The 110,124-nt window shown below is 51.3% G+C and overlaps 2 protein-coding genes across 3 annotated transcripts; one reads left to right on the top strand and one right to left on the bottom strand.

Moving 5' to 3' along the window:
- Positions 1-33,432: 33,432 nt before the first annotated feature.
- PIF1 (PIF1 5'-to-3' DNA helicase) lies at positions 33,433-43,800 on the bottom strand. The gene is made up of 13 exons (XM_032175362.2): positions 43,746-43,800; positions 41,655-42,231; positions 40,330-40,462; positions 40,118-40,243; positions 38,913-39,066; positions 38,713-38,827; positions 38,528-38,634; positions 37,343-37,482; positions 36,611-36,717; positions 35,751-35,838; positions 35,440-35,585; positions 34,367-34,558; positions 33,433-34,150 (listed from the first exon to the last, which is right to left on the bottom strand). The coding sequence occupies exons 2-13, from the start codon at positions 42,210-42,212 to the stop codon at positions 34,091-34,093; spliced, it is 1,926 nt and encodes a 641-aa protein (XP_032031253.1). The 5' UTR covers positions 42,213-42,231; positions 43,746-43,800; the 3' UTR covers positions 33,433-34,090.
- Positions 43,801-60,600: 16,800 nt separating this feature from the next.
- On the top strand, positions 60,601-87,231 carry PLEKHO2 (pleckstrin homology domain containing O2). 2 transcript variants are annotated; one of them, XM_032176182.2, is made up of 6 exons: positions 60,601-60,736; positions 67,485-67,634; positions 74,083-74,199; positions 79,326-79,430; positions 80,883-80,981; positions 84,130-87,231. In XM_032176182.2, exons 1-6 carry the CDS (start codon positions 60,725-60,727, stop codon positions 85,117-85,119), a joined length of 1,473 nt encoding a protein of 490 aa, XP_032032073.1. In that variant the 5' UTR covers positions 60,601-60,724; the 3' UTR covers positions 85,120-87,231. The 2 variants fall into 2 exon arrangements, with proteins under 2 accessions (XP_032032073.1, XP_058283224.1); XM_058427241.1 differs by lacking the exon at positions 60,601-60,736 and adding an exon at positions 66,168-66,395 and having other exon boundaries at positions 84,130-85,926.
- The last annotated feature ends 22,893 nt before the right edge of the window (positions 87,232-110,124 follow it).

The following is a 110,124-nucleotide window of genomic DNA, read 5'->3' as shown; positions in this document are numbered from 1 at the left end:
TCCTGGGTTCATGCGATTTTACTGCCTCAGCCTGCCGAGTGGCTGGGATTACAGGTGTGTGCCACCACGCCAGGCTAATTTTTGTATTTTTTTAGTAGAGACAGGGATTCACCATGTTGGCCAGGCTGGTCTCAAACTCCTGACCTCGGGTGATCCACCTGACTCGGCCTCCCAAAGTGCTGGGATTACAGTTGTAAGCCACCGCACCCGGCCATTTTTTTATTTTTATTTTTGTAGAGACGGGGTTTCGCCATGTTGCTAAGGCTGATCTCGATCTCCTGAGCTCAAGTGATCCACCTGCCATGGCCTCCCAAAGTGCTGGGTTTACAGGCATGAATCACCACACCCAACCTCTTTTGCTATTTTAAACAAGGCTGCTGTGAATAGCTTTGTATGCAGATCACTTCACACACACCTCTATCTACGGGGAAATTTCTAGAAGTGTAATTGCTGGGTCAAAGAGTATGTGCAAGGCTGGGCGAGGTGGCTTATGCCTGTAATCCCAGCACTTTGGGAGGCCGAGGCGGGTGGATCACTTGAGGTCGGGAGTTCAAGGCCAGTCTGACCAACATGGAGAAACTCCATCTCTACTAAAAATACAAAATTAGCTGGGCGTGGTGGCGCATGCCTGTAATCCCAGCTACTAGGGAGGTTGAAGCAGGAGAATTGCTTGAACCCGGGAAGCGGCGGTTGCAGGGAGGTGGAGGTTGTAGTGAGCTAAGGTCACGCCACTGCACTCCAGTCTGGGCGACAGAGCGAGACTCCGTCTCCAAAAAAAAAAAAAAAGAGTATGTGCCATTTAACTTTTCCACATGTAAATATAATACACACTTTTTATGCAAATTTCAAACAACTCTGAAGCTTATAGGCTAAAAGTGAAAGAATCCCTCCCCACCACCCTAATCCTATCCTCAACAGCAGAGTTTCCTGTCTCTTCCTCCCTGGCCCCTGGCCTACAGCTCTCACATCTGCAGAAGCCTTTCCTACCTGCCCAGCTCTGCCTGGCTCTGCAGCCTTATTCTGAGTCTCTCGTCCTCCTACTTCCCCACCCATTTTTTCCCTCATCCCTCAGTAGAGACTTTCTTGCCTGTCCCCAGGGCCTGTGCTGGGCCTGAGGCCTGCAGTCAAATATAAACTATTACCACCAGACCTAGCAATGGCAGATCCCCAGCAAGTGCTTTCAAAACAGAATGTTCAAACAAAAAGGTTAGGGGCATCTCATCCAATTCTCAAGCTCCAATTTACATAGAAGGCAACTGAGGCCCACAGAAGAGAAATATGGCTCAGTGAGTGGGTTAACAGAGCCGGAAAGAGAAGCCACATCTCTCGACACCCTGACCAAGGATCATTTCATTCACTTAGTAAATGGTTACTGGGGCCATGCAGTGGCTCACACCTGTAATCCCCACACTTTGAGAGGCCGAGGCAGGAGGATTCCTTGAGCCCCGGAGTTTGAGATCAGCATGGGCAACAGAGTGAGACTCCATCACCACAAAAAATGGAAAAATTAGCCGGGCATGATGGTAGGCACTTGTAGTCCCAGCTACTTGGGAGGCTGAGGTAGGAGTATCCCTTGAGCGCAGGAATTCAAGGCTGCAGTGAACCATTGATTACACTATTGCACTCCAGTCTGGGCAATGGAGCAAGAATTTGTCTCACCGGGCGTGGTGGCTCAAGCCTGTAATCCCAGCACTTTGGAAGGCCGAGGCGGACGGATCACGAGGTCAGGAGATCGAGACCATCCTGGCTAACACGGTGAAACCCTGTGTCAACTAAAAATGCAAAAAAAAAAAAAAAATTAGCCAGGTGTGGTGGCGGGCGCCTGTAGTCCCAGCTACCTAGGAGGCTGAGGCAGGAGAATGGCGTGAACCCGGGAGGCAGAGCTTGCAGTGAGCCCAGATTGAGCCACTGCACTCCAGCCTGGGCTACAGAGCAAGACTCCCTCTCAAAAAAAAAAAAAGAATTTGTCTCAAAAAAAAAAAGGTTATTGGATGGAGTGCCATGAATGCCTGCTACACCAGACACTGGTATAGGCACTGGACTCCAGCAGTGAATGAGACAGAAATGCTTGTCTTCCTGGAGCCCACATTATATTCAGAGAGACCAACAACAAAAAAGCAAACAAAGGCCGGGCGCGGTGGCTCACACCTGTAATCCCAGCACTTTGGGAGGCTGAGGCGGGCAGATCACAAGGTCAGGAGATCGAGACTATCCTGGCCAACACAGTGAAACCCCATCTCTACTAAAAATACAAAAAATTAGCCGGGCAGGGTGGCAGGCGCCTGTAGTCCCAGCTACTCTGGAGGCTGAGGTAGAAGAATCGCTTGCATCCGGGAGGCAGAGGTTGTGGTGAGCTGAGATCGCACCATTACACTCCAGCCTGGGCAACAGAGCAAGACTGTGTTTCAAAAAAAAAGAAAGCAAACAAAATATTTCACATTATATTAATAGTAAGTACTATGTGAAGCAGTTAGGCCCAGGAGTGACTTGGGCTCAGCAATCTTTTTTTTTTTTTTTTTTTTGAGATGGAGTTTTCACTCTTGTTGCCCAGGCTGGGGTGCAATAGTGCGATCTCGGCACACTGCAACCTCCCCTCCCAGGTTCAAGCGATTCTCCTGCCTCAGCCTCCCGAGTAGCTGGGATTACAGGCATGCACCATCACGCATGGCTAATTTTGTATTTTTAGTAGAGACGGGATTTCTCCATGTTGGTCAGGCTGGTCTCGAATTCCTGACCTCTGCTGATCCACCCGCCTTGGCCTCCCAGAGTGCTGGGATTACAGGCAGGAGTCACCTATGTCCAGCCTTTTTTTGCTTCTTTTGAGACAGGGTCTCACTGTTTCCCAGGCTGGAATACAACAGTGTGATTTTAGCTCACTGCAACCTCTGCCTCGCAGGCTCAAGCTATGCTCCCACCTCAGCCTCCCAATTAGCTGCGACCACAAGTGCCCACCATCATGCCTGGCTAATTTTTTCATGCGGCTGGGCGCCGTGGCTCACGCCTGTTATCTCAGCACTTTGGGAGGCTGAGGTGGGCGGATCACGAGGTCAGGAGATTGAGACCATCCTGGCTAACACGGTGAAACCCCATCTCTACTAAAAATACAAAAAATTAGCCAGGCATGGTGGTGGGCGCCTGTAGTCCCAGTTATTTGGGAGGCTGAGGCAGGAGAATGGCGTGAACCTGGGAGGCAGAGCTTGCAGTGAGCTGAGATTGTGCCACTGCACTACTGCACTCCAGCCTGGATGACAGAGCGAGACTCTGTCTCAAAAAAAAACAAACAAAAAGAGAGATAGGGTCTTGCTATGTTGCTCAAAATGATCTTGAACTCTTGGGCTCAAGCAATCCTCCCACCTCAGCCTCCCAAAGTGCTGGGAGGGTCCAGTAATCTTAATGGGTGTTGGATATCTGAGCTGGGACTTGCATGACTAGAAAGAACCAGCTAAACCAGTATACGCAAAGGTCCTGAGGTAGGAAGAAAATTTATATTTCACAGGCAAAAGAAGGACTGGAGCAAATGAGGGAGATGCAGCAACAACAGTACACAAAGCTGATCATTTAGGGTCCTGGAGGCAGGGTGATATCGTGCTGCAAAGCCATAAAGTCAGCCTGCCACGGCGGCTCATGCCTTTAATCCTAGTACTTTGAGAGGCTGAGGCAAGAGGATTGCATAAGGGCAGGAGTTCAAAACCAGCCTGAGCAACATAGCAAGGCCCTATCTCTACAAAAATAAAAAAATTAGCCCATGTTTGGTCTGCTATGTTCTTACCATTTCTACACTGTGGTACACACCTGTAGTCCCAGCTGCTTGGGAGGCTGAGACCAGAGGATCAACTGAGCCCGGGAGTTTGCGGCTCCAATGAACTATGACTGGACCACTGCACTCCAATGTGGGCAGCAGAGCAAGACCTTGCCTCTAAAAAAAAAAAAAATATATATATAAAAATGGCCAGTCACAGGCTGGGTGCGGTGGCTCAAGCCTGTAATCCCAACACTTTGGGAGGCTGAGGCAGGCGGATCACTTGAGGTCAGGAGTTCAAGACTAGCCTGGCCAACATGGTGAACTCCCGTTTCTACTAAAATACAAAAATTAGCTGGGCGTGATTGTAGGCAGCTGTAATCTCAGCTATTCGAGAGGCTGAGGCAGGAGAATCGCTTGAACCCAGGAGGCAGAGGTTGCAGTGAGCTGGGATCGTGCCATTGCACACCAGCCTGGGGGACAAGAGCAAGACTTCATCTCAAAAAAAAGCCAGGCACAGTGGCTCACACCTATAATCCTAGGACTTTTGGAGACTGAGGTGGGAGAACTCTTGAGCCCAGGAGTTTCATACCAGCCTGGGCAACATAGTGATACCTCATCTCTACAAAAAAAAAAAAAAAAATTTGGCCAGGCGCAGTGGCTCACCCCTGTAATCTCAGCACCTTGGGAGGCTGAGGTAGGCAGATCACTTGAGGTCAGGAGTTCGAGACCAGCCTGGCCAATATGGTGAAATCCTGGCTCTCCTAAAAAAAAAAAAAAAAAAAATACCAAAATTAATTGGACGTTATGGCAGGTGCCTGTAATCCCAGCTACTTGAGAGGCTGAGGCAGGAGAATCTCAAGCCTGGGAAGCAGAGACTGCACTGAGCTGAGATTGCACCCCTGCACTCCAGCCTGGGTGACAGAATGAGACTCTGTCACACAAAAAAATTTTTTTCCCAGGCACAGTGGCTCACACCTGTAATCCTAGCAATTTGGGAGGCCGAGGTGGGTGGATCACTGGAGGTCAGGAGTTCGAGACCAGCCTGACCAACATAGTGAAACCCCATCTCTACTAAAAATACAAAATTAGCTGGGCATGGTGGTGCATGCCTGTAATCCCAGCTACTTGGGAGGCTGAGGCAGGAGAATCGCATGAACCCGGGAGGCGGAGGTTGCAGTGGGCGAAGATCACGCCATTTCACTCCAGCCTGGGCAATAAAGTGAAACTCTGTCTCAAAAAAAAAATTTTTTTTTTTTTAAATTAGCCAGGGATGGTGGTGCACACATGTAGTCTGAACTACTCGGGAGGCTGAGGCAGGGCAATTGCTTGAGCCAGGGAGATGGAGGCTGCAGTGAGCTGTGATTGCACCGCTGCATTCCAGACTGGGCAACAAATTGAGGCTCTGTCTGAAAAATAATAATAATTTAAAATATATGGCCGGGCACAGTGGCTCACGCTTGTAATCCCAGCACTTTGGGAGGCCGAGGCGGGCGGATCACGAGTTCAGGAGATCGAGACCACGGTGAAACCCCGTCTCTACTAAAAATACAAAAAATTAGCCGGGCGTGGTGGTGGGCGCCTGTAGTCCCAGCTACTCGGAGAGGCTGAGGCAGGAGAATGGCGTGAACCCAGGAGGCAGAGCTTGCAGTGAGCCGAGATCGCGCCACTGCACTCCATCCTGGGTGTCAGAGCAAGACTCCGTCTCAAAAAAAAAAAAAAAAAAAGTTACCACCCTTTCTCTAGAAATTTCTATATAAATTTCCCCTTAATTTATGTGTAATTAAAAGTGGGTATAGGCCAGGCGCGGTGGCTCACGTCTGTAATCCCAGCACTTTGAGAGGCCGAGGCAGGCAGATCATTTGGGGTCAGAAGGTCGAGACCAGCCTGACCAACATGGTGAAACCCCATCTCTACTAAAAATACAAAAAATTAGCCTGGTATGGTGGTAGGCACCTGTAATCCCAGCTACTCGGAAGGCTGAGGCAGGAGAATCGCTTGAACCTGGGAGGCGAAGGTTGCAGTGAACCAAGATTGTGCCACTGCACACCAGCCCAGGCGACAATGCGAGACTCTGTCTTAAAAAAAAAAAAAAGTAGATATGAATATGACCACAAAACTGCCCTGAACTGCTACTGTCAGCACACTGCCTATGGGGTAGCCCTGCTCTGCAGGAGCGGGCACGGAGCTGTAACACTGCCAGAGCTGTAACATGCTGCTCAATAAAGCTGTTTTCTACTACTACTGGCCCACCTTGAATTCTTTCTGGGCAAAGTCTAGAACACTCCCATGCTAAGCCCCCGTTTGGGACTCATCTGCCCTGCATCATCTGCATGCCTGCTCCCAAAATCTACACACGCACACGTAAGAGTTGTAAGCAGCCCAGTTCAGTGGCTCACGCCTGTAATCCCAGCACTTTGGGAGGCTGAGATGGGCGATCACCTGAGGTCAGAAGTTCGAGACCAGCCTGGCCAACATGGTGAAACCCCGTCTCTACTAAAAATACAAAAAAAACAGCTGGGCGTGGCAGCGGGCACCTGTAATCCCAGCTACTCAAGATGTTGAGGCAGGAGAATTGCTTGAACCTGGGAGGCGGAGGTTGCAGCGAGCCAAGATCGCGCCACTGCACTCCGGCCTGGGCAATAAGAGTGAAACTCCGCCTGAAAAATAAAAAAGAGTTTTGAGCACAGCCAGAGAGGGCAGGGTTTGAAAACCTGAAGACTTTGTGAACCCTATGGATGGATAATCCCCAAGAGCCTTTCTGCCTCGACAATGACCAGATGGTAGAGATGCTGGGAACTGTGGGATGGCCAGTAGGAAGGCTCTGAGAGATATGGCAGGAACCAGCGACTTCCTGGAGTAGACAGTTGCAGTATGGGACAACGACTGAGGGCTGGCTGGCAGAAGGCCACCACCTGACCTCTTTTCTCCCTAGAGGAATTCCTTCTTAAAGTGAGTGGCAGAAAAAGCCTCGCTCGCGGAGGAGCCCTACGGGAGACCCATCCTAGGCCCTGCCCTGTCTCCTGGCTGGTGATAGTAGAGCAAGCACATCCCTTCCACTCTATGTCTCCACTGTTAGATGGGGGAGTTGGATTAGACTCACTCTTTCCAACTACGAATATTTAGGGGACACCTGCTGTGCACCAAGGACTACATCAGACCCTGCCACTGATGAAGCTGCTTTGAGCACAAACAACTGCACCCAAGGGGAAGGAGAAGCCACTTGCAGCTTTCATCTAGCCAGCTGGGAAGGATCCTGGAAGGCCACTGCATGGGATGGAACCTGAAGATGGGTAGTCGGGGGCATTCTGGACAGAGGAAAGGACATGAGTAAGAAAAGTCTGGGTATACAGGGCCTGGTGTAGCTGGAGTGTCAGGTGAACAGAGAGGTGCTGTCATGAGCAAGGCAAGAATTGGATCCAGGCCTGGGTGGGAGCTGAAGAGTCATCAGGGCATAACAACTGCAGGGCCATAAAGGTGGAGGGAGGAGGAAGCACCAGGTCTCCCAGAGCTTTGCAGGAGGGAAGTGGGAGGGGCCTGGACAGAGGGCCCTGGGGACAGGACACAGAGGAATGTGGAGGCAGTCACTTGGGACCAGGTAGGTGTCCAGATGTGGTAGGAAATCTCTCTCAGGCAGATGGAAATAGGAACCTGGCGTGGTAGAGAGATTAGGGCAGAGAAGACTGCCCAAAGTGGATAGCAGGCAGTGGCCACCTTCTCAGAGGAGAAATGCTGGTAGGTGCTGCAGGAGGGAAGTTTGAGAGGCTGCATTCTGCTCCTTTCACCCCTCTCCAGCACTCTGGAAGGTTCACAATCTGCATTAGCATGTGAAAGTCTCAGAAAGAACCTGGGAGGGCTGGGCACTGTGGCTCAGGCATGTAATCTCAGCACTTCGGGAGGCCTAGGTGGGTGGACCACTTGAGGTCGGGAGTTCGAGACCAGCCTGACCAACATGGTGAAACCCCATCTCTACTAAAAATACAAAAATTAGCTGAGCGTGTACACGCCTGTAATTCCAGCTACTCAGTAGGCTGAGGCAGGAGAATAGCTTGAACCTAGGAGGCAGAGGTTGCAGTGAGCCGAGACTGTGCCATTGCACTCCAGCCTGGGCAAAAGAGTGAGACTCTGCCTCAAAAAAAAAAAAAAAAAATGCTGGGTGTGGTGGCTCACACCTGTAATCCCAGCACTTTGGGAGGCCGAGGTGAGTGGATCACCTGAGGTCGGGAGTCTGAGACCAGCCTGTCCAACATAGTGAAAAACCCCCGTCTCTACTAAAAATACAAAAATTAGCCAGATGTGCTAAATTCAAGGAGAATCGCTTGAACCCGGGAGGCAGAGGCTGCAGTGAGCCAAGATGGCACCACTGCACTCCAGCCTGAGCAACAGCGCGAGAATCCGTCTCAAAAAAAAAAAAAAAAAATGCCAGGGGCGGTGGCTCGTGCCTGTAATCCCAGCATTTTGGGAGGCCTAGGCGGGCGGATCACGCCGTCAGGAGATCGAGACCACAGTGAAACCCTGTCTCTACTAAAAATACAAAAAAATTAGCTGGGCATGGTGGTGGGCGCCTGTAGTCCCAGCTACTCCAGAGGCTGAGGCAGGAGAATGGTGTGAACCCAGGAGGCAGAGCTTGCAGTGAGCCGAGATTGCGCTACTGCACTCCAGCCTGGGTGACAGAGAGAGACTCTGTCTCAAAAATAAAAAATAAAAAATAAAAAAGTTGGGATTACGATTTAGGAGTTAGCAACATTAAATCCACGGTAGGCAAAAGAAGCAAGAAAAGTGCTGTTTTCCTCCTGCCCCCTCAGTGTGCACTGAGTTGCCAGCCACCCTCCAGCTTTCTCAGGGTTGCTTTTGTCCTGAGACACTGAAATCAGGGGAAAAGGCAAGGTCTCAGGCCTGGGGGCTTAGTGGTGCCACTGGCAGAAACAAGCAGGTTGAGAAAGGGAAATAATTTTGCAGGATGATTATAGTTCATTTGTTACCAGACAGACTTAGAGCTACCATTTATCAGCTATGAAGCCGGGAATGGTGGGTCATGCCTGTAACCCCAGTGGTTTGGGAGGCCGAGGCAGGAGGATCACTTGAGGCTAGGAGTTCAAGACCAGCCTGGACAACATAGTGAGACTTTGTCTCTACAAAAGAATAAAATAAAAAATTAGCTGGGTGTAGTGGCATGCCCTTTTATTTCCAGCTACTTGGGAGGCTGAGGCAGGTGGACCACTTGAGCCGAGGAGTTCGAGGTTGCAGTGACCTTTGATCATGCCATTGCACTCCAGCCTGGGCAACAGAGAACTACTTTCTTTTTTTTTTTTTTTTTTGAGATGGTGTCTCACTCTGTCACCCAGGCTGGAGTGCAGTAGCGCAATCTCAGCTCACTGCAAGCTCCGCCTCCTGGGTTCACATCATTCTCCTGCCTCAGCCTCTGGGGTAGCTGGGACTACAGGCGCCCATCACCATGCCCAGCTAATTTTTTTGTATTTTTAGTAGAGACGGGGTTTCACTGTGGTCTCGCACGATCTCGGCTCACTGCAAGCTCCACCTCCCTGGTTCACGCCATTCTCCTGCCTCAGCCTCCCAAGTAGCTGGGACTACAGGTGCCTGACACCACGCCCAGTTAATTTTTTGTATTTTTAGTAGACATGGAGTTTCACCATGTTACCCAGGATGGTCTTGATCTCCTGACCCCGTGATCCACCTGCCTCGGCCTCCCAAAGTGCTGGGATTACAGGCGTGAGCCACCACGCCCGGCCTACTCTGTCTCTTTAAAACAAACAAACAAACAAACAAACAGAAAAACAGCTAAGTGACTTGGACAATAAGTAGACATCTGAGCCTCAGTTTCCCCAAATTGTAAAGTGGGGATGTAATAATATCTACACCTTACAGCGTGTGTGAAGAGGAAATGCAGTACTACGTATTCCACAAAACTCGAGGCCTCAGTACTGTGTATGATAGCAGCCATATACGTGATTCAACGCTCACTGCACGCTCCGGTTCACCCATTCTCTGCCTCACCTCCGATACTGGACTACAGGCACCCCCACTTTTTTTGTATTTTTTAGTAGAGACGGGGTTTCACCGTGGTCTCGATCTCCTGACCTCGTGATCCGCCCGCCTTGGCCTCCCAAAGTGCTGGGATTACAAGCGTGAGCCACCGCGCCCGGCCGTGACTTTTTTTTTTTTTGAGACAGAGTCTCACTCTGCCACCCAGGCTGGAGTGCAATGGTGCAATCTCAGCTCACTGCAACCTCTGCCTCCTGGGTTCAAGCGATTCTCCTCCCTCCGCCTCCCGAATAGCTGGGACTACAGGCACCCATCATCATGCCCAGCTAATTTTTGTATTTTTGTAGAGACAGGGTTTCACCACGTTGGCTGGGCTGGTCTCGAACTCCTGACTTCAGGTGATTCGCCCACCTCAGCCTCCCAAAGTGCTGGGATTACAGGCGTGAGCCACCGCGGCCGGGCCATATACACGATCATGAACTTTATGGTTATTGTTGTTATCTTTGGGTTGTTGACGTGGGTCCTGAGGTTTCTTCGACATTCTGCAGGACTCTGGTACGTTCACAGTTTGAGTCTGAGATCCTGCCAGCTGATGGATCTGCAGGACTGGAGGTCAGGAGAGAGGTCTGTGGCACAGCTCACAGGTGGTCTCTGGGTATCTGGAATCAGGCTAGAGAGTGGGCATCTTCTGGGGGACATGGAATGCAGAGGGGCCCAGAGATGCCACCTAAGCTCCTTCCCTTCCCTTCCAATCCTGCTCAACACTCTTGAATGAACCTTCCCCTCTTGGTGTCAGACTTGGATAGGAAACAAGTCAGGGCTCCAGAGTCAAAACACTGGCGTTCACATCTTGCCCTGCCAAGCTACATCAATGTGGTCAAGTCATGTAGTGTCTCTACTCTGCAGTTTCCCCATGAGTGCAAAGGAGGGTATCATTATGCTAACTACAGAGAAGTTGACAGGATGAAAAGCATTTAGTTTTTTTTTGTCTATTTGTTTGTTTTTTTTGAGACGGAGTCTCGCTCTGTCGCCCAGGCTGGAGTGCAGTGGTGCGATCTCGGCTCACTGCAAGCTCCACCTCCTGGGTTCACGCCATTCTCCTGCCTCAGCCTCCCAAGTAGCTGGGACTACAGGCGCCCGCCACCACGCCCGGGTAATTTTTTGTATTTTTAGTAGAGATGGGGTTTCACTGTGTTAGCCAGGATGGTCTCAATCTCCTGACCTTGTGATCTGCCCGCCTCGGCCTCCCAAAGTGCTGGGATTACAGGCGTGAGCCACCGCGCCCGGCCTTGTAAAGCATTTAGTAAACTTTACAGGCCACGTAAATACAGGACATAACTTTCCTCACAGGCCGGATACAAAAAGCATCTCTTCCATGAAGCCTTCCCAGACTGCCCCCCTGGAGGTGATTTCTTCTCCCACTGCTGCTCACCTGAGCCTTATATACACCTGCTGTCCCAATCAAGAGGCACAAGAAGGCTAGGTGTGGTGTCTTATGCCTGTAATCCCAGTGCTTTGGGAGGCTGGATCACATGAGCCCAGGGGTTCAATACAACCTGGACAGTATAGTGAAACCCCTGTCTGTATAAAAAAAAATGAAAAAAAGAAAAGTTAGGTGTGTTGGCGCACACCTGTAGTCCCAGCTCCTCAGGAGGCTGAAGCAGGAGGATCGCTTGAGCCCAGGAGTTTGAGGCTGCAGTAAGCCATGATCATGCCACTGCCCTCCAGCCTGGGAAACAGTGAGACCCTGTCTCAAAAAAAAAAAAAAAAAAATAGAAAGGGCACAAGTTTGAGTACTGCACAGGACTGGTGACCTGAATTCCAGCCAGCATCTTTGTAATATCTCCTGACATCCTGCTGTGTGGTGGTCATCTTGTGGCCTGTCCACTCAGTACTTTCCTAGCATTTGTCCTCTGTCTGTAGGATGCATGACCAGCCAGGTTCATAGTATGTGGTCCACTCCCTGATCACAGTATAGTTAGTCATTTGTTGCTTAATGATGGGGATGTGTTCTGAGAAATGCATCATTAGACAATTTTGTTGTGCAAACATCACAGAGAGTATTTACACAAAGCTAGATGGTATAGCTCACTACTACACATCTAGGCTATATGAAATAGCCTGTTGCTTCTCGGCTACAAACTGTAGCGTACAAACAATGTTACTATATACTGTAGGCAATTGTAACACAATAGTATTTGTGTATCTAAACATAGAAAAAAATACCATAAAAACACAGCATACAGGGCCAGGCATGGTGGCTCATTCCTGTAATCCCAGCACTTTAGGAGGCCGAGGCGGGCGGATCACAAGGTCAGGAGTTTGACACCAGCCTGGCCAATATGGTGAAACCCCGTCTCTACTAAAAATACAAAAAAATAACTGGGTGTGGTGGTGCGTGCCTCTTGTCCCAGCTACTCAGGAGGCTGAGGCAGAAGAATCGCTTGAATTTGGGAGGTGGAGGTTGCAGTGAGCTGAGATCACGCCACTGCATTCCAGCCTGGGCAACAGAGCAAGACTCAATCTCAAAAAAATAAATAAATAGGCGGGCACAGTGGCTCACGCCTGTAATCCCAGCACTTTGGGAGGCCGAGGCGGGTGGATCATGAGGTCAGGAGATCGAGACCATCCTGGCTAACACGGTGAAACCCCGTCTCTACTAAAAATACAAAAAATTAGCCGGGCGAGGTGGCAGGCGCCTGTAGTCCCAGCTACTCGGGAGGCTGAGGCAGGAGAATGGCGTGAACTCCAGGGGGTGGAGCCTGCAGTGAGTCGAAATCGCGCCACTGCACTCCAGCCTGGGCGACAGCGAGACTCTGTCTCAAAAAAATAAAATAAAAATAAATAAATAAATAAAAATAAAATAAAATATAGCATACAGGCCCTGGCACTATGGCTCAGGCCTATAATCCCAGCATTTTGGGAGGCCAAGGCAGGCAGATCACCTGAGGTCAGGAGTTCAAGACCAGCCTGGACAACATGGTGAAACCTCGTCTCTACTAAAAATACAAAAAATTAGCCGGGTGTGGTGGTGCATGCCTGTAGTCCCAGCTACTCAGGAGGCTGAGGCAGGAGAATCACTCAAACCCAGGAGGTGGAGGTTGCAGTGAGCCTAGATTGTGCCACTGCACTCCAGCCTGGGTGACAGAGCAAGACTCTATCTCAAAAATAAATAAATAAAATAAAATAAAATAAAATATAGCATACAGGCCCAGCACTGTGGCTCACGCCTATAATCCCAGCATTTTGGGAGGCCAAGGCAGGCAGATAACCTGAGGTCAGGAGTTCAAGAACAGCCTGGACAACATGGTGAAACCCAGTCTCTACTGAAAATACAAAAATTAGCCGGGCATGGTGGCACATGCCTGTATACCTGTAGTCCCAGCTACTCGGGAGGCTGAGGCAGGACAATCACTCAAACCCGGGAGGTGGAGGTTGCAGTGAACCCAGACTACACCACTGCAGTCCAGCCTGGGTGACAGAGCAAGACTCCATCTCAAAAACAACAAAAAAAACACAGCATACAAGATAATAAATGGTAAACCTATATAGGACACTTACATAAGATAATAAATGGTACACGTGTATAGGGCACTTACACCTTTAATTAATTAATTAATTAATTTTTTGAGACAGAGTCTCACTCTGTCACCCAGGCTGGAGTGCAGTGCTGTGATCTTGGCTCCCCGCAACCTCTGACTCCCAGTTCAAGCAATTCTCCTGCCTCAGCCTCCCGAGTAGCTGGGATTACAGGCGTGTACCACCATGCCCCGCTAAAAATTTTGTTTTTTTTAGTAGAGATAAGGTTTTGCCATGTTGGCCAGGCTGGTCTCAAACACCTGACTTCAAGTGATCTGCCCACCTCTGCCTCCTAAAGTGCTGGGATTATAATGGTGAGCCACCACGCCTGGCCTCAGCACCATTATTGAAAATCAATCGAGTTGGCTGGCACATGGCTCACACTTGTAATCCCAGCACTTTGGGAGGCCAAGGGAGGAGGATCGCTTGAGGCCAGGAGTTAGAGACCAGCCTGGACAACATAAGTGAGACCCCATCTTAATTAAATTAATAAATATTAAAATAACATTAAAAATTAAAAAAAAGAAAATCAATTGATGTGAGTTTTTTTCTAGATTCTTCATTCTATTCCATTGAGTTATATGTCTATCCTTATGCCAGTATTAAACTATCTTGATTACTAGATTACTATTAGTTGTTTTGCAATAAGTTTTGAAATCGGAAGTGTAGGTTGCCCAAGTTTTTCTTCCCTTTCAATGTTGTTTTGGCTATGCTCGGTCCTTTGCAATTCCATAAAAATTTCAATATTAGCTTGTCCAGGCCAGGTGCAGTGGCTCACGCTTGTAATCCCAGCACTTTGGGAGGCCGAGGTAGGCAGATCACGAGGTCAGTAGATCAAGACCACGGTGAAACCCCGTCTCTACTAAAAATACAAAAAATTAGCCGGATGTGGTGGCGGGCGCCTGTAGTCCCAGCTACTCGGAGAGGCTGAGGCAGGGGAATGGCGTGAACCCGGGAGGCGGAGTTTGCAGTGAGCCAAGATTGTGCCACTGCACTCCAGCCTGGGTGACAGAGCGAGACTCCATCTGAAAAAAAAAAAAAAAAAATTTAGCTTGTCCATTTCTTTTTTTTTTTTTCTCTTTATTGAGATAGAGTCTCACTCTGTTGCCCAGGCTGGAGTGCAGTGGCACAATCTCAGCTCACTGCAACCTCCACCTCCTGGGTTCAAGTGATTCTCCTGCCTCAGTCTCCCATGTAGCTGGGACTACAGGTGCATGCCACCATGCCTGGCTAATTTTTTGTATTTTTAGTAGCGACGGGGTTTCACCACATTAGCCAGGATGGTCTCAATATCCTGACCTCATGATCCGCCCACCTCGGCCTCCCAAAGTGCTGGGATTACAGGCGTGAGCCACCACGCCCGGCAGCTTGTCCATTTCTATACAGAAGTCAGCTAGGATTGTGTAAGAGATTGCACTGAATCTGTAGATCAATTTGGGGACTATTACTATCCTAACAAATAGTCTCTGAATACTGGCCCGGCACCATGGCTCATGCCTGTAATCCCAGCATTTTGAAAGGCCACAGTGGGTGGATCACCTGAGGTCAGGAGTTCGAGACCAGCCCGACCTGGTAAACATGGTGAAACCTTGTCTCTACTAAAAATACAAACATTAGGCAGGCATGGTGGCATGCACCTGTCTTCCCAGCCACTTGGGAGGCTGAAACAGGAGAATCATTTGAACCTGGGAAGCGGAGCTTGCAACGAGCCAAGGTTGTACCACTGCACTCCAGCCTGGGCAACAGAGCAAGACTCCGTTAAAAAAAAAAAAGTCTCTGAATCCATTAACATGGCACTTTTTTCTATTTATTTAAGTCTCTTAAAATTTAATGTTGTTTTCAGAGTATAGGTTTTATACTTCTCTTGCTAAATTTATTCCTAAGTATTTTATCCTTTTTGATGCTATTGTAAATGGAATTGTGTTTTTTTCCTTTTTTTTTTTTTTTTTCTTTGAGACGGAGTTTCGCTCTTGTTGTCCAATCTGGAGTGCAATGGCGCGGTCTCAGCTCACCTCAACCTCCGCCTCCCAGGTTCAAGCTATACTCCTGCCTCAGCCTCCTGAGTAGATAGGATTACAGGCATGTGCCACCATGCCTGGCTAGTTTTGTATTTTTAGTAGAGACAGGGTTTCTCCATGTTGGTCAGGCTGGTCTCGAACTCCTAACCTCAGGTGATCCGCCCACCTTGGCCTCCCAAAGTGCTGGGATTACAGGCTTGAGCCACCACACCCGGCCTTTTTTTTTTTTTTTTTTTTGAGACAGAGTCTCACTCTGCTGCCCAGGCTGGAGTGCAGTGGCACGATCTCGGCTCACTGCAAGCTCCGCCTCCCGGGTTCACGCCATTCTCCTGCCTCAGCCTCCCGAGTAGCTGGGACTACAGGCGCCCGCCACCAAGCCCGGCTAATTTTCTTTTGTATTTTTAGTAGAGACAGGGTTTCACCGTGTTAGCCAGGATGGTCTCGATCTCCTGACCTCGTGATCCGCCCCACCTCGGCCTCCCAAAGTGCTGGGATTACAGGCGTGAGCCACTGCACCCTGCCTTGTTTGTTTGTTTGTTATGTTTCATTTTTGAGACACAGTCTCGCTCTGTCACCCAGGCTGGAGTGCAATGGCGCCATCTCGGCTCACTGCAAGCTCCGCCTCCCGGGTTCACGCCATTCTCCTGGCTCAGCCTCCCGAGTAGCTGGGACTACAGGCGCCCACCACCATGCCCGGCTAATTTTTTTGTATTTTTAGTAGAGACGGGGTTTCACCCTGTTAGCCAGGATGGTCTCGATCTCATGACCTCGTGATCACCTGCGTGGGCCTCCCAAAGTGCTAGGATTACAGGTGTAAGCCACTGCGCCCGGCCTTTTTAACTTTTTTTTTTTTTTTTTTTTTTTGAGACGGAGTCTTGCTCTGTCACCCAGGCTGGAGTGCAGTGGCGCAATCTCGGGTCACTGCAAGCTCCGCCTCCCGGGTTCACGCCATTCTCCTGCCTCAGCCTCTCTGAGTAGCTGGGACTACAGGTGCCCGCCACCACGCCCGGCTAATTTTTTGTATTTTTAGTAGAGACGGGGTTTCACCGTGGTCTCGATCTCTTGACCTTGTGATCCGCCCGCCTCGGCCTCCCAAAGTGCTGGGATTACAAGCGTGAGCCACCGCGCCTGGCCGGCCTTTTTAACTTTTTTGGCCGGAGTCTTGCTTTGTGGCCCAGGTGCTATCTCGGTTCACTGCAAGCTCCGCCTTCAGAGTTCAAGCGATTCTCCTGCCTCAGCCTCCCGAGTAGCTGGATTATAGGTGCCTGCCTGCCACCACGGCTGGCTAATTTTTTCCCATTTTTAGTAGAGACAGGGTTTCTCCATGTTGGTCAGACTCTATTGAACTCCCAACCTCAGGTGATCCACCCACCTTGGACTCCCAAAGTGCTGGGATGACAGGCATAAGCCACTCGCCTGGCCCTTCTTTTCTTTTGAGATGGAGTTTCACTCTGTCATCCAGGCTGGAGTGCAGTGGTGTAATCTCAACTCACTGCAACCTCTGCCACCTGGGTTCAAGCGATTCTCCTGCCTCAGCCTCCCGAGTAGCTGTGATCACAGGTGCTTGCCATTGAGCCCGGCTAATTTTTGTAGTTTTAGTAGAGATGGGGTTTCACCATCTTGGCCAGGTCAGTCTTGAACTCCTGACCTTGGCTTCCCAAAGTGCTGGGATTACAGGTGTGAGCCACTGCACTGGGCCTTTTTTTTTTTTTTTTTTTTTTGAGATGAAGTCTTACTCTGTTACCCACACTGGAGTGCAGTGGCAAAATCTTGGCTCACTGCAACCTCCACCTCTTGAGTTCAAACGATTCTCCTGCCTCAGCCTCCCAAGTAGCTGGGACTACAGGCGTGTGCCACCACACCCGGCTAATTGTTTAATATTTTTAGCAGCAACGGGGTTTCACCATATTGGCTAGGCTAGTCTCAAACTCCTGACCTTGTGATTTGCCTGCCTCAGCCTCCCAAAGTGCTGGGATTACAGGTGTGAGCCACCAGGCCCTGCCCTCTTTCCTTTTTTAATAGAGATGGGGTCCCTTTCTGTTGCCGAGGTTAGTCTCAAACTTCTGGGCTCAAGCGATCCATCCGCCTCAGCCTCCCAAAGTGCTGAGATTACAGGTGTGAGCCACCCAGCCCAACCAAGTATTTTTTCATGTTTTTTTTTCTTTTGATCATGAACGGGTTTTGTATTTTGTCAAATGCTTTCTTTATGTCTTTTGAGATAATCATGTTGTTTTTTTATTCTATTAGTAAAATATATTACATTGATATTTGGATGTTAAACTAACCTTGCATTTCTGGAATAAATTCCACTTGGTCATGGTATAATTTTTTGTATATGTTGCTGGAATTGGTTTGCTAGTGTTTTGTTGTTGTTTGAGACAGGGTCTCACTCTGTTATTCAGGCTGAAGTGCAGTGGTGCAATCATAGCTGACTGCAGCTTTGAACTCCTGGGCTCAAGCAATCCTTCCTGGCTCGGCCTCTCAAGTAGCTAGGACTACAAGTATGTGCCACCATGCCCAGCTAATTAAAAAAAATTTTTTTTTTCTAGACACAATATCTGTTGCCCAGGCTGGTGTTGAACCCCTGGACTCAAGCAATCCTCCTGCCTCAGCCTCCCAAAGCACTGGGATTACAGGTGTGAGCCACTCAACCTGGCCACTTTCCTGGTATTTTGCTGAGGATTTTTGCATTCATATTGATAAGAGATATTAGTCTATAGTTTTCTTTGAGACGGAGTCTAGCTCTGTCACCCAGGCTGGAGTGCAGTGGCACAATCTTAGTTCACTGTAACCTCCACCTCCCAGGTACAAGAGATTCTCCTGTCTCAGCCTCCCTAGTAGCTGAGATTACAGGTGGGTCACCATGTCCTGCTAATTTTTTTGTATTTTTAGTAGAGATGGGATTTCATCATGTTGGCCAAGCTGGTCTCGAACTCCTGACCTCAAGTCCCAAAGTGTTGGATTACAGGCATGGGCCACCATGCTTCACCTTGAATGGATTTAAATTGATTGGTTTTTATTTTTCTTAGGGGTCATGTTTTCCTGTCTGTTTGTATACATGCTAATTTCTGTTGGATGTCAGACACTGCCAATTTTACTTTGTTAGGTACTGGATTTTTTTCTTTTCTTTATTTATTTAAAATTTTTTCTTTTTAATTTCTTGTAATGCTCGTCTATCCAGCGGAGTTTTTTTTTTTTTTTCCAGATGAAGTCTCACTCTGTTGCCCAGGCTGGAGTGCAGTGGTACAATCTCAGCTCACAGCAACCTCTGCCTCCCAAGTTCAAGCGATTCTTCTGCCTCAGCCTCCTGAGTAGCTGAGACTACAGGCGCACACCACCACCCCTGGCTAATTTTTGTACTTTTAGTAGAAATGGAGTTTCACCATATTGGCCAGGCTGGTCTCGAACTCCTGACCTTGTGATCCGCTTGCCTTGGTCTCCCTAAGTGCTGGGATTACAGGCATGAGCCACCGCGCCTGGCTGATTTTTTTTTTCTTATATACTTTTTTTTTTTTTTGAGACAGAGTTCCGCTCTTGTTGCCTTGGCTGGAGTGCAATGGCATGGGTCTCAGCTCACTGCAACTTCTGCCTCCCAGGTTCAAGTGATTCTCCTGCCTCAGCCTCCTAAGTAGATGGGATTATAGGGGCCTGCCACGAAGCCCAGCTAATTTTTGTATTTTTAGTAAAGACGGGGTTTCTCCATGTTGGCCAGGCTCAAACTCCTGAACTAAGGTGATTTGCCCACCTTGGCCTCCCAAAGTGCTGGGATTACAGGCGTGAGACACCATGCCCGGCCAAATTATATTATTAATATAATGTTTTGGAGACAGGGCCTTGCTCTGTTACCCAGGCTGGAGTGCAGTGGCATTATCATAGCTCACTGTAGCCTTGACCTCCTGGGCTCAAGTGATCCTCCTGCCTCAGCCTCCTAAATAGCTGGGACTTCAGGCACTTGCCACCATGCCTGGCTGTTTTACATTTGTTTTTGCAGAGGCAGGGTCTCACTATGCTGCCCAGGCTGGTCTCAAATGATCCTTCCACCTTGGATTCTGAAAGTGCTGGGATTACAAGTGTGAGTCACGGTGCCCGGCCCTGGAAATTTTCTTTAGGCAGCAAGGTGGGGCATTTGTAGGGTTTTCCTCATTTGTTTGCTGACTTTCTGGAATCACTATTTTTCATCTTACGGGCTTCAATGTCTTGAGAACCATGTTTCACATACTTTGGGGAGTATTTTAGTTGTTTTTAGATGGGAACGTAAATCATCTTGTCTAGAAGCAGAAATCCTTATAATTATTTGTTAATTTCTTTAGTGGGCATTTATTGAGGAAGAGCTTAGTGTGTGCCCACCTTCTATTGGTCTCACAACTCTCCAAACACTCCAAATTTTCCTGCCTTGGGGTCTTTGCACAATTTTTCTTTTGTCTAGAATGGTCTTTCTAGTTCTACTTTCCTCCCTCAGCTTAAAGGGGCCTTCTCTGACTACTCTATGTAAAGTGAATCACTCTCTTTTTAATTTCCCATCCCATTTCTGCTTTACTTTACAGCTTCTTCTACTAGAATAGAGCCAGAAATTTTTTTTTACTTTTTTTTTTTTTTTTTTTTTTGAGACGGAGTCTCAGTCTGTCACCCAGGCTGGAGTGCAGTGGCGCAATCTCTGCTCACTGCAAACTCCGCCTCCCGGGTTCATGCCATTCTCCTGCCTCAGCCTCCAGAGTAGCTGGGACTACAGGCACCCGCCACCACGCCCAGCTAATTTTTTGTATTTTTAGTAGAGATGGGGTTTCACCGTGCTAGCCAGGATGGTCTCGATCTCCTGACCTTGTGATCCACCCGCCTCAGCTTCCCAAAGTACTGGGATTACAGGTGTGAGCCACCGTACCCAAACTTTTTTTACTTTTTTAACTTTAAAAAAATTTTTTTTTATGCTTGTAATCCCAGCAGTTTGGGTGACTGAGGCAGGTGGATCATGAGGTCAAGAGATTGAGACCATCCTGGCCAACATGGTGAAACCCTGTCTCTACTAAGCACCCCTGCACCCCAGTCTGGCAACAGAGTGAGACTGTGTCTCAAAAAAAATAAAAATTTAGAGATAGGATCTCACTATGTTGTCCAGGCTGGGCTCAGACTCTTGGGCTCATGGGATCCTCCCATCTAGGCCTCCCAAAGTGCTGGGATTACAGGCGTGAGCCACCGCGCCTGGCCAGGCAGGAATTTTTGTGATTCTCTGGAACCAGCTCAGGGCCAGGCACACTGTTAAGTGTTCAATAAATATTTACTGAATGAATAAATGAGGTCTTTGCATACTTCATGGTGCCTGTCACATAACAGAGCTCAGTCAAATTGCGGGTGCCTGGCTGAGGAACACAGCTCCCTCCCCTGAGTTGCCCAGTGGGGATGGGATATTGGGACTCTGGATTGTGGCCATGTTCAGCTCACCCTCAGCCGCACTCTCCTTAGTGATAACCAAAGGCCCCTGCTTGCCGGCCAGGGGAGGGCTGACAGGTGGGGCTGATGAGTTCCAGACCCAGTCCTCTGGGCCCCAGCACAACCAGATAGAACCGGATGCTGGCTGGAAGCCAGAGCCAAGCTTCCATGACGTCGTTGCCTTCAAGGGGCGTGCCCTCCCTAGCCCCTGTGGGCCTTCAGCTCTTGCTCACCGGGCTCAGAGCCTCCTGCCACTGGGCTCTGGGGAAAAACCGAGCCATCCTCCCTGGTTCTAGTTCCACATCTACTTGTGTGGCCACTGACAACTATTAGAACACAGAACTAAATAGTGGTCGGCTCTGTAAAGTGAAAAATACTTTGTAGATTTAAAACATTCTGTAAGTACTCACTAAACTAGAAAGGACTTGGGAAGCTTCTGTTCAAAACCACTACTTTTGACAGAGGAAGAAGCTGAGATTTAAATGAAATAATGGGCTGGGTGCAGTGGCTCATGCCTGTAATCCCAGCACTTTGAGAGGCCCAGGTGGGCAGATCACTTGAGAGCTCATGAGTTCAATACTAGCCTGAGCAACATGGCAAAACCCCATTCTACTAAAAATACAAAAATAAGCTGGGTGTGGTGCCGCATGCCTGTAGTCCCAGCTACTGGGGAGGCTGAGGCAGAAGAATTACTTGAACCTGGGAGGCAGAGGTTGCAGTGAGCCGAGATCATGCCACTGCACTTCAGCCTGGGCAAGAGAGCGAGACTCAGTCTCAAAATAAATAAATAAACAAAATAAAAATAAAAAAATAAATGAAATAATGTATGTAGACTGCTTAGCACCATACTTGGGACGTTGTGATTTTACTCTAGCTATTCACCACCTGCCCACCTCTGGCTAAGCAAACTCTGCGTTTGTGTCTCTCTACTTCCACTCACTCCCCTCCCACCTTGTCAATGAATTTTTTGTTCATTTATGGCACTTCATAATAATATATGCAAAGTGCTTAGCTCAAGGCCTGGCACTTCATAAATGAACAAAAAATAGGCCAGGTGTGGTGGCTCACATCTGTAATACCAGCATTTTGGGAGGCCGAGGCAGGTGGATCACCTGAGGTCAGGAGTTTGAGACCAGCCTGGCTGACATGGTGAAACCCCTGACTCTACTAAAAATACAAAAAATTAGGCCAAGGCTGGGCACGGTGGCTCACGCTTGTAATCCCATCACTTTGCGAGGCTGAGGCAGGCGGATTACTTGAGGTCAGGAGTTCGAGACCAGCCTGATCAATATGATGAAACCCCGTCTCTACTAAAAATACAAAAATTAGCCAGGTGCAGTGGCAGGCGCCTGTAATCCCAGCTACTCGGGAGGCTGAGGCAGAAGAATCGGTTGAACCTGGGCGGCAGAGGTTGCGGTGAGCTAAGATCGCGCCATTCTACTCCAGCTTGGACGACAAGAGTGAAACTCCAAAAAAAAAAAAAAAAAAAGAACAAAAAATAGTAGCTACAGTTCTTATTGAAACAGGGGATCCATCTGATATGTGCAAAGCAAAGCGCTTTGCATATATCATTTAATTCTCATGTAGGATGAAATCGGTATCATTATTCCCATTTTACTGATGAGAAAACTGAGGCTTGAAGTAAGTGGCTGATGCAGTTCAGACCCCAGAGTAGGAAGATGCCAAACTGGTAGGTTCTGGCTTCTCTTCCCTTAGTGGTATCTTCTAACAAACTGTATTTCCTGCTAGCTATTCCTTCTTGTGCCTTTGGGGAAGGTCATTTGGTCCTGAACACTGAACATTCATTTGGTCAATCACTGAAACAGGGTAAGATGGGGTCTAAAACCTCCAGCTGAGTGTATGACCTGAAGCCCAACTCTGGGTTTTCTTTTTTTTTTTCCTTGAGACAGTCTTGCTCTGTCACCAGACTGGAGTGCAGTGGCGCGATCTCGGCTCACTGCAACCTCTGCCTCCTGGGTTCAAGCGGTTCCCCCACCTCAGCCTCCCGAGGAGCTGGGACTACAGGCGCATGCCACCACGCCCAGGTAAGTTTTTTGTATTTTTAGTAGAGATGAGATTTCACCATGTTGGCCAGGGATGGTCTTGATCTCTTGACCTTGTGATCCACCTGCCTTGGCCTCCCAAAGTGCTGGGATTACAAGCATGAGCCACCGCGACCGGCCAACTCTGAGCTTTTTTAGAGTTGGCAGCAAGGATGTTTCTGAAGGTCAAAGATAATCCCGTGTCAAAAACAGCTCTGGGGCAGGAAGAGTCATGTTCTATGGGAATGAGCCCACAGACCCAGCCACTTCCTCATCAAATGTCCTGGTAGCTGGGTCTCCTGGAGCCCCTAGCTCTGCATTCCCACGGGATGGTAGGAGCTGCTGATGGAGGCAGGCAAGTGGAAGTCCAGCCCTGTAGGAGCTCCAGTTCACAGAGGGGACCTGAACTGGCCTTTTCTGAGGAAAAGAAGACTTGAACCAAACTTGGAGGACCTGGTCAACTTGGATGAAGGAGAATGGGGTGGGACGGGCAGGCTTTCTGTTCAGTGCAGAAAAGCTGGGACTGCTGGTTAAGCCATCAGCATTTCCCAAGCCTCACGGGTGTGTCCCACTGGGTGTTCACATCACAGACCCTCCAAGGGAGGGTTGTCATTGCTGCGTGGCAGATGAGGAAACTCAGCCAGGGTCCAAGACTGCAGGAGGGATGTGCTGAATGCATGTGATAAGGAGAGGGGGACCATTCTTTTTTTATCTTATTTGTTTATTTATTTATTTATTTATTTATTTATTTATTTATTTACTTATTTTGAGACAAGGCTTGCTCTGTAACCCAGGTTGGAGTACAGTGGCACAATCTTGGCTCACTGCAGCAACTCCACCTCACCTCCAATACTGGACGTGTGTCCACAATACTAGCCAATTTTCTTTCTTTCTTTCTTTCTTTCTTTCTTATGGAGTCTCACTGTCATCCAGACTGGAGTGCAGTGGTGCAATCTTGGCTCACTGCAACCTCTACCTCCCGGGTTCAAGCGATTCTCCTGCCTCAGCCTCCCAAGAAGTTGAGACTACAGGCTCGCATCACCATGCCCGGCTAATTTTGTATTTTTAGTAGAGACAGGGTTTCACCATGTTGGCCAGGCTGGTCTTGAACTCCTGACCTCAAGTGATCCATCTGCCTTGACCTCCCAAAGTGCTGGGATTACAGGTTTGAGCCACTGTGCCCAGTCCTTTCTTTTCTTTTCTTTTCTTTTTTTGAGACAGTCTTGCCCTGTCGCCCAGGCTGGAGTGCAGTGGCGCGATCTTGGCTCACTGCAACCTCCGCCTCCCAGGTTCAAGCTATTCTCTGCCTCAGCCTTCCGAGTAGCTGGGATTACAAGCACCCACCACCACGCCCGGCTAATTTTTGTATTTTTTTAAGTAGAGACGGGGTTTCACCATCTTGGCCAGGCTGGTCTTGAACTCCTGACCTTGTGATCCACCCACTTGGCCTCCCAAGGCGTTGGGATTACAAGAGTGAGCCACCATGCCTGGCCTTTTCTTTTCTTTTTTTGAGACAGGATCTTGCTGTGTCCTTCAGGCTGGAGTACAGTGGCACAATCAGCTCACTGCAGCCTTGACCTCCTGGGCTCAAGCAATCCTCCTGCCTCAGCCTCCCGAGCAGCTGGGACTACAGGTATGCATCACCACACCCAGCTAATTTTTTTTGATTTTTTTGTAGAGACAAGGTCTTGCCATGTTGTCCGGGCTGGACTTGAACTCCCAAAAGTGTTGGGATTACAGACATAAGCTGCTGGGCCCAGCTGAGAGAGACCATTCTGAGAGGGGCTATGGGAGCATCAGCAGGCTGTGAGACAAGCCTTAGCCAGGGCAGGAGCCTGGAAGCAGGTGGGCAGATGAGGCTGGGCTGCTGGGAGATGCATGAGGTCTGAGCTGGAAGGGATCTCAAAGATCTCTCCAACTCATTTTACAGGAGGAAATTGAGGCCCAAAGAGGGAAAAGCGGCTCGCCCAATGACACACAAGAGGTTAACGGTAGAGCCAGGCTAGAAAGACCCAGAGAAGATCAAGTACATCCGCATTAAACACAAAGTTCACCCTCACATACTCCCACCTCCAGGCACCCCCGCCCCCGCCCCATCCAACAAGCACGCTAACACTGGGGCAGTGACAGTGGCTGAATTTCCTGCTATAATAGACTCTCTTTTCCCAGGATGAAGCCCCCACCTTAGGTTATTAGGGGCTCCAGTCAGACCCAGCTCAGCTTCTAGTTCACTGTGGGGAGCCTGGGGCCTTCCTTCTCATTCCCTGGGCCACAGTTTGCTCATCTGTGATATGAGGCCACTGGACCAACTGACCACTATGCTTTTTTCAGCTCTCAGTGAGCAGAGGAAGGCCAGGCTAGGGCTTCTTCCTCACTCTGGTCCCCCAGCCCCCAGTCCAGCCTGACAGGGGTGGGGCCAGCCTGCTGGGGCTCACATGCCTGAGGAGTAAGAGCCTGGTCCCGAGGAGGCAACATGATCTGTAAAAGATCCCTGACCATCTTTTTGAACCCTAGAGAGGGTGTCTCAGTCATGTGAGGACCACAGGGGGATTAGCGATGCTTAGAAGGGAGGCCAGGGAGGCAGCCACCTGGGGGAAAGACTAGGAAGAGGGGAAGTGGGAGAGAAGGAAGTAGGAGTGGGGCAGGTCTGAGTCAGGGACCCAAGACTTGGGAAAGGCAGCTCTGGTGGGTCTGGAGAGGAGGCAGAAGAGAGGGAAGCAGGCGGAGGAAGGGTGTGTGCTCAGGGCTTTAAATGATGCCTGAAAAGGCCCTAGAAGTCATGTGTCACATAGTCCCTGGCACAAGGAGACCTGGCAGAGAAGGGGAGAAAGCGTTAAATCTGGAGACTGCCAGCTTGGATTTCAGACCCTTCCACTCAGGCTGTGTGACCCTGGGCAGGTTTTTTGGCCTCTCTGAGCCTCAGGTTCTAACAAAGAGCAGTTTTGGTGCATCGTTCACACTAGGTGGGCTGTGAGGTCAGATGTCCGTCCAACCTCAGACCCTCCATGGCCCTTGCCAGTCTTCCTGGGTATGCCCCTCCTTTAGCCAAAGCATATATCCCCCCATGCCCCTCCCCCAAACCCTGCAAGAGCTGCCCTGTCCTAGCCTTCTGGGAGTGCCCCAGCCCCTCTAAAAGGGTTCGAGCCAATCCAGGGCCTATGCAATGAGGGACCAGCAGGACTCGGGGGATGGGGGAAAGGACCTTCTCAAGGCTCATTTTGGGAGGGGGAGTACATAACTGTTTCCCGTACCCATGCTCCCCCATGACCCACCCCATGGGATATTTGAGTCTCCTCCCCTTTCCCTGAGCTCAGGCCCTGCTTGCTTTCTCCACAACAAGAAGCGAATGTTATTTAAAAGGAGATCAGGAGATTTGCCTTAAATAGGCATGGAGCGCTGTGCCAGGGCCCAGTAGAGGGGCGGGAGAGGAGGCCATCTGGGTGGAGGGGAGAAAGGAGTGGAGCTGAAAGAGAACAACCTCCCAGGAGTGTGCAGAGCCTTTCACAGTTTACCAAGCACAGGCCTGGTCTGCGGGGAGATGCCCCGGTCTTCAGATGCCAGGAGTGTGGAGGTTTTCTGGGAGGCAAGGGGATAGGGCCTGCAGAGTGGGGGACTGTCTTGAGACCTCCCCTGACACCTGCCCCCACCATCAGTTTCCATACCTTTGGCCCCTGCCCCTGGGCTGCCCCTGCCTGTCCTCCCAGCCCTAGCTTGTAACTGGACGCCCTCCTCACTCTGCACCTTCCCAGGTGAGCTGGGGCTCTGCTTACTGAACCCAACACCCGCTGGGGGCGGGGATTGGGGGGCACCCCTGGGGCGGGCATCTGCCTGGAGGCTAAGGCTGAAGGCGGGAGCTGGAGCTGCAGGGAAGGAGTGGAGATGGGCTGGCTGTCTCATTCACAGCCCCTGCCCCAGGCCTCCTCAGGAATTTGGGGTTCCCATTCCCTATTCAGGGTCACCTTCTAAGCCTTTCAAGCCCCACCCCTCCCATCTTGGTCTGCCAGGGCCAAGGACTCAGGGGCCCCTCCCTGCCATTTATGTCCCAGCAGGTGATGCTCTTGGAATCTTAAGGAAATGGAGTCTGGCCTATGGGGTTTTGGGGACAGAGCTAGGGGGAAAGGAAGCATCCCATGTTTGGTCCTTTTTTCAAAGGCCCTGAACACCAAGGTGAGGCGTCAGATACCTGGATGCCCAACCTGGATCTGCCATTTACAGCCATATGACCTAGGGCCACCCACCTTCGGTGAGCCTTGACTTCCTCTGTAAACTAGGTCTAAAGATTCCACTGTAGACTGGGCGCAGTGGCTCACACCTGTAATCCCAGCACTTTGGGAGGTTGAGGTGGGCGGATCACCTAAGGCTGGGAGTTCGAGACCAGCCTGACCAACACAGAGAAACCCCGTCTCTACTAAAAATACAAAATTAGCCAGGCATGGTGATGCATGCCTGTAATCCCAGCTACTCAGGAGGCTGAGGCAGAAGAATTGCTTGAACCCGGGAGGGGGAGGTTGCAGAGAGCCGAGATCATGCCATTGCACTCCAGCCTGGTCAACAAGAGCGAAATTCCGTCTCAAAAAAAAAAAAAAAAAGAAAAATTCCACTTTAGAGTTGTCAAAGTCACTTTCATAAGAAGATGGGCAGAAGAGAGAAGGGGGGATTATGCCCAAATGCACTAACTGACCAGGACCCAAACCTCACATGTGTTGCAGGAGGCAGAGTGGAGAGATTTCATCCTCCCCTTCCCCATGGTGGGTGGGCACAGCCCAGGTCCTCCAGGAGGCCAGACAGGAAGGAAGGCTTTGTGAAAGACGGCATTCATTTACTCTGGGCTGTTGTGAATGCTCTTTGTTATTCCCCAGAGGCTGCTCAAGAGGGGGTTGATGGGGGGGGGATGGCCCCTTCAGGTGACAATAATCAAGACAAATAAATAAGAGCTAACCTTGAGGGTTTGCTGCATCCCTGGCCTGACTCCAGCTCTTCTGTCTTCCTAACTCTATCCATGTTTGATCGGCTTTATCCTCATTTCACCAACGATGAAACCAGAGCTCAGATTTAAGCAGAATAACCACGGTCACACAGTCGGGAACTGATGGAGCCAGTGTTTAAACACAGGAATCTGGCTTCAGGGCTGTCTGCTGGCTTTGCAAAAATCCCAGGACCCTGTATCTGGGACTTGGGTTTCAGACACAGCTTGCAGTGTGGCCATGACCAAGTCACCTAACCTCTCAGAAGTTAGATTTCTCAGCCGTGCGCAGTGGTTCACGCCTGTAATCCCAGCACTTTGGGAGAACAAGGTGGGTGGATCACTTGAGGCCAGGAGTTCGAGACCAGCCTGGTCAACATAGTGAAACCCCATCTCTACTAAAAATACAAAAATTAGCCAGCTGTAATCCCAGCTACTCGGGAGGCTGAGGCAGGAGAATCGCTTAAACCCATGAGGCAGAGGTTGCAGTGAGCTGAGATCGCACCACTGCACTGCAACCTGGGTGACAGAGCAAGACTCTGTCTCAAGAAAAAAAAAAAAAAGAGAAAAAAAAAGAAATTAGGTTTCTCTCTTTATAAAATGGGGACAATTGTCCCAACCTCCCAGGGTTATTGTGAAAAACAAACTAGAGGGTTAATGAGGCCAGGCATGGTGGCTCGCCCCTGTAATCCCAATGCTTTGGGAGGCTGAGGCAGGAGTATTGCTTGAGCGCAGGAGTTGGAGGCTGCAGCAAGCTCTGACTGCGTCACTGCACTCCAACCTGGGTGACAGAGCTAGACCCTATCTCAAAAACAAAAACAAACCAACAAGAGGGTTACATGAGCACAAAGCAGATAATCTGATGGAAGATTGTTTAAAACTTCCCTGCTCTACACTAACTCAGCCCCCACCTCCTAAAGTGTCCACGCACCCCCGACCTAAGCCCAGAGACTGGGAGACAAAGGCTCTGCGGGTCCCTGGGAAAGGACTGAATGACCAATTGGCGCCACCTAGTGGTCCGTGGTGCGTGGGGAGCGGGAGGGCCAGGCTGCTCTGGGATTGGGGGTTGAGTAAGATCATTAGCCCAGTTCGGATGGGAAAAATATACCAGGACGTCAGAAAGGATGGGGTCAGGCCTAGCTGGCACCCCACTGAAGACAGGGTGAAGGTGCGCACAGGGCTCAGGGTTCTATTCTAGTTCCAGTTCTGCCACTAAGAATCTCTCCAGGCCTCAGCTACCTCCTTTGCAGAATAGGAGTAAACATTCCTTACCTCTCAGGTCACTGTCCAAGCCTTTGTTCACTTATGAAACATTTAATGAAGCGTCTGCTTTCAAAAGTCATCCTGCTGAGGGTTGTGAGGACACAAAGACATCTCAGCTGTGTCTCACGGGATCAAGGGATCCGCTTCATCCTAGCGGGGAGACTGACCTGTAAATTGCTCACTACCCTCAGATGCAGATCCCAGGGGACACTGAGGAGGGAGCACGAGGCACAGGAGGCAAGTGGAGGGACAGCAGGAGGTGGGACTCCCCCTCCAAGGGTGAATGTCTTTGAGAAGCAGCAGGAACTGTGACAAGTCAGGTCATAAGATTATCTTCCTGAGGGCCATCACCCGGCCCCTCTTGCCTGGCCCCCTGCCTGCCTCCCAGCTGGGGACTGGATTGCCCTGGGCTGAGCCCCCTTCTCTGAGCTCAGGCCCCTCAGGGTCAGGCCAGCCTCCCCACATACCACCTTCTCTTGCATTAAAGCCTTTAAAGTGGACCATAGGTCCATCAAGGATAGTTCACATCTCTGTGCATTTGCACTGTGTAGCTCCTCTCTCCAAACACCTTTTCTCCAACTCGTCCACCTGGCAAACTCAACTCCAGCCTTCCTGTGGGAGAGTGGAGAGTGCGAAATCCCTGCAACTAGGAAGGAAACAGAAGTCAAGGGGTGCCCCCCGCCCCCATCAGCAGTGGCACAGCCTGTGAGAATGTGAAATATACATTTGGTCTTCATCCCCATTTCCTGGCATACAACTCCTAAAATCCTTGGAATCTCCAAAGTGGTAAGTGTCTTTTTGTATGCTGATGATTGCCTGATGGCCGGCAGCCCGTAGGCAGCTTCAGGATGGGGTTGGTCACCAGAAAGACCAGGGTGGGATTAGAAGGTTGGGACTTTCAGCCCCACCCTGTGACCTCAGGGGAGGGGAGGGAGCTGAAGGTTAAGTTGATGGCCAATGGTTAATCAATCATGCCTACATAACGAATTCTCCATAAAAGGCCCCAAAGCAGACGGTTCTGAGAGCTTCCAGATAGCTAAGCACGTGGAGATTACTGGAGGATGGCTTTCCCAGAGAGGGAAATTAGCCAGGCATGGTGGTGGGCACCTGTAGTCCCAGCTACTTGGGAGGCTGAGGCAGGGGAATGGCATGAACCCTGGAGGTGGAGCTTGCAGTGAGTCGAGATCACACGACTGCACTCCAGCCTGGGCAACAGCGCAAGACTCTGACTAGAAAAAAAAAAAAAAAATTCTGGCTGGGCACGGTGGCTCAAGCCTGTAATCCCAGCACTTTGGGAGGCCGAGGCGGGCAGATCACGAGGTCAGGAGATCGAGACCTTCCTGGCTAACATGGTGAAACCCCGTCTCTACTAAAAATACAAAAAAAAAAATTAGCTGGGTGTGGTGGCGGACGCCTGTAGTCCCAGCTACTCGGGAGGCTGAGGCAGGAGAATGGCGTGAACCCGGGAGATGGAGCTTGCAGTGAGCTGAGATCACACCACTGCACTCCAGCCTGGGTGACAGAGCGAGACTCTGTCTCAAAAAAAAAAAAAGAAAATAAAGAACCGTGAGGTTTCTTGCACACCTCATAAAATAATCCACTATTGTGATCTGGCATGCGGGTCAGGAATGTCTGGAGCTCCCCCACCATATGGAACTCACTTGTCTTCCTCTGGGGGCCTTCCAGAGAGCATCTTCACCATGAGAAGGGATTGCTAAGGAGAGGACTTTCCGGTGCCCAGGTAGTCTCACGAGAAAGACATTTTATATAGCAGGACAGATGCATATGAGACCGGGAAAAGCTGTGATCAGTCCCTGCGGAAGGGGAAGGGGCTGGGTGAGTGGGATGCCTCAGCCATGTGTGGAGGGTGGGGTCAGAGAGAGGAGTCCCAGGTGAGGATGCAGAAGATAACTGCATCACCGGACCCTCAGACATCCCCAACAACCCAGGCTTCGGGGATGATTGGAGAGTCATCCTGGGCAGAATCACTAGGCCCTCTTGCAACTTGATGAAACATTTGGCCTCTTGCCAGTGGCCACAGGACTTGTGTGGGAGACCAAGGTCAACCAGCCCCATGCCGGCCTTTAGGTCTGAACTGAGTCGCGGGGAGGAGGTAGCAGAGTGCAGAGCTCCTGCCCCTGGGGGCTGTGCTCAGTGTCTGGTGGCGGCTGCAAAGGTCTTCCTGGCCTGACTGCTCCCAGCTGTACTCCTGCCAGTGGCTCTAGCCTTTCGGATTCCTATTTGTTTCCAAGCCTAGTTTTCTGGGCTTCATATCAGTTCTTTGAGATAGCCTGTTGTTATCTTCCTTTCCTGCTTCAATTATCCTGAGTCAGTTTCTCCTCTTTCCATCCAAAAACTCCGAAGGGTGCAGAGCTGTTAGAGAATATGAGATAGTGCTATCTGGGCTGAACTGGGTGGTCCCCAAACCGTGTGTTCAGTGGAAGGAAGTGGAATTATTCAGTGGAAGAGTGAAAGAAGCAAAGTGCAATCAGATTGTAACTGCCCTGAGGACAGGGCCTCAGTGTGACCTGCTCACAGCTGGACCTGGGAGAAGGGATGTATTGTATGGGGAAATTGGGAACATCTGACATATAAATGGCACCACATTTAAAGACCCCCATGGTTGCCCACTTGTTGTGGGGTAGGGGAAGGAGGTGTCACTCTGGTGGGCTTGTTTTCTGCTCCTAAGAGTGTCTTCTGTTTGGAACAGAGAAAAGAGATTGTGCCACAGAAAAACAATTGACTCAGCTGGGCACAGTTGGGAGGCTGAGGTGGGCAGATCACAAGGTCAGGAGATCAAGACCATCCTGGCCAACATGGTGAAACCCTGTCTCTACTAAAAATACAAAAATTAGCTAGACGTGGTGGCGTGTGCCTGTAATCCCAGCTCCTTGGGAGGCTGAGGCAGGAGAATCGCTTGAACCAGGGAGGCAGAGGTTGCAGTGAGCTGAGATCGCGCCACTGCACTCCAGCACTCCATCCTGGCAACAGAGCAAGACTCTGTCTCAAAAAAAAAAAAAAAAAAAAAATTGACTCCTCAAGGTCAGGGAGGGTGGCACCACCATGCCCAGCTAATTTTTGTAGAGATGGGGTTTCACCACGTTGGCCAGGCTGGTCTTGAACTCCTGATCTCAAGCCTCCGGAGTCCCTCCCAGGACTACGCCACTGTGCCCGGCAAATTTTTGTTTTTTGGTAGAGACAAGGGCTTCATCATGTTGCCCAGCTGGTCTCGAACTCCTGGGCTCAAGCAATCCACCTGCCTTGGCCTCCCAATATGCTGGGATTACAAGCGTGAGCCACCATATCCGGCCATCTTTTTTTTTTTTTTTTGAGAGTCTCTCTCTGTCGCCCAGGCTGGAGTGCACTGCAAGCTCCACCTCCCGGGTTCACTCCATTCTCAGCCTCCAGAGTAGCTGGGACTACAGGTGCCCGCCACCACCCCAGCTAATTTTTTTGTATTTTTAGTAGAGACGGGGTTTCACCATGTTAGCCAAGATGGTCTCCATCTCCTGACCTCATGATCCGCCCGCCTTGGCCTCCCAAAGTGCCGGGGATTACAGGCGTGAGCCACTGCGCCCAGCCCCAGCCACGTTTTTTATTAATCTGACACCTGTAGCTGCCAATGCATGCCTCCATCATAACCCGTATTTACCACCCAGAATTGATACCTTTTCACTCACAAGCAGAGAATCTTAGTTTTAGCTAGCCTGTGAAGACCCCTGGACAATTTCCATCAGGCTTTTTGAAAAACTGAAGTTAGTTTGTTGGTGATCAGGTTCAAGCTGGCTCAAACTGAGAAATTTCAACTGAGGCTCCTAGCAAATGCAGCAACATATAGCAGGCCTGTTTGTTTCCCACCATGTGAATTCTCTAGTATGTTTGACTATTGGGTGATGGTAACTCATCTTCACCAAATGACAATGTCATCTCTTTTTTTTTTTGAGACAGAGTTTCGCTCTTGTTGCCCAGGCTGCAGTGCAATGGCGCAATCTCAGCTCACTACAACCTCCACTTCCCCACCTCCCGGGTTCAAGCGATTCTCCTGCCTCAGCCTCCTGAGTAGCTGGGATTACAGGCATGCACCATTGTGCCTGGCTAATTTTGTATTTTTAGTAGAGATGGGGTTTCTCCATGTTAGTCCGGCTGGTCTCGAACTCCCGATCTCTGATGATCCACCCGCCTCGGCCTCCCAAAGTTTTGGGATTACAGGCGTGAGCCACCATGCCTGGTGACAATGTCATTTTATTGCTCGTCACCAACATCAGATAACTCAGCTTTTCAAACGACCAGTGATACTAAGACCATCTCACAGAATGGTGTGATCTCAGCCACTGTGGCCTAAACAAACACGTGTGTGCACGTGCACAAGTGAGAGGGAGAGAGAGGAGGCAGGAGGCACAGTTTTTACACAATTCTCTAGTTTATTTATCCAAAATAAATACAACCTGAGAACATCCATTTCAATGTCCCCAACACTATTTATCCCCCGAAAAAGCAGCTTAAAATATGGGTGCACATTTTGCAGCTTATGTTCTTCAGTTAGGCTCTGAAGGGTGTTTGTTCTGGGCTGGGCTAGGCTGGGCCTAGCTGTAGAGACACACCTAAGTTCCATTCTCTGTTTGGAGGCTGTACCCAGTCTGAGTCCCCCCCAGTCCCCTCCAAGAGCCCTGATGCTGCTTCCGGAGCACCTGTCTTCATTGCCTCTCCCTTCTGCAGCCTGAAAGGAGGGATGTTCAGGACTCTGCAGCTCTGTGTCCAGCCCTTGCTGAGAGCTTTGTCCTCTGACACCAGCTACCACACAGGCTCATTCTCAACTGGCACAGGAAGGGTTACTTCTGACCCTAAAGCAGCTGACCCAGGGCAAAGTGAGAGAAACTGAAGCACAGCTGGTATATGGGTTTAAAGTACTCTCCCTTTAACCCTGCCAGGAGGCTGAGAGTCCCTGAAAAATACAGAAGGGGACACTGCCCGCCTACTCCAGTTATTCCCTGGGGCCCTGGGCCACTAGGGAGCAGGAGGACAGGGAGGCCACCCTTTGTCTTCTCTTTGTGGGTGAGGCTCAGAGGTTTGGGTCCACGTTCTCCTGGTCTGAGGCTGCCTCATCATCATCTGGGGACTCCTGGATCAGAGCCAGAGAAGCCCAGTCATGGGTTTGTGCTGTTCCCCTGGGCCATAACCTGGGGGCCAGCATCTCTTTCCTCTTGCTCTCACCCCCAAAGGAGCCAGCAGAGAGCTTTTCTGCCCCCACCGCAGGTCCCACTGGGCCAGCCCTCCCTCTGTCCTAGCTCCCACCCCGCCCATGGCCACAGCCCACCACTAGATGACTCCCTCTCACCAGACTGAGGCCCCTGCCCCGCCGCAGGGTGGCATAGAAGTGCAGCACACGGGGGTCACAGCGAACCGCCATAGGGTCAAAGTCCAGCACACGTAGGCCCTGCAAGCTGCGGGCCCGGGAAAGGGCCACATAGGCCTGGCCACTGGCAAACACACGGCCCAGAGAAATCTCCACACAATCCAGGGTCATGCCCTGGGGGATGCAGGGACAGAGATGGAGCCAGCTCAGCCTGAAGTCCCTTGCCCCAAAGAGCCTGACCCTTTACCAGCCCTGCTACTGCCCCTGAATCTCCTATCCAGTCCAGAGAGTCTCTAGACAGAGGGACAGCAGGACAGCAGGTGGCTGTCTGAGTAGGAGGGGGACCAGGAGACAGATCCAGGTAAGAGTTGAGGGATGGAGTGAAAGGAAAGCACTCAGGCTCTGGGTCAGATAGGCATGGAGCTGAATCCAGGCTGCCACTCACTAACTGTGTGACATGGGACATGTTCCTTAACTTCTCTGAGCTCTGGTTTCTTTCTGTGCAAAATAGGATTATTCATTATATCTATACTTTATACAATGGTTGTATACAATTTATACAATTTAACGTATCTAGTGGTGGCTTAGAAAATGGTGGGGCAGGAGATGGCAGAGGGGAAGTGAATGTATCCAGGAAAGGGAGAGGAGGTGGGCTTGGAAATTCACTAAAGAAAAGTTTATTCTGGGCTGGGTGTGGCGGCTCACGCCTGTAATCTCAGCACTTTGGGAGTCCAAGACGGGCAGATCACCTGAGGTCAGGAGTTCGAGACCAGCCTGGCCAACATGGCAAAACCCAGTCTTTACTAAAAATACAAAAAATTAGCCAGGCGTGGTGGCGGGCGCCTGTAGTCCCAGCTACTCTGGAGGCTGAGGCAGGAGAATCTCTAGAACCTGGGAGGTGGAGGTTGCAGTGTGCCAGGATCGCGCCACTGCACTCCAGCCTGGGCGACAGAGCAAGACTCCGTCTCAAAAAAAAAAAAAAAAAGACACATAGACCCCAACATGCCTGACCTCCCTCTGCCCGCCCTGTCCCCGCCCCCAACACCAGTGCTCACTTGGCTCTTGTGGATGGACATCGCCCAGGCCAGCTGGAGGGGCAGCTGCTGCCGACTGAGGAGCTGGCTCCCGGTGGCCTGCACCGTCCAGCGGTCAGCGCGGATGACCTCAGTGACTCCACACAGGAACCGCACCTGGGGTAGCCCTAAGGAGGGCATGGAGCAGCCCAACTTTAGCTCTGCTTCAGGGCTCTGAGGTGAGGAGCAGGGGCCTTTGGAGCTTTCCTTCCTAGTCGTTTTCTCCCCCCACCATTCCTGGGGCCATGCTGCAAAGCCCTGTAGCAGGACTGCCACCTCCTCTCAACACTTACCTCTCCCTTCTGCCTCGAACCCGACTACCACCCCTCGGGCGCCATTCACCAGGCCCCGAGACACCGATAAGTTTTTCACCAGCATCACCTGCAAGGGAGAGAGAGGAATGGACAGCAGCCCCTCTACCCATGTCTGGTCTTAGCTTAGCCATCGCTGTTCTCAGAGGCTGAGGGCAGGGAGCTGTCATGGGGACACTGAATCCCAATCCTTAGCTCTGCCACTGGCTGCCTGTGACCGCTGGGGCAAGTTGCCTTATCTTCCTCAGTCCCAATTTTTCTTTATGTCAAAGAGGAATAATATTTGCTCAATTTGCCCCAGAAGGAGGTGGTAAGGGATCAACAAGGCAACCTCTATCACAGGGCTTTGAAAATGATTGGCTCGGTTATAGGTACATCTGTGGACCACAGATCTTGACGGATGGCCTCTAGGTCCTGCCACCCCTCTCAGATACACTGTGCCTGCATTTTCTCCTTGGGTGCCCTAAGGAAAATCTTCTGCCCACCCCCAACACTGGGGGAGGAATCAGGACTGTCTCCCATTTATAAAGTATACTACAGAAGACAGCTCTGTGGGGTAGGTATTTCATTCCCCATTTTTAGGGATGAGGGGACAGAGCTTCAGCAAGGGAAAGAAATTTGCCCAAAACAACACTGCTTGGAGGACCTCTTGGTGTAGGAAGAGAAAAACAGTAGAAAGCTTAAGATGGGAAGGTGGGTGCGAACAGGAGGCAGGGAGGTTTTCAGTGTGGTCAAAGCTGGGCCCACTGGCTGCAGAGTGGCCTGGGCAGAGGGGTAGGGATCAGCAAGGCCCATGCAGGACAGCCTAAGCTCCCAGGGGCTAGGCCCTGCTTCCCACTCACCTGAGCCCCCAGCTTTAGTTGAAGGAGCTGGCTAACCGGACACTGGGCATCCAGGGTACTGGCCAGGTCAGGGTTGCTGTCCATAGCCTCAAATCTGTGTACCTTACCTGGAGAAAAAGAGTTGAGCAAACAGATCACAAATCACTGACTTGTGACTCAGTATCCCAAAAAAGACTTTTTAAAATTTTTATTTATTTTTTTTTTATTTTTTGACGGAGTTTCGCACTGTTGCCCAGGCTGGAGTGCAATGGCGCGATCTCGGCTCACTGCAACTTCTGCCTGCCAGGTTCAAGCAATTCTCCTACCGCAGCCTCCCGAATAGCTGGGATTACAGGTGCCCACTACCACGCCTGGCTAATTTTTTTTGTATTTTTAGTAGAGACGGGGTTTTGCCATGTTGGGCAGGCTGGTCTCGAACTCCTGGCTTCAGGTGATCTGCCTGCCTTGGCTTCCCAAAGTGCTGGGATTACAGGCGTGACCCACTGCACCCAGCCTCCAAAAAACACTATTAGACCAGAGCACGAGGGTAGGGAGTAGAGGCAGCGCAGGCCTGGTGGGCTGTGGAATTTAGTTCATCACACCTCTCAAAGTCACAGTTGCATTTGCAAATATGAGGGCCTTTATGGCTACAGAGGTTGGGGGCCTAGGACCCAGAGGCCCATGTTGCCTGGGGGCCACACCTGCTTATAACCCTTCCCAGCTGGTCTTGCCCAGCCCAGGCTCCCTGCTCACCTGGCAACTCCTGAAGCCGCCTCTCGTTGGTGTGGGCCACATCATCCTGGTGGGTGCAGAGCCTCGTGGCCACAATCCCATCTCGCCCCACCTTGTGGGAAGCTGTGGCCTGGAGCTGGCGGGTCACCTCATCTGAACACCTGTTGGGGCTGGACTGTCAGGGCAGAGCCCACCTATGCAGCAGGGAAGGTGGGGAACATGGGCAGGATGGCTCAAGCAGCAGGCCATGGGTCAGGCCTTGGGACTGGAAGAGGGCACCAGGGAAGAGTTACTGCCCCCTCAAGCTGGCCAACCTGTCCCTTCCAAATTTGGACCCCAAACATGGGGAATAAGCAGGGGCAGGGTACTGAGCTTTGATCACAGGTGGGCACCCTTCCCTGTGCTGCCCCAGGTCAGAGCTGGCTACGCTCCCACTCCATAATGCTCCTGAGGAAGTTGGCTATGATGAGTGAGCACAGGCTGGAGATGTGCAGGGCTCAGACTGGCCTCCAGGGTACAATCTTCTATCCGCTTGCCTGCTACCTTGGGTGAAAAATCTAGCTTATGTTTCTTTTTTGTTTTTTTTTTTTTGTTTTTTTTTTTTGAGACGGAGTCTCGCTCTGTCACCAGGCTGCAGTGCAGTGGCGTGATCTTGGCTCACTGCAACCTCCGCCTCCCAGGTTTAAGCGATTCTCCTGCCTCAGCCTCCCAAGTAGCTGGGACTACAGGTGCGTGCCACCACGCCCAGCTAATTTTTGTATTTTTAGTAGAGACTGGGTTTCACCAGGTTAGCCAGGCTGGTCTCAAACTCCTGACCTCGTGATCTGCCTGCCTCGGCCTCCCAAAGTGCTGGGATTACAGGCGTGAGCCACGATGCCCAGCCCCTGACACCTACTTTATGCCAGGCCTTGTGCTAGGTGATAGAGACCCAACCCTGAGGGAGGCTGGGTCCCGGCACGCACAGAGCGACCATGTCCTATGGTGCCATGACAGTCTTGACTACAATCCATCCTGAGTTGCCCAGTACCCTGCCCTACAATCCATCCTGAGTTGCCCAGTACCCTGCCCAAGGCTTCTCTTCCTGCATGGAGTGCTTGCTCCTGAGGGTAACCATTCTCCCCCTTTCCTGGGTCCCTCCCTGTGTTCCACTGTGGCCCATGCCTGGATCCTCATCCCATCGCCCCTTCCCTATCCAGCAGAGCTCACCTGCCCAGCCTCACGGCCTGCAGTAGAGAGATGAAGGTCTGGTCTGCCTGCCTCCACACCTTGGTCAGCTCCAGGGTCACTGACACACACCTCTTCCAGCTCTTGGCCTGGTGGGGGCAGGGCGGGGGTGGGTCAAGGAGCAGAGCAGACCCCCAAAGAGAGCAGAGCTAGGAGGTGAGTAGTACCTGGAAGCAGAACCGTGGGGGCTGGGAGCCCTTGGTCACAGGTGGCAGCTGCAGAAAGTCCCCACAGATAATGAGCTGGATCCCTCCGAATGGCTTGTTCTGCTGCCGGACAGCTCTGGAGAGGAGCGTGAGGTGCTTTAGGGGCACACGAAAGACCACCAGGTCCCAGTTCTCACCTGCTGCCCTCTGAACATACTGACCTGGCCACGGCCTCCAGTTTGTCAAACAGGTCTGCCTCCACCATTGAGATCTCGTCAATGACCAACCGCTGGCAGTTCAGCCAGCCCTGCCGCACGCCTGGCCTTTGGGCCAGGGCCACACACTGGGCTAGAGGAGCCTGGCCTGAGCCGATGCCTGTGAGTGACACTATTCAGCCTGGGCTAATACCCAAAGCCTCTCTTTTTTTTTTTTTTTTTGAGAGAAGGTCTCTTTCTGTCGCCCAGGCTGAAGTGCAGTGGCACGATCTTGGCTCACTGTAACCTTGGCCTCATGGGCTCAAGCAATCCTCCCACCTCAACCTCCATAGTAGCTGGGACTACAGGCACACACCACCATGCTCAGCTAATTTTTGTTTTGTTTTGAGATGGAGTCTCGCTGTGTCACCCAGGCTCAAGTACAGTGGCGTGATCTCGGCTCACTGCAAGCTCTGCCTCCCGGGTTCACGCTATTCTCCTGCCTCAGCCTCCGGAGTAGCTGGGACTACAGGCGCTTGCCACCATGCCCGGCTAATTTTTTTGTATTTTTAGTAGAGACGGGGTTTCACCGTGTTAGCCAGGATGGTCTTGATCTCCTGACCTTGTGATCCGCCCGCCTCGGCCTCCCAAAGTGCTGTGATTACAGGCGTGAGCCACTGGGCCCGGCCGCTAATTTTTTTTTTTTTTTTTTTTTTTGAGACGGAGTCTCGCTCTGTCGCCCAGGCTGGAGTGCAGTGGCGCGATCTCGGGTCACTGCAAGCTCCGCCTCCCGGGTTCACACCATTTTCCTGCCTCAGCCTCTCCGAGTAGCTGGGACTACAGGCGCCGGCCACCACGCCCGGCTAATTTTTTGTGTTTTTAGTAGAGACAGGGTTTCACCGTGTTAGCCAGGATGGTCTCGATCTCCTGACCTCGTGATCCGCCCGCCTTGGCCTCCCAAAGTGCTGGGATTACAAGCGTGAGCCACCGCGCCCGGCCTTCGGCCACTAATTTTTAAATTTTGTGGAGACAGGGTCTCACTGTGTTGGCCAGGCTGGTCTCAAACTCCTGGGCTCAAGTGATCCACCCACCTTGGCCTCCTAAAGTTTTGGGATTACAGGAGTGAGTCACCGCACCCAGCCCCCAAAACCCCCTCTTTATGCAGCCCTCTCCCTCTCCCTTCCCAGAAGCTGGGCTTGCTCTTAGCTCAAGTCCTACGGGTTCCTACTTACCTGCAAAGGCATGGAGGGTGGTGCCCCCGATGTGGCAGGCTGCCACCCCAGTGCTGGCAGTGGCCACAGTGCCTGTGGGGGGCAGTGAGCCCAGGATTCGCTTCAGCAGATATGACTTCCCTGTTCCTGGACAGGGGCAAAGTTAGACAGGTCTCCCTGTTCCTCTATCCCACCCCACCACTGTCCCCCTACGTCCTCTCTGCCCCCACTACCTGCACTCCCAGTGAAGAAGATGCTCTGGCCTTTCAGGACGGCCCTCAGCACAGCAGCCTGTTCCTCAGAAAGCTGTGGCTTGGTGGAGGGCAAGCTCAGCCTCTTCACAGGCAGGGGCCACCTTGGGGCTTCCTGGGGGGAACAGAGCTATCTCAGAGCATCCTCCCACCCACTAGGCATTGCCCCCACCCTTCTTGGCCCACGTGCAATGCTGGGCCTGGTAACCCTTTGTCCTCTGCTGCCTTCATTCCTTGGAGCTCTTGGGTTTGCCTGGAGAGCTTGCCAGCAACTATTGGGGTCCCGATCTCTCCTTGTGCCCTGAAGACCCCCATTGTCCAGTCCTGGGCAGACCACCCCAGTGTGGTCCAGACCCTCCCTCAGCTCCTTCCCCTGGGTTCCCTAACCCTTCTCATCCTGTCACCTAAGTTTCCTTCCTGTCACCTAAGTTTCTCTTCCTATCACAAACCTGTTTCTCACCTCAAAACACCCAAGCAAAACCCTGCCTAGCCAGGGCCCCTTCTCGTTCTGTCTCTGCCCTCTCGCCAACTTAGTGTCGAACCCTGGTGGGCTATGATTCACCTGCCCCAGCCCACAAAAGTTGTCAAACCCACCAGACTTTGTTCCCCTCATCTGCTTCAACTATTGGCTGCCCAGGACAAGAATGACCACTTCATTCTCTCCATAAGCTCCTCTCCTCTGGGCCTATTACCCTCTCCCAGCATTCTTTCTGTAGTCCTTTGCAAGCCTCCTTCTCTTCTTTCTCTCTTGCTCTCTTTTTTTTTTTTTGAGGAAGAGTCTTGCTCTGTCACCCAGGCTGGAGTGCAGTGGAGCGATCTAGGCTCACTGCAACCTCTGCCTCCCAGGTTCAAGCTATTCTCCTGCCTCAGCCTTCCAAGTAGCTGGGATTACAGGCGCCAGCCACTGAACCTGGCTAATTTTTGTATTTTTAGTAGAGATGAGGTTTCACCATGTTGGCCAGGTTGGCCTCAGAACTCCTAACCTCAGGTGATCCGCCCACTTTAGCCTCCCAAAGTGCTGGGATTACAGGCGTGAGCCACCATGCCCGGCCTCTGCTTTCTCTTTTAATGTAGCCAGGTCCCATTTCCTGTTTTCACTTACTCCGTCTCAGGGATTACACTTTAACAACCACAGGCACAATTCCCACACTCCTGTCATACTCAGATGTCAGATGGGTATCTGGGACAACCAGCAGCGCCCTCAAATACCCACACCGGCTTCCCCCCAAACTTGGGTCTCTAGGTCTCTGCCATCTTGAAGAATGGCACATCTACTCCTAAAGGTGTCCCCTTTTTCCCGTCCTCACTGTGCTAGGCTCGGCCCCAGCCTGGGGCTCCGCCGGCCGCTTCACCAGCGTGGTGTCCGGAACCCGGGTAGCCGCCCCGAGCCGCCGCTCCTCGGGCTGCACAGGGCTGATGGTGACGAAGTCGCGGGGCCGCGGGCCCAGCAGCTGCGCTCGGGCGGAGGCCGGCCCGGGACCCGGGGCCGCAGCTAGCTTGAGGCGCAATGTGCGCAGGAAGCGGCGCAGGCGGTCTGGGGGGCAGTCCGAGAGCAGCAGCTGTACTGCGCCGGCCCCGGGGGCGCCGTGGGCGGGGAGCCGCAGGGTGCTGCGCCCGGCCTCGGCGAAACGCGTGAAGAGGCGCGCGGCGCGCAGAGGGAAGCAGCGCGGCCTCCCCGCGGGCCCTGGAGCTTGCAGCCGCAGCATCAACTCGCGGCGCTCGTTGCGACCCAGGCTCAGCTCCGCGGTGCGCAGGGCCTGGCGCCTTCGCGGCTGCCCGCCCGGGCTCAGCTCCTCCACAGCCACGCGGCACCGCAGCTCCGAGTCCTCGTATTCCCCTGCCGCCGCCTGTATGCCCGAGAGCATCGCCACCGCCTCTGGAGGTCTGCGAAGACACCGGAGCACAGGGGTCATGAGGATTCGTGAGACGTAATGGGTGCTATAGGGGACGTAATGAGTGCTATAAAGGACGTGACAGGGAGCAGGGTCAAAGCTACACAGGATCACGAGGACTGTTACTGGTAACACAAGGAGGTCACAGAGACGGAGAAAGCGCTTTGGGCTAACCGAAAATCCACCCTTAGAATGTACCCTGGGCCGGGCGCGGTGGCTCACGCTTGTAATCCCAGCACTTTGGGAGGCTAAAGTGGGCGGATCACCTGAGGTTAGGAGTTCTGAGACCAGCCTGGCCAACATGGTGAAACCTCGTCTCTACTAAAAATACAAAAAATAGCCGGGCGTGGTGGCGGGCGCCTGTAATTCCAGCACTTTGGGAGGCTGAGGAAGGAAGATCGCTTGAGCCCAGGAACTCGAGGCCATCCTGGGCAACATAGCGACACCCTCTAATTAAAAAAAAAATACAGCCGGGCGCGGTGGCTCAAGCCTGTAATCCCAGCACTTTGGGAGGCTGAGGCGGGCGGATCACGAGGTCAGGAGATCGAGACCATCCTGGCTAACACGGTGAAACCCTGTCTCTACTAAAAACACAAAAAATTAGCCGGGCGTGTTGGCGGGCGCCTGTATTCCCAGCTACTCGGGAGGCTGAGGCAGGAGAATGGCGTGAACCCAGGAGGTGGAGGTTGCGGTGAGCCGAGATCGCGCCACTGCACTCCAGCCTGGGGGACAGAGAAAGACTCCGTCTCAAAAAAAAAAAAAAAAAAAATACATACATAAAATACATACATATGCATACAGTATATATATGTGTGTGTGTATATATATACATATATACACACACACGCACCCTGCTACACAATTTCCATTTCTATATATACAATTTCTCTCTCTATATATATACACACAACAATATATACAATTTTTATATACGCACACACATACACACACACCCTGCCACACAATAATTTCCAGAGCGGCGGATGGGCACCCAGGATTAGGGAGCCTCAGGTGTCCTGCAAGGACCTCACTAGAATGGGGGTCCCTGCGCAGGAAGAATCCTCCTTCCACAAGACCCAGGGCCAGCACAGGAATCCTCAGAGTCCTCTCCCCAGGAAGCAGGAGAATCGCCCGTGGGGAGATGCAAAGAGGGCTGCCGTGTAATAAGCGCCTTCTGCCTTGCAGGTACATTCACTGGCTTATATGCAGCGGGCAGGTCTCACTATTCCCCGTGTACAGACGTGGAAACAGGCTGAAAGAGGGAAACTCACTTGCCCTTTATAAGCCACAGCGGCTAGTAGTCAAAGTCAGTGTGTGCCCTCGCGCTTCCCACCACCAAGGTGGGGACGAGGTGGAAAATATTCGGCTAGGGAAATCGCAGGGGACCCTGGGACCCTAGAATCCATACTCCCTTAGGCTGACCCACTTGTCTGCACCCTCCCGCCGGAAACCCCTAGATAAATCAGGCTCTTTGCTCCCCACCTCTGGGTTCGGGCAGACACTCACTTGTGCCGACACTCAGATGAATAAGCAGATCGTAGCCGGCCTGTGGCGAAGCTCCGAAACTAGAAATTTTTCAAATGCTAGAGGCAGAAAATCACCCAATCACCGACTGGATCTTTAAATTCTCCAGCCACTCAGAGGTAGGGGCGTAACAATGGGCGTGTCTTTCTTTGCCTCTCTACGCCAGGAGCTTGGGCTGTACCAATTGCCTGCTAGAGGAAGGAGGTTTATGGAGGTGGCCGAGCATACCAAATCCAGTGGACAGCTGGGCGTGGTGGGAGGAGGCCGCGGCCGCGGCCGCGGCAGCCACCCGGCGGCGCGTGGTGTCGGGTCTGAAAACCCTACGCGACTCCGAAGATTTATTTTCAGAACCATCCTTCCAGCACACTCCCTCTCCCCTCTAGCCCGCACACAGAGGCTGGGCTTAGCCTTGGGGAAGATCTGCCTTTGGTCCCTCACACCCCTGTTTACACTCACAGTACCATTGTCCAGTTCTGGGCAGACCACCCCAAGGCCTGCCCAATCCCTCCCCCGCCCCCAACTCTACATCCTTCTCTGCCTTTGTAAGGGACATTTTACGCTTTGGCTCTGTCACCCAGCTGAGGCCCATGAGTGAGAAACTCTGAGACCTGTGCCACGTGCCAGAGGGTACAGCGGAAGCGAGTAGAGTCTCTGTCTTCAGTGAAATTTTATCCCTTTTCTTGCACAGGATGCTGAAAGAATTTACTTTTTTTTTTTTTTTTGAGACGGAGTCTCGTTCTGTCACCCAGGTTGGAGTGCAGTGGCGCGATCTCGGCTCACTGCAAGCTCCGCCTCCCGGGTTCACGCCATTCTCCTGCCTCAGCCTCTCCGAGTAGCTGGGACTACAGGCGCCCGCCACCACGCCCGGCTAATTTTTTGTATTTTTAGTAGAGACGGGGTTTCACCGTGGTCTCGATCTCCTGACCTCGTGATCCGCCTGCCTCGGCCCCCCAAAGTGCTGGGATTACAAGCGTGAACCACCGCGCCCGGCGAAGAATTTACTTTCATTCATCTTTATTATCTCATTGAAGCTTGGAATTACATAGCTGGAAAGGACCTTACAGGTGAGTCTGGCTACCTCATTTTACAGATAATGATAACTACCATGGATTAAGTCGCCCTTTCCTTTCCTTTTTCCTTCCTAGGGCTCACTCTGTCACCCAGGCTGTAGTGGAGTGCAGTGGCGCAATCTCTGCTCACTGCAACCTCTGCCGTGGCGTGATCGTGGCTCACTGCAACCTCTGCCTCCTGGGCTCTGGTGATCCTCCCGCCTCAGCCCCCCAGGTAGCTGGAACTACAGACGCACACCCGACCAATTTATATATATATATATATTTTCGTATAGACGGGATGTCACCATGTTTCCCAGGCTGATTTCGAACTCCAGAGGTCAAAAGATCCACCCGCCGTGGCCTCCCAAAGTCCTGGGATTACAGGCATGAGCCACCGCGCCCGGACCTCATTTTTCAAATGAGAAAAAAGCAAGGCTTCCAGAGATTTTACTGAAGGTCACATAGCTGATATAGAGAGCAAAACCAAACATTGAACCTAGATTACCTGCTCGCTTAATCACTCCATGGGGCTTAGCTACTACACCACACTGCTCCCAGTCTGTTAGCGGTAGAGGGTGGTGACTGAAAGTTGTCCAGGTTCTTGGCGTTTTGAACAAAGAATTGGACAAAATGCCCATCAAAGCAAAGAAAGAATGAAGCAACAAAAGAACAAAAGCAGGGATTTTTTTGAAAACAAAAGTGCGGCTGGGCGCGGTGGCTCACGCCTGTAATCCCAGCACTTTGGGAGGCCGAAGTGGGGGGATCACTTGAGGTCAGCAGTTCCAGACCACCCTGACCAACATGGTGAAACCCTGTCTCTACTAAAAATACAAAAATTGCCGGGTGTCGTGGTAGGCATCTGTAATCCCAGCTGCTTGGGAGGCTGAGGCATGAGAATCACTTGAATCCAGGAGGCAGAAGTTGGAGTGAGCCTAGATCGTGCCGCTGCACTCCAGCCTAGGCGACAGAGCGAGAACTTGTCTCAAAACAAACAACAACAAAAACGAAAGTACACTCCACAGTGTGGGAGGGGACCTGAGATACAGAATTTTCTTGGGTTCAAATACCCCCTAGAAGTTTCCCATTGGCAACTTTATGCTTACTTCATGTATCTGAAGTGGTAGCGATAATCAGTCTGATTGGTTGCAGACAGCAACCATTCAGAGGCCATAGTGAAGTTACAAAGTTGCAAACGAAGACTGGATCCACACTCATATGATTTGTTGCGGACAGCCAATCTCCCATCTGCCAATTTCCCATCTGCCAATCTCCCATCTGCCATGAGGGAAAGGTCAAAGGGAGTAGCCTTTGGTCCTTTTGTCCTTACTTACGCGTGGAAAGTTAGAGTTTTCCTTTTGTTTTGGGGGGTGGGGGGAGACAGAGTCTCGCTCTGCGCTCTGTTGCCCAGGCCGGAGTGCAGTGGCAGGATCTCGGCTCACTGCAACTTCTGCCTCCTGGGTTCAAGCGATTCTTCTGCCTCAGCTTCCCAAGTAGCTGGGACTACAGGTGCGTGCCACCACGCCCATTTAATTTTTGTATATTTGGTAGAGATGGGGTTTCACCATATTGGCCAGGCTGGTCTCGAACTCCTGACTTCGTGATCCGCCTACCTCGGCCTCCCAAAGTGCTGGGATTACAGGTGTGAGCCACCATGCCCGGCCAGGGTTTTCTTTTTTCTTCTTCTTTTTTTTTTTTTTTGAGATGGAGTCTCTATCTGTTGCCAGGCTGGAGTGCAGTGGCGCTATCTCGGCTCACTGCAACCTCTGCCTCCCCCATTCAAGTGATTCTCCTGCCTCAGCCTCCCAAGTAGCTAGGACTACAGGTGCATGCCACCATGCCCAACTAATCTTTGTATATTTAGTAGAGACAAGTTTCACCATGTTGGCCCGGATGGTATCAATCTCTTGACCTCGTGATCTGCCCGCCTCGGCTTCCCAAAATGATGGGATTACAGGTGTGAGCCACTGTGCCCAGCCGGATTTTCCTTTTAATTTAGTTCTAGGAAGTTGGTGTGAAACAGTCTTCGGTTCCCTGCCTCCAGACCCTATTCTTCTGCCTCAAGGTGACTGGCCTAGCTTCATGAAAGGTATAATCTGGACTGGAATCTCAGCTACTAACAGCCACTGCAATGCCTTTCCAGTGGATGCTACCCTAAGCAGGTTTCCATAATGTCTCAAGCCTCTTTTTCTAAAAATGGGAGAAAGATAAAAATATTCTAAAATTGATTGGTGATAGTTGCACAACCCCGTGACTATACTGAAAACCATTGAATCGAATGCTTTGAATGCTTAAAGTGTATGGTATGTGAATTATATCTCCATAAAGCTGTTAGAAATCTTTTTTTTTTGGGGGGGACAGGTTGTCACTCTGCCACCCAGGTTGGAGTACAGTGGCACAATCATAACTCACTGCAGCCTTGACCTTCCTGCTCAAGTGATCCTCCCATCTCAGCCTCCCAAGTAGTTGGAACTACAGGTGACTACCACCACACCTAGCAAATTTTTGTATATTTTATAGAGACTAGGGTCTCGCCATGTTGCCCAGGCTGGTCTCAAACTCCTGGTCTCAAGAGATCTGCCAGCCTCAACCTCCCAGAGTGCTGAGATTACAGGCGTGTGCCACCATACCTGGCTGGAAAGAAATCTTGAGAGATATTTTTCTTCTTCAGTGTTGTCTTGACATATATTGAATATCAGTGTCATGTGTCATTGTGTTATGAGTAAATGAGTAGGTTAAGAAGAATTTTCGGCTGGGTGTGGTGGCTCACGTCTGTAATCCCACCACTTTGGGAAGCTGAGGCGGGTGGATCATGAGGTCAGGAGCTCGAGACCAGCCTGGCCAAGATGGTGAAACCCCATCTTTACTAAAAATACAAAAATTAGCTGGGTGTGGTGGCAGGCACCTGTAATCCCAGCTACTCGGGAGGCTGAGGCAGGAGAATCGCTTGAACCCAGGAGACAGAGGTTGCAGTGAGCCAGGATCGCACCACTGCACTCCAGCCTGGGGGACAGAGTGAGACTCTGTCTCAAAAAAAAAAAAAAAGGGAAAATTTTTCAAGGTCATTATGCTAGGCAGAATAATGACCCCCTTCCCCAAAATGTCCATGTTCAAGTCCCCAGAATTTGTGAATATTATCTTACATTGGCAAAAGGGACTTTGCAGATATGATTAAGTTTTTTTTTGTTGTTTGTTTTTTTTTTTTTTTGAGACAGAGTTTCACTCTTGTTGCCCAGGCTGGAGTGCAATGGCACGATCTCAGCTCACTACAACCTCCACCTCCCAGGTTCAAGCAATTCTCCTGCCTCAGCCTCCCTAGTAGCTGGGATTACAGGCATGCGCCACCACACCTGGCTAATTTTGTATTTTTAGCAGAGATGGGGTTTCTCCATGTTGGTCAGGCTGGTCTTGAACTCCTACCTCAAGTGATCTGCCCACCTCGGCCTCCCAAAGGGCTGGGATTACAGGCGTGAGCCACCACGCCCGGTCATGATTAAGTTTTTTGAGATGAAGATGTTATTCTGGATTATATGAGTGACCCAATGTAATCACAGGGGAAAGAAGGAAACAGGAGTCAGAGAAGATATGACAAAGGAAGTAGAGTTGAGAGAGAGAGAGAGAAAGAGAGACGTGAAGATGTTACTGCTGGCTTTGAGGATGGAGGCAAGGGTCACAGACTAAACCAAGGAAGGCAGGAGGCCTCTAGAAGCTGGAAAGGGCAGGGAAATGGATTCTCTCCTGGAGTCTCCAGAAGGAAAACAGCTTTTGATTTTAGCACAGCAGGACACATTTCAGACTCTTGGCTTCCAGAATGACAAGATAATAAATTTTTGTTGTTTTATGCCACTCAATGTATGATAATTTGTTATAGTAGCCATAGCAATAAGAAACAAATACAGTCACATAGAGAGAAAATGAAGGAGCTGGGATTATGAACCCGGGTCTGTTTCCAAAGCCTGTGTTCTCTCTTTCCACTGCCCTCTGCTTACAATGGGCCTAGCGCACTTACATACAGGGGAAGCCAAATCCCTTACCCTGTTTCTGTGTGCAATACCCCAGACCGCTTCAAAAGAAGGCATCAGAATGTCCCAACGGATTTTCTTTTAATATGTTTTTTTTTGTTTTGGCTTTCAAACTTCTTTTTTTGAGATGGAGTCTCGCTCTGTCACCCAGGCTGGAGTGCACTGGCACAGTCTTGGCTCACTGCAAGCTCTGCCTCCCGGGTTCACGCCATTCTCCTGCCTCAGCCTCCCGAGCAGCTGGGACTACAGGCGCCGGCCACCACGCCTGGCTAATTTTTTGTATTTTTAGTAGAGACGGGGTTTCACCGTGTTAGCCAGGATGGTCTCGATTTCCTGACCTCGTGATCTGCCCGCCTCTGCCTCCCAAAGTGCTGGGATTACAGGCGTGAGCCACCGCGCCCGGCCTTGGTTTTCAAACTTTTTTAAAAAAATTGTGGAAAAATATACACGACATTTATCATTTTAATTATTTTAAGTGTATAATTCATGGCATTAAGTACATTCCAAATGTATAACCATCACCACAATTTATTTATTTAATTAATTTATTTATTTTGAGACAGAGTCTCACTCTGCTGCCCAGGCTGGAGTACAATGGCATGATCTCAGCTCACTGCAACCCCCACCTCCCTGGTTCAAGTGATTCTCCTGCCTCAGCTTCCCGAGTAGCTGGGACTACACGCACCTGCCACCACGCCTGGCTAATTTTTGTATTTTTAGTAGAGACGGGGTTTCACTATGCTGGCCAGGCTGGTCTCGATCTCCCGACTTCAGGCGATCCACCTGCCTCAGCCTCCCAAAGTGTTGGGATTACAGGCATGAGCCACCGCACCTGGCCACAATTTATTTATTTATTTTTTCACTTTCCCCCACAATTTATTTTTGAATGTTTTCATTATTTCACGTAGAAGCTTCATCCAGTCCAGGCGTGGTAGCTCACGCCTATAATCTCAGCACTTGGGGAGCCCAAGGTGGGCAGATTACCTGAGGTCAGGAGTTCGAGGCCAGCCTGACCAACAAAGTGAAACCCCCATCTCTACTAAAAATACAAAAATTAGCCAGGCGTGGTGGCAGGCGCCTGTAGTCCCAACTACTCGGGAGGCTGAGACAGGAGAATGGCCTGAACCCAGGAGGCGGAGGTTGCAGTGAGTCGAGATCACGCCACTGCACTCCAGCCTAGGTGATGGAGCGAGACTCCATCTCAAAGAGAAGGAAAAAATGAAACTTCATCTATTAGCCAGTAACTCATCATTCCTACTTCCTCTCACACCTTAGTTTTCTCATTTTATTATGAAAATATCCAGGCCAGGCACGGTGGCTTACGCCTGTAATCCTAGCACTTCGGGAGGCCGAGGCGGCAGATGGTGAGGTCAAGAGATGGAGACCATCCTGGCCAACATGGTAAAAACCCGTCTCTACTAAAAACACAAAAATTAGCTGGGCGTGGTGGTGCACACCTGTAGTCCTAGCTACCTGGGAGGCTGAGGCAGGAGAATCGCTTGAACCCGGGAAGTGAAGGTTGCAGTGAGTTGAGATCACACCACTGCCCTCCAGCCTGGTGACAGAGCGAGATTCTGTCTCAAAAAAAACAAAAACTAAAACAAACAAACAAAAATCCAAGCATATACAGAAAGATCGAACGAATTGTACAGTGAACACTGATATATTCATCACCAACCTACAGTATTTTGCAGTATTTGTTTTATCACATCCATACATCTACCCATCTCTTTGTTATGTACTTCAAAGTTACAGAGATGAGTATATTTCACTTCTAACACTTTAGCATGCATAGCATTAACCAGAGTTTATGTTTATCTTTTTTTTTTTTTTTGAGATAGAGTCTCCCTCTGTCACCCAGGCTGGAGTGCAGTGGCGCGATCTCAGCTCACTGCAAGCTCCACCTCCCGGGTTCACACCATTCTCCTGCCTCAGCCTCCAGAGTAGCTGGGACTGCAGGCGCCCGCCACCACGCCCGGCTAATTTTTTTGTATTTTTAGTAGAGACGGGGTTTCACCGTGGTCTTGAGCTCCTTACAAATGATCCACCCGCCTCGGCCTCTGAAAGTGCTGGGATTACAGGCGTGAGCCACTGTGCCCAGCCATGTTTATCTTTTTAAAAAAATTTTTTGTTCATGTCCTGCGCGGCGGCTCACACCTGTAATCCCAGCACTTTGGGAGGCCGAGGCCAGCGGATCACGAGGTCAGGAGTTCGAGACCAGCCTGGCCAATATGGTGAAATCCTGTCTGTACTAAAAATACAAAAATTAGCCAGGCGTGGTGGCATGTACCTGTAATTCCAGCTACTCAGGAGGCTGAGGCAGAAGAATCGCTTGAATCCCAGAGGCGGAGGATGCAGTGAGCTGAGATCTGGCCACTGAACTCCAGCTTGGGTGACAGAACCAGACTTCATCTCAAAAAAAAAAAAAAAAAAAAATTTTGTTTTTGTTTTTGTTTGAGACAGAGTTTTGCTCGTTTTTTTTTTTTTTTTTTTTTTTGAGACGGAGTCTTGCTCTGTCACCCAAGCTGGAGTGCAGTGACACAATCTCGGTTCACTGCAAGCTCCACCTCCCAGGTTCATGCCATTCTCCTGCCTCAGCCTCCCGAGTAGCTGGGACTATAAGCGCCCGCCACTTTGCCCAGCTAATTTTTTGTATTTTTAGTAGAGATAGGGTTTCACTGTGTTAGCCAGGATGGTCTCCATCTCCTGATCTTGTGATCCACCTGCCTCGGCCTCCCAAAGTGCTGGGATTATAGGTGTGAGCCACTGCACCCAGCCCTTGTATTTTTAGTAGAGACTGGGTTTCACCCTGTTGGCTAGGCTGGTCTTGAACTCTTGACCTCAGGTGATCTGGCCGCCTCGACCTCCCAAAGTGCTGAGAATACAGGCATGAGCCACTGAGCTCAGCTTTTTTTTTTAATTTCTAAAATTAAAAAGGCCAGGTGTTGTAGCTCATGCCAGTAATCCCAGCACTTTGGGAGGTCAAAGCAGGTCAAGGCAGGTCAAGGCACTTGAGCCCAGGAGTTACTGACCAGCCTGGGCATCCAGGTGAGACCTCCATCTCTACAAAAATTAAAAAAAAAAAAAAAAATAGCTGGACATGGTTGCACATGCCTATGGTCCCAGCTACTTGGGAGGCTGAGGCTAGAGGATGACTTGAACCCAGGAGGTCAATGCTGCAGTGAGCTGTGATCACACCATTGCACTCCAGCCTGGGCAACAAAGCAAGACTGTCTCATAAAAAAATAATAATGAATTACATTTAAAAATCTTTTTAGAGACAGAGTCTCACTCTGCTGCCAGGCTGGACTCAAATACTTGGGCTCAAGTGACCCTCTGGGCTCAGCCTGTCTAGTCACTGGGGCAACAGGTGCATGCCTGGCTATGTTTACTTTTTTTTTTTTTTGAGACAGAGTCTTGCCCTGTCGCCCAGACTGGAGTGCAATGGCGCAATCTCGGCTCACTGCAACCTCCACCTCCTGGGTTCAAACCAATCTACTGCCTTGGCCTCCCAAGTAGCTGGGATTACAGGCGCCTGCCACCACGCCCAGCTAATTTTTGTATTTTTAGTAGAGACGCGGTTTCACCATGTTGGCCAGGCTGGTTTTGAACTCCTGACCTTGTGATCCACCCGCGTCGGCCTCCCAAAGTGCTGGGATTACAGGCGTTAGTCACCGTGCCTGGCCTTTTTTTTTTTTTTTTTTTTTTTTTTTGAGACAGGGTCTGGCTCTGTTGCACAGGCTGGAGTGCAGTGGCAAGATCTTCACTCACTGCAACCTCTGCCTCCTGGGCTCAAGCCAGCCTCCCACCTCAGCCTCCCAAGTAGCTGGGATTACAGGCGCACACCAACATGCCCAGCTAACGTTTGTATTTTTTGTAGAGATGAGGTCTCACTATGCTGCACAGGCTGGTCTCAAACTCCTAAGCTCAACCGAACCACCCGCCTTGGCCTCCCAAAGTGCTAGGATTATAGGCGTGAGCCACCACGCCCGACCACGTTTACATGTTTAATGTAAACTTCACATACAGTGAAACACACAAATCTTAGGGGTATCATTAGAAGACCTTTGCAAATTAATATACCTGTGTAGCCCAAACCCCTATCAGGATTTACAGCTGTGCTGTCCAATACAGTGGCCACTAGCCACATGTGGCTATTTTAATTTAAACTTAAATCAATTAAAATTAAGTGAAACTCAAATCCAGTGCTCAATTGCCACATATAGTTAGTGGCTATTACATTGGATAGCACAGATAGGGGACAGTCTCCTTCACTGCATGAAATTGTAAGAACATTATCATCACCTAGAAACTTCCTTTGTGCCCCTTCTCAGTCAATCCCCACTCTCAGTCCTTAGACAACCTCTGTTCTGATTTTATTTTTAACCATGGATTAGTTTAGCTTGTTCTAGCATCTTTTTTTTTTTTTTTTGAGACGTAGTCTCGCTCTCTTGCCCGGGCTGGAGTGCAGTGGTGTGATCTTGGCCCACTGCAACCTCTGCCTTCCAGGTTCAAGCGATTCATCTGCCTCAGCCTCCTGAGTAGCTGGGACTACAGGCACGTGCCACCACGCCCGGCTAATTTTTTATATTTTTAGTAGAGACGGGGTTTCACCGTTTTGGTCAGACTGGCCTCGAACTCCTGACCTCAGGTGATCCGCCCGCCTCGGCTTCCCAAAGTGTTGGAATTACAGGCGTGAGCCTGGCTGCATGTGTTTTAATTTGAGACGGAGTCTTGCTCTGTCGCCCATGCTGGAGTGCAGTGGCGCGATCTCGGCCCACTGCAACCTTCGCCTCCCGGGCTCACGCCATTCTCGTGCCTCAGCCTCCGGAGTAGGTGGGACTACAGGCGTCTGCCACCACGCCCAGCTAATTTTTTGTATTTTTAGTAGAAACGGGGTTTCGCCATGTCGCCCAGGCAGGTCTCGAGCTCCTTACAAGTGATCCACCCGCCTCGGCCTCCCCAAGTGCTAGGATTACGGGCGTGAGCCACCGCGCCCGGCCTGGATTTATGTTTTAATTTATTTTGAATAAATACCTAGGTGAGAAATTCTGGGTCATAGAGTAGTTGTATATTTAGTTTTACATGAAACTGCGAGATCTTTCTCCAAAGTGGTTGTACTCCTCACACACGTTTTTGTCTGAGCAACAAAGTCTCTGAACGGAAAGGTATCGAACGTGTAACTAGACACCGCCTGGTGGTGGATTAAAGGTCCTCGGGTCTTCGCTCCTCCCCGCTCCACGCGCCGTGTTCCTACCAGCTGCATCCTGATTGGCCCGCGGCGTAGGGAGGCGAGGCCAGAGGGAGCCCTACCTCCTGGGGCTGTACTTCCTCCCCTTCGGCTTCAGGCGGTTCTCGGCATCCGCCTGGCACTCTGCTCCCTGCTGCCGCCGTGAGGTCAGTCTGGTTTGAGGTGCAACGCTGCTCTCGGATCTCCTCGCCCAACCCAAAGCCTGGTTTGGAGGCAAGATCTCAAGAGGAAAGGGTTTTCTTCATTTTGAAATTTCCTCCTCGGAATATCCTTCCACACGTCTTATCTGCTCGCTCTCATTGAGAGGTCTCAGTTCAGTCCCTGGCTCATTAATAACAGCTACAATGACATTAGCACAGAGGGGGTTACAAAATGCATTTTTGGCATTATCTCATGTGATACTACTCAAAAGGCTCCGTCCCTTCCAATTTAGGATCCTTTCTCTCCAAGCTTTTTGCCCTCCTGCTTTTTGCAGCCCGAAGCTTACAAGGACAGTCTGTAGAGGAGCTGAACGGGAAACGGTATTTATTTTACTGTCTTCCAGTTTCCAGAGCAGGACGGCACCTTGCACTGTCATCACCGGGCAGCGGACAGTCACTTTGTTGAACCTCTCATACAGCTGATCCTCTCTTAACTTCCACGACTTCACACTCCCCTCGTTTCTTCCTGTCTACTGGCTGCTCCATGTTAATCTCCTTTGCTAACACCTCTTCCTCATTAGACCTCTCACTGATCCTCCCTCCCTTCCTTCTCTCTGTTCCTCCCTCCCTCCCTCCTTCCTTTCTTCCTTCCTTCCTTCGTTCCCTCCCTCTATCTCTCCCTCCCTCCCTCTTTCCTTCCTTCTTTGGTGACTCAATTATCAACTATATGATGATTCCCAATATTCTATCTCCAGCCTGTCCTTCTTCCCAGAACACCAAACAATAGCTCCATTTGTCTTCCTGAGATTTCCACATGGGTGCCAATAGGCATGTCAGATTCACTTTCTCCAAAACAGAGATTTTAATCTCCTTCCCCAGTACCATATACGCCTGTTTTCCTCCTGTCTTTATCATCTCAGTAAATGGCACCACCATTTTGGGCTCAATTTAAAAACCCACACCATATCCCTGATTCTCTTCTTCAACTGCCACATCCAACCCACCATTGAAACCCGATGTTTCTTGTCTTCTTTATTTTCTTTCCTTTTTTTTTTGAGACAGAGTTTTGCTCTTGTTGCCCAGGCTGGAGTGCAATGGCGCAATCTCGGCTCACCACAACCTCCGCCTCCTGGGTTCAAGCAATTCTCCTGCCTCAGCCTCCCGAGTAGCTGGGATTACAAGCATGCGCCACCACGCCCGGCTAATTTTGTATTTTTAGTAGAGATGGGGTTTCTCCATGTTGGGCAGGCTGGCCTCGAACTCCCAACCTCAGGTGATCCGTCTACCTCGGCCTCCCAAAGTGCTGGGATTACAGGCGTGAGTCACCGTGCCAGACCTCTTTTTTTTTTTTTTTTTTTTTTTAAACAAGGTCTTGCTCTGTCACCCAGGCTGGCAATTGTTGTAGCTCACTGCAGTCTCCAACTCCTGGCCTTAAGCGATCCTCCTGCCTCAGCCTCATAAATAGCTGGGACTAAAAGGTGTGCAGCACCATGCCTGGCTAATTTATTTAAAATTTTTTTTTGTAGAGATAGAGGCTCACTAAGTTGCCTTTTTTTTTTTTTTTTTGAGATGGAGTCTTGCTCTGTCGCCACAATCTCGGCTCACTGCAAGCTCCGCCTCCCGGGTTCACGCCATTCTCCTGCCTCAGCCTCTCCAGTAGCTGGGACTACAGGTGCCCACCACCACGCCCGGCTAATTTTTTTTGTATTTTTAGTAGAGACGGGGTTTCACCATGGTCTCAATCTCCTGACCTCGTGATCCACCCACCTCGGCCTCCCAAAGTGCTGGGATTACAAGCGTGAGCCACCGCGCCCGGCCAGGTAGGGTCTTTTAAGACATATAAATCAGATTTTGCAGCTGGTGTAGTTAAAAGCCCTCAATGTCTCTCTAAGACTATTCATCTTAGAATAAAACCCACAGTCCTTACCATAGCCTGAAGTCAATTCCCCTTCTGTGCACTGTGACCTCAAGCCTACTGCTCTCCCTTGCTCACTAAGCTTCTGTCACACTGGCCTCCTTGATGTTTCATAATACCCAAAGCCCTTTCTTGTGCCAGAGTCTTTGCACTTGCTCTTTCCTTTGCAGGAAATGCCCTCCCCCTTCCTCCCCACCTCTTTGTGTGGCTGTCTTTTTTGTCATCGTTTAGGTCTCAGCTGAAATATCCACTCTTCAGAAAGGCTTCCCCCACCACACATACCATATCTAAAAATGGGCTCCCCCAGTTTCTATTTTTTTTTTTTTTAGACGGAATCTCACTCTGTCGCCCAGGCTGGAGTGCAGTGGTGCGATCTCGGCTCCTTGCAACCTCCACCTCCCGGGTTCAAGCAGTTCTCTGCCTCAGCCTCCCAAGTAGCTGGGATTACAGGCGCCTGCCACCATGCCTGGCTAATTTTTGTATTTGTAGTAGAGACGGGGTTTCACCATCTTGGCCAGGCTGGTCTTGAACTCCTGACCTCAGGTGATCCACCTGCCTCAGCCTCCCAAATTGCTGGGATTATAGGTGTGAGCCACCACACCCAGCCACAACAGGTATTTTTTGAATGGATGAATCAATGAATAAAGAAACCACTCCAAGTTCTGATCCCTCTATCTCTTTTCTAGCTCTTGAATCTATCCTCCACATCTTCTTTTTTTTTTTTTTTTTGAGACAGAGTCTCGCTCTGTCACCCAGGCTGGAGTGCAGTGGCGGGATCTCAGCTCACTGCAAGCTCCGCCTCCCGGGTTCACGCCATTCTCCTGCCACAGCCTCTCCGAGTAGGTGGGACTACAGGCGCCCGCCACCACGCCCGGCTAATTTTTTTATATTTTTAGCAGAGACGGGGTTTCACCGTGTTAGCCAGGATGGTCTCGATCTCCTGACCTCGTGATCCGCCCGCCTCGGCCTCCCAAAGTGCTGGGATTACAAGCGTGAGCCACCGCGCCCGGCCTGCAGGAGGGATTTCAATCCCTTAGGTCAGCACTCAAGGCCTTTAGTGCTCTGGCTCCTGCTGCCTCCTTGGCGGCATCTGACCGAATTCGCCTTCCCCATCCTGCCCCCGACACATATGACCACATAAAGACTGCCTACAATTCACCTAACAAGTCAGGATATTCTACAAGTTCTCACTTTTGTGAGATGTTCTCTTGTCCTGAACTTTTCCTCCACCCCCATTCAACTAACCCTGCTGGAATACAACTCAACCCCTCCTCTGGGAGCCACTCTCACCACACACCATGTACTTTTTCATCAAAGTCCTTATCAGGGCTGGGTACCATGTCTGAGGCCTGTAATCCCAGCACTTTGGGAGGCCAAGGTGGGAGGATTACTTGAGCCTGGGAGGTTGAGACTGCACTGAGCTGTGATTGCACCACTGCACTCCAGCCTGAGTGATGGAGCAAGACCCGTATCATTATTTTTTTAAGTGTCCTTAACAGGACCTGTCTACCTTCCTACTGGTTTGGTTCATCAGCTCTCCAAGGCAGGACCTAGATCTTGCATGGTGTGGTCACACGATGCTGCCCAAAGGAGTCATTTAGTAGGGAGCATGTGGAGTCAGGCAGGGTTTGAATCCAGTCAAGTGGCCTTAACCAGGTCATCTAACTTCTTCCAGCCTCAGGTTCCTGATCTGTTCAATGAGGATAACAATTGTATCTATTTCATGGATACTTTCGTGAGGATTAAATGAGATACAGGGAGAGTTTAGAATACTGATAACAGGGGGCCTTACATTCTTTTGAGTGAATAATTGTAGGATGCCTTGGAAAGCACCCCCACTTAAGGGGCACTCAGTACACTTTGCGGAATGATTCAATGGTACACACACAAAACAGACCCCCGCACCCCCCAAACCTTCAATGACTTCCCATTGCGCTGAGGTTAAAATGTGGTCTCTTCCACACAACCTACAAGGCCCTTTCTGCACAAAGCTGTCTGCTTTTCCAGACTGGCTGCCCTACACACACATGCTGTGCTGTTCATGCCTCCATGCCATTGCTTACACGCTGTCCCCTCTCCCTAGAATGCCTGTCCTACCCCTTTGTCCTGGTTCTGTCGCCCCTCCTCTGTGCATTTATCTTCTCATTTAACACTCGGCATTCTCATCTTCTTGCATGCCTTTCTCCTCAGTAGAGGACAGGGATCCTGAGCTCTGCCATTATCTCCCAGCCACTATCGTAGGGACTGACAGACCATCAAAGAAAATAAAATATTTGTGTTGAATGATTGCACGCAGTATAGAGGCAAAGCCAGAGGGTTTTTTGAGCTAGATGGGGAAACTGAGGCCAGAGTAGTTCTCAATGGCTCATTCCCCAAAATGACAGAACTATTTGGATGTCAAAACCGACCTGTCCTCACTGCTCTCTCCCTATAAAGGGCTGCTTCTGTGTAACAAAATGAATTTCCCCAGGGTCTCCGGTCTGCTGCAGGTGGAGCATGAGTTTCCAGATACAAGATCTTCTGAGTCCTTGGGCATTGGAGTACAATGCTGCACAGCTCTGCAGATTGAGAGAATAAAACCATGTGGTGGCTGAAAGAGGTTGCTACATATATAGACTGTCTCAGATCCTCAGCCTCAATTTTCCTTCATCCTTCCTTCCTTCCTCTTTCTTTCTCTCTCTTTCTTTTTCTTTCTTTCCTTTCTTTCTCTCTCTTTCTCTTTTCCCTCCTTCCATCCCTCCCTCCCTTCCTTCTCTCTCTCTCCCTTTTTTTTTTTTTTGACGGAGTTTCACTCCTGTTGCCCAGGCTGGAGTGCAATGGCGTGATCTCAGCTCATTGCAACCTCTGCCTTTCGGGTTCAAGAGATTCTCCTGCCTCAGCCTCCCAAGTAGCTGGGATTACAGGGATGCACCACCTCGCTTGGCTAATTTTGTATTTTTAGTAGAGACGGGGTTTCTTCAGGTTGGTCTCGAACTCCCGACCTCAGGTGATCAGCCCGCCTCAGCCTCCCAAAGTGCTGGGATTACAGGTGTGAGCCACCGCTCCCAGCTCTTTCTTTCTTTTCTTTCCTTCCTTCCCTCCCGCCTTCCTTCCTCTCTCTCTCCTTCCTCTCTCCTTTTTTCTTTCTTTCCTTCCTTTTCTTTTTTTTCTTTCTTTCCTTTTTCCTTCCTTCCCTCCCGCCTTCCTCTCTCTTTCCTCCCTTCCTCTCTCTTTTCTTTTCTATTCTTTCTTTTTCTTGACCAGTGTGATAATATCAGCCTCAATTTTCTTCATTCCTTTAGATAAAGGATTCCAGGCCTAGGCATGAGGGAGAAGTGTACCTGCCTCTCCTTCCCCCTTGGCCTGGGAGCCCAAGGCTGCCCTTTTCCATATAGGGCTGGAAGTGGCCTGGGAGACTGAGGGCTGGCAGAAGGCCGTGAAAGGGAAGCTTGGTCGCTGGCACAGCCGCTACTATGGCAGCCAGAGCCGAAGAAGGTCACCATTGATCTCACATGCATTTAATTTTCCCTTTCTTGGCATGGGACAGGGTTGACCAGGAGAGCTAAGGGGGAGTATGTGTGTGTGAGGGGTGAGCGGTGCTGCAACCTGCGATGCAGCCAGTTACTTTCTCTCTCTGGGCCTCAGTTTCTCCAATGTAAAATGAGGGCGCATGGTATAACTAAAATCCTTACTCTGCTGGTCCCTACACTCCCACTCTCCAGTAAGGCTGTCAGGGCTGCAAGCTCACCGCGGGATCGGGGGGATGGTCGACCCTCAGATACCGGAGGGATTGAGCAATGCCCAAGGAGAGCAAGAGAACACTGCGCTTGGAGACCCCTGAGAGCCAGGGGCGGGCCGCCCCCTAAAGGGACCCCGGAGTCCCGACTCTCAGCTCCAGCTCTTCCTGTGACACCACCCTCCGGACAGTGACCCAAGCTCCAGGCCCGGCCCCGCCCAGAGGTTCCAGGGAGAAGACCAGGCCATCGCCCACTGCCCGGCGTCGGGGAGGAAAGAGGAGGAGCCTCTGTGTGCCCACATCTCTGGCCGCCCAGGGCAGCTCCGCTCGGTCTCGCAACCCCAGCCCACTGGTTCAGGAGACCTCAAAGGCTCCACCGTCAGCGCCCCCAGCGCTCACTCTGTGCGCCCCACCCCAGCCCTGCCCGCGCGCCGCTCCCGCCACCCTCGCCTCAGTCTCTGGGCCGGAAGCCCCCTCCCCTCCCCCGCCGCAGCCCCCTCCTAGTCCCTCTCCCTCCGCCGGTGCAGGAAACCTTCTCCGCCCCGTCCCGCCCTCTTCCTCCAGTTGCATCTCCGCCCGGCTCCTCCGTCCAGTCTCCAACCCAGGCCCCGCCCCTCCCCACCCATTTCCCGCCCTGGGCCGGGCCCCGCCGCCCCCTCCCCGGCCCCGCCGCCCCCTCCCCGGCCCCGCCCCGGCCCCCGGAAGCCTCACCCCGCCCCCGGCCCCGCCCCCCCGAAGTTTCTTGGGCCCCCGGCAGCCGGCGGGACAGAACCGGGAGACTCGCCGCCCGGTCGGGCGTAGACGCGGTGGCAGAGCCCGCGCGGCGCTGGGAGCGAGCGGCGGAGCGGCGGGACCTCGGCGGACTCGCCATGGAGGAGGAGGTGAGGGCGGGGCCCGGCAGGGCGTTGGGCTGGGGTCCTCGAGCCCCTCACGGGGATTGCGGTCCTGGGCTGAGGCCCTCGTTCCTGCCCGCCCCACTCCCGCCAGTCTCACCTCATGAAGAGCCTCGGCAAATGGGCAGGGGCGGGGGGCGGGATCCATATCGGGGACTTCGCAGACCGCGTCCTCCTTCATTCTCGCTGACTTTCTCACTAGTTGTGGGGCGTCGTGGTTGTTACTGTTCCCATTGGATTGACCAGGAGACTGAGACTCCAGCGAGTTTGATGACTTGCTGAAAGTGGCCGGGGTGACTGGGCTCGAACCCCGATTACCGTCGACTTCCCCGTACCGGCCAGGTCGGATCCTGACTGTGTGTGTGTGTGTGCGCGCGCGCGTGTGTGTGTGTGTTGGGGGGTTCCTGTCTCAAGGATGTGACCATGCTTTGGTGGCAGGAGGACTGGAGAAGTTGCTTTTTTCTCCCTTGTATAGGTCTCTATCTCCTTTTCCCCCACTCTGTCCCCGCTCCACATCCATCTGAGCAGCTGTAGGGAAGGAATCGGGAGTCAGGCCCACCTAGGGTCTGATCTTAGTCCCTGCCTTCCCCACCCGAGGGCTGGACCAGCTGTGTCCCTGGAGCCTCTTTCTAACCACTCAGAACACTCTTGGCCTGGGATTGGGTCTTGCCCCTGCCCCTGCCCTTTACTTGCAAACTCAGTTCTCCCAGCAGCCCCTTTATCTAAGGGTCCAGCACGCAGCAAGCACTTAATATATGCCTGTGGAATGATTAAGTTAAAAGGAGGGGCCTGTTGGGTCTAGAAGAAGGTGAATTTGTTTTTTATCCCCTGAGAGGGTCCTAGCTTCAGCCCCTCTCAGCCCAACGGAAGGGGCATGTCTTTGCCTCCTTGGATGGGGAGGAAAGATGAAGCTCTCTGCCTTGGGGGAACCCTGGCCAGCTGGGAAGCCCTGAGTGGACCGGACTGCCTGTGTCCCTTCAGTGCCCACCTCCCACTTTCCCAGGGCCATGGATAGGAGCAGCTAGTGGTCCGTCAGGGCTCCCTCTAGGCCAGGCCCTGCCTTTCTGTGGGATGGTAGATAAGTCACTTCCCCTCTCAGCCTTCATTTCCTCTTCTACAAAATATAGTGCCTGTCCTCCTCCTACTCTTGGCCTGACAGTGGCCCTTTCTCTCAGTAGGTGAAGGTAGGGGGCAAAGTCAGGCCTCTGTGATTTGCTGCGGTTTCTTTCTTGCTGTTGGGTGGGGCTGCCATCTGCCCGCCCCAGGCCCCTGCTGCAAGGGCTGGGCTCTCTGGCCAGGGCCCCTCCCCTGCTCCCAGAGGATGTGGGTCAGGATTACTCCATCTCCTGATCTGCTCTGGCCCCTAATTAAGGGAAGTTCTCTGGACACCTCCTGGGCCCAGCTCAGCTCTGTACACCCCTTGGTCCTGAATCTCTCACATTGCCACTTTCTTTTTTTTTTTTGAGACGGAGTTTCGCTCTTGTTGCCCAGGCTGGAGTGCAGTGGCGAGAAATTGGCTCACCGCAACCACCGCCTCCCAGGTTCAAGCGATTCTCCTGCCTCAGCCTCCTGAATAGCTGGGATTACAGGCATGCACCACCATGTCTGGCTAATTTTGTATTTTTAGTAGACATGGAGTTTCTCCATGTTGGTCAGGCTGGTCTCGAACTCCTGACCTCAGGTGATCCGCCTGCCTTGGCCTCCCAAAGTGTTGGAGTTACAGGCATGAACTATTGCGCCCAGCCTGTATTGCCACTTTCTGACTCCCAGATGCCCAGAGCTCTCTAAATACCTGGGCCATCTAAGTTCTTGTCCACTTTACCCAAGCCCCTGCAAGCCTCACCCCCACAGCAGGGGCTTCCTATCCCTACTCCCCTTTGGCATCCCTAACTCTGCTTTCCTCCCACTTCTCCCAGTAGCTTCTGCTTGTTGCACTAGGCCTCAGTGCCCATCTTTGTTTCTCTAAAACACCTTAGGTCATAGCCACATGCTCTGCCCCATGATCCCAGGCCATCTTCATCATCTCACTTTCACATGGCTGCTTTCAGCCCTACTGCTAGCTTTCAGCTTCCTCCCTGTGCCCGGCCACCCTGGGCTAAGGTCCCTCAGCCTCAGTGACCTCCTCTATGCAACAGGCTGGTAGCTCTTGTCAGGCTGAGGCTTGGGGAGGACGTGCTGGTCTGGGCACTGGGCATCTGCCCACCTGTGTGCTCCTGGCCTCGGTTCCTCATTTGTAAAAGGAAAAGGGTGGGTGATCGAGCAATGTGATGATGTATATGCAAAAGCTGAGAAAACTGCAAATATGAGTGGGGGTATTATTGCTGCCATTGGAGTAAGGGTGGAAATCCTGGACCTAGGCTTTCCCTTCTCTACTCTGGGGCTCTGTCCTCTGCCAGCAGTCATGCCTTTCCCTGGCTTCTAGGCTCTCCACTTGCCCTCACCACCTAGAGACAAGCAGGGCAGTGTCCTGTCCCAGTACTGTTTCTGTCCCATGGAGTAATCTCTTGCCCTTTCTGGGCTGTACTTTCTCTTTCTATAGTAAAGGGGTTGAGGGGGCAGGGGCTTTGATAACCTTTCGTGCCTTGCCTTCTCTGGACCAAGGCGTGTGTCTCTTCCCCTCCTCAGAGCCCTCCCCAAACCCTACTTTCTGCAGGGGTCTCCCAAACGAACCCCAAGCCCTTACCTCATCAGAGAGCTAGGACCGGTGCGTCCCTCTGGTTAAGTGCTATGTCTCTGCCAATAGGCTGGAGCCTCTCAAGCAGGAGATTACCCGCTCCCCACCAGACAGGGGTCTTATCTTAGGCAGGGTCTCTGTTACCCACCTCAGACTGGAAGTTGCCCTGGGGCAGAGCCTGTGCTTCCTCTCTCTCAATGCCTCAGCACAGGACTCTGACATGGTGGATTCTTAGTAGAGTTGGGTCAGAACATCACTGGGTTTAGTCAAAGAGCAAAGGTTGTCATAAGCTTCCTGGGATGTGAGGTGCCAACCAAGTTTCTTCTAGTCTCTGTCTCTCGTAATCTGTGTTGTGGTTCCATCTGTCCCCTTCTGCATACACAGTTGAGGTGACCTGGCTTCTTTTTTTTTTTTAATGAGTGATCCAAGGGAGGCAGGCTGGTGCCTAGGGATGCCTCAGGAGCTGCTCACAGTGGGCAGGAAAGGGCCTGGGTGAGGAGGGATGGGAGGGGAGAGGGCAAAACAGGAAGAACAGTGGTCAGCTGCTCAGTGAGGAGAGGAGACCGAGAAACTGGGCTGAGCAGGACAAAACCTCCCCTGTGAACCCTGCCAAGGGGAGGGGCCCCTTATTAAAACTTACTGGGGCATAGCCAGGCCCCCTGGAGGGAGGGGGTCTGAGGGGCAGGGAAGGGGGCTGAGTGGAGGCAACTAGGACTCTGGCCTCCAGCCAGGCCTCCCCTGGGTGGCTGTTCCTGTGGCTGGGCTGTGGTTCACACCATCTGTAGCCCTTCGGTTGTCCCCTCCTCCATACCAAAGTGCTGTTTCGCCTAGTCCTGCCCTGGTCCCATTCATTCTTCAAGAAGCTGGACTTGCTTCTGTAGGTAATCCAGTCACGGTATTGTCTGGGCTACACCAGCCCAGAAGTGACAGTGATCTAGGCACAAGTTCCAGCCGTGGCCCTAGGGAGCTTCCAGAGGGTAGAAAGTTTTCAGGAGAGGTCACCAGTGGAGAGAGTTTAGAAAGGGGTGTGAGATCCCACGGGGTGGTGGGTGGGTCCCCTGAAAGCAAGAGGCAAGCTTGGAGCTCAGAGGTGGGTGGCTGGGCAACAGCTTCACACTCCACAGACCTCACTGCCTTGTTAAGAGAAACCAAGGGTCTGCCCATCAGGTGGAAGGCCTGGCAGGGGCTGGTGGTGCTGTCCTTGCTGTTGTCGTTGCAGTAGGAGGGTTGTCAGTGTGAAATGTGGGGGTGGGGTTTCCCATTTCCCTGTTCTTCCCTTCTAGCCCTGGGCCTGTGACAGCGTGCAGGGCTCACTGAAGTAGTGTTAGGGCCCTGGGGGTGTCAGTGGTGATGTGGGGAATGGGAGTTGAGTGCATGATGAAATGGGAGAGCTTTTCCCTTCTTGTCAAAGGGTGCTGAAATCCCTCTTCTCCTGGACAGGGTGGTTCATAATCAGCCAGCCTTCTACTTCCTTTTTCCTATATCCGGGAAGACCTTTTTTTTTTTTTTTTGGAGACAGGGTCTCATCCTGTTAACCATACAAGAGTCCAGTGGTGCAATCTCAGCTCATCACAACCTCCGCTTTCCTGGCTCAAGCGATTCCCCTGCCTCAGCCTCCTGAGTAGCTGGGATTACAGACGTGTGCCACTACCGCCCGGCTATTTTTTGTATTTTTAGTAGAGATGGGGTTTCACCATGTTGGCCAGGCTGATCTCAAACTCCTGACCTCAGATGATCTGCCCGTTTCGGCCCAAAGTGCTGGGATTACAGGCATGAGCCACCATGCCTGTAGAAGAAGACCCTGGGAAGATCATTTGGACCACCCCACTTCCCCATTTCTCTTGCCATCTACAAGTTAGGGAGAGACCCCAAGGTGGGACCTCACATTCCTGGAGCTCCTGGAGATCTGAGGCCAGCAGCTATAGACCAGAAAGGGCTTCTTCTGACTTGGGAACTGGGCCCAGAGAGAGGGTCCCTGAGAGCCAGAGAGGATGGCAGTGACAATAGTAACAATAATGACAGCTGCTGTTTACTAGGTTTAGGGCATCCTGGGAACTGCTCTGTGTACTTTATCTTTATTCAGCAACAAATGTTTATTGAGCACTTACTATGTGCCAGTCACTGTCTAGGAACTGAGGGTACAGGAGTGAATAAAACAAAAATCCCGCCCTCGTGGAGTTGGATTCCTTACAACTTCTGCTGTTAGTAGCTGCATTTCACAGATGAAGAAACTGAGGCTCAGAGAGGTTAAATGGTTTGCTTCAGTCTGCATGACTACAGCTTCTAAGCCCAGATTCCCCACCGCTAGAATGTGCAGTTCAAAAAGGGGTGGTGGCCCACAGTGAGAACCAGGCTGGGGTTCCCCTGCCATGACAGAGACCAGGGAAGCCAGGTCTTCCCAGCTCCTGACAGGGCACCACACTTACATCTGTCTGGGCTTGTTCTTCCAAAGGCAGCCGTGGCCACAGGATATCCCTGGGGAGAGGCACACCGCTTTTAACTGGGGCCCATTTTTTGAATTTTATGTAAATGATAACGTAGTCGAAATTAGTCCATGCTAATTTCCTTCCAGCAGCCTCTAGATTCTGACACATTCTTGATCCCCTCTCCTCCACCCCCCACTTCACACTCACGACTCTGGGTACCTATCAGTGAAGCAAAGTGGTTAGCAAAGGGTGTGTATTTTTTTTTTTTTTTTGAGACGGAGTCTCGCTCTATCGCCCAGGCTGGAGTGCAGTGGCGCAATCTCGGCTCACTGCAAGCTCCGCCTCCCGGGTTCACGCCATTCTCCTGCCTCAGCCTCTCCGAGTAGCTGGGACTACAGGCGCCCGCCACCACGCCCGGCTAATTTTTTTGTATTTTTAGTAGAGACGGGGTTTCACCGTGGTCTCGATCTCCCGACCTCGTGATCCGCCCGCCTCGGCCTCCCAAAGTGCTGGGATTACAAGCGTGAGCCACCGCGCCCGGCCTAGGGTGTGTATTTTTATTTTCATTTCACAGGTACCTCTTGAGCACCCATTATGTGTAAAAGAACAGGGCTGGGTGCTGGAGACCCAGAAGTGGATCTGACCCCAACCTCATTTGGTAGGCATGTACCTGGCACCCAGCAACCCAAGCAGGCAATCAATGAGGCACAAGATGTCAGTGGCTGGCCCCAAGGCTCCAGGGTGTCTACCCAAGTCCAGGAGAAGGGCTTGAATTTGACTCCTGTGCCAGCCTGTGGTCAGAGTCCTTGGAACCCTCACCAGATGTGGTGGCCACCCTAAGGTCCTTGCCTGGAGTGGGGAGGAAGAGAGAGGAGCCTCCTGCTTTGGGTGGGAAGCGGGAGGGGCTGCAGAGTGGGTTCTCTAGAAGCATAGCGGTAAGAGGCAGATTGCCACCCAGCCTGCCTGTCCTTCCAGTCTTTGTTCTGGGTGGCCTTCCTGGGCCACCCCAACCTGAACTGGGTCCCCCACTGTCCTCTCGCTGCCCTTTGTGTGTTTCCTCTATAGCATTTCACACAGGTTAATGGGTATGCCTGGGTATTTATTTATTCAGCTCCTATTTTCCCCCACTGTGAGCTCTGAGGACAGAGACTGCTTTACTTTTATTCTCCTGTGATATTGTAAGCACTCTGTACATTTGTTGACTGATTGAATGAACACATGGAGGCAGAATGGTGGAGTGGGAAAAACGTGGGGTCAGAGAGACCTGCTTTGAATTCTGGCTCTGTCCTCTAGCCGTGGTTTGCCACTCTGTCGAGTCATCTCTCCATTCTGAGCTTTAGTTTGCTATGACATGTGGATAATGAGGCTACCATCTTGGAGGGGAGTTGTAAGAGTGAAATGACACTATGTGTATCAAATGTTAATACAGTGGCTCAGAGTAAAGTGGCTGCTGCTATTATTGCTGTTATTAGCTCTGATCCTGGGTTAGGAATATCTGCCTTGGGGGTTGTGGGGAAGCTCACATGATGTCATTAGGTACTTAGCATAGGGACACATCCCTTGTGTGACCTGTGAACCTGTGACCTGTGACCCCATGGTAGCAACCCTCATGGTATGAACTGGTGCTGTATTACAGGGTGTGAAGGAAGCCGGTGAGAAGCCTCGGGGAGCACAGATGGTGGACAAGGCTGGCTGGATCAAGAAGAGCAGTGGGGGCCTCCTGGGTTTCTGGAAAGACCGATATCTGCTCCTCTGCCAGGCCCAGCTGCTGGTCTATGAGAATGAGGTGAGGACCTGCTTGGCCCTGAGGTTGGGGGTTCTGGGACAGGGGCAAAGTGAGGGCATTCAAGTTAGTAGGAGGACCCTGGGTCTGGGGCCAGAAAACCTGCTCCACTTTTGCCATGCTGTGCAACCTTCAGCGAGTACCTAATCCTCTCTGACAAATCTAGGGTTTCTAGATGAGAGTTCTTTTCTTTTAATTTAATTCTTTTTTTTTTTTTTTTTTGGAGATGGAGTCTTGCTGTTACCAGGCTGGAGTACAGTGGCGGGATCTCGGATTACCGCAACCTCTGCCTCCTGGTTCAAGCAATTCCCCTGTCTCAGCCTCCTGAGTAGCTGGGACTATAGGCATGCGTGCCACCATGCCCAGCTATTTTTTGTTTTTGAGACAGAGTCTCGCTCTGTAGCCCAGGCTGGAGTGCAGTGGCGCGATCTCAGCTCACTGTAACCTCCGTCTCCTGGGTCCTGGTTCAAGCAATTCTCCTGCCTCAGCCTCTGGAGTAGCTGGGATTACAGGCACGTGCCACCATGCCCAGCTAATTTTTTGTATTTTAGTAGAGACAGGCCAGGAGAGTCTCAATATCTGGACCTCGTGATCCACCCACCTCGGCCTCCCAAAGTGCTGGGATTATAGGTGTGAGCCACCACGCCTGGCCCTTTTTTTTTTATTTTTTGAGATGGAGTTTCACTCTTGTTGCCCAGGCTGGAGTGCAATGGCACGATCTCAGCTCACTGCAACTGCCGCCTCCCAGGTTCAAGCAATTCTCCTGCCTCAGCCTCCCAAGTAGCTGGGATCACATGCGTCAGCCACCATACCCGGCTAATTTTGTATTTTTAGTAGAGACAGGGTTTCACCCTGTTGGCCAGGCTGGTCTCGAACTCCTGACCTCAGGTGATCCACCCGCCTCCGCCTCCCAAAGTGCTGGGATTACAGGCGTGAGCCACCGCACCCAGCCGAGAGTTCTTTGAACTGTATGTGCATCTAGTGTGCAAGTCTTTTCCTGTCCCTGGGCAAGGTTCCGTGTGAGTGAATGTTGTAGAAAACTGAAGCCTGCTCCATTGAGCAGTGGTAGTAGAAATAATTAGCAGGCCGGGTGTGGTGGTTTACACCTATAATCTCAGCACTTTGGGAGGCCGAGGCAGGCGGATCACCTGAGGTCAGGAGTTCGAGACCAGCCTGACCAACATGGAGGAACCCCATGTCTACTAAAAACACAAAATTAACCGGGTGTAGTGGTGCATGTCCGTAATGCCAGCTACTCGGGAGGCTGAGACAGGAGAATCACTTGAACCTGGGAAGTGGAGGTTGCAGTGAGCCGAGATCACGCCATTGCACTCCAGCCTGGGCAACAAGAGCAAAACTCCATCTCAAAAAAACAAAAAAGAAATAATAAGTAGCACTCATACTTGTTTGGAGATATGCTCTTACATATCTCCCTGTGACAAATCACAATAGTCCCATGAGAGTGGTCATCATGTTAGATTTTACAGAAGAGGATACTGAGGCTCAGGGTGACAAGATGACTGTTCAGCATCTCCCAGTGAATGGAAGAGTTAGGTCTAGAAGCAAGTCCAGCATGCTTTCTACCAAGAGACACCAGCAAGTAAACTCCAAAACTTATTTTTGTTAGAAAATCTCTAAAATATGTTAAATATTCTCTGCTTTCTTCAACAGAAGATTCTGGCCTAAATAAAATCTTTCCCTGGTGGCTCAGTGTTATCACCTGTCAGACCCACCTGCAGAGTGGGTTCTCTAGATGCATAGGGGTAGAGAGGCATATTGCCTCTCTGTTTTGAACTGGCAGGAGGCTGTACTTCTCAGCTTTTCTTTTTTTTTTTTTTTTTTTTTTTTTGAGACGGAGTCTCACTCTGTCACCCAGGCTGGAGTGCAGTGGCGCAATCTTGGCTCACTGCAAGCTCCGCCTCCCGGGTTCACGCCATTCTCCTGCCTCAGCCTCTCCGAGTAGCTGGGACTACAGGTGCCCACCACCACGCCCGGCTAATTTTTTGTATTTTTAGTAGAGACGGGGTTTCACTGTGGTCTTGATCTCCTGATCTCGTGATCCGCCCGCCTCAGCCTCCCAAAGTGCTGGGATTACAAGCGTGAGCCACCGCACCCGGCCACTTCTCAGCTTTTCTTTCTCCTTTAACATCAAGCTGCTGGTTGCAACTTCTACTGTCCTTGTGCCTCTAGTAGCCCTCACTTCTTCCCACTACAGATGCTTGTTCCCCTTCTGATTTCAGCAGGCTTGGGATTTGGACAACCAAGGACGCTAAGCTTGCATGTTAACTAAGAGTCAGTTAAGATGTAGGTGAAGACTTGAGGAAGAAAAGTGGTTTTTCCTTGTAGATGCTGTTTGTATGCTGTGGTTGAGGCTATCAGAGGGCCCATCCACTGAAAACAGGGTAGCAATATATGCCTTTGACAGATGAAATACCTGGAGAGGAATTGGCCTGGGGGCAGAAGGGGGAGCCTGCCTCTTCCTCATCCACCTCTCCCAGCCTGCCTCAGGCTATCTTGGCAAATTCACAGTTGTCCCAGGACAAGAAAGATTAGGCAACCTGGATCCAAAGTGTTTAAAAGAGCTACCTGGAGAAGCACCTTGTCTGACCTACCTGAGTTGGTGGCTCTTGGAGTTTGTTTGGATGTCAAAGAAGCATTGGGAAGAGGGCAAGGGAATGAGGGCGCGTAGACAGCACCCCCAGATGTTCTCTACTGCTGCTCCCACCAAAATAGGACGTGCCACAGTTGAGAATGTTGCAGCAGGGGGACCTTTTTTCCAATAAAAGGGGTTGTCACAGCTTCTTCCAGTGCCGGCTGCCGTGAGATTTAAGTGACAGGCTTCAGCTGTCAGCCTGTCAGGTACTGTCAGACTTGTCCTAAACTGCCTCTCTGCATCTGGCCACAGCTGGGAAGCAGGAAGGATTTCACATCTCCCAAACATGAAAAATCTAAATCACGCTTTTTTTTCCTTTTTTGAAAAAGATTGCTATTAAAAATGTAAATGCAATTTCAAGAACTTAGCACTTAGGGGTGGGGGAGCTTGGCCCTGGAGTAGGAATTGAGAAATGCTTATTAGCTCAATTCCTCTTTCTGATGTAAGGAACTAGGCGAATGCGAATGGTACTTGGCTGTTTCTTTGCTGTCAGAGAGGCTGACATTCCAAAGATGCTTCCCTCACCCATTGCCTGCTGGTTTATCTGTTTTTCTGAGCTACAGAAGAGCTGGGATGATTCAGCGTCTTGGGGTGGGGTGGAGAGGAGACCCAGGACAGGCAGCTGTTGGGAGCTCAATGGTGGAGGTGGATGGACTTTTTGTTCCCAGGCAGAGGAGGGTGTATTTGGGCCAGTGGCGGTCCAGTTAGTGGAGGCCTGTGGACATGGGGCAAGTAAGCTGCTCTCTCTCAAGCAAGGATTCTTCCCTGGGCAGTTTCCCTGCTCCAGATTCCCGGGGAGGAGGAGACTTCCTGAGTTCTCAATCTGGACCAGGCACTCAGAAAACTGGTCCTATATATGTTCTGCTTGAGGGCTGCTTCTTGTAGGGTGCAGTTGGGGGGAACAGAAGGATGAGCAGATAGATACACAGAGAATGGGGTAGAGAAAGATGGCCAAGCAGGGAGTCAGGACTGTGTTTTCCCATGGCACGACTCGGCTCCTAGCACCTCGTAGGGTGTCTGCATCTTGCAGGTGCTTTGTAGATGTTTGCATCCCCCTGGCAGTAATTGATGGGATGGAGAGCACTCAAGTTCAGGGGTTCATGGTTGGGGGCAGGGGAGTTTCTCAGAGCAAGAGGATTTTTCTGGTCCATCTGTTTAGTTGAGGAATCTGGAAGGTATTTAGTTGAGGAATCTGGAAGTTAGAGATTGGAAAGGGATGTATGGATGGAAGCAAAAATTAGAAAAGATACTTGATTTAACCTGGTTGGGAGAGATAAGGCAACCTTGGCCATCTCTTCCCCTTTCTCTGAGGGGCTGACGAGTCGATTAGTGGTTATCCACATTAGATGTACAGTCACCTGCTTTAAAAAATCCTGAGGTCTGGGCCTTGCCCCCCAAGAGATTGTGGTATAATTGGTCTGGGATGTCACCTGGGCATTGGGGTTTTTAAAAGCTCCCAGGTGCCACCAAGGCTGAGAACCTCTGATGTAGAGCAGTGGTTCTTTTTTCTTGAGAAGGAGTTGCCCTCTGTCACCCAGGCTGGAGTGCAGTGGTGCTATCTTGGCTCTCTGCAGCCTCCGCTTCCTGGGTTCAAGCGATTCTCCTGCCTCAGCCTCCTTAGTAGCTGGGACCACAGGCTTACGCCACCATGCCCAGCTAATTTTTGTATTTTTAGTAGAGACAGTGTTTCATTATGTTGGCCAGGCTGGTAGCAGTGGTTCTTAACCATTTGCATCCAGGCCAGGGGTGGTGGCTCATGCTTGTAATCCCAACTCTTTGGGAGGCTGAGGCAGGTGGATCACTTGAGGTCAAGAGTTCGAGACCAGCCTGGCCAACATGGTGAAACCCCATCTCTACAAAAATTAGCCGGGCGTGGTGGTAGGCACCTGTAATCCCAGCTACTCGGGGGGCTGAGGCCGGAGAATCACAGGAATCCAGGAGGCAGAGGTTGCAGTGAGCCGATACCATGCCACTGCACTCCAGCCTGAGCGACAGAGCGAGACTGTCTCAAAAAAACAAAAAACAAACAAAAAAAATTCGCATCCATCAAAATCCCTGGGGGCTAGTTAGAACGCAGATTGCCAGGCCCACTCCCCTAGGTTTATGATTGAGTGGAGATGAGGCCTGGGAGTTTGCATTTCTTTTTCTTTCTTTCTTTTTTTTTTTTTTTTGAGACAGAGTCTCGCCCTGTTGCCCAGGCTGGAGTGCAGTGGAGTGATCTCGGCTCACTGCAAGCTCCACCTCCTGGGTTCACGCCATTCTCCTGCCTCAGCCTCCTGAGTAGCTGGGACTACAGGTGCCCGCCACCACGCCCAGCTAATTTTTTTTTGTATTTTTTTTTTAGTAGAGACAGGGTTTCACTGTGTTGGCCAGGATGGTCTCGATCTCCTGACCTCGTGATCTGCCCGCCTCGGCCTCCCAAAGTGCTGGGATTATAGGTGTGAGCCACCGTGCCCAGCCGGGAGTTTGCATTTCTAACAAGCTCTCAGGTGGTGCTAATGCTGCTGCCCCAGGTCCCACCCTTGGGGGACCCCTCGTGCAGAGCAACCTACTGCCTGTGACTGGAAGGAGTGTGCTATGCTGGAAAGGGCCCTGGCCTGGGAGTCAGAGGCTGTGGTTTGAGTTGGAGCCCTGCCCCTTATATTTGGGTCTGTGTGCCTAGGGCAAATCCCTTCACCTCCAGGCCTCATTCTTTCCTTCTCTAAAATGAAGCAGATACGGGGCTGCAGGCTTTCAGGGTTATTGTGAGGTTCAGAGACTCAGGGATACAGAAGTGCTCACTAAGTGTCAGGTTTCTTCTGTTAAACATCAGCAAGGGTTTCCTTAACTTTTTGGCCAGTCCCAGGGTGGCGTACCCTCTCCTGCCGAAGGATCTGCTTCTGCTTCCCTGGACTCTCCTGGATGAGAGAGTGCCACACCCAGGAAGTTGTTCCAGTTGGGTCTTCCCTGGAAGAGGACCAGTTGACCACCATTGAGGGAGGAGCTTTTCCCAGGCAGCTTGCTGGACAGGCACCTGATGGGTGGAGCCTGTGGAGAAAACACTCAAATGTCAGGAGTGGTAGGCAGGAAGACAGCCTGGCTAGTGTCCAGAGATGGCCGGGAAGAGGCTGGGCACTGTTCTGGCCACTGGTCCTCCTAATGATGAGGCCTCCGAGTGGTGGGGTGGGGATGGGATGCGCTTGAAGGAGCCCATGCCTCTTGCTTGTATGTAGCCTGCAGCCTTGGATGAGGTGCTGCTCTCCCAAGCCAGGGCTCCGCAGGGGGTGATTCTGAGTGAGGAACACAATTCAGGATGGCTGTGCTGAAGGCAGGGCATGTATCCCCAAATTTGCCTTGTGGCAAGAGCCACTTCCCTCTGGCTCTTCCTGGAAAGTCGTTGTTGTTCCCCGTCCCCATCCCACTCCCTGCCTGCCATTTTGTGGCATCCTGCGTTCTTCTTCTGGCTGTCTCTTCCACAGATCTCTGCCTGGCCTCTGGGCATGGCTGGACCCCAGACAGCCTTTTCTTATCCTCTCTAGCTTCCCCTCTGTTTCCTCCTCTGGCCTTAGGCACATACGCGCCTCTAGGCTATGTGCCCGTCTCCCATCTGGATGGGGAGCCTGGTGGGCATCCCTCCAGCCAGCATGCACTTGCCAGGGTCTGGACACCACATCTTGGTGACTGATTGGCAGCCTGAGGTCCTCCCTCTGACCAAGTGATGTCCTCACTGAGTGGGATCAGGGTCTGGGACATGAGTAGTTGAGGGTGGTGGTGGGTCTGACTGTCACCAGCTCATGTCCCTTCTGTCTCCCTCCCCAGGATGATCAGAAGTGTGTGGAGACCGTGGAGCTGGGCAGCTATGAGAAGTGCCAGGACCTTCGTGCCCTCCTCAAGCGGAAACACCGCTTTATCCTGCTGCGATCCCCAGGGAACAAGGTAGGGCGATGCCTGCTGCTGCCCCATCTCCCTCTAGGCCAGAGTCGGCTTGGAAGGCCTAAGCAGGTTTAAGGCAGGCCGGGCCCCTTGAAAAAGCCTGTTTTCTGTTGCGTGTGGCTGAGGCTCAGCTCTAGCAGCCACCATAGGTCAGACCTTTGCTCATTTTGTCTCGGAGTCTTCCAAGCCCCTAGTTGATAAGAGATGCACTTAGGACTCTGTTGAGAGGGCTCTGCTCCCCTCTTCCTCTTGCAGGCCCAGGGTCTCCATCCCAGGCTGTAGTTGGAAAGTAGCCTTTGGGAGGTGGGGCACTTGGCTGTACCCCAGACCCTGGGGGAGGCCCAGGGCTGAGGCAGGGGAGCTGTGGTTGAGGCCTCCACCCTGCCAGGCCTCAACACCCTGATGTAGGCTGGGGCAGAGAGGGAGGGTGCGGCCTCCCTTCATCCCAGGCCTTTGTGGGTGGGCCCACCCTGGACTCAGGACTAGGAGGCCTGCAGCCCCCCAGTTTTCCTCTGCTTGCACTTTCCTTTCTTGGCTGTAGCTGGGGAAGGTCTTTGGCTTGAGAGAGTCTTTCCCTGGGACATGCTGTGTGTGCAGATGAAGTTTGCTGTTTGCACCACATTTCTCTGGCGGGGAGTCTGGTGGGTGTTGACACATGGTGTAGCTTCACAGATGTCAGGAGCGAGTTCAGATTTGAGGCTGGCATGCACAGCACCTCTCGCCAGCTTGCATCCATCTGCGGCTGGGCCATTCCTTGCCTTGTCCTCTACATGTCATGTGGAGCCTCGCAGAATAGGGCTGAGTCACAGAGGCTGGGGGTTGGGGAGCAAGTCTGGTCTGGGCCTGCTGGAGGCCATTCTGTTTCTCCCCCAGCTTTAGGGGATAGGAGCCCAGTCCTCTGCAGACCCTGAAGACCACAATGCTTTACTCATTGACCCTTTGTCCTACTGTGCAGGGGGTGGGGGCACAGAAGCAACCAAGATAGCAGTGGAGGGGGCTGTGGAGCTGTGACACTGGGGAGCTGGAAGTGTGTCCCAGGGTAGGGGCTGGTATAATTATGGTGCTGTGCGGGCTCATGGGACGGGGCCCAGGTTTCACTTGACATCTGCTGCTTAGGGCTCTTTGAGGACAAAAAGAGTCACATTTTAATCTTTTCAAGGCCTGAAGCCCCTACCCTGTCCTGGAGACCCGCTTCCTTCCTGAGTGGGCGCTGTATATGTGGATGTGTGTTTGAGAGAGATGAGATGCGAAGTATGTTCTGTGTCAAGATCTGCCACCTGTGTGTCTGGCCCTTGTGTGTATCTTTTTTTTATGCAGGTGAGTGCTCACCTGGCCGTGTGTCTGTCTAGGTGTGTGTCTTAGTGTGCTATGTGGATGTGGGGTGGAGGGGGACCTAGCCTCTCTGGCCTCTGCCTGTGCTGTTCTGTGGGCCATCTCTTCCCCAGCTCTGAGAATCAGCTGGTGATGGACTAGGTGGGCTTGGCTCAGCTCAGGGTGGGACATCACCTTCAGAGAAGCCTGTTTATGCAGCTGTGTTCTCAGCTGCTTCAGCCAACACCCTCCCTGCCAGCCCCCAACCCTGCAAGAATTTAGGCTGGCTCTGAGAACAGGACAATTAACTGGGAGATGGGGCTGTGAGCAAGTGGTTGGTGCTGCAGATGAAACAGTGCATCCTGGTTCCAGCTCAGGGGCCCCTGACCCTCCCCACCCCAGGAGCTCACACAGATTGGGGCTCTCCAGAGGTCAGTTGGTGGACCTGGCCCAGGGCACCACATTCCCACATCCTCTCACCCTCCTTTCTCAGCAGCCTGGGTGTTCCCCATCCTCAGTGAGGCCTCCAGCCAGCCAGGAGGTCACATGACCCTGGCTGTCTGGTCCTGAGGCCGCCTTTTTTCCCCTCTAATCAAATAAACAAAGACTCCAATGTCTTACATGCCCCTCTCCCCCTGCTTCTTCAGCCCCACACCCCTGCCCATGAGGTCACAGGCAGACGCTGCCAGGAAGCAGGGTGGCCACTGCTGGGCCTTGCTGCCCTGCTGGTCTCAGCCAGCTTGGCCCTTTCCTCTTTCCTGCCTCCTCTCTTCCCCTCCCACTTTTTTCCTCTCTGCCATTTTGTCCTTCCCCTTTTCCCAGGCCTTGTGGGCCTAGTCTGTGGCCAGTCCTGTTAGCATCTAAGCTCCTAGCAGTGCCTGTGTCCCTGGAAGTTCTCAGGGCAGGGACCTGTACAGCCTGTGGCCCTTCAGGATGGCTTGCGGGGAGAGGCACAGCTTCTTGGTATTCTTATTTTATTTTATTTATTTTTTTTGAGACGGAGTCTGGCTCTGTCGCCCAGGCTGGCGTGCAGTGGCGCGATGTTGGCTCACTGCAAGCTCCGCCTCCCGGGTTTACGCCATATTCCCGCCTCCGCCTCCCGAATAGCTGGGACTACAGGCGACTGCCACCGCGCCCAGCTGATTTTTTTGTATTTTTAGTAGAGACAGGGTTTCACTGTGTTAGCCAGGATGGTCTCGATCTCCTGACCTCGTGATCCGCCCGCCTCGGCCTCCCAAAGTGCTGGGATTACACGCGTGAGCCACCGCACCCAGCCGGTCTTCTTATTTTTTGAGACAGGATCTCACTCTGTCACCCAGGCTGGAGTGTAGTGGCATTATCTCAGCTTGCTGCAACCTCTGCCTCCTAGGCTCAGGTGATCCTCCCACCTCAGCTTCTGAGTAGCCGGGACTACAGTCACGTACCATCATGCCCGGCTAATTTTCATATTTTTTGTAGAGATGGGGTCTCGCTATGTTGCCCAGGCTGGTAACTTCTTGGTATTCTAATTGTTTCTATTCTGGTCATCCTTGTGGAATGCCTGGCTCGTTCAGCCAGATACAGGGTTCCTTAGGAGGGTGGAGCTGGGTCCTGTTTAACCTTGTCTTCCTTCTCCTGTGGGAGCCTTTTGGCTTGCACAGTAGGTCTTCTCTGAGACCATTTCTGCTTCTCACAAGGGAGCAGAAGAGACCCGAGGCAGCCTGCCTCAGTTGGTCTGGGCCAGTGGGGGAGGTGCTGCAGTTTGGGCTGGGTCCAGTGGTTCTGTTCTTGTCCCTTTGAGGTCCAGAGTAATGAAGCGAGTAGAACTTGGTAATCTGACTTCTAGGCCTGCTCTTCTCTGGCCTCCTCTTATTCCATTGGCTCCTGAGTTCAGCTGTACACTTCTCAAGCTCCCTGGATGCTAAATCCTGCACCATGCAGGGGTCACACCAGCTCTGAGCCTGTGAATAGGAGGAGCAGCTGGGTAGAAGGGCTGGTCCCAGACTCCCTTTCTAGCAGGTCCCATCACAGAGTTGGGTGGCCTTAGCGACCCCAGATGCAGTGTGGTGTGTCTCTGAGCCCCCAGCAGCCCTGATGGCTGAGCTGAGGTAGTTGCCAAGGTGCTCTGGGGTTTCTGACTTAACTGAAGATCTGCTTCCAGGATCAAATTTACCCTGGTCATGCAAATGAGCATTTGGCTGTGCCTGGCGTGGTGGGGGTGGGACCCAGGGCCCTGCATGAGGAGGAGGCAGTGGCAGCCAGGAGGAAATTATATAATGAGAATGCTGAGGGGGCCAGGCTGACCTCGGTGTTACATAACTGGAGAGTGGAGGGTGGGGAGGTACTGTCTAACACCAGGGCAGGGGATGGGCAAGCTGGCGACTGCCAACAAAGAACTAGGTTATCTTGAGGTCAGAGAGTAGGCAGTGGTCCAAAAACGGTGAGGGAAGGAAACTTGGGCCAGTTCATTAATTTTTTGGCTCAGTCATTCAAGAACTATTTACTGAGCACCTACTATGTGCCAGTCCCTGCTTTTAATCATGTTTAATTTCCTCATCATTGCTTAGTAGTAGGCAGTGTTATCCCATCTTATAGACGAGGAAACGAACTGTTTTGTCCAGAGGGAAGGCAGTGGTGCTAATTCCTATTACTGAGTATTCACTCTGCCTAGCTTCAGATTTAGTACTTTAGATATACCTTTTTTTCCCCAATTAAAAAAAAAAACCTGTGGTCAAAAAAAATTTACCATCTTTTCCAGTTTGAAATTGCACAATTCAGCGGCGTTAAATACATTCGTGGTGTTGTACAGCTATCACCACCATCCATCACATAACTCTCCATCGTGTAAAACTACAACTCTGTGCTCATTAAATAATAATGCCCCATTGCCCCTCTCCCCAGCCCCTGGCAACCACCACTCTCCTTTCTGTCTCTATGATTTTGACAACTCTAGGTACCTCATATAGGTGGAATTGTACAGTTTTTGTCTTTTTGTGTCCAGCTTATTTCACTTAGCACAATGTTTTCAAGGTTCATCCCTGTCGTAGCATGTGTCAGATTTTTCTTCCTTTTTAAGGCTGGCTGATAATCCATTGTACGTATGGACCACATTTTGCTTATCCATTCGTCTGTCAGTGGACACTGAGGTTTGGCTGTTGTGAACAATGCTATGAGCATGGGTGTACAAATTGGATACATCATTTCAAAAATGATCTTCATGGCTCCATGAGGCAGGTTCTGGTGGTATTCTCTTTTACAGGTGAAGAAACTGAGGCCTGAGGTCAGACACCTGTAAGTGGTGGACTGTCCCGCTCAGAGGCTCTACTGCCGTGTCCACTGCGTGAGGCAGCCCCTCAGTTTCCGTGGCCTCACTCCTTCCTCTCATTCCCTGTCTGGCCATTGGGCTTGGCAGGGTCAGGGTTCTCTGAGCCGCCCTCTGATTCTAACAGGAGCTCAGAGCTCCTACCTGAATTGGGAAAGGACTCATGGGTGGTGTGGGGTGGGTTTGAATGTAGACTGGGGCTATTCCTACTTTTCAGAGTAAACGGAAGCCCAGAGCCCAGGCAGCTGGCCTGGGGGAGTCCCGTCGAGCTGGACCAGATCCGGGCTCTTTCCACAAGGCCAGGCTGATTCGAATCCAGACCCAGCTGCATGCTGGTGGGCAGTAGGGAGGGCTTCTCTGTGAGATCTTTCCCTTTCCTTGCGGAAAGCCCCAGTGTCATACTTACTGTGGGGTCATTTTGGTTTGACTTTGAGATCTAGGTTAGGAAGCCTCCTTAAGATGCCAAATGTGAGCTTTGTTAAACATCTGCCATCTACTCCATCCATCTTGCCCACAGGTCAGCGACATCAAATTCCAGGCACCTACCGGGGAGGAGAAGGAATCCTGGATCAAAGCCCTCAATGAAGGGATTAACCGAGGCAAAAACAAGGCTTTTGATGAGGTGCGATGCAGTCTGTGGACAGCTCTGTGTCTCCTTTCCCACTGTGTGTGATCTAGGAGAGGACCCTGCCCCTCCTCACCCCAGACCACCCCTTGATTATGTCGCTGCTATGGGGCATTGTTGTTACCTTCTATAGTCCTCACTACAGCCCCTCATAGTAGGTGGTACTGTCCTTGCTTTACAGATGAAATGGAGGCCTAAGGAAATTAAGTAACTTGTCTTAAAGTGGAAAGCAGATTAGTGGTGGGCTGGAACTAGACTGGTGGCAGCATGCATCCTTTCTAAGCCTGGCCTCAGCTGGAGGCAGCAGGTGGGCACAGGCCAGAGAGCGCTGCAGAGTGAGCTGACAGCTCCCTTTTCAGTTTTCCCAAGTCCAGGGCAGGCTGGCTCTCAGCTCTGGGCCTCCCTCTCTGTCTGCAATGACCATTCAGCCCTGCAGACCTCAGCCCGTGTGTGGCAACAGTAGCCACAATCTGGCTTGGGGCAGGCAGAGCATCCCATGGGGCCAGGATCTCCTAGGAAGATTTGTCTTTGACATCATGGATCTTTGGTTATTTGGGCTAAAATGGACCTGGGGGCCATCTACAGTGATGCCTTGGATTATGTCAAGGAGCAAATCTTCCCAAGCAAGTCCCCTCTTAATACCCAGGTTCCCCAACTCCCAGCCCATAGCTCCTATGTCGTGTCCTGTGTTACATGTCATGCTCAGCCCTTCACTACCTAGGGGAAAAGTATCCCCGTTCCGTGGGAGAGGGATGATGGGACATATCATAGATATTGGGGGAGGCCATAGGAGCCATGGGCTGGGCCTCAGCCCGCAGTTCGCTCCTCCACTGAGGGACAGAGACAGCTGGAGTCACACGTGGGCCTGAGCCCCCACTCCCCATCATAGGGCCAGGCTGCTCCAGGGTTCTGAGTCTGGATCTCCCATGTGACTCTTACTCTGAGGCTTCCCAGCCAATCTTGACCCCTTCTATTACCCTCAGATAGAAGATGCTGCCCTCCAGGCTCCCAGGCTCAAGTGGCAGAGGCCCTGCTCTCTGCCTGGGCTCTGCCCAGGGGTCCTGGGAGGGTGGCAGAGGCCAGGGCAGACCTTTTCCAGAAACCAGGTACCAGGGGAGCGTAGGCTGCTTTCTACCTTCTCTCATAGCTAAGCCCCAAAGCCACCTCAGGGCTGCTTATATATTTGTGATATACTCAGGGGCAAGGGCCGATGGCCCATATTTGGGCAGGAAAACTGAGGCAAATGGCAGCTGCAGAGAGGGAGAGCCTCAGACTTTGCAAGAGACCCCGGGGGCATCGGAGAGTCAGAGAAGCAGAGGCCAGGGCAGGGAGATGCCCAGAGAGGGCAGTGGTGGGGCACTGACCCTGCCTCTGAGCCAGATCCACCCTGGGTACTTCCCACACTCCCCAAGGCTTGGCAGGGGCTGATCTGGTTCCCCCTCCCTCCAGGTAAAGGTGGACAAGAGCTGTGCCCTGGAGCATGTGACACGGGACCGGGTGCGAGGGGGCCAGCGGCGCCGGCCACCAACGAGAGTCCACCTGAAGGAGGTAAGGCCTTGCCCAATGTGGATATTGGGGTTAGTTGAGCCTAGGACCTCAGCTCCTCGGGGCGGCAGCCAGGCTTGGGGCCACATTTTTCCTGAGGACACCTGGAGCTGGGGCTTCCTGAGGAGTAGACAGGAAGTGACAGGGCACCTGTGTTACACGTGCTCAGGGTGTGGATGTCCTTGAGCCTGTAGCCTTTTCCATTTGTTCAATCCATACACAAATGTTGAATCTGTCCTTAGCCAGAGTTGGTGCCAGAGGGAAACTGAAGCCCATGAGGCCAGTCCCTGCCCCTCAGAGCTCAGCTTCCAGCTGAAAAATAGGCCTGTCCCACAGACTGCTCCAAGCAGAGCTGAGTCTGATTTTTGTGCGGAGGAAGGAAGGCTCTAGGAGGTCACGGCAGGAGGGACCACAAGGAGCCACTGGTATTTTAGCTGACCCTTGAAGGATGGGAGGCGTTCACTTGGCGGACTTGGAGTCAGGGGATTCTCTGTGGAGGGAGTGCTGTGAGCCAAGGCACAGCGGGAGGGTTTGAGGTATGTGGAGCAGCTCCATTTGCCTGGGAGATTGGTCTGAGAAGGGGGTTGTGGGGAGGAAATTGCGGAGGCCTTGGATGAAGAAGCTGGGGACAGGAAGGGAGAGTGCGTTTCAGAGGTCAGTTTGAGGCTCTGGGTAGGATGGCTTGGGTTGAGAGAGGGAAAGGCAGGGGCCAGGAAGGAGGTGGGGGAGGCAGCTTTCCAGGTCCCTGGAGGGGATGAAGAGGAAGAGGTTGATGGGAGGATATTAGGAAGCAAGAGCCACCTGGGCTTGTGATTGAGTCCAGGGATTGGACCAAGGGAAGGTTATCTGAGGTTCCCCAAGCCTGGAGACTGGAAGCATGGAGGCCCTGGGCACAGGGATTTGGAGAGGGTATGGGCAAGGGGGAGGGGGGAAGGGAGGAGCCTCTTTTAGACCAGTGGAGCTAATGCTGCAGGGGAGGGTTTTGGAGGCCAGGAAAGAACCTCAGCAAGTGCTACATTTAGGGACTGGAGGGAGGTCAGCCAGCAGGGAGCCAAGAAAGAGGAAGCCAGAGGCAAGTGCCACATCTGGAGAGAGATGGGCACAAGACCTGGTGGGCATCAGCCAGGTTGGCAGCCGCAAGTCACAAGGGCAGGACCAAGGACAAGGCAGGTGGTGCCATTTACAACATATTTTCTGTTTCTTTTTTCTTTTTTTTTTTTTGAGATTGAGTCTCGCTCTGTCGCCTAGGCTGGAGTGCAGTGGTGCAATCTCAGCTCACTGCAACCTCCGCCATCCGGGTTCAAAAAGTTCTCTGCCTCAGTCTCCCGAGTAACTGGGATTACAGGCGTCCTCCACCACCCCTGGCTAATTTTTGTATTTTTAGTAGAGATGAGGTTTCACCATCTTGGCCAGGCTGGTCTTGAACTCCTGACCTCGTGATCTGCCCACCTGGGCCTCCCAAAGTGCTGGGATTACAGGTGTGAGCCACCGCGCCCGGCTTTGCAGCATATTTTCTGAAAGGAGTCGATTTAGGGCTGTCCCGGGGTGCAGGGCTGGGTTTGCCAGAGGGAGGGACCCAAGGTCATGGGAGGTTTGTTTTTGAGTTGTGGCAGCCTGTGCCTGTCTGTCAGCTGAGGGATAGGATCCTGCAGAGGGAGCACTGAGGTGGCCACAGAGAAAAGGAATGCCTGACGGGGGCCGGAGATGGGTGTGGGGAGGGCCAGCCTTGGAGGGAGGGGCCCTCTGCACAGAAGAGTTCAGGGAGGCAGCTGTGTGTGTGTGTGTGTGTGTGTGTGTGTGTGTGTGTATGGTGTGTTAGGGGTGACTTTCTGGTGGTCCCCAGTGCCTGATAGAATGTGTCAGCCAGATCTTGTGTATGTATAAAAGGGAGTGAGAGCAACAAAGGGAAATGGGCGTGGTGGCACATGCCTGTGGTCCCAGCTGCTCTAGAGGCTGCAGTGAGCTGTGACCGTGCCACTGCACTCAGCTTGGGTGACAATGCGAGACGTTTTTTGAGATGGAGCTTCGCTCTTGTTGCCCAGGCTAGAGTGCAATGGTATGATCTCGGCTCACCGCAACCTCCGCTTCCCGGGTTCAAGCGATTCTCCTGCCTCAGCCTCCCGAGTAGCTGGGATTACAGGCATATGCCACCATGCCCGGCTAATTTTGTATTTTTAGTAGAGACAGAGTTTCTCCATGTTGGTCAGGCTGGTCTCGAACTCCCGACCTCAGGTGATCAGCCTGCCTCAGCCTCCCAGAGTGCTGGGATTACAGGCGTGAGCCACTGCACCCAACCAACCCCATCTCTTAAGAAAAATAAGGTGGCAGGGGAGAGTAAGGATCCCAGGCAGGACCCCCACCATCTGAGGGACCTTGGGAAAGCCCTCCTGCCCAGCCCTGCTGGGGCCTCTGAGGCTCTCTGGGAGGGTCTCATGACTGTGGGACTGCTGGATATCCCTATTGGTCCCTGGAGCCTGGTGGGGGTGGGTAGCTGCCTTCTGGTGCAGCTGTTCTCTGGCAGTCAGCTGTGGTCTGGGACCACATCTGATGACACGAGGAGAATGGGCACAAGCTGCCGAGCAGCTGGACAGGCAAAGGCTGGAGAGAAGCTGGCAGACGGAACAGAGGTCTCCAGGAAGGGCAAGCAGAAGTCAGTGAGCTTGAGATGAACTGGAAGAAGTATGTTTGAGTTCTGGTCCTGTCTCTGACTAACCAACTGGTTGTGGGGACCCTGGGTATGGTGATGGGTAGGTGGGTTGCAGAGAAGGAACTTCTGAAGGCCATACAGCTAGGTAGGGGTTAGATGCAGGGCTGGAACTCTGTCCCCTGCCACCTAGGCTAGTATAGTCCAGTCCAGGTCCAGTATCCCAGAAACCAGCCTGGGGCTCCAAGAGGACCCTGGCTGTGACTTTCCTGGCCTGTGATTCCAAAACAGGGAATTCTTTGGTGGTGAGGGAAAGGAGAGGAAGATTCATTAAGAAATCACTTTAGCTTCTAATCAAGTAGCCACAGAAGCCAGGACAGAGGGAGGCTGGGAAGCTGGGGGCCTGGACAACCTGGATGGGAGAGGGTAAGAACTCGTGTCAGTGGGCACACCTGACCCAATGGCTCGTCAGCCAAGATGACGCCCATATACCATCCCCCCTACCAGGTGGCCAGCGCAGCTTCTGAAGGGCTTCTGCGCCTGGATCTTGATGTTCCGGACAGTGGGCCACCAGTGTTTGCCCCCAGCAATCATGTCAGTGAAGCCCAACCTCGGGAGACACCCCGGCCCCTCATGCCTCCTACCAAGCCTTTCCTAGCACCTGAGACCACCAGCCCTGGTGACAGGGTGGAGACCCCTGTGGGGGAGAGAGCCCCAACCCCTGTCTCAGCAACCTCTGAGGTCTCCCCTGAGAGCCAAGAGGACTCAGAGACCCCAGCAGAGGAGGACAGTGGCTCTGAGCAGCCTCCCAACAGCGTCCTGCCTGACAAACTGAAGGTGAGCTGGGAGAACCCCAGCCCCCAGGAGCCCCCTGCTGCAAAGAGTGCAGAACCATCCCAGGCACCCTGTTCTGAGACTTCTGAGGCTGCCCCCAGGGAGGGTGGGAAGCCCCCTACACCCCCACCCAAGATCTTATCAGAGAAACTGAAAGCCTGCATGGGTGAGATGCAGGCTTCTGGGCCACCTGCTCCAGGCACAGCGCAGGTCTCAGTGAATGGCATGGATGACAGTCCTGAGCCTGCCAAGCCCTCTCAGGCTGAGGGCACCCCAGGAACTCCCCCAAAGGATGCAACAACATCCACAGCACTGCCCCCTTGGGACCTGCCACCTCAGTTCCATCCCCGCTGCTCCTCCCTTGGGGACTTGCTTGGGGAAGGCCCGCGGCGTCCCTTGCAGCCCAGGGAACGGCTATATCGGGCCCAGCTGGAGGTGAAGGTGGCCTCGGAACAGACGGAGAAACTGTTGAACAAGGTGCTGGGCAGTGAGCCGGCCCCTGTTAGCGCTGAAACATTGCTCAGCCAGGCTGTGGAGCAGCTGAGGCAGGCCACCCAGGTCCTGCAGGAAATGAGAGATTTGGGAGAGCTGAGCCAGGAAGCACCTGGGCTAAGGGAGAAGCGGAAGGAGCTGGTGACCCTCTACAGGAGAAGTGCACCCTAGGGCCTGCTGGGCCAGAGGCACCATCCCTCCTGGCCATCCATCAAGTCCATCAAGGCCCAGCCCTGCTGAGAAATGTGCTTCTGCTTCTACAGCAATGGCTGCAGGAGGGCCACTGGGCATGTCAGGGTTTGGCCATGACCCGAAGAGACTCCTGGCGTCCTTCCTACTCTGCACTGACCAGTGGTGCCAGGTGCCACCCAGGGCTACCGCCTGGCTATCTGGCCTGGCCTCTGGGCTGGGGCTGGGAGCACACATGCTGAGACCTATATGTTTGTGTGGTTGTTCCAAACTGCCCCAGGGCTTTGGGGGTGGCACTTGGGGTTTCTGGGAATGACATCATCTCTGTTCCCCATCCCCAGTAGTTTACATTCCTGACTTCTGAATAGAGCACTGCTGAGCCCCCTGCAGTTCCCATCTCCAGCTATTCCTAGGCAAAGAGCCTCATGGCTAAGGCAGCCTCAAAACTAGCCCCCCTCCCACCTATTCTGAGTAGCTGCAGAGGCCTTGGGTCCAGGCTGTAGGTTCATCCCTCAGTTGGGGGGAACGTAGGACCCAGCCGGAGCCTCTTGAAGGAGATGAGAGACCTCTTTGTGAGGAGGACATTAGCTGTGTGGCCTCTCTTTCTTTGGCCCTGTTTCCTTTTTTGCAAAACAAGGACATTTTCTGCAGCCCCTTCCTCTCAGGTGAGCTGTGATTGGAGGGCTTAGGTCTGGAGGATTCAAGAGTGGAAGAGGAACTTAAGGTGTCCTCTAGTCTAGTCTCTGCCCCTGGATAGTGTCCAGCCTTGTATATTTCTGAAGAGGTGAATCCCAGAGTGGCCCTGATGTCCACATTAGAAAAACTTACTTGTAATGATCATGTCAGCCTTCAGAAGAGAATCCCCACCAACTTCTGTGCCTCCTCAGATGGGGATTTATCTGGGTCTCTGTGGTTCCTTCTCAGCCGAAACAGGTCCAGTATCCCAGTCATTTCTTCAAATGCTGATAGGGGTATGTTGGAATCCGAAGCCACTTCCCCGCCTTCAAGCCCCAGATGGGCTGCTCTCCTGTAACTTTCTAGGAGAAGAGACATTTTCTTCTTTCCCTTTCCTGGTCCATCCCTGCACCCTGGTCCTCTCCCAGCCTCTCCCCGACATCGTCCCTGACTCTAGGGGCACATCCAGTCTCCATCGTGCTGCAGCCGCTGGACTGAGGGCAGAGCCTGTAGGTGCAGAGGCCCTGGCTCCCGAGGTCCAGCCACTCTCCCTGGGGCCTGTGGGGTGAGAGCAGCTTCCGATAGGACCTGCCCAGATTTCTGCATGTGCACTTTTGTTTACCGAAAGAGAGAAAGGGAGGGTCACAGCAACATGGCCTGGCCTTTCTGCCCCGTTCCCCGACCCCACTGAGGCCTGCTGCATAGGTCAATGCCTTCATTATTGTACTGTCACTTTGTTCTTGAGGTAGTAGTCAAGGATCAGGAGGGGCAGATGTCCTCTCGGCTGCATGGGGCAGGAGCAGAGGTGAGCAGCAGTGCACTGGTTCGGGAGCCCCCATCAGCCTCCTTGCGCAAACTGGGCCCCCATGCCACAGTCTGCCTTTCCCTCCATCTGCCCCAGGACAAGAGCAAGAAGGACATCAGGTGCCCAGTCATGTGATCCCCTGCCATCTTCCCTTAGGAACAGCCTTCCCCCACCAGCAGCCATGGCTGACTGGGGCTTTAGCCAAGCCACCTACTGCCAGGAATTGGAGCCTCAGTTCCTCCTGTGTCAAGTAGCTAACTGCAGCAGCTGGACTGAGGGCAGAGTCTGTGGGTGCAGAGACCCTGCATATAGGTCACAGGTTTAGGCCCAGCTCCCCAGGCCCAGCCACTCTCCCTGGGGCCTGGTGGGTAGGCAAGTAGCTCTGGGGCCACCTCAAGTGACCAAATGCTATTAATTTCCATCCCTTAGCAGCCTGGGCCCTAGGCAGGAAGCTGGCTTCCAGGAGAGGAGTGAGAACGTGCAGGGCCTGCTTAGCTCAGCTCCTTGAGGGAGGTGGCATTCCGTGCTTGCCTCCTTGAGGAGGGTGGCATTCTGTGTCTTCTGCTTATGAAGCGCCTTTCTTAAAGTTTGGCAATAAATCCATTTTTATGGAACTTCAGTGCCTCAAGCCTGTTTGTTGTTGTGGGTGCCAGCTCCAGGGCTGCCCTTCTCCAAGACAGCAGTTGGTGATTGGTATTACCAGTCCCCCAAACTCGGTACTAGGGCCCCCATTCCATAAGCTGGGCTGGGACACTGCCTGCTCCTGGGCTCCATTATTGCTTATTATTATTATTATTATTATTATTATTATTATTATATTTTTTTGAGATGGAGTTTTGCTCTTAATGCCCAGGCTAGGGTGCAGTGGCGCAATCTCAGCTCACTGCAACCTCTGCCTTCCAGTTTCAAGCGAGTCTCCTGCCTCAGCCTCCCAAGGCGCTGGGATTACAGGAGCCCGCCACCACCACGCCCAGCTAATTATTTTGTATTTTTAGTAGAGACGGGGTTTCACCATGTTGGTCAGGCTGGTCTCGAACTGCTGACCTCATGATCCACCCAATCGGCCTCCCAAAGTGCTGGGATTACAGGCATGAGCCACCACGCCCGGCCCCTATTATTATTATTATTATTATTAGAGATGTGGTCCTGCTATGTTGCTCAGGCTGGTCTCGAACTGCTGGCCTCAAGCCATCCTCCCACCTCAGCCTCCCAGAGGGGATTACAGGCATGAGCCACCTTGTCCAGCATTCTGTTCTTGCTAAACTCAGGCCTTTCTGATATATACCCCCACCCCCAGTGTTTCTACGGCTGGGGGCTAGGTGTCACAAGGAACAATACTTTTCAAAAACCAAACTTTTCATTTGGAAATACTTTTAAACTTAGAGAAAAATTGCAGGAATAAGAATAGTACAAAGGCCATGGCATGGTAGCTCATGTCTGTAATCCCAGCACTTTGGGAGGCCAAGGTGGGCAGATCGCCTGAGGTCAGGAGTTCTAGACCAGCCTGGCCAACTTGGTGAACCCCCATCTCTATTAAAAATACAAAAATTAGCCGGGTGTGGTGGCGTGTGCCTGTAATCCCAGCTACTCCAGAGGCTGCAGTATGAGAGTCGCTTGAACCTGGGAGGTGAAGGTTGCAGTGAGCCGAGATCATGCTTCTGCACTCCAGCCTGGGCAACGGAGCAAGACTCTGTCTCAAAAAAAGAACGGTACAAAGAACACCCATTTACTCTAGCAAGATTGACCTGTTCTCTTTTGAGCACTTTCTCTTTTTTCACATATACATATAATTTTTTTTCTTTGAGATTGGGTCTTGCTCTTGTTGCCCAGGCTGGAGTGCAGTGGCGCAATCTCAGCCGACCACAACCTCTGCCTCCCAGGTTCAAGCGGTTCTCCTACCTCAGCCTCCCGAGTAGCTGGGACTACAGGCACACACCGCCACACCCCGATAATTTTTGTTTTTTAGTAGAGATGGGGTGTCACTGTGTTGGCCAGGCTGGTCTCGAACTCCTGACCTTGTGATCCGCCAGCCTTGCCCTCCCAAAGTGCTGGGATCACAGGCATGAGCCACCACGCCTGGCGCATAACTTTTTTCAGAATCACTGGATAGTTGGTTATCATGGCTTCTTATTCTTAAATATTTAATACTTCACTGTGTATTTCCTAAAAATAAGTATATTCTCTTATGTAACTGTAGTACAGTTATCAGTACATTTAACACTGATAACAATAGTTTATTGCTCATTCCCACTTTGTCATTTGACCCAATAATATCCTTTATTATATTTTTCCTCTTGTTGGGGTCAGGTCAGGCATACAACTGTCATCTCTCTTTCATCTCCTTCAATCTGAAACATTTCCCCAGCCTTTCTTTGTCCCTGATGACATTGACATTTTTGAAGAATACAGTCCTCCTCTTTCTGATTCCTCCTTTGGGGTTTGTCTGAGGTTTCCACCTGCTTAGTTGTGATAGTTAATTGAGGTTATGGATTCTCAGCTGGAAACTGCACAGGCAATTGGGTCCTTCTCAGGGTATTACTCTGGAGATGGACTACCTACATCTGGCCCTCATGAGTGATGTTCATTTTGATTACTGGGGCCAGGTGTTTGATTTTTCTACTGTTAATGTTTTTGCGTTTTTCCTCTTGCAACTAATAATCTGGGAGACAACTTAAGGTCATCTAAATATGTTGCACCTCACCACAAATTTCCCCAGATTTAGTATCCATTGATGATTCTTGCTGAACAGGTGTTTCCTACAACGGTTCCAAGATGACGATTCCAGCCATCATTTTACCCTCAGAGCCTGGTGCTTGTTAAGGGTGAGCCTGGGTCATATCTTTGGTTCCTGACCTCCTGACACAAACAAAATTCAGCAGAATTCCAGGGCTTCCCTGAACACTCTTGGGAGGCCCTTAGGCCAGTGGACAGCTCCAAACCAGGCTGCCAAGGTCCAAATCTCGCCCAAGGACCTTGGATGTGTCTCCGTTTCAGGAGACCTCAGTTTCCTCACCCACAAAAGGGGATTACAGCCACACCCTCCCTCCACCCCCCATCCCCCATGTGGGAAAGCACCACTGTGCTCACCAAAGGCTGGCTCCCTTCCTCCTCCTCTGTGAGAACCATGGACAGACCCTGGGGCCAACACAACAGGAAACACCTGAACCGGGGCCTATCAATTGTGGCAATGACCCTCATGTCGCTCCTGAATTCCCCTGCCGGTGGCCTGGCACGTGACAGCTATACCGAGTGAGTGGCCCGCAGAAGCTGAGGGACCTCAGGTGAATCACTCCATCTTCCCAGGCCCCTTTATCATAGAAGAGTCTTTTTGATGGCAGAGTCCCCTCTGTAAGGCCACCTTGAAGAGAGTGGCTGCTGGGATGGTGTTGGCCAGCCACGGGGAAGGATGTGGTAAGAAACACCTTTCTGGCTGGGCGTGGTGGCTCACGCCTATAATCCCAGCACTTTGGGAGGCCAAGGTGGGCAGAGCACAAGGTCAAGAGATAGAGACCATCCTGGCCAACACGGTGAAACCTCATCTCTACTAAAAATACAAAAATTAGCTGGGCATGGTGGTGTGTGCCTGTAGTCCCAGCTACTGGGGAGGCTGAGGCAGGAGAATCGCTTGAAACCGGGAGGCGGAGTTTGCAGTGAGCCGAGATTATGCCACTGCACTCCAGCCTGGCGACAGAGCAAGACTCCATCTCAAGAAAAAAAAAAAAAAAAAAAAAAAAAAGAAGTGCCTTTCCCTCTGGTCTTGGGGCTGGAGGCCTGTGCAGAGAAGGGGAGCCCTCCTTTTGAACACAGGCTGCCATATCTCAGTGACTTGACGTCCCATGGGTTGTTACAGCACAGGATTTTTTTTGAGACGGAGTCTGGCTCTGTCGCCCAGGCTGGAGTGCAGTGGCGCAATCTCGGCTCACTGCAACCTCCGCCTCCCGGGTTCACGCCATTCTCCTGCCTCAGCCTCCCGAGTAGCTGGGAGTATAGGCGCCTGCCACCACACCTGGCTAATATATATATATATATATAAATTTTTATTTTTTAGTAGAGACGGAGTTTCACCATGTTAGCCAGGATGGTCTTGATTTCCTGACCTCGTGGATCTGCCGGCTTCAGCCTCCCAAAGTGCTGGGATTACAGGTGTGAGCCACCACACCTGGCCTTTTTTTTTTTTTTGAGACTGAGTCTCTGTCGCCCAGGCTGGAGTGCAGTGGTGTGATCTTGGCCTACTGCAACCTCTGCCTCCTGGGTTCAAGCGATTCTTCCGCCTCAGCCTCCTGAGTAGATGGGATTACAGTTGCCTGCCATCACACCTGGCTGATTTTTGTATTTTTAATAGAGACGGGGTTTCACTATGTTGGCCAGGTTGGTCTTGAACTACTGATCTCAGGTGATCCACCCACATTGGCCTCCCAAAGTGCTGGGATTATAGGTTTGAGCCATGGAGCCCAGCTAGGATATATATATATATTTTTTAATTAGGACGGAGTCTCGGTCTGTCATCCAGGCTGGAGTGCAGTGACGTGATCTCAGCTCATGGCAACCTCCGCCTCCTGGGTTCAAGCAATTCTCCTGCCTCAGCCTCCTGAGAGCTGGGACTACAGGCGCACGCTACCACGCCTGGCTAATTTTTGTATTTTTAGTAGAGATGGAGTTTCACCATGTTGGCCAGGCTGGTCTCGAACTTCTGACCACAAGTGATCTGCCCGCCTTGGCCTACCAAAGTGCTTAGGATTACATGCGTGAGCCACCGTGTCCACCCCAGTAGAGGGTTTCAGAAATCACAAGGTGGCCATCATCAGACAGGACCCAGTACAGGGGGAGGGGCAACCAGATTGCCCCTTCCTCTACCCCTGCCTAGGCCCTGGCGGCATCCTGTCTCGGGAGTCACTGTGTTTTGTTCCCTTCTCCATGTCTTGTCTTCCTGCCTCCCCACCCCTACCCTCATGTCCCAGACAAAAGGACTGTCAGAAAAGACCACACAAACTCACTCCACAGAGGTTTCTGTGACTAAGGAGGCTCTGTGACGGAACATGGATGGTGGAGAGGTGATGATGGAAATTCCTCCCTGTTGACATAATTTAACAAAATTCTTAGAGGAAACAGCAGGATGTAAGTAGAGAAAACTTGACTTCAGGTTTGGAGGCAGACACACCTGGATTGAAACCCCAGGGGTAGCCAGGTGCAGTGGCTCACACCTGTAATCCCAGCACTTTGGGAGGCCGAGGCGGGTGGATCACCTGAGGTCAGGAGTTTGAGACCAGCCTGGCCAACGTGGCAAAACTCTGTCTCTATTAAAAATACAAAATTAACCAGGCGTGGTGGCAGGCGCCTGTAGTCCCAGCTACTCGGGAGGCAACAGAGCGAGACTCTGTCTCAAAAAAAAATAAAATAAAATAAAATGCTTAATAAACTCCAGCAGCCTGGCCTCACAGAACACCTACTGTTTTGCCAGGCCTGTTATCCTCTCACAGTCACCACAGTGGCCTCACAAGGAAGACGTAATTTCACTCCATTTTACGGGTTAAGAAACTGAGGCTTAAGCAATTTAGGTAGGGGACCAAAGTTAGTGTCAGGACCTGGGATTTGACCCTCCTGGGATTTTGGCCTGGGGCCACAACTGACTGCTTTCTGCTATTTGTCTGGAGGGTCTGTGATTTCAGATGGAAGCTCACCCCAGAGTCCTTGGGGCACCCCCACCTTTCCTGGGACTGGGAGGATACCCCAAGGCCTGGCCAGGTTCTCCACCAGCTGGCTATGGCCCAAAGGAGAGGTTCCAGAGGACTTTCCCTTATAAGGACAACAGCTCAGCTGTGATGAAACTTCTCAGCCTCCTGGCTGGGGAGGCGGGAGAGGGGAAATGACTGTGGCTCCAAGGGTTACAGCTGAGTTTGAGCCTCCTCAGGAACTTGCCCACAAGCCTCCACTCTGTGTTGTCATAATTTTATGGGAGGAGGGGCCAGGCAGGGCTTGGGACCAGAGGGGGTGGCCCACAGAAGGGAAGATGCCTACACTGAGGCCTAGGGAGGAGACAGGACCCTTCAACATCCAGCAGGAAGCTTGCAGATCTGGACTCCAAGCCGTAGGCCTATCTGGCTTCAAACTCACACTCACCCTGGGGAGGATTATCAGAGGGTCCAGAAGGCTATTAGGCCAGCCATCCCTTTCTCTCTTTGGTTTTTTTTTTTTTTTTTTCTGAGACGGAGTCTCGCTCTGTCACCCAGGCTGGAGTGCAGTGGCACGATCTCGGCTCACTGCAAGCTCCGCCTCCCGGGTTCATGCCATTCTTCTGCCTCAGCCTCCCGAGTAGCTGGGACTACCGGCGCCTGCCCCAGGATGGTCTAGATCTCCTGACCTCGTGATCTGCCTGCCTTGGTCTCCCAAAGTGCTGCGATTACAGATGTGTGCCACCATGCCTGGCCTCCCTTTTTATTTATTTATTTATTTATTTATTTATTTATTTATTTATTTATTTATTTGAGACCGGGTCTTGCTCTGTGGCCCAGGCTGGAGTGCAGTGGCGCGATCTTGGCTCACTGCAACCTCCGCCTCCCAGGTTCAAGCAATTCTCCTGCCTCAGCCTCCCGAGTAGCTGGGACTACAGGCACCCACCACCATGCCCAGCTAATTTTGTATTTTTAGTAGAGACAGGCTTTCACCATGTTGGCCATGTTGGTTTCGAGCTCCCGACCTCGGGTGATCCACCTGCCTCGGCCTCCCAAAGTGCTGGGATTACAGGCGTGAGCCACGGCACCTGGCCCCTTTCTCCCTTTGGACCTCTAAGGTGGAGTCCTAAAGAGCAGGGTGGGTGGGGCTGGTCGGCTTTTGGCCTTCCTCCCCGTGAAGCCTGTGTCCCTAGGGGACTGCCCTTCCCAACACAATTCATCAGCCCACCGTCCAGTCTGAGAAACTATTCCATCCATGGAATCACAGGATATTAGGGCTGATAAGGATCTTTGAGACGTCTAGTCTCACCTGCTGGTTTTAGAGAGGAGGAAATAACAGTTCAGAGCGGCCAGGGGAGGTGGTGGCTCATATGTGTAATTCCAGCACTTTGGGAGGCTGAGGCGGGCAGATGTCTTGAGGCCAATCTTCAAGGCTTGAGACCAGCCTGAGCAACATGGCAAAATACTGTCTCTACAAAAAAAAATTAGCAGGGCATGGTGGTGCAGGCTAAAGTGGGAGGATGGCTTCAACCTGGGAGGCGGAGTTTGCAGTCAGCTGAGATCGTGCCACTACCGTCTCAAAAAAAAAAAAAAAAAAGCTCAGAGGGGACCTGGTATTGCCCATTTGTTTTGTTAAAATATGTGTGTGTGTGTGTGTGTGTGTGTGGCTTTCTCTCGGTTTCCCATCAAAACTTCCTTTTTAAGAAATCCCAAGTTAACTGAATAACAGGATAAAGAGCTTTTTCTACACCCAGTTCTGGTTCTGGGGGTCAGCGTTTCCCTGAAGACCATGTCTGGAGTTGGCAGCAGGGGAGGCAAGATCCCAAGGGAGAGATGGGTGTGGCAGATGGAGAATCTGTCTCTGAGACTGCTGTGCATAAGCGTGGTACCTGGAGTGGCTGCTCAGCCTCTTGGAATTGTAGTCTCATCTCTTAGGGGAGACAATCACTCCTGACAAGGAGATTTTGAGGATGAAATAAGATAATTTAGATAAAGCATTTGCTCAGGGCCCACCACATAGCAAGGACTTAGTAAATGGGTAATCATATTGTGTATTGGGCACCTACTCCATGCCAACATTACATTAGGTGCCGTGGATTCCAAGTACAATAAAATGGGATCTTTCCTCAGATTGCTCACTGCCAGTGAGGGAGACGGGCACTCCAACTCAGTAAATGCAATGCGACAAGCTCTGTGTTAGACCCACAGGCAAATTCTGTGGCAGCAGAGAGCAGACATCAATGGGCTGTGTTTGCTGAGGGAATCAGTCAAAACCGGAAGAGGAGGTGTTTTTGCGTGGGCCTCAAAGGAGGAGTTGGAGTTTACAGAACAGAGGTGGCAGGGAAGGACATTGGAGACAGAGGGAACAGAGTCACAGTGGGTTACCGGGTTACTGGAGCTGTGGTCAGCTCTTTGCATAGTCTCCTGTTGGCTATAAGTAAGAGGTGGGGACTGGGAGATGAGGTGGGAGAGGGGAGGGGGCATGTTGGTCCCCTAGAAAGGTTGGACTTTGCCCTAGGGACCAAGGGAGTCTGGGGAAGGGGTCGTTTCAGGAGGTTGGGGGCGGTAGGTGGGGGCCATGGGGTGGAGACTGGAGGCAGGGAGGGTAGTTAGGAGGTAGTGACAGTGAACTAGGGGAGGAGTGGTGAGGGCCTGAGCTGCAACAGTGGCATTAGGGGTAGAGTGGAGGAGAACTGGGGACTTTGGGGCATTGTGAATGTGGGAGAGATAGAATGGGAGAGAGGGAATTCAGAGATGACTCACAGAGTTCTAAGGAAGTGGGAGTACCTTTTCTTGAGATAGGAAGCCCCCGGGGAGGGGCAGGATGGGGAGAGGATGGTGGCCATGTGGAGGGGTCTGGTGAACTACTAGAATTGAGCTGAGGCAAAAAATTGACAGTCACGGGCATCCAGACGATGGGTAATTAAAGCCACAGGCACTGCTGAGTTATATCTTGTATGTTACTTAAGATTAGATTTGACTATGACTGACAAGAGGCCATGGTGTCAGAAGAGTTCATCAGAGACTAAACCTCAGCTCCTGGGGAGTTAGGCCAAGACAGCAGTGACACAAACTCATTTATCTTGCATGAATTAAGTCTGGTGGTAGAGGCCATCTCTATCATGGCACTCCATGGTCATCTGGGACCCAGCCTCCTTCCCTCTTACTGCTCTGCCATCTCACCCCTTGACTTTGATTTCTGGACCCATGAGGCGATACAGCTGCAGCCCCCGCATAAGTGTTCTCACCCTTGGGAAGCAAGAAGGGGGATAGGATGCACACCTTCCCTTTAGAGACACTTTCTGGAAGTTGTACTTCTGCCTCATTGCAAGGGTGATCTTGCAGCTAGCTGCCTGGTGTTTTTTTTCCTGTTGACCGTGTGCCAGCTGAAAATCAAAAGTCTTATTACTAAAAAAGAAGGGAGGGAATGGAGCTAGAGCAGTGTTTTTCAAATGGGGATGATGTTGCCTTCAGAGGACATTTGTCAATGTCTGGAGATATTTTTGTTTGTCACAAATGGGGACATTGCTACTGGCATTTAGTGGGTGGAGGCCAGAGATGCTGTTGAACACCCTACAATGCACAAGATAGCCTCCCCAACAACATCTTGGGGGCTACTCATCCAAAATATCAGTAGTGCTGAGGTTGAGAAACCCTGACCTAGGTGGACAACATATAGTCTCTTTGCCACAACCAGGACAGGGTGTAGAGTGAGTGGACTAGTCACCGTAGATGTGCAAAGACACCTGTCCCTGGCAGACCATAAAGTCAGGAGAGTTTGGCAGCAGCCCAGACCTAGGCTCTGGGGTTTTATTAGATTTGTCCCAACTTGGTGGGGCTCTTGCCCTCAAAGAGGCTTTGTTTGTTTTGTTTGTGTCTCTTTGTTTTATTCATTTCTGTTTTAAAAATTATTTTTATTTTTTGTAGGAATAGAGTCTCGCTATTTTGCCCAGGCTGGGCCCTTGTTTTATTCATTTCTTTCTTTTTTTTTTTAAGTTAAAAATTTATTGACATTCTGATTGTGAAAAACTCTAATATTGCGTTTAATTTATAATAGGAGTTACTTCCCAAAAATGTTAATCACAGCTGGATTGAAAGAGTCTTTGGGAAATGTGGCAATGTTGTTTATATAAGTATACCACATTATAAGTCTACTGGAGATCCAAAGGGATTTGCGTTTGTGGAATTTGAAACAAAAGAACAAGCAGCAAAAGCAATTGAAGTAGGTCCAGATCCTGTTAATTTCATTCTGTAGTATGCACCACAAGCAGGAACAAGTTAAAGCAAAATTCATTTTGCTGAAACAAAAACTGAGCTGTCTTGGTGGTTACAGCTGTCTGTGACTTGCCCATGTGATTACCTGTTTTATTCATTTCTTGATGTTGAATTCTGAAGCAGAGACCCAGGTTGGAGCCTCAAGGAAGGGGCTTAAGATATAGGCAGGCTGAGTTCAGTGGCTCATGCCTGTAATCCCAGCACTTCAGGAGGCCGAGGCAGGAGGAGCACCTGAGGCCAGGAGTTTGAGACCAGCCTGGGCAATGTAGCAAGATCCCGTCACTACAAAATATTACAAAATAATTAGCCAGGTGCAATGGCATGCGCCTGTAGTTCTAGCTACTCAGGACACTGAAGTGAGAGGATCCCTTGAGCCCATGAGTCCCAGGTTACAGTGGTCTATGATCATGCCAACGCATTCCAGCCTGGGCAACAAAGTGAGACTGTCTCAAAACAAACAAACATATATATATATATATATATATATATATATATGCATTTCTTTGCCCACTAGCCACACCCCTGAGCTGCAGGTAGGGGAAAGAGTCCAATAGTCTTGGTAGCCAGGGCCAAGTTCTGATTCAGTCCCTCACAGTGTGACCCAATCAGGACTTCTCCTCAGCCTCCTGGCCACAAGCCAGGGCTGGGTGGCCAAGGTGAGGCCCTTGTGGCCTTGAATCCGCAGAGATACCAAAGCAGCTTTGGCAGCTTTGCCCAAATTGCTGGGCTGGCCTTTCTGTGCTTCCTCCCTCCCAACCAGCCTTCCAGCCTAGTCAGCTTTTCTGGGCCCCTCCCACCTCCATTTCCTTCCAGCCTGTGGCCTTGGGTCTGAAGGGAAGCAGCCCTGCCCCAGCTGTGGCCAGTGCCAGGCCATGCTGAGGCTGAGGCCTGTGGGTCCCCAGAGTGCCCAGGGTGTGGTGTGGGTGAGAGTGTGCTGGTAAGTGGGATGAGGAGAGTGCAAACAGCTCTGTCTCTGGGGAAGGCTCGGGGAGATGACTAGATCCCAAGTCATTCTGAACATTTGGGATGCCCTGCTATGTGTGAGCAAAAGTCTCCTCAGACTAAACAGCCCTCTTCTTTTCTCTATGAAAAGGTTCCCCTTGAGAGGAATTTGTCTCAAAATCACCCCTCAGGCTTGGGCCAAGGTCAGTCTCTACAGTGGATCTGGGAGGCAGGGTTCCATGAACTCGGGAAGTATCTTCCAGTCTGTTTCTGGAGGGCCAGAGGGACCCTGGAGTTTTTCAGCATTTTGAAATATCCAAGATATTCAACAAGACTAGGTGGCAGATTGGACCGGATTTGTGGCACAGACCTTTCGGCTCTGTGAGCTTTGACAAGTCACCTAACCTCTGCTCTTCAGTTACCTCATCAGTTAAACGAGGAGAATTGTGCCCACCTGAGAGCTTGGAGGATTAAATAGGATCACGCATGCGTGGCACCTGGATGACGCCCACCTAGTGCCCACGGGAGGCCCTCAGGAAGCAGTGGCTGTTACTATCATTGTATCATCACTCTGTCTCTCAGAAGAGCCTTTTCCTTTCTTTCTTTCTTTCTTTCTTTCTTTTTTTTTTTCTTTGAGATGGAGTTTTGCCCTTGTTGCCTAGGCTGGAGCGCAATGTTGCGATCTTGGCTCACTGCAACCTCTGCCTTCCAGGTTCAAGCGATTCTCCTACCTCAGCCTCCTGAGTAAGGAGAGCCTTTTTACTCTTTTTCAGAAAGTCCTCCCTACAGCCATCTCTTTCTGTAACTCTGACGAAAGAAAGTCTAAGGTGAAGGGACCCCACTAATCTACACTTTACAGGTGGAGAGGCAAGAGAAGGGACATGCCCAAGGCCACACAGGGTGCCTGTGGCAGGGCATCAACAAGCCCGGATCACTGCAGCATTCTTCTCCCCACCCTCTTCCCATTCAGGAAACAAGGCCAGTCCTGTCATTTGTGCTGTTGTCTCAGACACCAAAAGGCTGTTTTCCTTCTGTTCAGCTCAGCACTGATGCCTGGAATCAGGAAGCAGGGTGATGAAAATTGTCCTGTCTGACGTCTTCCTGAGGAGGGAGGACGGCATCCTCACAGGACTGGGCTTCCTGAAATACAGCTGTGGCAGCAGCTTCAGGATTTGGCAGAACATTTAACATTATTATTATCATTATTTTTGAGACAGAGTCTCACTCTGTTGCCCAGGCTGGAGTGCAGTGGCGCAATCTCAGCTCACAGAAACCTCCGCCTCCCAGGTTCAAGCGAGTTTCCTGCCTCAGGCTCCCAAGTAGCTGGGATTACAGGTGCGTGCCACCATGCCCGGCTAATTTTTGTGTTTTTAGTAGAGACTGGGTTTCGCCATGTTGGCCAGGCTGGTCTTGAACCAGCGATCTACCCACCTTGGCCTCCCAAAGTGCAGAGATTACAAGTGTGAGTGACTTTGCCCAACCAACAGTTGGATACTTTTCAGTACTAGTTGAATTATTATTATTTGCCATACACAGAAGTTAAATCTGTTAATAAAATAGGCCAGGCGCGGTGGCTCATGCCTGTAATCCACCTGACCTCAGGTGATCCACCCACCCTCGGCCTCCCAAAGTGCTGGGATTATAGACGTGAGCCACTGTGCCTGGCCTAACATTATTTTTTAAAAGATCTAGTATTGGGAATAAGGTGAGGAGGGAGGCGAGATGGGGTAGATGTAAGGAAATAAACTTTTCCAGCAGAGAATAACTAGAGTTACTCTAGAAATGATAAATCAAGAAATAAAGCATGAGTGTGTTATTTGCAGTCAGGGAGAGGATTCACAGCAGTGAAAAATTATTCACTTTTTTTTTTTTTTAGTTTCCTACACTACATGGATATAAAAATCATTCACTATTAACATAGTTACTTCTGGGTAGTGGTTCTGGAGGTAGGATAAGTTAATTTTTAATTGGATACTTTTCTTTCTTCTTTTCTTTTTTCTTTGAGACAAGGTCTCTGTTGCCCAGGCTGGAGTGCAGTGCACCATCACTGCTCACTGCAGCCTCGACTTCCCGGGCTCAATCGATCCTCCCACCTTAGCCTCCTGAGTAGCTGGGACAATAGGCAAATGCCACCACATCCATCTAATTTATTGTATTTTTTGTAGAGATGGAGTCTCTACAAAAGTTGCCCAGGCTGGTCTTAAACTCTTGAGCTCAAGCGATCTACCCACCTTGGCCTCCCAAAGTGCAGAGATTACAGGTATGAGTGACTTCGCCCAACCAACAACTGGATACTTTTCAGTACTATTTGAATTATTATTATTTGCCATACACATAAGTTACATCTGTTAATAAAATAGTCAGGCCAGGCGCGGTGGCTCACGCCTGTAATCCAGCTACTCGGGAGGCTGAGGCAGGAGAATCACTTGACTCCCGGAGGCAGAGGTTATAGTGAGCCAAGATCGTGCCATTGCACTCCAGCCTAGGCAACAAGAGCAAAACTCCATCTCAAATAAATAAATAAATAGGCCGGGCGTGGTGGCTCACACCTGTAATCCCAGCATGTTGGGAGGCCGAGGTGGGCAGATCACGAGGTCAGGAGATCAAGACCATCCTGGCTAACACGGTGAAACCCCATCTCTATTAAAAACACAAAAAATTAGCCGAGCGTGGTGGTGGGCACCTGTAGTCCCAGCTACTTGGGAGGCTGAGGCAGGAGAATGGCGTGAACCTGGGAGGCGGAGCTTGCAGTGAGCCGAGATCACACCACTACACTCTAGCCTGGGCGACAGAGCGAGACTTTGTCTCAAAAAATAAATAAATAAAAATAGTGCTGAGCTCGGAGGCAGGCAGGAACTACTTTTGTCTCTAGACTCGTTGAATGTGACCCTTCCAGGTAGTCCTTGGTCAGGCTAATAGGAAATTCTGTGTCAGTCAAATTTCAGCTAGACCCTCCTCCTGTCCCCTCAAGACCCAGTTAAGATTGGCTCCAGAAAATTTTTAAAAAGTGGCCCTAGACTATTCAATAAATAGAGCTAGAAATTTGGTTACCCATATGAAAAAGAAAAAAGAAATCTTTACCTCACACTATACACAAAAAATCAACTCTAGATGGGTCAATAACTCAAAAAGTTGAAGGTTAAAACCTTTAGTCCGGGCACAGTGGCCTACACCTGTAATCCCAGAATTTTGGGAGGCCAAGGTGGGAGGATCATTTGAAGCCAGGAATTCAAGACCAGCCTGGGTAACACAGCAAAACCTCATCTCTACAAGAAATACAAAAATTAGCTGGGCGTGATGGCACATGCTTGTGGTTCCAGCTACTCGGGAGGCTGAGGAAGGATAACTTGAGCCCAGGAAGTCAAGGCTGCACTCAGCCATGATTGTGCCATTGTACTCCAGCCTGGGTGACAGAGCGATCCCTGTCTCAAAAAAAAAAAAAAAAGCCCCAAAACCCAGGCATGGTGGTTTGAGCCTGCAGTCCTAGCTACTCGAAAAGCTAAGGCAGGAGGATCACTTGAGTCTGAGAGTTTGAGGCTACAGTGAGCTATGATCTCATCACTGTACTCCTGCCTACGTGACAGAGCAAACTGTTTACAAATCAATTAACAAAAAGATAAAAATTACAATAGGAAAATTAACAAAAGATATGAATAGGCATTTCACTGAAGAGAAAACATGTCTGGCTAATAAACATGAAGACATGTTCAACTTCCTTAATATTCAGAGAAATGCAGATAAGCCCCATAGTGAATATCATTTTACATCCATTGGTTGGCAAAAGTTAAACACTTTGGGATGGGTGCAATGGCTCACGCCTGTAATCCCAGCACTTTGGGAGGCCGAGGCAGGTGGGTCACCTGAGGTCAGGAGTTTGAGACCAGCCTGGCCAACATGGTGAAACCCCGTCTCTACTAAAAATACAAAAATTAGCCAGGCATGGTGGTGTGCACCTGTAATCCCAGCTACTCAGGAGGCTGAGGCAGGAGAATTGCTTGAACCCAGGAGGGAGAAGTTGCAGTAGGCTGAGATCATGCCATTGCACTCCAGCCTGGGTGAAAAGAGCAAAAATCTATCTCAAAAAAAAAAAAGTTAAACACTTTGACAGTACAAAGGGGACAAAGGATATGGACCATGAGCTCTCTTTTGCTCAGTTGTTGGGAGTAAAAATTGGTACAACTACTTTAGAAAACAATTTGACATGTTCATGTCAAGCTGAACGTACATCTAACTAGAGTGGTTGAGTGACTTGCCCAAGGTTATAGCTAGTGCATTTCAGAGCTGGGATTTGAACCAAACTGACTGGCACCAAAGAAGGACAAAGGACACCGATGAAACACTCCCAGACATTGGGGCAACTGCTGGCCAGGGCTGGAATATTCTGTGATCCCCACAGAGGAAAACTAAGTGAAATATCTGAAAACATCACAAATGTAGACACACTGTCACAGCCTCACAGGCAGAAAGGGAACTTACCAGGCATCTGGCCCTGACACAGCATGAGCTCTGGAATGATGATTGTGGGTGCACTGCTCTCCCTCCCTTCATTTAGCCACTGTGCAGAGTGAACACCCACAGGTCTCAGCATGTGACTCTCTTCTGCAAGAGTCAGCCCAGTGGGGAGACAGACACCCCGGAGACCTAGATATGTGCTGGCCTGGGTGGCAGTGCCACAGCTGGGCACTTTACTCTCCAACATAAATGTAGGCATTTCTGTGTCTTGTGACCCCATGAATCCTCATAAGACCCTGTTGAGTTAGGAATTACTGCAGAGCTGTATCAGACAGAAAACCTAGGCCCACAGACAGCCAGTGACCTCCCATGGGCACACAGTTTGGGTGTGGCAGAGCAGAGTATGGAATCCAAGCCTTCTGGTGCTAAACCCTGCAGGATTCTGGCAGGTCACACTCCAGGCTCCCAAGCCAAGCAAGCATTTGAAAATGCCTTCCTGTGTCCAGGCGCGGTGGCTCACGCCTGTAATCCCAGCACTTTGGGAGGCCAAGATGGGCGGATCACTTGAGGTCAGGAGTTCGAGAACAGCCTGGCCAACATGGTGAAACCCTGTGTCTATTAAAAATAAAAAAAAATAAAAAAAAATGAGCTGGGCATGGTGGCATGTGACTGTGATCCCAGCTACTCAGGAGGCTGAGGCATGAGAATTGCTTGAACCCAGTAGGGGGAGGTTGCAGTGAGCCGAGATCATGCCACTGCACTCCAGCCTGGGTGACAGAGTGAGACCCTATCTCAAAAAAAAAAAAAAAAAGAAAAGAAAAGAAAAAAAAGAAAATGCCCCCCTGTGTGCCATAGGCTTTGCCCTGCAGTGGGCTATCTACCTGTCCTGGCTTTCTTCCTCAGAAACAGATGTTTCATCCTCCTACTGTTCTCTTGACCGGCTCCACAATTTTTGCTAAGACAAACTGGGTGAATCACATCTAAAGCAGAAGCAAGTCTGTATGAACCCCAACACTTCCCCAGTCAATTTCCTGTGTTGGGTTCAGAGGGGTCATTTCTTTTTTTTTTTTGAGACGGAATCTCGCTTTTTCACCCAGGCTGGAGTGCAGTGGCTCAATCTCGGCTCACTGCAAGCTCCGCCTCCCGGGTTCACGCCATTCTCCTGCCTCAGCCTCTCCGAGTAGCTGGGACTACAGTCGCCTGCCACCATGCCCGGCTAATTTTTTGTGTTTTTAGTAGGGACAGGGTTTCACCATGGTCTCGATCTCCTGACCTCGTGATCCACCCGCCTCAGCCTCCCAAAGTGCTGGGATTACAAGCGTGAGCCACCGAGCCCGGCCAGGAGGGGTCATTTCAAACTCTCAGCATGTTCAAGACGAGACTCTGCCTATAAGGCCACGTCTTGGGACGTGGTTTAGGGGAGGAGGTAGGAATACGTGGCAGGGCCCTCTGGCTATACGCATCTCCCTATCTGCTGGAAACCCCACCACTAAAACCATCCCTTTGTATCATTTCCCCAGAGGGATCTTGATAATTGTGAAACGCCAAACAACTTGCCAGCCATGAGTCCCAAATCACAGCTGTGAAAGTGCTTTACAGTTTATAAAGTGATTTCACAGCGAAAAATGGGTTTGCTCCTCAAAACAACTATGAAAGTTAGGGCAGCAATTTAAATGTGTCCATGGAATAGATGAGGACACTGAGTGAGGCCCTGAGAGGCAGAGGAATTCCATAGCCAATCAGAGCCCACACTTGAATACAGGTCTTTCTACTCCACATTGCATGTACCCCTGATAACTGGGGGTTGCCTTGGGAGCAGATGCTGATGGGACACAAAACAGCAGATTTTGATATGAAGGCAGACGGATGAGGGGGAAAGGCTCTGAAGAAAGAGGTGGATGGCAGAGCTTGGCTAGAGGGGAGCAGGACTCCCCAGGGAATCGAGGATCTGGGCAGCGGAAAGGGTAGCCTGGCAGCAGGGAGAGGTGGAGGATGAGCTCTGGGAGCCAGAACCTGAATTCTGTTTGGGCCCTGTCCTGAAGCCTGAGGGGCTAGAGCGGACTTCTTCTCTAGGATCTGTCTGCCCTTTCGGCTCTGAGGACCTGCCAGCTCTCCTGGGAGGCGTTCAGGGCATCTTGTGAGCCTGTCAGCACTGACCTTGTCACGCGGCTCATGACTGCTCCTCATCCGACCTCAGATGAGTCAAGAGGGGAAGCAGGCACAAAGGGCTTCCAGGGGATTCCCGGGATGCAGGCAGCTTGGGGCCCTAGGGGAAAGAGCCTGGGGCTCTTCAAGGCTGGGCTGTGAAGCCACCTTCCTCCCAGGATTGAGGGTCAGTCAAAATATCCTCAAACCTAATGTGATTTCTCACCTGCCAAGTGGCAGCAGTGTGGCATCAGGGCATAAAAGCTGCTAACAATGGGGAAAGGCCTGGCCCAGTGCCAAGCAGGCTGTGGGCATCCCTAGAAGAATGAACAGCATAACTACAGCAGGAGTCCCAGGCCCTGGGCACAGAGACACCCCTTTATCGAGAACTACTACCTGCCAGGCACTTTATTTATTGGTAAATTTAATCAGATTTTGAAAACCACAAAATCTGGATACATTTGCATTGTGGTATTTGTTGTAATTGTTGGATATAATTACATATACAAGCTATAAAATATAAGATAGAACTAGAATAAGAGTTCTTAATCTGACATCTAAGGGAACCCTAAAGATCAAAGGATAGAGTTCAAGGAGTCTAAAAATTTGGAAGAGAAAAAATATATATCTTTATTTTCACTAATTTCTACCTGAATTTTAGCATTCTCTTCGATGATGAATGTAGGCAACAAACCACAGCAGTATTAGCAGGACTTGTGATGATGTCACTAGCAATTACAGATATTTTCAAATCATATAATGGTTTTTGAAGATATTTCAAAATATGGTTTATACTCATCACTATTTCAAAATTACAGCAGTTATTGGACCTATTATTAGCTCTTGATCTTTCATGCATTAATTAGGAAGCACTATCTAGTACTATGTCAAAAATTTTTTTTTAATTGTTTGATGACTACCTTTTAATACAACTGGTTTTCTTTGTAAGCCTATGCTAGTTTATTTTGTGCATTTCAGAACATTATTCTGAGAAGGGGTCTGCAAGTTTTTACCAGATGACAAAGGAGGCCATGGCACACACAAAAGAGGTTAAGAACCCCTGATCTAGGTCTTCCCTGCAGTATTTTAGGATATATCCACATTTAAAAAATGGATTCTGGCTGGGTGCGGTGGCTCACTCCTATAATCCCAGCACTTTGGGAGGCCAAGGCAGGTGGATCACTTTAGCCCAGGAGTTTCAGACCAGCCTGGGCAACATGGCAAAACCTCATCTCTCCAAAAATTATAAAAAATTAGCCAGGCATAGTGGCATGCACTTGTAGTCCCAGCTATTCAGGGGACTGGGGTTAGAGGACTGCCTTGAGCCCAGGAGGTTGAGGCTGCAGTGGGCCATGATTGTGCCACTGCACTCCAGCCTGCTGGGTGACATGAGACCCTGCCTCAAAAAAAAAAAAAAAAAAAAAGGCTGGGCTTTTTTTTTCTATTTACATGGCTTAGCCTCCTGTGAAAAGCTATCCTTGGAGGATTATCAGTCACCTATACCTGAGTGTGAGTGAGATTTTGATCCTTGTGACCTTGTACCACAAATATTTTCTCATTTACCATCTCATTTAGTGCCTGCCAACTAACAGCAGATATAATTGTCCCCATTTTACAGCTGGGGAGACTGAAACTCAGGAACGGTGGCTCATGCCTGTAATCCCAGCACTTGGGAGGCTGAGGCGGGTGGATCACCTGAGGTCGGGAGTTCGAGACCAGCCTGGCCAACATTGTGAAACCCCATTTCTACTAAAAATACAAAAATTAGCTGAGCATTATGATGCACGCGCCTGTAGTCCCAGCTACTTGGGAGGCTGAGGCAGGAGAATTGCTTGAACAGAGGAGATGGAGGTTGCAGTGAGCCAAGATTGCGCCACTGGACTCCAGCCTGGGTGTGACAGAGCAAGGCTCTGTCTCAAAAAAAAAAAAAAAAAAAAGATTCTGATTTTTTAAAGACAATTTTCCAGTCACATCAGAAAGTTGGGTGCCAATCTGATTATTTCACTTAATTGCATAAAATTCAACTCTGTGACATCCCTGGACAGTGAGCAATCCACAGCTCCTCAGTTGAAAAGTCTTCCCCCACAAAAGGCATATACATTGTTTAACTTAAAAGCTGCATGTTGGCCGGGCGTGGTGCCTCACGACTGTAATCCCAGCACTTTGGGAGGCCGAGGCGGGTGGATCGCGAGGTCGGGAGTTTGAGACCAGCCTGGCCAACATGGTGAAACCCCACCTCTACTAAAAATACAAAAATTAGCTGGGCATGGTGGCAGGTGCCTGTAATCCCAGCTACTGGGGAGGCTGAGGCAGGAGAATCGCTTGAACCCTGGAGGCGGAGGTTGCAGTGAGCTGAGATTGTGCCATTGCACTCCAGCCTGGGGGACAAGAGTGAGACTTTGTGTCAAAAAAAAAAAATGCATGTTTTTCTTCATACTTATGTCTAATCATCATAATTAGACAATGTCGTAAGAAGAATGGTTAAAAGACTATTCTGGCCAAGGGTCTTTTGGCCAGAAAAAAGGCTGGTGGTAGAGGGCTGGGGGAGAAGACACAAGACAGCTATCTTGTTCTTACGAAGGGTGGCCCTTACATTCCTGTGTGCAGATCTGGAAGCCTGACAAGGACTCATGGTTTGAAATCAGGACTCCAGGGCAGGCGCGGTGGCTCATGCCTGTAATCCCAGCACTTTGGGAGGCCGAGGCAGGCAGATCACGAGGTCAGGAGATCGAGACCATCCTGGCTAACACGGTGAAACCCCATCTCTATTAAAAAATACAAAAAAATAGCCGGGCGTGGTGGCGGGCACCTGTAGTCCCAGCTACTGGGGAGGCTAAGGCAGGAGAATGGCATGAACCCAGGAGGCGGAGCTTGCAGTGAGCTGAGATCGCACCACTGCACTCCAGCCTGGGTGACAGAGCAAGACTCCGTCTCAAAAAAAAAAAAAAAAAAGAAATCAGGACTCCAGGCGAATGTCCATGTAGCTTCTCTTCTCTCTTTCAGCCACTTCTCCCAGGGCCTTGGGTCCTCCTGCTGGCTCCCCTCCCTCCTATGGAGATGTGCTCTGGGAGAAGGGCCATGAGAAAGAGGCGGTGGTGAGGACAGAGTGGCCGACCCAAAGCAGAGTTGGTCGGGATGCTGGCCAGGGGACTGCCCACAGGTGTGATTGAGGACCCATCACCACACCTCTCTGAGTTTCAGTCTCCCCAGCTGTAAAATGGGGACAATGATATCTGCTCTTAGTTGACAGGCACTAAATGAGATGGTAAATGAGAAAATATTTGTGGTACAAGGTCACAAGGATCAAAAACTCACTCACACTCAGGTATAGATGACTGATAATCCTTCAAGGATAGCTTTTCACAGGAGGCTAAGCCATGTAAATAGAAATACCTATTTCTTTTTTGGTTTTTTTGAGATGGAGTCTTGCTCTGTCGCCAGGCTGGAGTGCAGTGGCATGATCTCAGCTCACTGCAACCTCCACCTCCTGGGTTCAAGTGATTCCCCTGCCTCAGCCTCCCCAGTAGCTGGGACTACAGGCATGCACCACCACGTCTGGCTTCACCATGTTGGCCAGGATGGTCTCAATCTCCCGACCTCGTGATCCGCCCGCCTCGCCTCCCAAAGTGCTGGGATTACAGGTATGAGCCACCATGCCTGGCCAGAAATAACTATTTCTATGTAAATTGGGGATCAAGTCTAGGTCGAAGGACTGACTTTGTTTTCCAGTGGTGAACTCCCCCTTCACGTGGATGGGAGAAATAGCACAGGTTCAGAATCAAACACTTCTGGGATTAAATCCTAGCTCCTCATGCCCTAAATCTGGCCTTAAGCAAGATGGTTCACTTCTTTGAGACTCACTTTATCATCTGTTAAATGGGGATAATAACAGGACACACCCCCAGTGCTGTTGTGAAGATTAAATAAAATCCTCTGTGAGAGCACTCAGCCCAGAGGTATGGGAAGAAACACCTCAAAAATGTTTATTAGGCCAGGTGTGGTGGTTCACGCCTGTAATCCCAACACTTTGAGAGGCCGAGGCAGGAGAATTGCTTGAGCCCAGGAGTTTGAAACTGGCCTGGCAACCCCATCTCTGCAAAAAGTAAAAAAATTAGCCAGGTGTGGTGGTGCATGCCTATAGTCCCAGCTACTCAGGAGGTTGAGGTAGGAGGATTGCTTGAGCCCAGGAAGTTGAGGCCACAGTGACCGGAGATTGCGCCAACTGCACCCCAGCCTGGGTGACAGAGCAAGACCCTGTCTTAAAACAAAAAAAAGTTTATTTATATATATGATCATGATTATTCAGGATCCAAATCCTACTGAGTGAGTGAATGGTCCATGAGTAATTAAGGTGGGCTGCGCTGCCCCAAGGGCTAGTATAGTAAGGCGGCTGCAGGTAGATGGAACCCCCTCCAAACGCTTCTCCCACCACAGGGCTTCCTCCTGAGAGGGAACACACTGCCCCACAGGCCCTTTTGTGTCAGGCCTTAGAGTGTGTGTAGTCGACCTCCATGATGGCCTCCTCTTCTGGAGCTGACCCCAGACCGCAGGGTCAGCTGGCAAGAGCCCTGGCTGGGCTCTGTGACCTCTTCAGTCCCTTGGGCCCAAGAAACTTGCAGGCTGCCAGGCCTGATGCTCAGCTGCATGGAACTGGCCCCCTTGGTCAGGCCTGGAGGGAGGGCCCCAGAGTACAGCTGCCTCCTCAGGGAGCCCCAGAGTCTCCCTCCTGTCAGATGGCTCCTCAGACAATGAGCAAGGCTGAAACTGAGCCGGACAGAGGAGAATAGGAACCGGGACCTAAAACAAGGAGCTAAAACTGAGAGAGGAAGGGCACCCACACATGCCAAGTGGGGAGCTTCAAGACCTCCTCAGAGCTGACTCCAGGGGCTACAGCTCACACTTCTAAGGCCTGCCTTTCCTCCTTCACACACACACACACACGCGCACACACACACACACACACACACCACACCAGGGCCCAGAGCTGCATGACCCCTAGAGCAGTGGTCCCCAACCTTTTTGGCACCAGGGACCGGTTTCATGGAAAACACTTTTTCCACGGACTTGGGGGTCAGGGGGTGGGGGACGGTTTCATCAGGCATTCGATTCTCATAAGGAGCGCACAACCTAGATCCCTCACAAGCACAGTTCACAGTAGAGTTCTTGCTCCTATCAGAATCTAATGCAGCTGCTGATCTGAGAGGAGGTGGAGCTCAGGTGATAGTGATCGCTAGCTGGATGCTCACCTCCTGCCGGGCGGCCTGGGGTTTGGGAACCCCTGCCCTAGAGGGACCAGATAGGAGGGGCCACCTCAGGAATCACACTGTGTTTGCAAACCAACGTGGCCAGAGGCCACTATTTACTGCCGCTGACCAAGGGTCTTCCAGTACTGTTTCTAAAGTTTCAGCCATTCATGCATCACTTTCCAGATTTTTGCTATTTAAACTATTATCCATTTAATATTTTCCTTTAAATCAGCTCCTTTTAAAACTTAGCCTAGTCACGTCCAGACGTGGTAGTTGACGTCTATAATCCCAGCACTTTGGGAGGCTGAGGTGGGTGGATTGCTTGATCTCAGGAGTTTGAGACCAACCTGGGCAACATGGCAAAACCCAGTCTCTACCAAAAATACAAAAATTAACTGGGCGTGGTGGTGCATGCCTGTGGTCCTAGCTACTTGGGAGGCTGAAGTAGGAGGATCATTGGAGCCTGGGAAGTTGAGGCTGCAGTGAGCTATGATTGCACCATTACACCCCAGCTTAGGTAACAGAAAAAGACCCTGTCTCAAAAAAAAAAAAAAAAAAATTAAAAAACAAACAGGCCAGGTGTGGTGGCTCATGCCCGTAATCTCAGTACTTTGGGAGGCCAAGGCAGGCAGATCACTTGAGGTCAGGAGTTCGAGACCAGCCTTGCCAACATGGCAAAACCCCGACTCTATTAAATATACAAAAATTAGCCAGGCATGGTGGCAGGCACCTGTAATTCCAGCTACTTAGGAGGTTGAGGCAGGAGAATTGCTTGAAC

The sequence above is a fragment of the Hylobates moloch genome, unplaced genomic scaffold (genome assembly GCF_009828535.3).
Source record: "Hylobates moloch isolate HMO894 unplaced genomic scaffold, HMol_V3 SCAFFOLD_14, whole genome shotgun sequence".
In the NCBI taxonomy this organism is placed as follows: Eukaryota; Metazoa; Chordata; class Mammalia; order Primates; family Hylobatidae; genus Hylobates; species Hylobates moloch.
This window is presented reverse-complemented; position numbering and strand designations above follow the sequence as displayed.

What these genes read in the sequence shown, in the direction of transcription:
- PLEKHO2 (XM_032176182.2), top strand. An exon ending in TGCTGGTCTATGAGAATGAG is followed by an intron (nt 67,635 to 74,082) that starts GTGAGGACCTGC and finishes CTCCCTCCCCAG; the next exon opens with GATGATCAGAAGTGTGTGGA. An exon ending in CGAGAGTCCACCTGAAGGAG is followed by an intron (nt 80,982 to 84,129) that starts GTAAGGCCTTGC and finishes CCCCCCTACCAG; the next exon opens with GTGGCCAGCGCAGCTTCTGA.
- PIF1 (XM_032175362.2), bottom strand. Translation starts at nt 42,212, where the DNA reads ATGCTCTCGGGCATACAGGCGGCGGCAGGGGAATACGAGGACTCGGAG. An exon ending in CTTCTTCACTGGGAGTGCAG is followed by an intron (nt 40,244 to 40,329) that starts GTAGTGGGGGCA and finishes GCCCCTGTCCAG; the next exon opens with GAACAGGGAAGTCATATCTG. An exon ending in TGTCCATCCACAAGAGCCAA is followed by an intron (nt 34,559 to 35,439) that starts GTGAGCACTGGT and finishes TGCATCCCCCAG; the next exon opens with GGCATGACCCTGGATTGTGT.